Source organism: Eptatretus burgeri, chromosome 8 (assembly GCF_056783735.1).
Source record: "Eptatretus burgeri isolate ZD-2024b chromosome 8, Ebu_testis_v1, whole genome shotgun sequence".
Taxonomy (NCBI): domain Eukaryota; kingdom Metazoa; phylum Chordata; class Myxini; order Myxiniformes; family Myxinidae; genus Eptatretus; species Eptatretus burgeri.
The window spans coordinates 23,440,413-23,567,912 of NC_140968.1; the positions used below are offsets into that span (position 1 = coordinate 23,440,413).

At 44.4% G+C, this 127,500-nt stretch overlaps 2 protein-coding genes across 4 annotated transcripts; one reads left to right on the plus strand and one right to left on the minus strand.

Moving 5' to 3' along the window:
* Nucleotides 1-26,192: 26,192 nt before the first annotated feature.
* Nucleotides 26,193-103,947, plus strand: LOC147021316 (insulin-like growth factor 2 mRNA-binding protein 3-A). 3 transcript variants are annotated; one of them, XM_085891153.1, is made up of 16 exons: nt 26,193-26,274; nt 26,432-26,556; nt 42,929-43,131; nt 45,942-46,002; nt 66,306-66,354; nt 70,903-70,954; nt 72,616-72,682; nt 73,611-73,757; nt 73,898-74,014; nt 80,953-81,087; nt 87,668-87,787; nt 96,189-96,324; nt 97,125-97,240; nt 99,351-99,635; nt 102,064-102,125; nt 103,541-103,947. In XM_085891153.1, the coding sequence occupies exons 3-16, from the start codon at nt 42,954-42,956 to the stop codon at nt 103,549-103,551; spliced, it is 1,536 nt and encodes a 511-aa protein (XP_085747279.1). In that variant the 5' UTR covers nt 26,193-26,274; nt 26,432-26,556; nt 42,929-42,953; the 3' UTR covers nt 103,552-103,947. The 3 variants fall into 3 exon arrangements, with proteins under 3 accessions (XP_085747279.1, XP_085747276.1, XP_085747277.1); XM_085891150.1 differs by having other exon boundaries at nt 26,214-26,318; XM_085891151.1 differs by having other exon boundaries at nt 26,220-26,301.
* A 6,698-nt stretch (nt 103,948-110,645) lies between these two features.
* On the minus strand, nt 110,646-127,285 carry LOC147021317 (uncharacterized). Its single transcript, XM_085891155.1, has 3 exons — nt 126,164-127,285; nt 125,691-125,760; nt 110,646-111,754 (listed from the first exon to the last, which is right to left on the minus strand). The coding sequence occupies exons 1-3, from the start codon at nt 126,620-126,622 to the stop codon at nt 111,612-111,614; spliced, it is 672 nt and encodes a 223-aa protein (XP_085747281.1). The 5' UTR covers nt 126,623-127,285; the 3' UTR covers nt 110,646-111,611.
* Nucleotides 127,286-127,500: the final 215 nt, after the last annotated feature.

Here is a 127,500-nt window from a genome sequence, read left to right on the forward strand (position 1 = left end):
GCGAGCCCCACCCCTCGCACCACGAACCGCGGGAGCGCAACCCGCTGGGCAACCACAACGTGCACCCCGCCAACCGCCGGCAGCGCTTCACCGGCGTACGCGTGCGATGCGAGGGCAGCACGAGTGGACTCAACTCGACACCCGATCAGTGCCCCGATCACGCCGACCTCCACTGGCATTGGTCCTGTTACCGTCGGACCAACTGAAACCAGGCTCCACATGGGCAGCACCAGCGCCCCGGTCACCTCAACCTCCCCTGCCATTGATCTTGTCACCTCCGGACCAATTGAAGGCAGGTTTAACATCGGCAGTATCTCCCGTTCCGGGTCGCTGGGATCTCTGTACCCAGGCTGCAAGACTCGACCCGGGGCGTTACCGTGTACGCCATGTACCGAACACCGTACCGGCAGTAGGTCTCGACCCGGGACGTAAAGATCGCTTCGCACACCGCCATCTATGCCTGTTATGATGGGCGATGACTCTCGGCACACACACCGTCGACGTCCCCGAGTGCTCAGACCGCCGTCCGAGTGACTGCATTGCAACGCTCGTCCACGACCCGCGCCGAAGACCGTGCGCGCCTGGAACACCGTGCGGACCTCCGGATCATCTGCGCACCGACCATCGAGACCCCGGACATTCCTCAGAGCTTGCGCGACGTCCGACGCCGCGTCCGAGCTGAACTGCGTGTCCTCGTTCTTTAGCCTGACCTCGCAGAAATCATTCCCGAGATTTGTCGTGCTTCAATTAAACGAACTCCGAGCGCGGCCGTTATCCACTCGACGTGACCGAAGTCGACTCCGACGAAGGCGGGCACGCGTCCGTGCGCCTTGCCCCGACTTCCTGTCATGCCTGAGCTGGCCGTGCTGGCGAGCCTCCTGGCTCCCGGAGCCTGTGCGCGCGGTGTGCGAACCTGCGATACGCTCTTCGCGATGCGCTCCTCCGGAACCTCGAACCGCGCGGGGTGCGCTGAGTTACTCGCTGCCGATCCGAACCCAAACACCATGCACACGCCGATCCGAACAGCCTCGTCGCCAAACTTTGGTGTCGTGGTAGTGGTGCTTCAAAGGCAGACACGAGCGGGGGAACAGTTTAACCACGGCCTTGTTGCACGAGCGGGAGCGCGAGCGTACGTTGCCTGTAACTCGCCCTTTATTACGTACTCGATGCACTCTACAAGCCACGGCGACTACGGCAATCACTACAACGCCTCAGGCGGCGTGCACTCCTATATCCCCTGCACACACGTGATCATGCCGACCACTCCCCCACCATCATGCCCTACCCCGCAGGCCCGCTACACCACAGTTATGTGTGGTGTATTTTGTGTGGTGTTTGTGTAGTTGTGTGGTGTATTTTGTGTGGTGTTTGTGTAGTTGAGTGGTGTATTTTGTGTGGTGTAGTTTGTGTGGTGTTTGTGTAGTTGTGTGGTGTAGTTTGTGTGGTGTGTGTAGTTTTGTGTTGTGTATTTTGTGTGGTGTTTGTGTAGTTATGTGTGGTGTGTGGTGTATTTTGTATGGTGTTTGGCTGCGTTATGTGTGGTGTATGGTGTTTGTGTAGTGGTATTTGTGCAGTTTTGTGTGGTGTTTGTGTCGTTATGTGTAGTGTATTTTGTGTGGTGTGTGTAGTTTTGTGTGGTGTATTTTGTATGGTGTTTGGCTCATTATGTGTGGTGTATGGTGTTTGTGTAGTGGTATTTGTGCAGTTTTGTGTGGTGTGTTTTGTATGGTGTTTGTGTCATTATGTGTAGTGTATTTTGTGTGGTGTTTGTGTAGTTGTGTGGTGTATTTTGTGTGGTGTTTGTGTAGTTGAGTGGTGTATTTTGTGTGGTGTAGTTTGTGTGGTGTTTGTGTAGTTGTGTGGTGTAGTTTGTGTGGTGTGTGTAGTTTTGTGTTGTGTATTTTGTGTGGTGTTTGTGTAGTTATGTGTGGTGTGTGGTGTATTTTGTATGGTGTTTGGCTCGTTATGTGTGGTGTATGGTGTTTGTGTAGTGGTATTTGTGCAGTTTTGTGTGGTGTTTGTGTCGTTATGTGTAGTGTATTTTGTGTGGTGTGTGTAGTTTTGTGTGGTGTATTTTGTATGGTGTTTGGCTCATTATGTGTGGTGTATGGTGTTTGTGTAGTGGTATTTGTGCAGTTTTGTGTGGTGTGTTTTGTATGGTGTTTGTGTCATTATGTGTAGTCTATTTTGTGTGGTGTTTGTGTACTTGTGTGGTGTATTTTGTGTGGTGTTTGTGTAGTTGAGTGGTGTATTTTGTGTGGTGTAGTTTGTGTGGTGTTTGTGTAGTTGTGTGGTGTAGTTTGTGTGGTGTGTGTAGTTTTGTGTTGTGTATTTTGTGTGGTGTTTGTGTAGTTATGTGTGGTGTGTGGTGTATTTTTGTATGGTGTTTGGCTCGTTATGTGTGGTGTATGGTGTTTGTGTAGTGGTATTTGTGCAGTTTTGTGTGGTGTTTGTGTCGTTATGTGTAGTGTATTTTTGTGTGGTGTGTGTAGTTTTGTGTGGTGTATTTTGTATGGTGTTTGGCTCATTATGTGTGGTGTATGGTGTTTGTGTAGTGGTATTTGTGCAGTTTTGTGTGGTGTGTTTTGTATGGTGTTTGTGTCATTATGTATGGTGTTTGGGTAGTGGTGTGTGGTGTTTGTGTCGTTATGTGTGGTGTTTGTGAGGTGTATTTTGTGTGGTGTTTGTGTAGTTATGTGTGGTGTTTGTCTTGTTTTGTGTGTTGTTTGTGTTGTTTTGTGTGGTGTATTTTGTGTGGTGTTTGTGAGGTGTATTTTGTGTGGTGTTTGTGTAGTTCTGTGTGGTGTATTTTGTGTGGTGTTTGATTAGTTATGTGTAGTGTATTTTGTGTGGTGTTTGTGTAGTTATGTGTAGTGTATTTTGTGTGGTGTTTGTGTAGTTGTGTGTAGTGTATTTTGTGTGGTGTTTGTGTAGTTATGTGTAGTGTATTTTGTGTGGTGTTTGTGTAGTTGTGTGTGGTATATTTTGTATGGTGTTTGCGTCATTATGTATGGTGTTTGTGTAGTGGTGTGTGGTGTTTGTGTCGTTATGTGTGGTGTTTGTGAGGTGTATTTTGTGTGGTGTTTGTGTAGTTATGTGTGGTGTTTGTGAGGTGTATTTTGTGTGGTGTTTGTGTTGTTTTGTGTGGTGTTTGTGTTGTTTTGTGTGTTGTTATGTGTGGTGTGTGGTGTTTGTGTTGTTTTGTGTGTTTATTATGTGTGGTGTATTTTGTGTGGTGTTTGTGTAGTTCTGTGTGGTGTATTTTGTGTGGTGTTTGTGCAGTTTTGTGTGGTGTATTTTTTGTGGTGTTTGTGTAGTTATGTGTAGTGTATTTTGTGTGGTGTTTGTGTAGTTCTGTGTGGTGTTTGTGTTGTTTTGTGTGGTGTTTGTGTTGTTTTGTGTGTTGTTATGTGTGGTGTGTTGTTTTGTGTGTTGTTTTGTGTGTTGTTATGTGTGGTGTTTGTGTTGTTTTGTGTGTTGTTATGTGTGGTGTATTTTGTGTGGTGTTTGTGTAGTTCTGTGTAGTGTATTTTGTGTGGTGTTTGTGTTGTTGTGTAGTGTATTTTGTGTGGTGTTTGTGTAGTTGTGTGTGGTGTATTTTGTATGGTGTTTGGCTCGTTATGTGTGGTGTATGGTGTTTGTGTAGTGGTATTTGTGCAGTTTTGTGTGGTTTGTTTTGTGTGGTGTTTGTGTAGTTTTGTGTAGTGTAGTTTGTGTAGTTTTGTGTGGTGTTTGTGTAGTTATGTGCAGTGTATTTTGTGTGGTGTTTGTGTAGTTGTGTGTGGTGTATTTTGTATGGTGTTTGGGTCATTATGTATGGTGTTTGTGTCGTTGTGTGTGGTGTATTTTGTATGGTGTTTGTGTAGTTGTGTGTGGTGCATTTTGTGTGGTGTTTGTGTAGTTGTGTGTGGTGTATTTTGTATGGTGTTTGTGTAGTTCTGTGTGGTGTTTGTGTTGTTATGTGTGGTGTTTGTGTAGTTCTGTGTGGTGTGTGGTGTTTGTGCAGGTATGTGTGGTGTTTGTTGTATAATTAATAAGAGACGTAATTAGAAGTGCCACTTTATAACTGCTTGCAGTGATCAACGGGAACCAAGTCGTCCCACTTTGATGCAACCCCGCTTTTATCGGGAACCTGACTCTGGCCCATGACGTTTTAAAATTATTATTCAATTAAATTCAGAATGGGATGAAAATGTATTCAATTCAGATCATGTGGAAGACCAAATAGCTGTAATTAAATTAAATTAAAGGTCGAATTAAAAGAACAAATAATGACCAAAACCGGAGTATTCGGGTGAACAAAGCAACTTTGAAAAATTTCCACGAAATTTTATTTTCTGTGAACAATGCATTACCCCTTGAACATGATCGAAAAGTCAATGTGATTTCGAAGTTTGATTGAAATGATGTGGAGTTTACGGGGAGGGGGTTTAGTTGCCCTCCTCATACTTTCTTCTCAGAAACTACACACACAATTCCGATGAAACCGAACCACAACCTTCATCACCTGTGATGCACAAAAGTTTGTTCATACTGCGAGAGATCGGGACCGAGCGAGGTGAATTAATCACCATGGGCAGAGCACGCACACAAATAACCACGAGCCAGATACAGCTGGTTGCCAGAGGAGGTGTATAGAACAGTGCACCAGAAGAGGAAGGACCAGAGGTCATAAATCATGGGGACAATGATCTAGTCAAAAGCACAGAATTATATGAATGAATCATATGTGAGTTATTGTCTCACTTAATTATTGATAAACACAAAGATCCATTCACAATTCAGTGGTTGACATGCACTATTTAACACAAGAGCTCAAGTGAGCACAATATACGCCCGAACAAGAAGGTATACGTATACAGAATTGTGCTACTACATGGAAAAACAGCATCCTGGTTGCCATGGCAACCACTTTAGATGACGAACGTATGTCGCGACCGTCACCACAGTCTGTACCTATGTACCAAATATGAAACCTGAAAGTTGAAAACTTTGGGAGTTAGAGTACGGATAGACGGATGGACGGACGACCGGTATCACATAATACGCCCCGATATATATGTATATATCGGGCGTATAAAAATCGGTGCCGAACTGGGGTTTGAATTACCCCCCAAAAGAGGTATTTTCTGTATGCTCAGAAAGTACTCACACAATTCCGATGAAACTTGACCACAACCTTCATCACCTGTGATGTACCAAAGTTTGTTCACGCAATTAAAAAAATCAGAGCAAAAGGGGTTTCGGGGTGGGGATGCCCTCCAAAATATGTATTTGTTCTCTTCTCCGAAACCACACACACATTTTGATGAAACTCGCCAACAACCTTCATCACCCGTGATGTTCCAAAGTTTGTTGAGGGCATTGGAAAAAGCGGGGTCGAAGGGGTTCTACGGGGTGTTGCCCCCCCAAAACAGATATTTTCTCTCAACTCAGAACCTCCACACACCTTTTGATGTCACTTGACCACAACCTTCTTCACCTGTGATGTACCAAAGTTTGTTCACTGCATTAAAAAAATCCATTGGTCTCCTCCATTAAATATTTTGTGGGTCCACCACGTATTCCAGTGGTTCCCTGGTTTTCTTATCCAGCCGCTACCAGGTGAGCACCCAGGAGTATTGCCCCTATTTTTATTGTCCCTGCCGCTCCGACAAGGTTGGAGTCGGGAACATTAAAATGAGCTCCGTCCAACCGACCGATCAATCATCTGTCCACATACTTTTGTGTTCAGGATATTTAAAAAAAACGGTTGAACATTTAGTGTTCATATTGCAGATATCGATTCCTCAAGACATTATCTCAACCTGATTAGATCACAGCGGTGATTGGCTGAATTATGTTACCACAGCAACCATCTCCGTAACTTGGCAATTGTGTCGTGATATCCAAAAGCCGTTCAAGATTTAGCTTTCAGACAACACAGATGTGTTCCTCATACAGTTACGAATCTGGAAACCATTCGCATTCACACATACAGTTGACCCAAAGTTTAGCTATTTCTTTAAGTATATGTGGATAGTTAGAATCTCTCCCCTGTGTCTAATGGGTTAATTTAATGTGTGCGCTGCGGGTTTCTTTCATCGTCAGGTTTTTTTTACATCTTTAAGTCTACCGACGCCAGCGGAACCCTCGCTTCACTCCTCCTCCCACTCTGCGGGCAAACAAGCGCTTCACCCGCCCAACCTTCACTTCACACCACGGCGCCATGGGCGGAGCACCCCCCACCTCGCCTCAGAGTCGACTCCGCCCCAGCCAGATGGAATGTTCCTCCCGTCCAATCAGGGGTGAGATCGCCTCAGCTCTGACTCCGCACCGAGACGCAGACACCCCCCCCCCTCCTCCAATCGCGGCTGGCCACCACAACACCCGAAAACGTCCCATCCAATCCGGAGGTGAGTTACAGGAGGGCAGATCCCTCCACCTTGCACGGCGGAGGGATAAGAAGGATCGCGAGCTGTATCTCTGTGTGTGTTGTTCCTTGGTTCCTTGGAGGCCGTTCCTTGCTTCTGGTCTGCTGGGCTCTCCTGGTCGTCGGTCATCGTTGGTGGCTGGCCAGGTCATTTGTAGGATCTTGGCTGCGCTCGTTGGAGTCTGATTCTTGGGTTGGAGTCCCACTGTGGTGGGTTATGTTGGAGCGCTCGAGTTGGGATCCCCGTTCCCTTCCATGGACTCCGAGCTCCACAAGTGCGAGTCGGTAAAAACGCATGAGGCGGCCAGGTACCCGACCAAACTCTGATCCCCAACTTGCCTATCCTCCGTGGCTGGAGGGTCCAATAAAGGGCAGCCGGCTCCATTCCTTTTTGGGTGTGTGTGTGTGTGTGTGTGTGTGTGTGTGTGTGTGTGTGTGTGTGTGTGTGTGTGTGTGTGTGTGTGTCTGTGGCCAGTCTTGTAAGTAGAACTGTTAAGTGATTGCTATTACACATTTGCCTGTATTTATATTTGTGATTAAGTCTGCTCTTTTTTTCCCTCCCTATTGCCTATTGTAAATAAATAACTGTTAAATGTTCCAGTTCGTTGTCTGTGTTTTCTTTCATTGACCCAGTATGGTTTCGGCTTGAGCATTAGGGAGGTCGATTGTGCCGTAAATTGTTATTCGGGCCGGCGCGGCTTTGGTAATTCCCACTCGGTTACGCCGGATCCGAGTCGGTAACAGCGACTCGGTTCGGATAAAGCCGGCCGAGGGTGTGGCTTTCCCAGTAGCTAGACCGTGCAGCTCATTAGGTAAATTGGAATCGGACAAAAAGACCCTAACTGCGGGGTCAAAGTATTGGCGTCCACGGTCCATGAAGTGACCCGTCGACTTCGGAGTTATCCGGGGTGATGACCTTCAATTCCGGGCGTTCGGGTGGTGACGGCCCAACTGCTCCATCTAGCGGTCGTTCCTCGCCCCCGACCCTGGCAACCACAACAAAAAGGTAGAGGACCTCGATCTCGTGTTTTAATCAGTTGCTTGTTTTGTTTAAAAGAACATAAATTACATGGTCATATTAATGAAGAACACATTATAATTTATTTGGTCTTCATTTTGTGTAAATGCCTTCCTTCCACTTTTTACTTCTCTTCGTCTTCCATGCATGATTTGACAAACGAACAAATTTGCACCAATTTAGTCCTGGCATTTTGTATTTACACCAATTTAGTCCTGGCATTTTGTATTTACACCAATTTAGTCCTGGCATTTTGTATTTGTTTAGTTACGACTGGCCATGATGTACTAGTTTGCTCAATCCTGCTGCATTAACAATATCTTGAAATATTTTGGTTCTGTTGTTTCCGCTACAGTTTATGCAAATGTACTCTTTTGTTGTTTAATAGCGAACGTAGTGAGCTTCATACTTAACGCGTGCACATGAGAGAATAGGAAACAACAACAACAACACAATACCTGGCAATTTGGAATCCGTGTCATTGGCTATGACCGTTTTGCTTCCGGTTTTTTTTTGCTTCCAGTTTTTTTTTGCTTCTGGTTTTTGTCATGGGGAATGATGCATGCCGGGAGATAAAGGCATCGTCGGAGACATGAAAGACCCAAATAATATCAGACATGGTGTATATTTCCTCCACTGATTTTAATAAAGATATCTCCCGCATCATCAAAAAATAATTTTTAATCGTGATTTATGTTATTTGATCGCTGATCCCGAATCCAGGCCGAAGTAACCGGAAATTGCGTATACAGTTGTGAACAAGTTATAGGTAAAGTCAGAAGCGAATGTAAGAAGAATTCTACGTTCACTTACAGTATTTTTTTTTTCGATTAGATCCTGTTCTATCAATGATTTCAATGCATCGACTGGAACTGATAGGGATGGTTATGAGGTGTGTGTTGGTCCCCATGGGTCAGGAACTATGAATCAGAATAGCACTAAGTTCCTTGACTTTGCAAGAAGTCATGGACTTAGGGTGGCTGGTTCATGGTTTCAGCGCCCACAAGCTCATCGCTGGACTTGGTATTCCAACGCTGGCGGTGTGGCAAAGGAGATTGACCATGTCCTCATTGACGGTCGTTGGAGGATGATCCAGAACTGCAGGGTCTACCGGAGTGCTCAGTTCCTCAATACTGACCACAGGCTTGTTGTAGCAACTCTAAAGCTGCACCTTAAATCCTGGAGAATGGTACCATCCCAGCCAAGGCTGGATGTTGCCAAGCTCAGGGATGAGAGAGTAGCTGAGGAGTTTGCGAACAGGCTGAGTGGACACTTGGGGGTCTGGGTGCTTTGGGGGGTCCTGAAGAGTTGTGGAGCGCCTTCAAGACCACCGTCCTTGATGTTGCCGGTGGATGCCTTGGAGCTCACCGCAGGGCAAAGAAGAATTTTGTCTCTCAAGGGACACTGGATACCATTGACCAGAGTCGCAGGGCCAGGCTGAATGGCAGAGCTGAGCTGTTCAGGGAGCTGAGGCCTAAAACTGTACGTGCACTGAGGGTGGACAAGGAGGACTATGTGCGAGGAATCTGTGAGGGGGTAGAGCATCACCTGTGGACAGGTGATTCTCGTCCCGCTTACAGGGGAATTCGCGCATTACGTTCATCCAAGCCCATCCCTCGGAACACTGCAGTTCGAGCAGAGAGTGGTAGGCTCTTGACAGAGGAGTCTGAAGTGAAGGCCCGCTGGGCCAGTTACTTTGAGCGGTTGTACCAGGCTGATCCCCCAGCTGTCGAGTTGGACGTCAAGGGTGTTACAATCCCTGTTGCTGACCCTCGAATCAACTGTGGTCCACCTTCGCTTGTGGAAACACGGGCTGCGGTGAACCAGTTGAAACGGGGCAAAGCTCCAGGGATCTGTGGCATCCATGCCGAACTTCTCAAGGCTGGTGGAAATGCTGCACTCGTGTCATTGCATGCAGTTTTGTGCTCTGCCTGGAACACAGGCATCATCCCAACTGACTGGAAGAGGGGCCTTGTTGTTCCTCTCTGGAAAGGGAAGGGTGATCGCCAAGACTGCAAAAACTACCGAGGGGTGACGCTGCTCTCAGTGCCGGGCAAGGTCTTTGCTCGGATAATTCTTGATAGGGTTCGCCACCATCTGCTTGAGCACCAGCGTCCAGAGCAGTCAGGCTTTACACCAAAGAGGTCAACGATTGACCGTATCCTTGCACTTCGTGTCCTCACCGAACGCAGACGAGAGTTTCGGCAGGGGCTGCTTGCAGCCTATGTTGATCTCTGTAAAGCGTTCGATTCAGTGAATCGGGATGTCCTCTGGAGGATTCTTGGTCTTCGTGGGGTGCCACCAAAACTGATCGATCTGATGTCTGAACTCTACTCTGGTACTGAGAGTGCTGTGAAGTGTGGTGGTACCATCTCTGACTTATTTCCAGTTGTTACTGGAGTTCGTCAGGGATGTGTACTTGCCCCCACACTTTTCAGCACTTGTATGGACTGGATTCTAGGGAGGATGTCGGAGAGATCAAGTTGCGGTGCATCGTTTGGGAATGTCAAGATCTCGGACCTTGATTTTGCAGATGATGCAGTCATCTTTGCGGAGACTTTAGACATCCTCTTGGGGGCCCTCGAGGTGCTGAATGAGGAGTTGGAGCCATTGGGATTACGGGTGTCTTGGGTCAAAACTAAGATCCAGGCTTTTGGTGACATCTTGGATGCTGCTGTCCTGTCTGTCTGTTTGTGGTGAGGTTGTTGAGGTCGTGGAGAGATTCACTTACCTTAGCAGTGATATTCATTTCTCTGCTGGCTGCGAGTCAGAGGTCAATAGACGTCTGGGTCGGGCCTGGGGAGTCATGGACTCACTGGATCATGGGGTGTGGCGCTGCCGGTACCTGTGCGGGAGGACGAAAGTCCGAGTCTTCAGGTCCTTGGTACTTCCAGTCTTGCTCTATGGGTGCGACACTTGGACTCTGACCAAGGATCTGAGACGGAGACTTAATTCCTTTGGTACCAGGTCTCTTCGGAGAATCCTTGGCTATCGCTGGTCAGATTTTGTGTCCAACGAGCGGTTGCTGAGAGAGACTCGGATGAGATTTGTTACCTGCATAGTCCGTGAGCGTCAGTTGCGGCTGTATGGACATGTGGCTCGTTTTCCCGACGCTGATCCTGCTCACCAGATTCTCTCAGCGAGGGAGTCTCATGAGTGGAGGAGGCCAGTGGGCCGACCACGTGCCTCATGGTTGCAACAGGTTGACCATCATCTCAAGGAGATGGGGGATGGCCTGGCATCTGCCTGGGGGATGGCCAGACGGAGGCCCCTGGAGTACCGGCGGAAAGTGGACGCAGCGACGCGCTGTTCTAGCACATGCTCCCATACCTGACCTGACCTGTTCTAGGCGGTGTAGTTGTTGTTGTGAAGGTAATATTAATTTTTTTAGATGAGATCCTGTTCAAGGCGGTGCAGTTGTCGTGAAGGTAATGTTGAGGAATTTTTTTTTTCAGATGAGATCCTGTTCTAGGCGGTGTAGTTGTTGTTGTGAAGGTCATGTTGAGGTATAATGTTGAGGTAATATTAATTTTTTTAGATGAGATCATGTTCTCGGCGGTGCAGTTGTTGTTGTGAAGGTAATGTTGAGGTAATACTTAACGCGTGCACATGAGAGAATAGGAAACAACAACAACAACACAATACCCTGGCAATTTGGAATCCGTGTCATTGGCGATAACCCTTTTGCTTCCGGTTTTTTTTTTGCTTCCGGTTTTTGTCATGGGGAATGATGCATGCCCGGAGATAAAGGTATCGTTGGAGACATGAAAGACCCAAATATTCGGGATCGCTGATCCCGAATCCAGGCCGAAGTAACCGGAAATTGCGTATACAGTTGTGAAGACATGGTGTATATTTCCTCCACTGATTTTAATAAAGATATCTCCCGAAGTCACCACAGCAAGCACGGTACGAGTTCAATCACCTGGCGAGGAGCCCGGAGAGCGCGTGGCGGACTTCATGGCAAGGGTGAAACATCTGTCCATTGCCTGCAAGTTCAGGATGGATGAGCGTCCGGCCAGGCTCAAAGATCGATTTATTTCTGGTTTGCAAGACCCGAAAATGGTTTCGGCGATACTGCGTACGAAGTTCGAGGACATCACGTTTGGCGCTGCGGTCGAAACCGCGTTGGCTGTCGAACTGACCCTCAGGGATGTACGAGCCATCGACGGTGAAACCATAGCAGGTGACTTGGGGATCAACGCGATGTCCCGTGCGCCTCAGGCCGCCCGAACGACTTTTGGTACGAACCGCGGCCAGCCTTCGCAACACGTTCGATCGGGTGGCGAGGTGAACACACAGACATGTTGGGGGTGTGGAGGTCAGCACCTTCGGCGTGTATGCCCGTAGAAGAACAGCGTGTGTTTGCATTGTAACAAGCTGGGACACTTGAAGCGTGTGTGTCGAGTGGCGTTGGCCACCGTTAAGGTCATGGACGGAGATGTGCGGGATGACCCGGGGTGAGACCTGCAACCAATGATGAGTCTCTTTTCAGTTAGCCCTGCGATGGCAACGACCGATGACGGTGGAAGTCGAGGTCAACAAAACGCCGATCATTTTTCAGATTGATACAGGAGCAGCTGTGTCAATCATAGGCAAACAGACCGCGTGTAAGCTGTACGGTCTGATGCTTATCAGGTCAGACCTCACGCTGTACACATACACCAGCGAGAAGATAACGCCGGTTGGAATGGCAGACATCTCCGTGGCCTACCAAGGTCAGGACACCGCTCTCAAGCTGTATGTGGTGCGTGGGAGGGGGCCGTCTCTCCGAGCTCGGGACTGGCTGACCCGCATCAGGCTAGACTGGACAGCCATTCACCTTCTACAAACCATACCAAGCCGATTAGAGAATCAGTTGGAGGAGATTCTTCAAAAGCATCAAGGCTTGTTTTGCGACGAGCTTGGAAAACTCAAGGGCATGCAAGCCAAGCTCTTCATGAAGGACGGGGTGATGCCACGATTATGTAAGCAAGGGCGGTTCCATATGCCCTGCGGGACAAGGTTGAAGGGTGAGCTGGACAGGCTGGAGGCCTGTGGAGTTACCGAGCAGGTGCCGTAATCAGACTGGGCCACTCCGGTCGTCACGGTGCTGAAACGGAATGGTGACGTTCGTTTATGCGGGGACTTCAAGACCACGGTCAACCCGGGTCTCAGCGTGGAGCAGTATCCGCTGCGATCGATCGATGAGATATATGCACGGTTGGCAGGAAGTAAATTATTCACGAAACTCGATCTGCGTGATGTATATTTTCATCTGGAGATGGATCCCAGGAGTAACGACCTGTTGACAATCAACACATGTCAAGGGCTCTATCGATACACCCGGCTCTGTTTCGGGATTGCTTCGGCCCCCGCCTTGTGGCAGAAAGCGATGGATCAGGTTTGCGTTGGCCTGCCCGCTCAGACCTACCTGGACGACGTGCTCATTGCGGGAGAAACGGCGGAGCAGCACCTCGCTAACATTGACAAGGTGCTGATGAAATTGGAGGCTTGTGGGCTGCGCTTGAACAGAGAAAAGTGCACATTCTTCAGACAACGGTTGGAATACCTTGGGCACATCATCACGCCGGAGGGGCTGTTGAAAGGCCCACGGAAAGTGGAGGTGATCCAGCGCATGCCACGACCATGGGACAAGACTCGGCTTCGCTCATTCATTGGTATGGCGCAGTATTACCAGAGATTCATAAGCAATCTGAGCTCTGAGTCGGCCCCGTTATCACGACTGCTCAAGAAGGAGGAACGCTGGGCATGGAGGTCCGACCAACAGGAAGCGTTTGACCGTGTCAAGCTGCTACTCACAGAGGACACTGTTCTCGTCCACTACGAGCATAACCGTCCACTCTTGTTAGCATGTGACAGCTCCGCGTACGGCATCGGAGCGGTGCTATCACACAAGATGGACGATGGGTCCGAGCGACTTGTTTGTTTTGCATCCCGCACCCTGTCAGCAGCAGAGCATAAATATGCCCAGATCGAGCGGGAGGCTCTCAGCCTCGTCTGGGGAGTGCGGAAGCTTCATCAACACCTGCTTGGTCTTCATTTCACCTTGCAGAGTGATCACAAGCCACTCCAATTCATCCTGGAACCAAAGCAAGGTGTCCCGGCAGCGGCGAGGATACAATGATGGTGTCTGTTCCTTTCTGCTTACAGCTACGATATCCAGTTCCGGAGCACCGAGAAGCATGCCAACTGCGACGGTCTCTCTCGCTTGCCTTGCAAGGGGGACCCACCTTCGTCTGAATCATCCCATCAAGTTGATGTGTTTACACTGAGCCAAATCCAGTGTGGGCCGATCACGGCTAAGCAGGTGGCTGTTGAATCAGCCCACGATCCTGTGCTCGCCCGTGTCGTACAAGCGATCTCCACTGAGAATTGGAACGACCTGCCTTTGACACCTGAATATCAACCGTTTGCGTCTAAAGCGTCAGAGCTGTCGTTGGCTCAAAGGTGTATTATGTGGGGTATGAGAATGCTGATTCCCCCGAAGTTCAGGCGACGTTGTCTGGAGGAGCTGCATGCCAGTCACCTCGGCATCATTAAAACCAAAAGTCCAGCCCGTAGCCTCTTGTGGTGGCCGGGTCTAGACAACGACATTGAGCAGATGATTAAGCATTGCACTACATGTCAGTCGGATGCCGCCAACCCGCGCCGGGCGTCGTGCCTCTGGCCTATCCCAGGCAGGCCATGGCAGAGACTCCATGTGGATTTTGCTGATCCCTTTAAGGGCAAGATGTTTTTGGTTGTTGTTGATGCGTTCTCCAAATGGCCGGAGGTTGTGGTCATGCAATGCACGATGGCAGAAAACACGGTGGAGAAGCTGCGTACGATTTTTGCAAACAAAGGAATACCCGAGATGCTGATGTCTGATAATGGTCCACAGTTTATTGCTGGTGTTTTTGATAATTTCATGGTGCAGTATGGTGTAAAACATCTAAAGTCGGCACCATACCATACGGCAACGAATGGCCAGGCTGAATCGTTTGTTAAAATGTTGAAGCGTGCGTTGTGTAGAGGGGAGGGGGCAGCTATGCAAGCAATGGTTGATGTGTCCTTGCTGTATTATAGGAATGCTGTTCATCCAACCACTGGTGATACACCTGCGATGCATCTGTATGGACGTGCATTGAGGTCTAGACTGGATTTGCTGCGACCTGGGAGGTCGGGGCCTGGGGCGGTATCGCGGCCAACGCTGGTGCGCACTTTTGAAGTAGGGCAGCGGGTAATGGCACGTGATTATTGCCACAATTGGAGATGGGTGCCGGCAGTGGTCTCCGGAATACTCTGGCCGGCCAACTGCTTGGTTAAAACTGATGATGGAAAGGTGTGGAAACGGCACGTTGACCAAATTCATGATCGCTGTTCAGCGTCAACCCCCGTGCCGAACGACATAGAAACGGGGCAAGTGGGAGTGGAGCCCCCACCTCCGATTCCTGTCGAATTGCCAAGGCCAGACGTGCCGGTGCCGACGGGGCTAGCGGACTCGGGGTGTTTACCTGAATCAGTCCTGCCCGAAGGAGACAAACAAGCTTGTCGGCCGGGGGATCTTGACATTAGAAATGGGGCGTGTCCTACTGGAATGTCACCCCGACCAAGTCAGGGGGCGTCTGAGCCTGTGCCGCCTGGCGGCACTGTCCGTCCGGGACGGATCAGGAAGAGGCCGCGGTATTTGGATGATTTTGTCTGTTAATCTCTGCTGTTTAGAGGGGGAGGAAGTGTGCTGTATGGAGGTTAGATGCTTGTGCATGCTTGTAGTCACGTGGTTGGGTTTTATATTATGGCTCGCCCGCTATAGTGGAGCAGCAGGGGCCACCAAAAGAGGGAGATACCCACACCAGCAGTACCACATTTTCTAATGTGGTTATTATTGACCACCTACTATCCCTGTACATGAAAACCAATGATGCCAGTCTGGGAAATGGTGGCATTCTGAGAAATAGGTCAATTAAGGTCGTTGACCCCTGAATTTGGCAATATTTACTAAAACGGCTATAGTTTTTATAATTTTCATGTTACAATACCTTGATATACATCAAGCTGATCCTAAGACAATAGGATATAACATGCAATAACCAAAAAGAACATGTGGCTGAAAATAGTAAGTACAGAACCAATTTTATTACAAAATTTGCCCCAAAAAATCCAAATTTTCATATTTTTCATATACTTTTAGCATCACTCATCACATGCATAATATAAAAGCATCAAATATTAAGCATTAAAAGGTTTCTCTAGAGTCTGCTGCAATTATTCATATATAATACATTGTATTATCTTAAGTGTAAATCACATTTTCATCACATTTTGTCCAAGATGCCTGAAAATACCTGAAAACGGTATTAGTCAGTACTCATGGCATATGACCATTAACTTGATTAATTTCATATTTATTAAGAGAAAAATTTGTTTCAAATATTATATTATCACAAGGAATTATATTTGTTGATGAGTATATCAACAACACACAAGGATGGATCCAGGATTTGTGTAAATGGGGGGGGGGCGGGGGGTACAAATTCTTATATACTATAAATATTTTTTAAATGGTAATTTTTCAATGTACTTTGTTGAAAATAAATTTCAAACAAATATTGAGGACTATAATGGCTGTTTGTACAAACTCTCCACTTTTGGCATCAAATGCAATCTTTCTAACAAAATTATCAGTTACTAAGATAAATGCCAGGAAACTGTCAACATTATTGTTGTTACATATTATGTTGATATTAAGCCTGCATCTGAGTCTGAATTATCATTGTAAAATGCAGAGAGAGTAAAGGGATTTGAACATGATTTGTCCCCTCCATCCACCAAGGCTTCACAGGTGCATGCTGCTGTGCATGGTTGGCCACTCTCCAAGCAAGAACACTCCACTGCACAGGTATTGGGTTGACAGTCACACACAAGGTCATTTAACAACTCTGGAGCAGCTGGCGATTGATTCATCATTTGAGGCTGGAGACCAGTGCCACCTGGGCTGTGTTCGAAGCCATATGCTGTTGCATCATTTGAGGCTGGAGACCAGTGCCACCTGGGCTGTGTTCGAAGCCATATGCTGTTGCATCAGGTAAGGTTGGAGAAGGGTAAGCAGCTTGTCTCCATATTAACAGCTGATAAGCAGAGCGAAGTAGATGCAGACTGAAAGCATCTTCTGTTGGTGGTAGTTTCTTTCCCTGGATGTTCCTCTGTCCAGTCTTCTGACACCTCAGGGCATTCAATGACATGCAGTTTGTCTTGCCATACATGTAGCCAACAAACTTTATGGCTGCCATTTCTATCTCCTTTGAAATGTTTTGCTCATCAGATCCTAGCAGACCAAGAGGCTGGAACAATGCTTTCATCGACAATTGATGATGTCAAATCTGTCTTCAAACTTGTCTCTTCATCCTCAGCTACTTCCCTCAAAACTTTTGATGTCTCGTATGCCTTTTGCAAAGCATCTCCTACTGTTGTCTTTGAAGAACAAACAAGATCTGACTTGCCTGGTTGTGGCATGAATGCAACATCTGGCCACTCTTTTATAAGTTGTCTTTTGAGATTATAGGATGTGTATGAACCTGGATGGTCCACTCCCTCTTCAGCAAGGATCTCCAAGAACCGCTTTCTCAAGGTGCTCAGGAAGAATATTTGTCTGTGTTCAATGATGGGTGATGTAAACTCACTGATCAGTCTCCTCACTGATGTACTGTGTGCAGCAAATTGTTGCTTTCTGTTCTGACTTGCAGTGATAGAGCAACCACTGACATAGTTGATGTAGCATGACTTTTGTCTGTGGTAACGAGCCTCAATGGCAACCAGATCACCATTGGGTACACCCTGAAGTCTGGTTATCATGTCATCATCTTGCTTAGCCTTTGCAGCTTGAAGAACTTGGGTGTACATGTTGGGATGCTCAGGGTCATCTTTCACAGATGACTCTACCATGGATCAAGATAACCGGTGCTTTGAGCTGCAAGGATCACTACAGATGAAACGGCGAGATTTCCAGTCAAACTTCACAACTGATGCCTTGGATCTTGTAAAGCGGTTGACACACCCACCACTTGCACCATCACCATTACCACTACTAGAATTACCACCATCATCCAAAACTACATCAGAGTTATCAACTGTTTTAATAGCTCTTCTGATGTGATGTTGGCTTACATATGTTGATCTGCATTGTCTGCGATACCTGAACACCACTGTTCCAGAAATTATATCAGATTCATGGGCCAAAAGTTTCTGACTCACTGGTCATTCCGTTGTCTGCATGCTGAGAATAAGGACCGTAGTTTGTTAAGAACTGGAGTGACTGGCTGTTCCTTTGATGAAAAGGATTTTGTGCAGAAAAGACACTTATCAATGTCAATGGTATCTTCTCCCTTAACTTTTTTGGCAATGGGAGCAGTGTCCAATTCTGCATCCATACTGTAATAATAGACTGTTCAGTGCTGTTGAAGTAATCTTGAGTACACTAAGACAAAATGTGGATCTGTCTGCAAGCGTAAAAAATATTGGTCACCAATAGTTTGGCAGAATAAGTCTATTTAATCCACTAAATTGAAAATAATTCAATGTAAATGCATGTCTTTTAGACCTTGGGATAAACCCTATTCTTAGGACTTTATTCTTTTAGGGGGGTTATTTTTCACAACACCATGTACCTTACATAAAATTTATGCAGTAATGACTTCCATTTTTGACACATTCTCATGACAATACTATTTAACCCCAGCTCAACAGCCTGTAGGCAAAACATTCAGTATACCACATGTTTTTCCATCAGAAAATTTGCTACATGGTAATATATCTTCATCACAAGACTATTCATAATTAAAAAAAAATAGAAACAAATATTTTCATACTTACATTTTAACAGAGAAGAGAGTGTCACATAAAACATGCTGCAGTATGTGTAGTCTATCGCATCTGTTCAAGTGTGACTGACCTAATTTCATATACATTGTAAACTCATGGCTGATGAGAGTGCTATTTATAGCAGTGTGCCACATGTGGGGACCATCTCAGGAATGTGGGGGTCATCTCAGGATTATTGTGGCATATGGGATCATCTTATATAATCCAATATTTTTTGTCAGGGGCATTATTTTAGGGTTGGTTCAGGGTTTAGGGGTGGCACTTTTTTTAGTGCATATGTATTTAGTGATATTGAGGAACGGGGAGGGGGTGTTAGTACATAGGTATTTTTAATGCCCTCCCCCACCCCTTCCAAAAATTCTGGATCTATCCCTGTGTGTTATTGATATACTCATTAACAATTATAATTCCTTACAACAATATATTATTTCAAAGACATTTCATATGAAATTAATGGTCATTTGCCATGAATATTGAATAATACCATTTTCAGGTATTTTCAGACATCTTGGACAAAATGTGATGAAAATATGATTTACCTTTAAGATAATAGAATATATTATATATGAATAATTGCAGCAGACCCTAGAGAAACTTTTTAATGCTTAATATTTGATCTTTTATCTTACGCATGTGATGAGTGATGCTAAAAGTATTTGAAAAATGCGAAAATTTGGATTTTGGGGGCAAAATTTGAAATAAAATTAGTTCTGCACTTACAATTATCAGCCACATGTTTTTTTTTTTTTGTTATTGCATGTTATAGCCTATTGTCTTAGGATCAGTTTGATGTATATCAAGGTATTGTAACATGAAAATTATATAAACTATAGCCGTTTTAGTAAATACTAGCAGGGATACCCGTGCTCCGCACAGGAATCCCGTGGATGACGGCGGGTCTGAAGGAGTATATGTCACAGTTAATTGTAAAATTGTAGAGGCTGCCACCATTATTTTTTTTTCATCACCACTATAATATTATATTTTCCCCGCCATGTTTTATATGCAGAAGACTCGAGTTCAAAAATGTTAAGATTTATTGCCGCATCAGATAAAAAACCATAATGCCTCAACAATGTGAGGCTAGTTTCATGTCATCATTTGCGACTTAATTAATTCTCATTCTCTAGCAAATTCCGTTGGTCCCATGTCAATCGGCTGAACTTGAAAAATTAACGTTACGTAATTAGGTGATGACGTCATAATTCGGAAACCGGGAAGTCGGAAGTCATTGTCTTCAATTGACTGTAGCATTATTTTTTTCATTCTATTGCAAATGGCGTTGGCCCCATGTCAATCGGCTGAACTTGAAAAATTAACGTTACGAAATCAGGTGATGACGTCATAATTCTGAAACCGCAAGTCGGAAGTACAATTCTTTTACATCGGGACACTCCTGGGTACATGTTCTGTCAGCATGTGAAGTTTGGTGAGGATCAGTCCAGTACTTTTCGCGTGCATAGGTCACAGACAAACACACACACAGACACACAGACAGACACACTTTCAACTTTATATATATATTAGTACGTGCCCGTAAAAAAAAAAATAATAATAATAATAATAAAAAATAAATAAATAAACCACACAGGCCGTTTCTTCGCTCTCACGTGCCCGTACGTGCGTGACCCGGAAGTTCGATATTATTCGCAGTTCCGATTATTCGCAATTTATTTTTAATACCCAATTATTCAATTAGCGCCAACGTATTTTACCTTTTCGCAATGTCGTGGCAAGGAAAAACAAAAAGAGAAGAGAAGAGAGAGAAAAAAATTACTTCCTGGTTCGGAGCATACCAGCTCACTCTGATGTTACCGAAATTCATACACCGTCTAATATGAAAACGATCATAACTTGGGCCATTTTGTTTATCTATAAATGCGCATAAGAAATCGAGAAATTATTAGAATACACGAAGTCATCACTCTCCGGAAGCCCGTACGTTGTAACCCGTAATGGGGAACGTGGCTGTGCTTTCCTTCCCTATCGGCCACGCCCACGCAACAACGTGTCTTCCCATTGGTTTGGTAAATAAATGGCCATAACTTGGGAAGCACTTGTCCGATTAATATCAAACCTTGAAAAGGCACATCCTCAGGTCCCCAGCAATATACCTGGCAAGTTTCAATTAGATCGGACCAGTGGTTGTCGAGAAACAGCGGTCACACACGCACACGCACACACACACACACACACACACACACACACACACACACACACACACACACACACACACATTGCTGGAATTATAGATAGATAGATTGTCAAATTCAGGGGTCAACGACCTTAATTGACCTATTTCTCAGAATGCCAACATTTCTGTCAGGTCAGGTTCGATCTGTGACCTGCTACAGGTACCATGTAAACCTGTACTAACCTGTTCCATGGTCGGGTTGTTGGCGACTAAACCGTCTCCCCCACCAGGTTTTCTGGTGAGGAGGGTGTTTGGATATGGACACCCAGCAGGATTAAAAACAAAACCTGTCAAAGGGCGGAGGAGCTCCTTGTGAGCCAATGGCCATCCATTAGTGCCCAACTGTGTCTGCGGACGTCCTCCTGCAGTTGGGTCACTTCTTATTAGGAGGTTGGTGGCAGGATTTGCACTCCGGCCACCGTAAAACCCTTCATTCCGCAAAACGCAAAAACGCAAAAAAATCTGAAAACCCACTCCGTGGGAGTACCTCCTGTGCAGCTTCCCTTCGCAGGGCAGCTCACCGGATGACGGGATTGGGGCAAAGCCTTCGGGACCCCCAATCTTTGATGATAGGAGGGAAACCACAGGGTAACATCCCTGGGTCAGATTGCAGGAGAGTGTGTCGGAGTGGTGCTGAGGTGTCATCCAGCAGATGGCGGTCTCCTTGGGTTAACCTGAGGCGGTCCCTTCGGGTGGGTGCCTGGAATGTCCTATCCCTAAGAGAGGATGATCACCTGTCTCTGTTATCATCTGAGCTCAAGCGTTTGGACATCGGGATTGCAGCTCTCTCTGAGGTTCGGAGACCGGATTGCGGCGAGATAATGGTGGGTGGTTACACCTACTATTGGTCTGCTCGCTCTGATGGTTACCATACCCAAGGAGTTGCTGTAGCTGTGTCCAATAAGCTGACCCCAATGATAATTGAGGTAACACCGGTCAACGAGCGTATTATGAGATTAAGGATTCGTCACTCCTTAGGTGTCATTTCCCTGGTCTCTGTTTATGCTCCGACTGAGGCGAGTGATCTCACCATGAAGGATGCATTCTACGCCACACTCGAGTCTGTGGTTGATCAGTGCCCCAGACGAGATACACTTCTAGTCTTGGGGGATTTCAATGCATCGACTGGAACTGATGGGGATGGTTATGAGGTGTGTGTTGGTCCCCATGGGTCAGGAACTATGAACCAGAATGGCACTAAGTTCCTTGACTTTGCAAGAAGTCATGGACTTAGGGTGGCTGGTTCATGGTTTCAGCGCCCACAAGCTCATCGCTGGACTTGGTATTCCAACGCTGGCGGTGTGGCAAAGGAGATTGACCATGTCCTCATTGACGGTCGTTGGAGGATGATCCAGAACTGCAGGGTCTACCGGAGTGCTCAGTTCCTCAATACTGACCACAGGCTTGTTGTAGCAACTCTAAAGCTGCACCTTAAATCCTGGAGAATGGTACCATCCCAGCCTAGGCTGGATGTTGCCAAGCTCAGGGATGAGAGAGTAGCTGAGGAGTTTGCGAACAGGCTGAGTGGACACTTGGGGGGTCTGGGTGCTTTGGGGGGTCCTGAAGAGTTGTGGAGCGCCTTCAAGACCACCGTCCTTGATGTTGCCGGTGGATGTCTTGGAGCTCACCGCAGGGCAAAGAAGAATTTTATCTCTCAAGGGACACTGGATACCATTGACCAGAGTCGCAGGGCCAGGCTGAATGGCAGAGCTGAGCTGTTCAGGGAGCTGAGGCGTAAAACTGTACGTGCACTGAGGGTGGACAAGGAGGCCTATGTGCGAGGAATCTGTGAGGGGGTAGAGCATCACCTGTGGACAGGTGATTCTCGTCCCGCTTACAGGGGAATTCGTGCATTACGTTCATCCAAGCCCATCCCTCGGAACACTACAGTTCGAGCAGAGAGTGGTAGGCTCTTGACAGAGGAGTCTGAAGTGAAGGCCCGCTGGGCCGGTTACTTTGAGCGGTTGTACCAGGCTGATCCCCCAACTGTCGAGTTGGACGTCAAGGGTGTTACAATCCCTGTTGCTGACCCTCGAATCAACTGTGGTCCACCTTCGCTTGTGGAAACACGGGCTGCGGTGAACCAGTTGAAACGGGGCAAAGCTCCAGGGATCTGTGGCATCCATGCCGAACTTCTCAAGGCTGGTGGAAATGCTGCACTCGTGTCGTTGCATGCAGTTTTCTGCTCTGCCTGGAACACAGGCATCATCCCAACTGACTGGAAGAGGGGCCTTGTTGTCCCTCTCTGGAAAGGGAAGGGTGATCGCCAAGACTGCAACAACTACCGAGGGGTGACGCTGCTCTCAGTGCCGGGCAAGGTCTTTGCTCGGATAATACTTGATAGGGTTCGCCACCATCTGCTTGAGCACCAGCGTCCAGAGCAGTCAGGCTTTACACCAAAGAGGTCACCGAACCTCTTTGGTGTAAAGTGTCCTCACCGAACCTCTTCGTGTCCTCACCGAACGCAGACGAGAGTTTCGGCAGGGGCTGCTTGCAGCCTATGTTGATCTCTGTAAAGCGTTCGATTCAGTGAATCGGGATGCCCTCTGGAGGATTCTTGGTCTTCGTGGGGTGCTACCAAAACTGATCGATCTGATGTTTGAACTCTGCTCTGGTACTGAGAGTGCTGTGAAGTGTGGTGGTACCATCTCTGACTTATTTCCAGTTGTTACTGGAGTTCGTCAGGGATGTGTACTTGCCCCCACACTTTTCAGCACTTGTATGGACTGGATTTTAGGGAGGATGTCAGAGAGATCAAGTTGCGGTGCATCGTTTGGGAATGTCAAGATCTCGGACCTTGATTTTGCAGATGATGCAGTCATCTTTGCGGAGACTTTAGACATCCTTTTGGGGGCCCTCGAGGTGCTGAATGAGGAGTCGGAGCTGTTGGGATTATGGGTTTCTTGGGTCAAAACTAAGATCCAGGCTTTCAGTGACATCTTGGATGCTGCTGTCCTGTCTGTGTCTGTTTGTGGTGAGGATGTTGAGGTCGTGGAGAGATTCACTTACCTTGGCAGTGATATTCATGTCTCTGCTGGCTGCGAGTCAGAGGTCAATAGACGTCTGGGTCGGGCCTGGGGAGTCATGGATTCACTGGATCATGGGGTGTGGCGCTGCCGGTACCTGTGCGGGAGGACGAAAGTCCGAGTCTTCAGGTCCTTGGTACTTCCAGTCTTGCTCTATGGGTGCGAGACTTAGACTCTGACCAAGGATCTGAGATGGAGACTTAATTCCTTTGGTACCAGGTCTCTTCGGAGAATCCTTGGCTATCGCTGGTCGGATTTTGTGTCCAACGAGCGGTTGCTGAGAGAGACTCGGATGAGATTTGTTACCTGCATGGTCCATGAGCGTCAGTTGCGGCTGTATGGACATGTGGATCGTTTTCCCGCCTCTGATCCTGCTCACCAGATTCTCTCAGCGAGAGAGTCTCATGAGTGGAGGAGGCCAGTGGGCCGACCTCGTGCCTCATGGTTGCAGCAGGTTGACCATCATCTCAAGGAGATGGGTATGGGCCTGGCATCTGCCTGGGGGATGGCCAGACGGAGGCCCCTGGAGTACCGGCGGAAAGTGGACGCAGCGACGCGCTGTTCTGGCACATGCTCCCATACCTGACCTGACCACCATTTCCCAGACTGGCATCATTGGTTTTCATGTACAGGGATAGCTGGTGGTCAATAATAACTACATTAGAAAATGTGGTACTGCTGGTGTGGGTATCTCACGAAATAAGCCTCTTTTCTTGTTCCTGCTGCTCCATGACTAGGAGGCTTTTGTAGTATACTCTCGCGCGCATGCAATAAAGCTGAGTCTTTTGTGGCTCCCGTCTCTGCCTGCTTCTCAGACACAACAGTGTATATTTCCTCCACTGATTTTAATAAAGATATCTCCCGCATCATCAAAAAAAATTTTTTAATCGTGATTTACATTATTTGATCGTTGATCCCGAATCCAGGCCGAAGTAACCGGAAATTGCGTATACAGTTGTGAACAAGTTAGAGGTAAAGTCAGAAGCGAATGTAAGAAGAATTCTACGTTCACTTCGAGTATTTATTTTTTTAGATGAGATCCTGTTCTCGGCGGTGTAGTTGTCGTTGTGAAGGTAATGTTGAGGAAATTTTTTTTTTCAAATGAGATCCTGTTCTCGGCGGTGTAGTTGTCATTGTGAAGGTAATGTAAAGGTAATATTAATTTTTTTAGATGAGATCCTGTTCTAGGCGGTGTAGTTGTCGTTGTGAAGGTAATGTTGACGGAATTTTTTTTTCAGATGAGATCCTGTTCTAGGCGGTGTTGTTGTTGTTGTGAAGGTAATGTTGAGGTTTGATGTTGAGGGAATATATATATATATATATATATATATATATATATATATATATATATATATATATATATATATATATATATATTTTAGATGAGATCCTGTTCTCGGTGGCGTAGTTGTTGTTGTGAAGGTAATGTTGAGGTATAATGTTGAGGTAATATATATATATATATATATATATATATATATATATTTTTTTTTTAGATGAGATCCTGTTCTAGGCGGTGTAGTTGTCGTTGTGAAGGTAATGTAAAGGTAATATTAATTTTTTTAGATGAGATCCTGTTCTAGGCGGTGTAGTTGTCGTTGTGAAGGAAATGTTGAGGTATAATGTTGAGGTAATATATATATATATATATATATATTTTTTTTTAGATGAGATCCTGTTCTAGGCGGTGTAGTTGTCGTTGTGAAGGTAATGTTGACGGAATTTTTTTTTCAGATGAGATCCTGTTTTAGGCGGTGTTGTTGTTGTTGTGAAGGTAATGTTGAGGTTTGATGTTGAGGGAATATATATATATATATATATATATATATATATATATATATTTTTTTTTTAGATGAGATCCTGTTCTCGGTGGCGTAGTTGTTGTTGTGAAGGTAATGTTGAGGTATAATGTTAAGGTAATATTTATTTTTCTAGTTGTGATCCTGTTCTCGGCGGTGTAGTTGTCGTTGTGAAGGTAATGTTGAGGAAATTTTTTTTTTTCAAATGAGATCCTGTTCGAGGCGGTGTAGTTGTTGTTGAGGTAATTATTTTTGCAGATGAGGTCCTGTTCTCGGCGGTGTAGTTGTTGTTAAGGTAATATTTATTTTTTCATAGCAAAGAGACTGTTTAATTTGATATATATTTAAGAAGAATTCTACGTTCGCTTCTAGGCTTTGCCTATTCTGTGGTGTATTGGCAGGGAGCGTTGTGGGGGCGTGGAGGAGTGTTGTTGGTAGTCACGTGTCTGCAGGGCATATAGCTGTTCGCGTCCGCTGGAGGCTCGAAGAAGTGCACATCCGGACACGCAATAAACAGTTACGGCAACCCTCACGACTCTACGTGCCTCACTGCTCTCCGGACATTGCATATTCCATATTATCTAATGCGATACACGTACATCTTCTTCGTTTTGGAAAACAACGTGAGGAAAAAAGCTTTCGTCAACGTGGAACGCGCATAAACTGACTGAGTAACACAATTTATTAATCCGAAAACGTATTTTGATAAATTAGGGATTTTAATTTCTTAACTGTTTTTTTGTCTTTGGGTGGAATTTTCTCTCCTGATAATTCTCCACGAGGCGGCTAAATCTCGCGATAACTATGCAAGATGGCCTAATCTCGCGATAACTCTCCAAGACGGCCAAATCTCGCGATAACTCTCACCAAGACGGCCTAATCTCGCGATAACTCTCACCAAGACGGCCTAATCTCGCGATAACTCTCTCCAAGACGGCTAAATCTCGCGATAACTTACTCCAGAGGTGATGGCGGAATAATCGGTGTTCGATGTTCGTTTCACAATCAGGTTTTTCTGACGCATTTTTCGGGAGTTGATTGTTAAAAATAAATGATTTTGGAGGTCAATAAAAGTGAAGGCGACTTCTTTAACTTGTTTTTTTTTTACCGTATGCTCCAAAGAACGACGCCTGTGCCTGGCCTTTGTGATTGAACGAGATATCCCGCTCTAACACGTGTTTGGATTGGACCTTTGATTGGGAGGTCTGAATTTCAGTGAACAAGGAAGCTTCTTGATTTAGTAACCGGTAAGTCATGATTTGTTCATCGCCTCTGCATGACTGGCAATGTGAATGGAGATTGTATTGGTTCAGTCACCAGTGGATTGGAATCTTTGTGTATTTTTACCAATCGCTCAGTTTTTATATCTTCCGTTTTCAGAAACTTAAAAGCAGCAGGAACCTCTAGGCCCAATCAAAACAGATGCTATGGTTTCCAACATATGGTTTTGTCCGTGCTCTGCCCTTTTTACATGCTGAGCGTCAAATGCAAGGAAGCAGCAAGGCGACGATCCGTGATCGTGGTTCGACCCCCCCCCCCGCGGCGGCCATCCGTGATCGTGGTTCGACCCCCCCCCCACCTCCTGGCGATGACCCGTGATCGTGGTTCGAACCCCCCTCCCGGAGGCGACCCGTGATCGTGGTTCGAACCCCCTCCCCGGAGGCGACCCGTGATCGTGGTTCGAACCCCCTCCCCGGAGGCGACCCGTGATCGTGGTTCGAACCCCCCTCCCCGGAGGCGACCCGTGATCGTGGTTCGAACCCCCTCCCCGGAGGCGACCCGTGATCGTGGTTCGAACCCCCTCCCCGGAGGCGACCCGTGATCGTGGTTCGAACCCCCTCCTCCCGGCGGCTACCCGTGATCGTGGTTTGAACCCCCTCCCCGGAGGCGACCCGTGATCGTGGTTCGAACCCCCCTCCCCGGAGGCGACCCGTGATCGTGGTTCGAACCCCCTCCCCGGAGGCGACCCGTGATCGTGGTTCGAACCCCCTCCCCGGAGGCGACCCGTGATCGTGGTTTGAACCCCCCTCCCGGAGGCGACCCGTGATCGTGGTTCGAACCCCCTCCCGGCGACGACCCATGAGCGCGGTTCGAACCCCCCCTCCCCGGACGCGACCCGTGAGTGCGGTTCCAACCCTCCCCCCCTGGCGGTGACTCGCCATGATCGTGGTTCGAACCCTTCCCTCCACGGCAGCGACCTGTGATCGCGGTTCGAACCCTTCCCTCCACGGCAGCGACCCGTGAGCGCAGTTCGAACCCCCCCTCCCCCGCGGCAACTCTTGATCGCGTTTCGAACCCCCCGGTGGCGACCCGTGATCGTGGTTCGAATCCCCCGCTTCCCTGCGGGGACCTGTGAGTGCAGTGCATTCCGGGGCCGCCAAACTCCCTGAGTCAAGTTGTTAGCTCACCCGAACATCATTCCGAGGAGCTCATGGGATCGCACGGTGTCCGTCCATCTGTCTGTCTCTGTCCATCCACGAACACTTACAACATTTTCTCTGAAACTGCGCGCTCGGCTACGTGAATCTCGATTTTTCTTTTTTTTGATATTGATGTACCTGTGGGGTCATACTGGTATATCCATATCGTTAAAATAATAATTTAATACCTAATTTTGCGCAGGTTCCAAATATACACAATGGAAATGGTCCATTTCATATTCATATGTGACGTACACATCATTGACATGTAATCGTTCAGAGTATTCCCACGTGGGGCGTTTTTTATTTCTTTCTTTCTTTTATTTTTCTTCCAACTTGTTACCCTCGCTCAAGGAGAGCGTCTTGCATTTGGTTTGGTTTGTCCGCACAGAACTTTCGTGTTTTTCTTCACAACTGTTTGTGGGATTGAGACGAAATTTTCACTATTGGTGCGACTAATCATGCAGAATGTTTTGATGATCATTATGTCCTCATTCGTCACGTGGTGTGGCAGCCATATTGGAAGAACAGAAAAACCCACATTTCTGTATCTCTGACCGTACCAAGGAAAAAATTGAGACTTGGCACATAACAAGTACTCATGGGGAATGTGATTTTTAGCAGCGTCTCGCATAGCGAACGCTGCTCATAGAGAGCTCAGCGTTGTTCTTCTTCTTCTTGTGAAGACAAAACCTTAATCTCTAGGACCCGGCTCTTCTATATACAAGATCCGGATCTCCTTAAATACTGAGCACATGTACACATCCTCACATAGACGGTGCCTTTTGAGAGCGTCTATCATGAACTTTTAAATATATTCGGATATTTGCTTTAAAGTTTCGAAAAGTTCACGTTTCTATTTAAAGATGATTCTATTTATTGTATTGTAATTTCGTAAATATATTATTTATTTCGTAAATGCGTAAATACATTATGACTGGTTTCGCTATTGGCTTATTCAATGCACGTGACAAAATATCGGAAGTTGTTGTTGTTTGTTGTTTTTTTTTGTTTAATTTTTTTTTTTTTTAGCAGACAAAACCTTTAGGACGCTGCTCTTGGACACATTTGTCCTTGTTTTTTGTAATGACGCCACAGGTGCACTCGTTATGACGTCATAATTGCATATGTAGAATGTTAAATCTGATCAGTCAAATTTTTGGGGGTCAACTAGGGATAAAATCATCCACAAAAATAATTTCATTATGTCATCGGTCACGTGATTCAGCAGCCATATTGTTTCAGTGAAACAAAAACCTTCAAAAATCATCTCTGAAGTGGCTGAACAAATCGAGCCAATACTTTACATGTCTGACCACCTGTCCATAAGGAACAAAAGGTTCACACACACGATATCATAGGTGACATGGTTGGCAGCCATATTGGATTTAACCGAAAACCAATAAAAAAAAAATACACCACTCAAAAGATGTCCTGGTGAGGGTCTGCAATCACTGATTGCTCTTTTTCTTGCATTAAAAATGATTTTCTTTTCAAGCTAGATCAGTGTTGGTAATCGGCACAGGTCAGAATCCATCGCCATCCCTTTCGTAGCGGTATCACTGATCACTGACTCCGCTCAGGATTGCGAAAGCACACCAGATTCATATAAATAACAACCAATTAACAATTGCTTTAAAACCAGCCACGAGGGCAAAGGAAAACTCGATTGCTTGTATGGGTCCTTGGATGGTGATGGTTAAATGCTAAAACGTACTGTACTTGCTTCCTGTTACGTATTGACGATGTACATTGCACTGTTCCTGTTCCATGTTCAGTGGAAACGCCGAGTGCATCAAAGCTTTTAAAATCATGTACGGTATTTAAAGATTGCAAACGCCTTTCTTCGATTTATTGGTGATGTATCGTTTTTATGCCTCCGCACCAAGGGTGCCGGAGGCATTATGTTTCCGGGTTTTCCGTCCGTCCGGATTTTCGCTTACGCGATAACTCAAGAAACAAATTGTAGAATTTCATCAAACTTGGTAAAAAGGTAAAGTAAGACAGGGCAATTAGGTGATTAGATTTTGGGTCAGATGTGATTAAGGTCAAGGTCAAACCCTGAAATTTCACTTTTTATGCCCTAGCTCAAATAAAAGACAGAATTTCATCAAACTTGATACAAAGGTAAAGTTAGACAGGGCAATTAACTGATTAGATTTTGGGCCAGATATGATAAAGGTCAAGGGTCAAATATGTCAATACTCAAGTGTTTGTGCGGGAGAGCGGAGGCACACCCGTCGACTGCGTGCAGTCGAATTACTCTAGTTTTTTTTGTTTTTTTTTAGCTCACCTGTTCGAAGAATAGAGAGCTATAGCGATACCCCCGGCGTGAGCGTCGGCGTTAGCGTGAAAATGTTAGTTTTTGGTGAAAGTTATTTCCTTTCTAATGTTTTTATCTACAACACTTTTTTACTGATTACAATATACAAATACATATATTGCTTTAAAATTATTTGGATCAGACTTCACTGCAATGCTTTATAAAAAATATTATTAGACGAGTCTTTTAAAAACGATAAATGTATAAACAGGCGAGCATTGGGTGGCTTTGACACCAACTCTGGTTTTTTTTTTAACCAGTATACCAGTATATCAATATATCGCGAGACCCTACCACACACAATTTTGATGAAACTTGACCACAGCCTTCATCACCTGTGACGGAATGAAGTTTGTTCATGACATTAAAAAAATCGGGGTCTAAGGGGATTTACGGGGAGGGTTGCCCCCCAAACTAGGTATTTACTATAACATCGGTTCATCGGTACATTTTTGCTGATTCCGTCTCACGTTGACTTCCTCCTCGGTATCATCGTTCTACCAGGTGAGCGTCCAGGGCGATTGCTCCTATTTTTCTCTGCAAGGGTGGGAAGGTTGAGCAATTTGTCAGACATAAGCATATCTATACGTTTACAACAGGATAATTTTTACAGTTGTTTACTTTGCTTGGCAAACATTAAAACGTTGAACATCAACTTTGTTGTCCCGAGCAAACTGAAATCGTCCTTTCTGGGTGGAGGGGTTCCTGTTTAACCAAGGGGACAAAATCCTATACAGGTGTAATTTGTCGATGCTCAATGTTTGTTCAGCGTGAAGAGCGATATCACTTGAAAATGACTGAAGCTTCATTGGAGCAGATTGTAGATGTGTGGAGTGTATGATCTCGCCTCCAAGTCATCTCGCCTCGGTTGGAATCCCGAGCAAACTGTCGGTCCGGTGTTTGTCAAGCAGAGCGATTTATCAATGTGTGTCGTTAAACTGGGTGTCCCGTCTGCCGGGATTAGTTGGTGGATGTTGATGATCTCACGGTGTCCTTCACGAAGAGTAGGTGATCCATCGCCGTCACCGTGAACATGTGTTCAAAATTCCTGTCGAAGCGACTGCTGAGAGAGTGATGGCAACCCACCCAGCATGATGATGCTTCCAAGAAACTACTTCGGTGGAACCGACACACTGTCAACACAGAATCTGGTGCATCAGTCAATAAAGGTGTACGGTATTGACAATTGGAGCTGTTCCTACAGCGTCATGCCAGGAAGCATATTTACATACTGACTGTAGTATTTATTATATGGGAGCTGTTGGATGAGCAATGAGCAGTTGGAGGAAAAGAAAATAACCAGCAAAAGGCTATTGATTTTTCTCAACCAAATGTTGAAATGGGGATACTAACTGCTGTGGGAAGGGATTTGAAATGACATTTCGCACGTGAACCAATGTGCTCAATGCTGCGAAGAAGGCCTTACGAAAGACGTCGCTTCACCTCCTTCACCACAGCGGTTCGCGGGGTTTAAAAAAAAATTCTCTCAATGTTTGGTTGAACAAATTGGCCGTCCTTTTCTGAAGGTGAATGCTGATCTACTGAACTCTAGTCTTTGTGAAGACTAGTTTTCACTTGGGTCAATAATTATAATTAAGGTTTGGTTTATTACTTCTGTCACTTAAGGTGGAAGGAGCCTTATCTGTCTGTTTGCAGGATAGCTCAAAAAGTTGTGGACGGATTCGGATGAAACTTAGAAGGCAGGTTGTGTGTGTGACTAGGACGAACTGATTCGATTTTGGTGAAGATCCGGATCCGTATCTGGCTGTGAGAATTTTTAAGTGATTTGTCATCATTGAGAGATTGGGCTAAACCAATATATAGCATGATGTGTCAAAAAGTTGCGGACAGATTCGGATGAAACTTTGTGGACAGCTTGTGTGTGTGACAAGGACGAATCAATTGGATTTTGGTGAAGATCCGGATATAAGGTTTATTTAATGTTGAAAGTGATTCATCATTATCATCATCATCATCATCATCATCATTCCCACCACATTTCCACAGGGTGCTCAAGGTCCGCCAACAACCCCCTTCTGGTAAAACTACCAAAATCACGAATCACTGCTCATCTTCACCCTTTCATTCCTCTTTTTTCCCGCCTTTGGAATAAACTGCCTCACTCTTCTTTCCCATTCTTCCCTCCAGGCTTTCAAAACAGCTGTTCACCACCACCTCTTATCTTCCCCCATCCAAATCCTCGATCTTTTCTACCCCCGATAATCCACCCAAGCCCACTTCCTTCAATTCCCCTGCTTTCCTTCCTGAAAGTCCCTGTAATGTCCATCTTCTCTTCGCCATGTTCCCCATCCCATCCCCATCCCTCTCCCTTCCACAGTTCACCTAATGTGTCTGTTCCCCACTGTTTTGTCCCTTCCACTCCCGCCCCTCTTGTCTCATGCCCCCTTGCTGTGAGTTGTGTGTTAGCTCTCATACGAGCCTCGACAAGGTATACAGAAAAAAAAATTGAGATATCGGGCCAAACCGATATGTAGTATGATATTTCAAAAAGGTATTGGGCCCGATTTATGTTCTTCTTGATTGGGCAATGTGTGGCGGAGGTATGCACTCTACAGTGTCCTAATTACCCTCACCAAAGGAGAGGGTATTGCATTTGGGTTTGTTTGTTTGTTTGTCTGTCTGTCCACACAGAACGTTCGTGTTTGTCTCCTCAACCGCTTGTCGGATTGAGACAAAATTTTAATCATTGGTGCGACTCCTCATGTAGAATGTTTCAATGATAATTATGACATCATAGGTAACGTGGTTTGGTATCCATATTGGAAAAGCGGAAAAATTTGGATCTCTATCTCTGAAACCGTACCAAGGAAGGCCAGAGTTGGTGTCAAAGCCACCCAATGCTCACCTGTTTATACATTTATAGTTTTTAAAAGACTCGTCTCATAATTAATATTTTTTATAAAGCATTGCAGTGAAGTCTGATCCAAATAATTTTAAAGCAATATATGTATTTGTATATTGTAATCAGTAACGAGCACAAGTGAGCACAATATACGCCCGAACAAGAAGGTATACGTATACAGAATTGTGCTACTACATGGAAAACAGCATCCTGGTTGCCATGGCAACCACTTTAGATGACGAACATATGTCGCGACACACCGTCTCCAGTCTGTACCAAATATGAAAAGTGAAAGTTGAAAACTTTGGGAGTTCGAGTGCGGACAGGAACGGACGGACAGACAAACAGACAGACGGACGACCGGTATCACATAATATTCCCGATATATATATATATATATATATATATATATATATATATATATATATATATATATATATATATATATATATATATATATATAGTCATGCGCCGCTTAACGACGTTCCGGGCAATGACGGATCGCATATACGACGGATCTGCCAGCTCTGAAAAAAAAAAAATGAAAAAAAATGTAGCTGAAAAATTCCTATCGCCGAGTGATGTAGCCGACGTAGCGCTGCCAGTCGTATAAAAATAGCACATACAATTATGTACGCTGTACAGTACATAATACCTCATAATGATAATAAACGACAGTGTGGCCCTGTTATAATGCAATCGTTGAGGTCCATAAAATGTCATCGCGAAAAAAGCAGGGTCGTGCGAAATCGGGATTCAAGGAAATCGTCTTTCAAACTGAACCAATGTTTGCACGTTTACCTTCCAGCAAGTAAATTACCTTTGTGTTGAAGAATTCCGCGAATAAATCATTGTTACAGTCGAAATTAAAACACAAATTTGTTTTGAGTGAAGCTTTTCATGTTGCTAAACAATCGCACTGTTCCGAAAATATATATCACAATTGACAGGAGCTCGTTTCTTCATTTATAAATTATAACATCGATGCATTGATTACGTATTTATAAAATCCAAACGCTATTTATTCATCTTTCTATAATCAATGCGAGAGGAGATTGTAAGCTGCTGCGAACAACACCGATGGCCGTCATGAACAGCACAAAGGTAAAACTAACGTGTCTTCAGTCTCTCTTGGATGCGTGTTTCAATTGCCGACAGTATTCAGTGCAGTAACATGCTGTACAGGTTTGTATCCGAGGAGCAATACGCTATGCTATATAGCCTCGGTGTGCAGTTTTGTGTAAGTACGATGTTCGAAAACGAAAATGAAAAAAAAAAAAGATGTTCGCACAACGACGACGTCGCTTAACGACGCGTTTCTCAGAACGTAACCCCGTCGTCAAGTGGCGCATGACTGTGTGTATATATATATATATATATATGTATATATGTATATATATATATATATATATATATATATATATATGTATATATATATATATGTATATATATGTATGTATATATATATATATATATATATATATATGTATGTATATATATATATATATATATATATATATATATGTATATATGTATATATATATATATATGTATATATATATATATATATATATATATATATATATATATGTATGTATATATATATATATACACACACACACACACATATCGGGCGTATAAAAGATAGTTTGGGAGATAAAAACATTAGAAAGGAAAAAAAATTGCACCAAAAACTTTAACATTCTCACGCTGACGCTAATGCTCACGCCGGGGGTATCGCTATAGCTCTCTGTTCTTCGAACAGGCGAGCTAAAAATTGAAACTTGGCACGTAGCAAGTACTCCTCATGGGGAATGTGTGATGTTTTATGACGTCATGGGTGCCTTCGTTATGACATCATAATTTCATAGTTAGAACACGACGCGACAGTATGAAAATTTTTGAGGTTCATCTAGTAATAAAATAGTCCACGAAAAAATTGATGTCATCGGTCACTTGATTTGGCAGCCGCCTTTTTTGTTATTATTATTATTTTTTGGAAACCTTCAAAAATCTTCTGAAATGGCTGAACAGATCAAGGTGAAACTTCACACACATGACTGCCTATCAATGAACAAAATGGTCACACATGATGTCATAGGTCACATGGTTTGGCAGCCATATTGGATTTTCCCTAAAACCTATAAAAATACACCACTCAAAAGAAGTCCTGGCGAGGGTCTGCAATCTCTGCTCTTTTTCTTGTTTGTTTATTGTGATGTGACATAGCATTAAGCCTCAAACTTTGGGAATTGACGTTTGAGGCTTACTGACATGTCACCACCATATAATCCATAAACCAAAACCACAGAGGGTCAAGAATGAACACCTGAACTAGTTGGGAGCTCAAGACAGAATTTGTCAGAAAAGGTGTGAGTTCCTTTAATTTGGATGAACTTTCTTGGCTGATGTGTTGAGCTGACCTTTAAACACTGTAATGTGCTCTGGAACCTGAAATGGGGATTTAATGAGTTGACGTTTTCGCTTAAAAGACCTGCTAGCTTTGGACTTGTTGCGGAATCGAAAAGGGTTGACGTTTTGTCATTAATTATAACCCTGCAGTAACCATTGCACAAACAATTTGAGATGAGCCTACGAGCTGAATGGGGTTGAGGACAATGTGTACTTGGTTGTTGGCTTCTGGTGTTTCATTACGATTCTCAAGCATAAAAAAAAGAAAAGAAACCTATTTGCTAAAATTGGTAACTTGAGATGTGCAGAAATGAGTTGAGTATATTGTAAGGTGGGTGGCTACCTCCAGACAGGATGTAATCACACCGATGTGGTTATGGTTGTGCTGAAGCTGAGACTTCAAGGATAGCTGAACTATCACGGTTTTTCACTGTTTTACACAACCCCCCACCCCCCCCTCCCCCCAACGGTTATTGCCAGCCTGTGATCATCCGGTGGGGCCTATTACCGTGTCGATTGCAAAGGAGGATTACTATCAATTATCCTTCTAGCCATCGCAGATCAATCCGATCGTTGGCATGACGAAATGCCAGTAACAAGACACAAGCGTTCCTCAAGAGGTAAATAATTAATTACATGAGACCTGATATAACACAAATCCTGGTCGACAAAACAAGACAAAGCCTATCGTTCCCCTGGATGCCATAAAAACTCAAGCACTCATGTAGGAACCGGGCTGGTGAGAGGGAAATTCACATACCAAGTACTGAGCAGCATGAGCAGAACACTCACTGTGTTCTCATCTCCACCAGGAAAAGAGCATGACAGCAGCTCAAGGCAGAGAGGTGAACAGAGTGCAAATGTGAGAGCGAGCAGGTCTGAGCTCGTCCAAAAGTGCCAGAGACAGAGAGAAAGTATTGAGGCTGGGCAGATGGACTTGCTGAGAGCACTTCCTGTCCTGGCTGTGGTTCCAGACCCATCCCTTTTCCCCTCTCCCCCCAACCCCTACTGTCCCCCTCGCTCCCCGAGGCCTGCTGATGACAGGCTACAAGGGTCTTCATTCCCAGGGGCCCCACCATGCAGTCCTTAGGCCCCCAGGAATCCCTGCCCTGAGGCCCAGTCACATGTCTCTACCCCCACAGCATTCATGAATCGTTGCCTTTGCAACATAAACAAGGCCTGGCTCTTGCTCACTGATAAGGACCATTGCATCTCTCTGTTGGTGGTGGGAAATGAGTCATGTGCCCATCCTGCCCAAACCCACCCATTTCCACAGAGACGAAATGGATTGGAGGGATGCCTTAATCCAGCTGGCTATTTATAAATTGGGCAACACCCACCTGTTCTCTCAGGAACATCATTCCAGACTCCTTACCATAGACACACCTTAATACACTCTGGACATTCTAAAGCTGCACAAACCTACATGGTGTCTCGGGCTTGAGTCTCATGATTAACCCCTCTCCATAAATGAAGCACCATATATTGCTTATCTCTGGAAAGGTTCAATAATACCACAAATAGACCCAAGCAGGAAAGTGAAATTGCTCAGCAACTTTCTATTTTGTTTCTCGCTCTTTGCTTCAACAAGAACAAACATATATTCCATTCAAGTACAAATAAATCTCAATCATTCTGCGGTTTCTGCCTGTCAATTCTTTCTTCATGAACTCGTTCAACCTGTTGTTCAAAATGCTTTGTTTCCCATATCTGTCAGGAACACCCCACGGATTTTCTGTTCTCCCATTTCCCCTCGCCCCTCCCTCCCATCTACCCTCATTGCCTCCTCCAAACTTTGCCCTGTTGCCTGCACGCTTCCAGGTTCCCCCTGGCCCCACCCACTCCCAGGTTCCCCTGCCCGATCTCTTCATACAGGCTGCTGTGAATAAACCGGACAATTCTTGCTTCACAGCATCCTTCCTCCCACAACATGTCCTTGACTCTATATTGTCTCTCTGGCTATTGTCTCCTCCGGTTCGACAGGCCTGAACCCCGTCCTGGCGGCGGAGTTGTAATTTACATCTTGAACTCAATTTCTCACTTTCTGTGTATTGCTCTTGCACCTCAAATCCTTGGAGTACGTTTGGCTGTGACTTGACCTCTGTTCCCACCTCTTGTTTTCTGTGTTGTGCCATCTTCCAAACAGTGACAACTCCATTTACCTCTCTCTGACAACATGGATCACCTTTTAACCACTCATACCAACTCTCCTTCCTCATCAATGGTGATTTCAACTGTCACCATGGCAATTGACTTTGTGTTGGTACCTCTCTCACCAGCTTTGGAACTGCAGCAAAGGACTTCTTTAACTTAATTGTCATACCTCAATCTGTGAATTTTCTGACCGAGATTTCTGCCAATGGCAAATCCTCCCTGCTGGACTTGAGAATGACCAACTATCCTGCCAGTCTCCTGGTCTTCCTTTAATCCAGTTGGTTTACATGATCACGGGCTTGTGACTGTCAGTATCTCTCTGGCAATTTTCAAAGCTGCCTCAGTGCCCGCAAGTCTGGCAGTTCACTGATGTGAATTGGCAGGAACTGCAAGCTGCCATAGATCTCAATTCACGACTGGTCTCCTATATTTGCTGCTTCTGATATTAACTCAGCTTCAGAATTCTTCCACAGAACCCTGCTTTTATTTCTCTTATGCACAGATTAATCCCATCCCTCTTGGTGTAGTCGATAGTAGAAAAATCGTGCAAATTATGATACAAGTATCAAATTTGGCATTTCTGTTCTGCAGAGCTTTCTGATCAAATCTGCCTGATTGGCCATTTGAAAATCCAAATTTTGAAAAATTTGAAGGAAAAAAAAAACCTTCAAAAAAATTTGAAGTCTCTGCTGGCTGAAATTCTTGAAGTGCAAGTGAACATCCCAGACAGAGAATCAAGGGGAGATGCAGTCATCATTGATGGCTCAGCACTTATCAATGGCCTCCCTCCACGCACTTCAAAGATATTTGATGACTATGCCAGAAGACATCATCCCAAAGGTGGAATCCTATGGTGCTAGGTCCGAGAGGGTGGACGTGGTGCTTGATGTGTACAAGAAGTCAAGTCTGAAGTCCGAGGCAAGGTCGAAAAGGGGGAAAGGAATCGGAAGAAGTGACAGGAACCAGTAAGACCCCAAGTAACTGGAGAAGCTTTCTTCGAGATAACAGCAACAATACAGCTGTTTCACTTCCTTGCGGAAAAGATGTGTGAAGCACAGACGACAAGCACAGTCATTGTCACAAAAGGAGAAGATGCCATTAGCAACATAAGGAAGTCACTGGATGCTGTGTCTCCATGTTGTCATGAAGAAGCTGACACTCGACTATTTGTACATGCCAGGGATGCAACGACGGATGGTAGCAAGTACATTATCATTAAGGCTAATGACACGGACGTACTAGTCATAGAAATATCTGTACTGCCATCCTTACAGGAACTAGGTCTTGAGAACATGTGAATTGCCTTTGGCCAAGGAGCCAAGGCACAATGGATTCCAGTCCATGAGGTAGTTTCTGCAATAGAGCCTGAGAAAGCTGGAGGGATCCCATACTTCCATGCGTTCACTGGATGTGACGTCGTGTCTGCCTTCCGCGATAAAGGGAAGAAAACTGCGTGGCAGACTTGGAACGTCTTTGATGATGTTTCTGAAACATTCACCAATCTCAGCCAGCATCCAACATTGATTTGTGATCTTGTCTTTTTTTGAAGTTTTTTTTTTTTTTTTTTTTTTTTTCCAAATTTTTCAACATTTGGATTTTCTAATGGCCAATCAGGCAGATTTGATTAGAATCCCCTGGAGAACAAATGTGCTAAATTTGTATCATCATTTGCACGATTCCTCTCAAAAATTGCTGTTATCTGCCCCCACTATCTCTCCAATGGTACATTGAATCCTGGCTGAAGGCAACTCAGGATCATTCCACAAAGCCTGAAACAAGTGTGTCCACCAAGGAGAGATAACTTTCAAACTTGTCTCCCTCCTCAAAAACCTGGTAGCACCTTGGCCAGTCTGTCTCTGGAGTATTTGTGGCTGGTGTAAGCTTAATGGCAAGGGTGGTGGGCTTTGGATCCAAGGCTCCCGAGTTCAAATCCCGCTCAGCTATTGATTTAATACCAGGTGGGGTTAACTCTGCCTGTCATCTTTCCGAGGTCGGCAAAATGAGTGCAAGCATGCTGGTATACTGTGTCGGAGTGGCGACCCATCCAGGATTGTGCCCAATAGCCAAGGAGACTGCTTCAGCAGCACCAATGCTCTGTACAGAGTACGGTCCCAATCTCCTCCTCCTCCTCCTCCTCCTCCTCCTCTGGAGTATGCTTCCGCTCCATCCCTTTGCTCATTTCAAATGGCAGCTGACTGTGAGAAGGCTGAATGCCTCAATTATGTTTGCTTCCAATTCTTGTGTCCCCCAACCCCTTGCTCTCTGTACCCACCCTGCACAGCCACTCAATTGCTCCTGGGCTCTCTTTTTCACCTGAGAATGTGGAGAAGTTTCCTTAAACTTTGCTTCCTCAACTGGTTCGGGCAGCATCAGTGCCTGTGCCGTTATAAACTTGTCACCCTATCATTTGCCCTAGGTCATCTTGTATCTGCTTGGAAGTCGGCCAACATCCCTACATTACATAAACCTGGTGCAAAAACTGATCGTCTAGAATACAGACTTATTACCTTTGTTCCAATCATTAGCAAGGTGATGTAATCCATCATCGCAGTTGATCTCAAATCTTTCCTTTTCTCTAATGGCCTCATCCCAGACCATCATTTCTTCTTCTTCTTGCATATGGCAGCTTGGCTGCCGGCTAGCCATCATTTTGTTGGCGCATGGCTGTGCCGCTGACGCTGTGCCTTTATATCAGTACACTGGTACTCATTTTGCTGACCATGGAAGGGTGACAGGCTGAGTCAACCCCACCTGGTGTTAATTCAGTGGCCAATGGGGCTCAAACTTCGGACCCGAAGATCCCAAGCCAGCCACCCTAACTGCTAAGCCAACACCAGGCTTACCATCATTTCTGGTTTCTACTTGGTCACTCTATACTGGACATATGCTTCTACTCTCCTAAATATGGATGGATGCGCTCAATATCGGACATGAGATTGGGGCCATTTCTCTAGACGTATCTCCAGCATTCGATTGTCTGGCACCCCACCTTACTCTCCAAACTCTCTGCCTCTGGTGTCCAAGGCAAACTCCACATCGGGCTTACTGATGGAAGTCTACTCTCGTCGCCAACGCATGCTGCTCAAGCGGATTCTTTCGTCTCCTCTCCCTTTTGAGGGCTGGGCTGCCCCAAGGTAGTGTGTTGATCTTCATCAACGACCTTTCTGACTGGAAAATCCTCTCATCTTTTTGCTGATGACTCCACCCTCTGTCATAACATCTTTCAGATGAGCAGACAGCAGCCCCTTCCCTCACTGGAGACCTTGTTACTTGATACCTTTCTGCTGTTCTTTTTGTTCTGTTGCATCGTAATCCGTTCTGTGTTCTCACTTCTTCATGAGCCTCCACGATATATCATGCCGAACTACAAGCTCAATCTATTTCATGATTTCTTTAAAAATATAATCGCATTTGAAATTTATCACTGAATTTATTTTGACATTGTTTATCTTTGCACTGGACAGATTACAAAAACAAATCCTCTTCTTACCTTTCAATTTTAGGTTGTCCATCATTGGTTATTTATTTATTTATTTTTATCTTAGAAGAAATCCACTGCATTCAACTTCACTGCAAAATAATTGCAATTGCACTAAACGAAAAAATAGTGTGCAACTTGTGTTGCACTTCCTTATGAAGATCTCCATGTATAAAACTGAATGGAAAGATTGCTGTTGCTGTCAGCCGTATCACCATCTCTGCGATTTAAACGATACATTTCTCATACTCGAGGCTTTCTCCCCAAAGGTTTTGTAATACTCTACAGTTCTATAAACGTATTTTATTCATACACGTTGAGTTCAAAACAGTTATTACCTCTGCCACTGAAGGATGATGGAGATTACGTTATGTCTGTGTGTGTCAGTCTGTCAGCCTGATAGCTCAAAAATTTGAGAATGGATAAGCAGGAAACTTTGTGAACAGGTTGGGTGTGTGACAATGACAAATTGATGAGATGGTGAAGATCCAGATCTGGATACTAGAATTTCTTTCTTGATTCTTCACCACTGATTGATGGAGCCAAAAACAATGCATCGATAGCTCGATATCTCAAAAAGTTGTGGCTGGATTCGGACAAAACATGGTGGACAGGTTAGGTGTGTGACAAGGAAGAATCGATTCAATTTTGGTGAAGAGGCTGGATATGGATAACAGTGGGATGCAATATGTAAATCCTTTAGCCTGGCGGATGTATGCACCCTACCGAGTGCCGTTCTAGTATCAAGTGGAACGGCACTTTGTTGAGCTCATACCTACACCATGTTGAACAGTTTGTTTTGTATCCCACTGATTGGCTAGATCTGCATCTGGACCTTCACCAAAATCTTATCTGCTTGTTCTTGTCACCTCTCCAAATCATCCACAAAGTTTTGCCATCACCCGTCCATATCTTTTTGAAATATAATGCTATTTATCGTTTTTGGCCCAATCTATCGCTGGTGAAGAATCCATTTTAAAATTTTAGGTTCTGGATCCGGATCTTCACCAAAATGTAGTCTATTCATCGCTATCACACACCCAACCTGTTCACCAAGTTTCGTCCGAATCCATCCATAACTTTTTGAGATATCGTTCTCACAGACAAGCCGGTAGGCGACATGGGTGGTCGCTATATAATTGCATACTCGTCATGCAGTTTTTGATGGATCGGGCTGAAAGTTTTTGACAGAGGTTGATTATAGTGCACATAAAAGCCCGGAAGCTGATCTTTGATTTTCGAAAGAAAAAAAAAATTCGGATTTTTTTTCAAAAAAATTCAGTCCCGTTGCTCGGCAACGGTGGCGTCCATAGCAACGGTGCTCAAAAGCATACAACTAGATCCTGGTATGTACCTACCAGTGAAGTTTCATCAAAATTGGTTGACTCCTGGCCTCCAGAGCTGTCCATTACATACAAACATACAGACAGACGGAAAACCTGAGAATAAGGGTAGTCTCGCTACCACCCAACAGGTGTGAAAACATAACCTCTGTCTACTTTTGCTTGGGGAGGTAATTACTGTGACAGTGTCTTCTTTGCTCCTTATGACGCAGAGGAAGAACACTTAACCTCGGATGATAAGCTGGTGTGACCTGTTTGGCATTCGTCTACAATATATTTTGTGCAGATAAAGGCATTTATTTATTTATTTGTCTATGTATATATGTCTGTCTCTGATATCTGCTTGTTTATTTATTTATTTTGGCCCGGCACTGTGGCATTTTCTAAATTCCTGCCGTGACTGACTGCAAGAAAAGCAATGGTAAACCACCCAGAATAATCTTCACTGTGAGACCACTTCGATAGCACAGACGCTTTGCCCAAAAAATGGAATGAACCGACCAACCGACAGACCCCAACTGCATATCATATAGATTGACTGAGGTAATAGTTTGTTCTGCAGGTGCACTTACTATCATATAAATAAGACCTCTTTCTCTCCACCCGACCTCCCTGGATTCGTCCAGCTGTGCCCTGCCCTCTCCCTGGACCATGGCCGACTGCTTGTTCGTGGATAATCTTGCTCCGGAGACTACAGCTGATGAGCTTCAAGAGTTATTCAAAGAGCATTCACTCCCGCTTCTTTCCCTTCCCCGAATGCGCCGAAGGTTTGCCTTCGTAAAATGTGAGGATAATCAGGCAGCACTTCGAGCCTTGCGACTTCTTTCAGGTACAATTTACATTGTTCCCACATTATGCAGCTCCATACACAATATTATGGAGCTGCACCTCTTCTCTTAATGACTCACCATCCTCATTCTTTGTCCAACACCTTCACCTCACACCTTGATACTTGTATTCCAATTGCCATCTGCACCTTTCCCCTATAACCCACTTCACAATACTCTATCGTTTTCTTTTTGTTGCACAGGAAGTGTAGTGCCTGCCATACTGAATCTTGTACATTGTGCAAAATGGAATCCAGTAGTAGAAAGGGTTAGATGACATCCTGGAAACAATTTGGTGTTGATCAAGGAAGAATACGACAAACTATCTGTTGTGTACAGGATTCAACTCGGCATGGACGGCACAGGTCGCTGTTGTGCGACAATTGGAATCTGCTTCTGGAATCCTAAAATAGTTGTGGATAGGCACAGTTTTGCATTTGCATACTTTCTTTTGGGGTAGTTGGTATGACCTTGTCGAGCCCAGTGGTTTTCTGCGATCACAGAAAACGGACAGAATTTACAGAATCCGTGACTTGAAACGGAAAACTCGGTCACCGTTTTAAAAACAACAACCAAAAAAAAAACGAATTGCAGGAAAAAAAAGAAGTCAAGATGAGGTCAAATTGTAAATAAAATGTTAATGGAACTTGACAAACTGTCTGATTTTTGTCCGATTGTCTGCAGATTTAATTCCCACAGCATAGAGTAGTAAAACCATTCAACCGATCGTCTACCCGGAGTGCGAGCACAGGCATTGCTCCGCTTGCGTTATTTGCAGCTGCTTTGGACGAGCGTTGCCGTGAATCTCTCCCTCAAATGCAGGAATTAAATGCTGAATAAAATTCTGTCCCACAATCTCTGGAGAGCCCAGTCAAAATGAAATTTGCTTTGAAATTTGCCTTATTTTGATGAAAATTCCCTGAAAATATGATCGCCTGTGAAAGCAAAATGTTGGAACATCACATGCACATGTGTTCAACTTTGGAGAAACCATTTTTTTCTTCTTCTTAAACTGTGAAAAATCGTCGAAATACAGATGACGTCGTTGATAATGAAAAAAACATTAAATGAAAACTCCGATGAAGCCCCATGGTAGGAAAATCTGTTGGAATTTCTTTGTCATTTAAAATTATTTGACCAATCAAAGATGACCATCTTCAACCATTCATATTAGAAAACTTGTTGAAACGTGCTTGAGAAGTGATGGCAACCCCCTTTGCAGACAATCATACGTGGACATTGCAACGAAGCTTTGTCAGTTACCGGCAAACAATCCTCTTAAACGGTACCAAAGACAACACACCGTTCCTTGATAAAATGTTCATTTTTATTACAACTTGCTTCGCAGTACAGTCAACCCTCAAATATTCTGCGGGTTACGTTCCTGGAAAATTCCACGATCGTGGAAACGAAGGGCCAATGGGAAAGAGTGATTCGGTTCCTGGGCTTCAAGAAAATATAGAGGAAGGTCGGCGGCAGCCAGAAAAAAATTCCGCATCACAATTGAAACTGGAAGGGCACTCAGAGCGCATACCTCCGCCACTCAATGCCTCATCCAGTAGAACATGTTGCGCCCAATAAATTTTTTATCTGTCATGCAAAATATGAGGCGCAAGGGAGTGATGCAAGGGACATCGGCCATTTTGGAGTTGATGCCATATAGCACTATTTTAACCCTTACCTATCATTGGAGCCTATCATCATCATATCATTAAAAAATGTCGCTTCCATCACTCCTCCTCGCGGGGCCTCACATCTCGTTTGCTTCTCTCTGGTGAAGAATCACTTTTTAACATTTTATATTCTCACATCTGGATCCGGATTTGATTCTTCCCCCAAATCTATTCATTTTGTTCTTGTCACACACCCAACCTGTCCACCAAATTTCAATCGAATCCTTCCGCAACTTTTTGAGATATCCTTCAGATAAACAGTGGTGAAAGCATAACCACCTTCCACTTTCCGTAGCGGAGGTAAACTAGAAGGGTACTCAGTGGAGTGTATTCCTCCGCCTGGATCCGAATTTGGATCCTCACCAAAATCGAATGTATTCGTCCTTGTCACACACCAACCTGTCCACCAAGTTTTGTCCAAATCCGTTCAACTTTTTGAGATATTGTGCCATATATATTTTTTTGTCCCTATCTCTCAATGGTGAAGATTCGATTACTTTAATTTTCATATTCAATTACTTCAATATGGAAGGCTTGGTAAACGGCCACGGTGCTGTTATGAATGCCAGTGTCGCTGTTCATTGGCTCGTTGACTGCTTCTGTTTTACTAGGATTTCCCAAATTGACTCAGAAATAATCCTATCATTGAACTTTTGATTGTAAAAGAAGTTAGCAATTTTTGGACTGCTCCATCAGGATTCCTAACCAAAATAAACCCTGTATCATGCACTATAATGCAGTGCTCGAAGAGCTCTAGGCCACTTCCTCTTTTCTGTACCTGCTTAAATCGAAATGTCTTTCTTTTTTTGTTGTTTATTTTTTAATGTCTCATTTCTATGTGTAGATTTTACTGAAGAGAAGCTTTCATATGGAAATTTAAATCTAAAGCTGATTTGAGATTTCTCTGGATTAAATATGGATTATAGTGACTGCAGAAGATCAAAGAATGGTGTATTTTTTTTGGCTGAGCTCATTGATGCTGGCAACTGTCTTGATTTAAAGAACATTCAATGTAAAAACAGTATTTAAACTCGTGTGGCAGGGTTGAACGGTAGACTGAACTTTAACTTTATTCCCCCTCCATCATAAGACTATGGTCTCTGGATAACAGTATACATGTTGGTGATGTTTCCATGCAGGAAGGGTTGAACTGCATGGTAAGACTCTGTGGTTTGAACACTCGGTGCCAAGAGGAAAGCGGTGAGCAAATGGCAGGAATGTGTTATGGTCGCTTTTGTTAACTGTGACACTTGTGGAGAAAAAGAAAAAGTGTGTTTTAAACAATGACTTACTGACTCAACCTCTTTCTTGTTTGTTCACAATGATTACCAACTCACCCTCTGAACCTGCAATTGACAGGATTGGGGATCCACAATATTAACAAGGGTCAGGCTAAATGTCTATCAAGTTATGATTTTTCCACATGACAAGCTCGTAACCGCATTTGACAGAGCAGTCGATAAAGTATGCATTAAAGTCTATCAAAAAAGAATTAACTGGTCTATCAAGGAAAATCAATGTTCATGTATTGTATTTTCCGGTGTGTTTACTGCACCCCTGTTTTTCACCCTCAAAATAAATGAATATATTGATAATTTTCTTTTCTGATCTAGATCTAAATATGTTTGTACATTAATTTTGAATGGGACAAAAGTGACGGAGGTATCAACATGCTTACTCCCATGTCTGCTTGATTTCGTCTAACAGTCTTATCCTCATTTTCAAGAAGTTGAGGAGAGACGGAAGGGGGATATTGTTGTCACCCGGGTCGTCCGGCTGGCTGGGCGTCAACATTTATAGCTGTGAGTGCGATAACTCGTAAACTGTTTGCCATATCGATTTGAAATTTGGGTCACACATGTACCACCTGAAAAGGAAGAACCCTATTTATTTTGGGCATGGCCCGATCCAAGATGGCCGACTGGGGCGGCCATCTTGAAAAATATGTTTCAATGGCAGGGGATTCCCCATCTCTGATGGGAATATTTTAATATTGCAAAGATAATTTTTTCCCCTCAAAAGGAAGAAAAGGGATTCATACTGGTGTCATACATATTTCTTGTGGATTTGTGGCCCTGAAAAGGGCTGCTTGGGTTCGATGAAACTTTTCAGCTGAACCCAAGGAAATCCTCGTCGAAGACTGCACGTAACTCCTTGTCCGAATCAGGGTAGAACAAGTCCCCGTGGCTGTTGTGACTGTCATTTGCAGCCTCCTCCTCCCAAATGATGTCCTCTGTGCCATCCATGTTGTTGAAGATGCAGCATTTCAAAATGCTCACTTGATGATGTCTGACGGTATCTTCTCCCACACCATGATGATCTTGTTGTAAGATACAATATGAAGGAAGCAGGAGAAATGCCACAACCCCAAGGAACATCAAGAGCGATCTGTTTAATCCATCACTCCAACTATGAACCACTCCTCCCGAGTCTGCGTCGTGATGTCATGCCATCATCCGCAGCACATGTGATGCAGTGTATTCAATATAATGTACAATGAACACCGCAGATCATCGGAAGGTCGGCCTTTCTCATCCTTCCGCTCTTGGTGTAGGTCCTCTCCACATTGAGGGGCTGCAGGAGCGATGTCGTCATGCCTGGGATGATGACGAGATCGGTGTTGGTCCGGAGCAGTGTTTTGGTGTCGTCGGTCTTGTGACAACTAAACGTATCCAGCACGAGCATGCTCCACCATTGGGAGAGACCGCCATCCGGCCGACGACTCCAGATCGTGCGCACCCATTCCTGGATCAGTCCCTCATCTATCCACCCCTTCTGCTGTGCACAAACAATGATGCTGGCTGGAAACTTGTCTTTGGGCATTGTCTTTCTCTTCAACACGACATGTGTGGGAAGCTTTCCGCCATCTGCGGTGCAGGCAAGCATGACGGTGAATCGGTCCTTCTCGCGACCAGTCGTGTTGATCGTCACATTGCGTGCAAGCTTATTTGAGATGGGTGCTCCGTTATTTGACGAGCTATTGTGAATAATTCTTCTTTTGATGTGAGACCAGGTGTTCTTCTTTTGTGTTTAATTGCGTTTTCAGAGCCGCAAGGTTCTATATAACATGCGCATCTAAACTCCGGATGTTTCCGAGCGTGGCTTCATTTAATTTCCACACACGGTTAATAAAACGCTGTACAAACTCTTAACCTGAACTGAATTTTAAAATTTAAATGGTGGAATTGAGCTCAACAGCAATTTTGACTTAAAAAAAGTGTTCATTTGTAATACAATTGAAATTCAGCATTGATCGTTTCTTAGACTTTTTTTTTTTTTTTCCTATGCCATACCCATGTATTAACCACACCCCCAACTTTTACCTTTTATACCAATTAAAAAAGTGCAGTAGTTTTCAAAAAATAAAGTGTTCTATTTAAAGTTGATTGTAATTTAACTTTAAAATTAATTTCTTTTTTTTTTAACTTTCAAAAATTTTAAATTAAAGTTCGATTCAAAAAATAAACTTAAATAAAGTGTTCCATTTCTCTGAAACAACACTTTCTTTGCATTTGGCAATAAGATACTCCAGCAGACAATGGGGATACCCATGGGTTCAGATCTTTGCAAATTTATTCCTGCACATGTACGAGTCTGATTGGATCCAGAACATGTGCAGGAATGAACTCGCAACTGTGAAGGTGTGGAAACATCTTTAGATTAATTGATGATTTACGAGCAATTAATTATGGGTTTGTATTGTATTGGCTTCATCATGATGTTCTTTCGGCTGCTCCCGTCAGGGGTCGCCACAGCGGATCATCCGACATGATCCGCATACTGATTTGGCACAGGTTTTACGCCGGATGCCCTTCCTGACGCAACCCTGGTCGCCTTTTTCGACACAGGGATAAGGAGTGGGTTTCGCCATGATTCTGGGCTGCCCGACACCCTCTCATTGTGCGGCCCAGCGTAGAGCTCCTGTCCTCAAGCGATCCTCCAACCCAAGCCTCCGAGTTGCCAGATTACAGGCGCACACCACTACACCTGGTTTTTTTCCAACAGTATATCCAAAATAACTCTGATTAAAAAAAAAAATAAACGAAAATCAAACTCTCACTTCAGTTTCTCTTTTGGTATTACAAATCGATATCAATACTAATAAATTTCACACCAAATTATTTGATAAACGAGATACTTTTCCATTCCACATTGTACACATGCCTTTCTTAGACAAACTTCCCTAAAAAGCTGTTCTATGGTGCAGTTATAGGTGAAATAATGATGACTGTGAGAACAACAACACTTCAATGAACTTGTCCATAGATTAAAACAGCAAGTCAGTTGTATGCTAACACAGGGAGCCACAGTTGTCAGATTAAAAAAATATTTCTTCAAGATCATGAAATGACTGAATATAATTGGTGAAATACAATATCGACAGGGTCCAATTTGGAAAGAAAATGAACAATGGCATCACCAGAATTGGTTCAGCACTGAGCAGATGGACACGACCATGACACTAGCAGATGGAGCAGAAGAGGATGACCACACCTACAACAAGAAGGGCACTCGGTAGAGCGCATACCTCTGGCAGGCTGATTAGTTTACGTTTTGTATCCCACTGAAAGCCTGGATCTGGATTTGGACCTGAACTAAAATTTAATCAGCTTGTTCTTTTCATTGAACCAAGTCATCCACCAAGTTTCGGCTGAATCCGTCCATAACTTTTTGAGATATTGTATTATATATTGGTTTATTCCTATCGCTCATTGGTGAAAAATAATTTTTACAATGTCAGATCCAGATCTGGATGCAGATCTTCACCAAAATCTAATTTCGTTGGTGTCACATACCCAAGCTCTCCACCAAATTACATCCAAATCCGTCCATAACTTTTTGAGATATTTTGTTCACAAACAAGCACAAGTCTGAAGACGACGATGGTTCACGAGCGGTATTTGACGATGTAGATTGTTTCCGAAGTCAAGGATGAGACAATGTGATAATGTTTGACCAAGTTATAAAAATGATCAACATGATGTGGTACGAGTGACAGGTAATTAGCTGCAAAATGTCGAAAACCCGGTTTCGTTTCACAACTATCAAAATTTGACCTTTGCATAACCTTTAAAGGTCACAAAACAATGTTGTGGACATTAAAATACGGAAACAGGATACGTGCTATAGCTTATTGGAGTTAGTTCGTCGAAGAAGGTCAAAAATCCGGTTTGATTCCCACAACTTTGAAAATTTGACCTTTGTGAACTTTAAAGGTCAAAGGTCAAGGTTTATGACCTTTGGTGCAAAACTTCCTCTGGAACATTCCAGGAACAATATAACGTCATATAGGCTATATGCCATTTTGCACTCCTCTGATTACACTGAACAACAAATTTCAAAAATGTTTTTTTTTACTGGAATGTGTAAAGTGATTAAGACTAATTTGGGTACGCTGATTTCAAAAATCATAACCGTTTTGCTGTATCACGTCAGGATTTTCAGGAACAGAAATATTCCCATTGCCTAGAAGTCAGGATTTCAATGAAATTTACATATGTCTTTAACATGTCTATTTCGTACAATTGTTGTTAACTTGTGTTATATTTCTTTCTTTCAGATAAAGATGAGTAGGCGTTCCTGTACCAATCATCCTGACAACTTCTGTTATGTCTGTGGTCGGTATACCAAAAAAGATCAACAGCGAAGTATATCTACAGCAGTGAAAATGAAGGCCGCCTACTTTCACTACTTCGGGTGTAAGGTGGGGGACCAAGAACAGAGCTGGGCACCACACATCTGCTGCACAAGCTGTCACACAACCTTGACTCAGTGGTTGGTGGGCAAGCGCGCGAGCATGCCATTTGCGGTGCCCATGATATGGCGTGAGCCGCAGAATCATCATGATGATTGTTATTTCTGCTGCACAAGCATCGCCGGCTTCAACAAGAAGAATAAAGGTCACATCAAGTACGCTGACTGCGTCTCTGCTCGTAAACCTGTGCCTCATGATGACGAGAACCCCGTTCCAACACCTCCAGCTGATCAGAACATAGCTGTAAGCAGTGGTGAAGAGGATGGTGATGATGAACCTTTTGAACCCGACACTCAAGAATCACACCTTCTGAACCAGGGAGACTTAAATGATCTTGTAAGAGATCTCTCGCTGTCAAAGGCGAAGGTAGAGCTGCTTGGATCAAGGCTGCAGCAGTGGAATCTACTTGAACCTAACACCAAGATATCCTTGTTCAGAGCACGTCACAGAGACATGGCCGAGTTCTTTGAGATGGAAGACACGATGACATTCTGCAGTGACATCAACGGTCTGTTGAAAGAACTTGGGTGTGATCACGATCCTGCAGACTGGCGCCTCTTCATCGACTCGGGGAAGAACAGCTTGAAGGCTGTTTTGCTCCACAATGGCAACGAGAAACCATCAGTCCCACTGGCTCACGCGTTCGGCATGACAGAGACCTATGAGACTATGCGGCAGCTGCTTGATTCCATCAAGTACAATGACTTCAACTGGCACATCTGCGGAGACTTGAAAGTGGTGGCGCTGTTGTTAGGGCTGCAGTCAGGCTACACGAAATACATGTGCTTCCTTTGTCTCTGGGATAGCAGAGACGACAAGAATCACTGGACGAAGAAAGATTGGGAAGAGCGAAAAGAGCATGTACCTGGTCGACACAACGTGAAGCATGTCGCCCTTGTCGACCCAGCCAAGGTTTTCCTTCCACCACTCCACATAAAGCTCGGCTTGATGAAAAGTTTTGTACGGGCAATGGATCTGAATGGGCGTGGGTTTTTATACCTCAAGGAAAAGTTTGGCAACACCTTGTCGGAGGCCAAGATCAAGGCTGGTGTCTTTGTTGGACCGCAAATCCGACAGATTATGAAGGACGAAACTTTTCCGACAACTCTAAACCCCAAAGAGCTGGCAGCGTGGAGGAGCTTCAAAGCTGTGACGGACAACTTCTTGGGGAACGAGCGCGCGGACAACTATGAAGAAATAGTGCAGCAGCTGCTGGAGTCCTTCAGGAAACTTGGCTCCAGGATGTCCCTGAAAATCCATTTCCTACACCAGCACCTGAACTTCTTCCCTGACAACTTGGGAGCAGTCTCGGACGAGCACGGCGAGCGATTCCACCAAGAGATTTCACTCATGGAGACACGTTACCAAGGGCGGCACAACCCGAACATGATGGGCGATTTCTGCTGGTTCCTGCATCGTGAAACTGACACAGAGCAGCACAAACGCAAAGCCAAATGCCTAAAGCATTTTTAATTACATTCTAGTGGAGTTTTTCTGTAATTTCTATAATTTTGAAGCATTCATGATGAAATAAATGAATAAATGAATTTTTGTAAATTTCATTGAAATCCTGACTTGTAGGCAATGGGAATATTTCTGTTATTGAAAATCCTGACGTGATACAGCAACACGGTTATGATTTTTGAAATCAGCGTACCCAAATTCGTCTAAATCACTTTACACATCTCCAGTAAAAAATTTTTGTTGTTCAGTGTTATCCATACTTTGATGAAATCAGCGTAAACACAAACTTGAAGGGGCGCCACGGGCAAGGTGTACGAGATCGAGCAAAATGGTTTCAAGACTTTAGGTGGGGAATGACCTCAAGATTATGCATAAAAAATATTGTCATGCTGGCTCTCAAAGTTTGGGTGGTCGTATGATTTTTGTCAAAATTCGAAATTTTCTAAGTTTGTGACCTTGTGACCTTGACCTTGGGACTAAAATGAAAAATCGAGCTCCGTGGAGCTATGCAGGTGCCATTGGGCTAACCATATACCTAAACCTCTGCCAGATTCGACAAACCCCTCGGAGAAGATGGATTTTTATGTCAAAATTCGCAATTTTCTAAGTTTGTGACCTTGACCTTGGGATGAAGATGAAATATCGAGCTCCGTGGGGCTATGCAGGTGCCATTGGGCTAACCAAATACCGAAACCCCAACCAGATTCGACAAACCCCCTTGTTGAAGATGCAAATTGAAATTGGCTACCCCCTAAAAACACAATTCGCAATTTTCTAAGTTCGTGACCATGTGACCTTGACCTTGGGACGAAAATGAACAATCGAGCTCCATGGGGCTATGCAGCTGCCATTGGGCTAACCAAATACCGAAACTCCAGCCAGATTCGACAAACCCCTCGGAGAAGATAATTTTTTACGTCAAAATTCGCAATTTTCTAAGTTCGTGACCTTGTGACCTTGACCTTGGGGCGAAAATGAAAAATCAAGCTCCATGGGGCTATGCAGGTGCCATTGGGCTAACCAAATACCGAAACCCCTGTCAGATTCGGCAGACTCCCTCGGAGAAGATAATTTTTTACGTCAAAATTCGCAATTTTCTAAGTTCGTGACCTTGTGACCTTGACCTTGGGACGAAAATGAAAAATCAAGCTCCATGGGGCTATGCAGGTGCCATTGGGCTCACCAAATACCGAAACCCCAGCCAGATTCGACAAACCCCTCGGAGAAGATAATTTTTTTATGTCAAAATTCGCAATTTTCTAAGTTCGTGACATTGTGACCTTGACCTTTTTTTTTTTTTTTTTTTTTTTTTTTTTTTTTTTTTCCTTGGTCGAGGCTCGTATGAGAGCTAACACACAACTCACAGCAAGGAGGCATGAGACAAGAGGGGCGGGAGTGGAAGGGACAAAACATTGGGGAACAGACACAGGTGAACTGTGGAAGGGAGAGGGATGGGGATGGGACGGGGAACATGGCGAGGGGAAGATGGACATTAAAGGGACTTTCAGGAAGGAAAGCAGGAGAATTGAAGGAAGTGGGCTTGGGTGGATTATCGGGGGTAGAAAAGATCGAGGATTTGGATGGGGGAAGATAAGAGGTGGTGGTGAACAGCTGTTTTGAAAGCCTGAAGGGAAGAATGGGAAAGAATAGAGTGAGGAAGTTTATTCCAAAGGCGGGAAAAAAGAGGAATGAAAGAGTGAAGATCAGTTTGTGATATACCTTGGGACGAAAATGAAAAATTGAGCTCCGTGGGGCTATGCAGGTGCCATTGGGCTAACCAAATACCGAAACCCCTGTCAGATTCGACAAACCCCCGAGGAGAAGATGCAAATTGAAATGGGCTACCCCCTAAAAACACATTTTATGGGCGTGGCTCCGCCCATCATGGGCGCACCACGCCCATTCTCAGGAAACACAACTAGATCATGATATAAACCTTCCACCAAAAGTTTATCAGGATCAGATCAAAACCCACGGAGCGATGCTCGGGGCAGACATGCAGACATGCAGACATGCATACATGCATAAATGCAAACAGTCGGACAGACAGACAACAATAACGAATATAGTGGTCACTTATTTTTTTGGTGAAAATATTTTTTCGTGAACCAATAACAAGACAGGGGTGAAAACATAACCTCCATCCACCTTCGGTGGTGGAGGTAGTAAGCATACCAGAGAAAGGATGGCCAAAGATGCTGCAGATGAAGATCAGATGGTAAAGGCATTGCAGTTGCATCCACACTAGGAAATATTGTCAACAAGAATCTGGCTACCTCTGACATTCAAAATTCATTGCTTGGTGCTTGGCAGTTGGGCCAAATTCAGTTGAAAGCTTTGTTGAAAAACGTCGATGCAAGGAATGTGACTGAAGAGCGTTTAGACTTCAGAGCACCCATACAGAAGAATCAGGCTCCCACATTTGCCTCATTGTACTGTCTATCTTTCTCGACCAAACATAAAGCAAGCAGAACTCTTAAAGTGGACAGAAATACCTCACAAAGATTAATAACTGCTTGCAGAGCAGAGCACATAGTCCACCAAAACAAAATATTACAGCATCAGCTGATGCCACTACCCTGACAACTGTGGCTTTAAGTGGGACAACCTGCTTTGTCATTGATGGCCAAACATTGGTGATGGCTTTGGGAAAGCCAACAGCAAAAAACGACATTTTGAATATGCGGAAACATTTGCCAAAACGGTATACGACATGGGAGAAACTTATGACAGGTTTAACGTAGCATTTTATAGATGTTGGAAAGATTCCATCAAACTCTGCTCAAGAGTGAAATGCAAACACAGCTTACAACCTGAGATGTCGTGCAGAAAGTCAACCAATACCACTACCAGCAAACTGGGCAAAATGTATGGCACTGGAAGAAAACAAAAGATCTTGCCTTGTTTCTATCTGATCACCTTCTTGAGCGGTTGCTGAGAAAGACTCGGATGAGATTTGTTACCTGCATAGTCCGTGAGCGTCAGTTGCGGCTGTATGGACATGTGGCTCGTTTTCCTGACGCTGATCCTGCTCACCAGATTCTCTCAGCGAGGGAGGCTCCTGAGTGGAGGAGGCCAATGGGCCGACCACATTCCTCGTGTTTGCAGCAGGTTGACCGGCATCTTAAGGAGATGGGGATGGTCCTGGCATCTGCCTCGGGGATGGCCAGACGGAGGCCCCTGGAGTACCGGTGGAAAGTGGATGCAGCGACGCGCTGTTCTGGCACATGCTCCCATACCTGACCTGACCTTATTGAATACAGCCCTACAAACAAAATTGTTGTTTCTGGAGGATTTGCAGAACCGACAGCGGTGAAGACTCAGACCCAGAGCTTGATGTGATTCCACTTGAAGCGGATCACGAGGAGACATACCCCTCCAGTACTCAACTGCCTTCATGCCAATGTGGACTCTTCAGTCATGTCAGTGTGAGACATCAGTACTGGTGCTATTTGCTGGCCTATGATGACAAGATGCCATATTAATATTTATGTATGAAATCTGTCACTGCCAAGACCCCCAAGTTTATTCCAGTGTACAATGTTCAAAAGCACTTGGCAGCCCCTCAAGTTGACGTGATACTTGGCTCTCAATCTTTGACGGGGTGTGATGGGGTGTCTCAATTCTTTGGTCACCGCAAGTTGACTGCTTTGCCAGTGTTCAAGGAACACCATGACCTATTGGACAGTCTCGGGCTGTAGGCAACGATGAAATTACCAATAACATCATCAAATCGGCCGAAGTTTTCATCTGCAAAGTGTATGGAGTTCCAGATGTAGACAGTTGCGGCGAGGCACGAGTCAAGTTATTTTGCATGGGGCGGTCTCAAGAAACTCTACCTCAAACACCTAATGCAGCACCATTCCACACTTTGTGTGCACTTTCAAGCACATGTCTGAACCAATCCTACTCTCTCCATTCATGTCTCCTGGGTGTTACATCCATGGGCTGGACCTATAAGAAGTTGGTGCCACACTTACTCTCCCTCCCTTAGATTCCTAAAGCGTGCATGGAGATTGTGTTGTGGAGACGCGCCAATAGCTGCCTCGGTATGTGTTGCAGTTGCGGATGACTGGGATTACCCTGTTCCGAACATTGCAGATTTCATAGAAAAGACAGCATATATCTTTATCATAACATTTTGGAGGACTGATATATGTAATTTATCTGAAATTCAATAAGTATTCATTGGACTTCTGTCATATCGCACTGCTTTAAACTTCATTTCTTTGGTGGTTGGCAGGGAGGGGGGGGATATTGTGGTCATCTGGGAGGGGTAAATTACCTTGGGAGGATTAATTCATTTTGGCATGTCTGCCGTTGTGGAATTGAAACGAAAAGCCATCTTGTTTTTTTTCTTTCTATTCATCAAGTACTTCTTCAGGGGTCATTTTTAATTGTAGTGGACATGGGGTAAATACATATTCTAAACTTCTAACAGTTTGCTGTGTGTTGTAGCTGAAGTCTCGAGCCAGTGAAACCTGAGTAAACTGAAAGATATTGTTCAAATGAGAACTTTCATCTATTCCAGAATATTTCACGAAAACAAAATATAATATGGCCATTATTTTGAGTCAGCAATTAAAGGGTTAAAAACTTGGAATGAAATGTGCCAAACACTTTAATCAAACTCGGCATATTCTAAAATATAAAGTAAGCCTGAATGCCAGCCATTAACATTAAATGCTTCCAATGACCTTTTTATTATTATTTTTATCTTTTTTCAAAATTTGTCAGTGGACTAATATGTATAAATCGTAAAGGTATTATTTATGAAACATTTTTTTAATGCTTTGTTAAACTAGAAGCACACTCGATAAAGTGCTTAACTCCTCCACACAATGCCTGATCCAGTAGAACATATCGGGCCCAATACATTTTTGAACTATCTTGCTATACAGTAATACCTGTATTGCAAGATATTCACGATATACACCGTTCTTGAAAAATGGTGTACATCGTGAATCGGCTTGTTGCGAAAAAAGTTTTCCCATACGAATAATGTTATAAATGGGAGATACATTTAATTCCTGAAGGATGTCAAAAACCAGTATTTTTCCCAAATTAAGAGTTCCAAAGAGAAAGTTTTGCTTATCTACACTAATAAAATTGTGTTTTCCATAACTCCAAAACTATAAAACCTAACAGCCTGAAACTTTGCATGCATATGAAGAAAACTCCAAGGAAATGCAAGAGTGAAAATTTGGTGTTTGGGTTCATTAAAACACCCATTTTGAAGATAATTAATGGCGTCATTTAATTTGATCTTTCATCAGGGAATCCTCTGCCACCTCGCTGTCTGGGGTCTGAAGGCGTTTCCTGGGTAACGTCGCTGGGGTCTGAAGCCGCCATGTTTTTTTGGCCTACTCAACCATGCTTTGATTTGGAACAGGCCGCAACCATTTTCTAACGATAGTTTTTTTTTTTTGTTGTTTTTTTTCTTCATATTGTTGTGAATTCGCACCCACCGGCGTGCGAACGGCCACGCAACTCGAATTGCGGCATGTCGCCCACCGGACGGACAATTCAGTCGTGACCCTCTCGGACCAACGCCGGGAGCTAGTCACGGGTGGGGGTTGAACCCCACCACGATCGTGCCAATTGCCCACCCGCGCAGGATAGGGTTGCTCGCCAAATTCGATCTACCTAAGTACCCACGCGGATGGTAAACCGGGCGATCGTACCTCGCCGCAGGTCGACTCCGGACACGAGCCGCTTGGGCGGCCCGTTCCGTACTATCGGGATAACCGAGCGGTGTTATCGTCGACCTCGACAGTTCAGATTATTTACCGGGCGTTTTGCACCCACTACGAACCCTTTACGGTGAAGCAGGATGGAGATTCAATTAGAGAAAACAGTTCACACAATGCACATTTATTTCCCGGCACACGAAAAGCACGTATATACAGCCATACAGTCAAAATGCACATAAAGCAACCAAAACGATAAAAGCAACAACGACGCAGAGTTAATACCGACTACGCGCACACACGGCAACACGTATACAGTTTTACTTCACAGACGGCGCCAACACACATTTACACAAAAGCAAAGGAAAGAAGCCACCCTCATAGACAAGGAGGCAGACAGGCCCGTAGGCCAAATGTGCACGGGACCCAGAGGAGCGGCCAGGTCCACGAGACTGGGGGGTCCTACCCGCGTCCTCGTGACGCGTTGGTGGGCGAGCCGCAAATGTGGCCGCGCGGCTGTGCCCCGACTCCGTGCTCCTTTGCGGGTTTCGTTGGCACCACGTGTGGGGGGTGGGGGGTGGGAATGGGGCCCCCTTTTGCACTATCTCAGCGTGGGGGAAAGGGAGATTGTTGATGCCCTGGGGGAGGGGAGTGGCTGGCTGGCTTGGGTCCCGCAACGAGACGAGCGATCCCACACCGCAACCTCGTCGCCGACCGCCGTCCTTCTTGCCTCGGACCCGAGCTCCCTTGCCTGCAGTTCCACCGCGCGCACTCGCCTCAACTTCACCAATGCAACGCAATGCGCCCCCAACAGCCACTTCTCGACGACCCTCTCCAGGCAACTCCAGAACTCAACTCTTCCTGCAACTCTTCTCAGTTCCGCACTCTCCTCACCCGACCGACCCGACTTTGCCACTCTTTTTTTAATTCGCCTTGCGCTCGCCTTTTTATAGGCGGCAGGAGAAGCGTATATGCAAATTTTAGGATTAGAACGCGATTGGAGGCGGTGCCACGCCCCCCCCCCCCGGTCAGCCATTGGTCGGGCAAAAATGGGCGTGAACCTCTCCTGATCCAAAAATTTGCATATACGGTCTTCACATACACACGCTTGGAGGCGGGGCCAAACCGCCCCGCGCGCGCCAATTGGACGGAGGAGAAGTGGGCGTGAAGCGTTTCTGATACGCTTTTTCCCCTCGGAAAGGCCGCCATTCGCGCTCGCGGCTCGGTGCGTTCGGCACCAATCGCCGAACGGGCCCGAGACAGCCCGACGTTCAGTGTTCACAGGTGGTGCGGGAATGACCGTAGAAAGAGAGAGGTGAAAGTGGTGCAGGGTTTTCGGTGGTGGTTTGATGGTTATGGTGCCGTTTGGGAATGGCGGTGATGCGATGATGTGGGAGCGTAGATGGTGGCGGTGGCGTGGTCGTTGTGTGATGGCGGTTGAGACGTGGTTGGTTCAAAATAAAGATAGAACAGAAAAAATGGCTAACTCAAAGCGTCGCAGTCCGGATGAATCACATAAATTCCCTCTATACAACGGGTTTGGGCTAACTACACAAGTACTTACAGAGATATCTCATCTGAGGGTCCTTTATGGTGTAATGCGAATTTCCACAGCTGTAACAATATTATCGAATCCCTTTTCATCATCACTAGGAATCGCTGGGTATATTGCAATGCTTATAAATACCTGGAGATGCCAGCGTTTGTGGCTTTATTTCATTTGCACATATGAATAACCGAGAGAATCTCTTGAACTAACCAGAATTACTTTCAAATCTGGAGCTTTATTTTGTATCAGCAGTTCCGACTCCGAAAAGAAAGTGTTGATTTGTCCAATGCGGACATTGCACGGGTGTTTCCGGGTGCGTAGTTGTCTTGACGGCAATTGGTAATCTCTTGTTATGTCAAGCCAGGCTTTCCGTTGGAGTGCTTGAGTGCTTAAGCCACTTACTGAGCTGTTCAGTGCAGTTTGTGTCCTGATCTGGATGTGCAATCAACAGTTACTACAAGGGAAAGATACATATACAGCACACACAGATGTGGTACGTATGGGTAGTTTTCGATCTGTACGGACTCACACCGTGGGTGTGTGGACATGCCATGCCCGTTACGGGTGCCGTGGTGGCAAAGTTTCATCCCGTATCTTATGGAGGTTCTTTCAGGTTTTCCTTTGTCCTCTTGCCTGGCCTATTTCTAAAGCATTTGGTTATCGGATTTGCTTTACAAAGGTTATATGTTTCTCTGGGTTTCAAAGCAAAATATATTTGATAACGCCTCATTTCTGAGCTGTTTGCCATTTTGATGACCGAGCCAATTTTTTTCCCCACCGTGAAAACTGCTCAAGGTTCATCAGGCCAACCAACCCTATTCATTGTACACAATTTGTCCGAACTTTATATCTATTTTGACTCTGATGGCTTGACTGTGTGACAACTGTACCACAGTCAACGTTGAGTCATCATGAAAACCACCCTCCCTCCCGCCCCAACTATCCCTCAGCTAATTAGCATTACATTTCTGTGGGTGCTTGGTGATACATCCCCGCCTCTTCATTATTCATGATGGTTCGTTTACATTTCATTTCCGCCTTCTCATTAGTCAAGTCAAATTAGGCCAAATAAAGCGTTAACCCACCACAAATTGCAATAGTAACGAGTCCTATATTATTTGACACAGAAAAGTGACTTGAATAACATATCAAAAGTTTAGGTGAATCAAAGGATGTGAAGACTGTCAAATTTGCATAAATCCAAGATGGCCGCCACAAAAATCTTGAAACCATATAACTTCATACAATTGTTTCCTCATCAGTCTGTAGGTGTTGCAATAATGACAAGACTGTTATATGAGGTAACTAAATATTCATTTGTTTTGTACATGAATCCAAATTGAAATATTTTTATTTGTAACTATGAAACAAATCCAAGATGGCCACCATTAAAAGGGATTTTTGTAGTTATTTTGATGTAAATATGACATAAATTGGTCCTGAACATTTCTATGGAGTCATTCACAAGGTAAAACACCCCAGTCCATATCTCTGATTATTTTTACCAGTAATGTTATGTTAAACAGAATATTGTGGGGGATTTACGGCCATTCAGAAACACAAAAACGTGTAACGTGGGTAGATGCTGTAATCAGTAATAGTGAGAAACTACATATAAATATCTATACATTTATCAACAACCAAATGCTGTAGAAGCTTCATTTTGGTGTCACATTTTGTTTTACAATCAAGGAAACGTTCAGAATCAACTTAATGGTCATTAATAAAATCCAGTATTGCAATTGTTAGGAAAGATTACTTGTCATAATGGGGATGATAGGTTATGATGTCCAGCGAGAGATGACATTACATATGGATTGAGGTTGAGAGTGTATGGAAGTTTTATGAGAGAATGAGAAAGACAAAAAAGACATCATATTATAAAGTTTAATGAAGAAACATTATTTTGCATGTGCATGTCAAACAAGGTAAGTTCAATCATCTGATACAGAATTAACTCGAAAGTTTGAATAAGCTACCAATTTCAATCATTATCGCCTTATATTGAAATTATAACTGACCTTTGACATATTTAATAATTTGTTTGGTTCACAATGGATTATTGCCAAAAATTGAATTTGGAATATACCTGTATCACATATAGAATATATTTAAATGATTCATCCACACATCTGACCGAAGATATGAATAAGGAAGCTAATGTTTAAATACATAAATCGTAAAAATGAGAATCTATATCACATATACTTCGTTATGTGGCATACATGTATATAGAAGTTCGATCTACAAATTAACACCATGAGTAGAAAGTAGATAAATCATGAAAATGAAACATGCGACGAGATGTAAACGTAAGCATATGACTTATTGTCACATATAACTTATATAATATAATACTGAAACTAGAGGGGGAGCACTCGGTAGAGTGTAAAACCTCCGCTGCCAATACTGCTAGGTCACTCAAGTGAACCTGATATCCTATTCATTCAATTTGACGTCAACAGTGCTCAGAGTTATAGTTTGCAACTTTCCCTTTTACTTTTAACTTTTACATACTCAATTCATTCGTCATAACTAGATTCCTTGAGACAGAAATTGATTTTACGTGTGTATATCCACTTGAAGTTCCAAAATCACCCGCAATTATAATTTTGGCATGTTTTTTTTTGTTGGAAATCACTTATAACATGTAGAAATGCAAAAAAAAAAAAATCAATTTTGTGGAAAAAAAAGTTGCAAAATGTTTTTTTTCTCTCACAATTTTTTTTTTTGGGGGGGGGGGGGTTGGAAATCACTTTAAACATGTAGAAATGCAAAAAAAAAAAAAAATTCAAATATTTTTTTCAAAATGGCCACCATAGCGGCCATATTGGATTTTTGACTATGTCCAAAATCTAATGGCATGATCCTTGGACCATACCTAATCCCCCCACCAAGTTTCGTCGAAATCCATCAGAGTTTTTCCGTAATACTGTAAACAAACAAACAGAAAAGGGTGAAAACAGTAGCCTCCGATCTTCGATGGCGGAGGTTAATAATACAGCAAAGACATGGTTCTACTTGAATCAATAGTCTTATATGTTGCTCATTCATTCATCAACATCGTCATCTTCGATCTGTGACATATTTGTGCACACGCCTCGGCAGTGTCCACAACCCGTGGAGCATTCCAGTCCATTTTTGCGACATGTGCACTGTCTGGTACTGCAACCAGATTTAGTCACCAATAAATAATTGAAGGGACTTTGGTAAGAATGTACAAGCTATTTCTACCGAATCCATTTCTGCGCATGTGGAATACATGTCAGACTGTTGTTGAATCATCTTTATGTCATTCTTCAAGAGTTTGGCAGCAGTCTTAATTATGTTGTCCTTTTCTTGTTGAGGGTTTGCTGCCTTTGGTTGAGAATGGAAATCCTGAAGAATACTTGTCGCATTGCTCCACATTGTGACCACGTTTTGTTTCCCATTGATCTCTGTGATGATGACTTTGTCTCTGAACTTTTTCTGTATTTGGTCTTTCATGTAAGTGTGACCATATGGTGGAACGTTGGAGTCTGAAAGGAAATCTGCCATATTGTCGATAAGATCTTTTATGGTGGTCTGTTCATCATCATTGTGTTCAAAGTTATGCATTACATCTTTAAATGCTTCAGCTTGCATGACATGAGGTCTTACCCGTTTCATACGTTTCACAGATGTATTATCATCATGTTGAAATTTTACAGGAATATCTTTAACCTCCGCCATCGAAGATGGATGGAGGTTACTGTTTTCACCCCTTTGTTTGTTTGTTTGTGAACAGTATTACGGAAAAACTCCTCGACGGATTTCGCCGAAACTTGGTGGGGGGGTTAGGTCTGGTCCAAGGATCATGCCATTAGATTTTGGACTTGGTCCAAAATCCAATATGGCCACTATGGCGGGCAATTTGAAAAAATATTTGAATTTTTTTTTTCCATTTCTACATGTTTTAAGTGATTTCCAACCCCCCCCCCCCAAAAAAAAAAATTGTAAGAAGAAAAAAAATGTGAAATTTTTTTTTTTCAACAAAATTTCGATTTTTTTTTTTTTTTTTTTTTTGCGTTTCTCCATGTTACAAGTGATTTCCAACAAAAAAAAACATGCCAAAATTATAATTGCGGCTGATTTTGGAACTTCAGGTGGATATACCCATGTAAAATCAATTTCTGTCTCAAGGAATCTGGTTATGACGAGTGAAATGAGTATGTAAAAGTTAAAAGTAAAAGGGAAAGTTGCAAACTATAACTCTGTGAGCACTGTTGACTTCAAATTGAATGAATAGGATATCAGGTTCACTTGAGTGACCTTGCAGTATTGGCGGCGGAGGTTTTGCACTCTACCGAGTGCTCCCCCTCTAGTTGTTGGTTCTGAAATTATTGCTGCACGTCTTGTGATATACGGCATCCGCAGCATGTAAATCACGGACAGCTTTGATTCTCCCCTGGACTGTTTTCGCCCATTCATCATTTCTTTTGTCACATACTTGTAGAACACATTCCTGGAAATCTAATGTTCTGATGGGTATGAGTTTTAAATCGGGATTCCTGCCTTCTCGGGGATCACCCTGGCCACAAAAGAGGCAGTGACTGGCATAATCAAATAAACCCACCGATGATTGCAAAGATGGTTTGTCATTGGATGAAGGAAGATCACCAAGTCTCTTACGGTTGGATTGCTCTATGTAATGAAGGTTTGTATAAACTTGGCGACAGTTCTGGTGGACATGTTGTCCAGGTAGAGCATTAATGTTACTATGTCTGGCTGTACTTGCTCTATTGATTCCATCACAACCCTTTGCAGTGAGTTGGGAGCTTGGTTGGTCTGACTATATGGATTTCTGGCATACAACACAACTCAGCTCTTCATACATCATGACTCACCCTGGGAATAGAGAGGGTTCACAATAATACAATGAATACGTGCCTTATCTAGTACATAGCACTGATGGATCACATACATATATCAATCCATTAGCCATGTTAGCCCTGTTAACATTGCTGGAGCAACTGACATGCGGGGCCACTTGCATAGGATCGCCGCATAAAAGTTTCATATTCGTCATAACCCAATATCCATTTTTATACGTACACCATTAACAATATCATGCTTAAAAGTGATTTACCTATATTTATGATTTTGTATGATGCATTTATCTGAATCGAGTAACAGATATCCTGTGTCAGGATATGCATCATCATGTTATGACCAATGTAATTTAATGACAAATGAATGTTTCATTATTCATCGATCATACTCTGTTTTACAATTTTTCACTAATAATTTAGCCATTTTAGGTCATCTCTACCGAGATGACCTAATAAAGCCCGACCAAATCTCTGTCCTTCCGTACGTCTGTCAATTTTTCTTTCCGATCTTGATGAAACTTCGTATGTGGGTAGAGGTCGATGAGTGTTGCACAACGATATAACTTTTGTCCGGGTTCAAGGTCAGGGACGAGGTCACGTAAGTTATAGAAATCGCCATTTTCAAAACCTATCTTGTCTGCCATTCTGCAAGATATTCGGCAACTGTTTATTGATTATGATAGTAAAAAATATTATCTTGTATCTAACCAGACAGATTTTTGAATTTCATTCCCGTTTGGCCGCCACGTAACCTGGAAGATGGTCAAAAACACCTCCCGGTACAAAGAAAACTTTACTTCTGATCTTGATGAAATTTGGTATGTGGGTAGAGGTCGATGAGTGATGCCCAACGACATATTTTTTCCCGGATTCAAGGTCAGGGTCAAGGTCATGAGGTCACGAAAGTTGTGAAAGTCGCCATTTTCAAAACCTATCTAGTCTGCCATTTTAGAAGATATCTGGCAACGGTTCATCGATTATGATAGTAAAAAAACATTATAGAGATGACCGTCACCCCCACACGGGGGTAATTTTTAATGATAAAATTAATTATTTTTTGCTGATTTCCAAAATTCCATGTATACAGTGCCCCAGCTATACACTGGCCTTCTATTTGTGATACCACCAACAACAATAGTCAGTTATCACCACGATAATAGATAATGGCTGAAACTTAGATAAAACCGATTTCTGGCGACCATTTTGAATTTATGCAAATTAGACACTGTTCCCATCTGTTGATTCAATTACATTTTGGATATGTTATTTCAGACATATTTCTGAGTTGAATAGTGTTGGAATCATTACTATTGCAATTTGTGACAGGTTATTTCCTAATTTGACTGGACTATATACATGATGCTCTATGGTTCCACCAGTCAGGTAATTCCATCCTTTGTTTCCCTGAACCAATCAAAGTTGAGGACATTACATTGTAACTTTATAAGTGAGAGAGTGCTGCTACTTCTTCATCTGCTTGTGGTTTTATCTTGAGTGTAAGTTGAAAAGCTTTGATGTTTGTTTTATTGAAATGGATATTTAAATTTTGTTGTTCTTGTCAAATATCTCATTCAATAAAGGTTTAAAGGCATATCAATAAGTTAATTTCAGTTTCTACCACCATTTTCTCCAGCATCTATTACATCACCCAAACACATTACATTAGTTATACGTGCCTGTTGTACGTGTCCGTTATGACGTCCTTAAAAACGGTAAGATTCCTGTTTGGAATGATTTTCAATTTTGTTTGACTGCCAAACAGCCAGACAGAGTAAAAATATTATCTCGCTCTTTTCTGCACATGTGTGATCAGGTAGAATTTCGAGACAAAATACGGCAAAACTTAAGACTTGTCTTTCTATTCATGTTCCGATTCGTGTTCAAAATATAACATTTTATTTAAATTATCTGTTCTTTGATCATGAGTTGATAAGACGGACGGACGGATGCACAGACATGAACCAATTGCTTAACCCCGCTCTTCGTTTGGTATGCGTGGGGTAATAAATAGACACTTTTTGTTTGCATAAAACAGTCAGCCCCTTTTATGCTTTGTCTTGCAGGGCATGATTGGTATTGTGCATATTACTTGAGTTTAGTTTGAAAAATGGGAGGGGTTTAACTGTGTGGCAGGAAAGGGGTTGGGTGGTGGGTTTAGGCTTTTGTTATTTATAAAATGGTTTTTACGTTTTCAGGTTGCGGAAGATCCAGGTGTGGAATATACCAAGTTCTTTGGAATGGGAGGTGGGTTTTGGGTAGTCTGGTAAGAATTTGATTTGTCAATTAACATTAAATGTTTGCTTGCATTGCAGTCCTCTTGTATATTACTGCTCCTTCACAATTTTGCAATATGTATTGGTTCATTTGAAGGTGAAAGAATTCCCCACCTTGGTCTCAAATATCGATCATATATCATGGATAATAGCGGTTAATCGGCAAATACCATTAGAATGATGAGATGATCAAGTTGACCATTCGCAAAGTACAACCAAGACTGGCACCTCCCACATGACTATGTTATTGCTGTGAAGATAACCCCCCCTCACCCCCACCTATGTTTCCCACCAACCACTCAACCGCAACTTCCTTGGAGACCAAGCACGCCGGACTTTTACTCTGAAAATAGCTGACTTTTTGATGGTTAAATACAGAGCAGAGAATACATTATCATCCCAATAGGTCTAACTCTAAACCACACTATTAATAAGCGTAATTAGCCTTGGAGCTTGTAAGCAAAATGCAGGCGAGTAAGTGATCAGTCTCCAAAATTTTCTCTGAGGTGAGTAATTAAATTCCAGGTAAAGGGGAAGTTAGCCTTGAGCAATATGGCACTGCCACCTTACCTTGATCAGGCTTTTTGGTGAGTTGCATGGCAAATCTGGAATCGAGCTATCGAACAGGCCACGCAGCAAATCCGGATCGGAGATGTCGTCACCGAGGTACCGCAAGATGGTGCGATCAGAGTGCTATGAAAATACGAATATGACGTAAATCGACGCTGGAAATTGGTGACTTTCTGTAATATTTAACACCATTGAAAGTATTATTCCAGTGTACAACAATGAAAAAGAAAGTGGGCAGAATATGGCAGCAGTGAATGTGGTGATGATGACGTACTTTTGCAGTAATGGGCATCAATTTTACAGAGCAAATGTACCACGTAGGATTTACGTGTGCCTTGGTCATAGTCTTCTTTTATTCCAAAACACTGGGTCAGTTCATCATCCCAACTCATAAAGGTTGGATATGCACACCGAATTGCCTTTCGCCACTCCTGCGAATGATTCCCAGGCACACATTGAGATTAATGGTTCCTTGCCGTCGAATACAAGTGAAGCCCAGTAAAAGAAGATGGCTGATCTACAGTATACTGTATGGACGAGTTCAAAGAATTGGGGTGACGTTTGCTCTGTAAAACACGATGACTGATTAATGCAAAATATTTTTCAGAATGTGTTGTTTACTTCAGGAATACAGTGCTATAAATTCTATATGTTGTATCCAAAAAATTACTTCATCGGAATGACTGAAGCAAATCTCGATTGGTCTGATGACATACGTACGAGCTTGAGCTTGTACATCCTTATTACAGAATGAAATGGGAATGCCATAATGGGGTCTCTGTCGACGAAATAACGTTGACAGGTAACGCAGGGTAGCCCAGGCGTTCACTTAACCAGCTATTTTCTGAAGGCCAAATAAATAAAGAAAAACAAAGACATTGATGGAGGCAAGTGATAAATTACTCACCCCAAACGAATGCAAGGCCAGTACTAGAAGGGCACTCAGTGGAGCGCATACCTCTGCCATGCAATGCCTGATCCACGAAAACATATTGGGCCCAATACATTTTTGAAATATGCTGTACAGTACGATATCGTTTTTGGTCCTATCTCTCTCAATGAGGAAGAATCACTGAAAAGATTAAATAATCCTCATATCTCGATTCGGATTCAGATCTTCACCAAAATCAAATCAATTTGTCCTTGCCACACACTCAATGTGTCCACCAAGTTTCGTCCCAATCTGTCCACAACTTTTGGAGATGTAATGCTATATGCTGGTTTAGCCCTATCTCAATGGTGAAGAATCACTTAAAAAATTTAGTAGATTCGATTTGAGATCTTCACCAAAATCAAATCAATTCGTCGTCACACACTCAACCTGTCCACAACTTTTTGAGATATCCTGCATACATACAAACAAACAAACACATGACAGACAGACAGACTGAAAGGGGTGAAAACAAAACCTCCATCACCTTTGGTGGCGGAGGTAATAAGGTGTGCGCTAGAAATTGCTCACCATTCATGACAAGCTCTGAGCCAAATTTAAACCCCCAATGATTTTTCTGTTGCACTGACATGATTTGCACATGAGAAGAGTAGCATGGAGATCCAGACAAGAATGCAAGCCTTGGGGAATAAATAAGTACACACAAATGAAGCAAAAGACAGTAAATACTGAAATCCTGGAAATGTTTGTTGTCTCCTCACCTCTGGTTGGTTGGTTGGTTGGTTTGTTGTGTCCTCGCCTCTGGTTGGTTGGTTGTCTCCTCGCCTCTGGTTGGTTGGTTGTCTCCTCGCCTCTGGTTGGTTGTCCTCTCGCCTCTGGTTGATTGGTTGGTTGTCCCCTCGCCTCTGGTTGATTGGTTGGTTGTCTCCTCGCCTCTGGTTCATTGGTTTGTTGTCTCCTCGCCTCTGGTTGGTTGGTTGGTTGTCTCCTCGCCTCTGGTTGGATAGTTGGTTGGTTGGTTGTCTCCTTGCCTCTGGTTGGTTGGTTGGTTGGTTGTCTCCTCGCCTCTGGTTGGTTGGTTGGTTGGTTGTCTCCTCACCTCTGGTTGGTTGGTTGGTTGTCTCCTCGCCTCTGGTTGGTTGGTTGTCTCCTCGCCTCTGGTTGGTTGGTTGTCTCCTCGCCTCTGGTTGGTTGGTTGTCTCCTCGCCTCTGGTTGGTTGGCTGTCTCCTCGGCTCTGGTTGGTTGGCTGTCTCCTCGCCTCTGGTTGGTTGGTTGTCTCCTCGCCTCTGGTTGGTTGGTTGTCTCCTCGCCTCTGGTTGGTTGGTTGTCTCCTCACCTCTGGTTGGTTGGTTGTCTCCTCGCCTCTGGTTGGTTGTCTCCTCGCCTCTGGTTGGTTGTCTTCTCGCCTCTGGTTGATTGGTTGGTTGTCCCCTCGCCTCTGGTTGATTGGTTGGTTGTCCCCTCGCCTCTGGTTGATTGGTTGGTTGTCCCCTCGCCTCTGGTTGATTGGTTGGTTGTCTCCTCGCCTCTGGTTCATTGGTTTGTTGTCTCCTCGCCTCTGGTTGGTTGGTTGGTTGTCTCCTCGCCTCTGGTTGGTTGGTTGGTTGTCTCCTCGCCTCTGGTTGGTTGGTTGGTTGTCTCCTCGCCTCTGGTTGGTTGGTTGGTTGTCTCCTCCCCTCTGGTTGGTTGGTTGGTTGTCTCCTCGCCTCTGGTTGGTTGGTTGGTTGTCTCCTCGCCTCTGGTTGGTTGGTTGGTTGTCTCCTCGCCTCTGGTTGGTTGGTTGGTTGTCTCCTCGCCTCTGGTTGGTTGGTTGGTTGTCTCCTCGCCTCTGGTTGGTTGGTTGGTTGTCTCCTCGCCTCTGGTTGGTTGGTTGGTTGTCTCCTCGCCTCTGGTTGGTTGGTTGGTTGTCTCCTCGCCTCTGGTTGGTTGGTTGTCTCCTCGCCTCTGGTTGGTTGGTTGTTCTCCTCGCCTCTGGTTTGTTGGTTGTCTCCTCGCCTCTGGTTTGTTGGTTGTCTCCTCGCCTCTGGTTTGTTGGTTGTCTCCTCGCCTCTGGTTTGTTGGTTGTCTCCTCGCCTCTGGTTTGTTGGTTGTCTCCTCGCCTCTGGTTTGTTGGTTGTCTCCTCGCCTCTGGTTTGTTGGTTGTCTCCTCGCCTCTGGTTTGTTGGTTGTCTCCTCGCCTCTGGTTTGTTGGTTGTCTCCTCGCCTCTGGTTTGTTGGTTGTCTCCTCGCCTCTGGTTTGTTGGTTGTCTCCTCGCCTCTGGTTTGTTGGTTGTCTCCTCGCCTCTGTTTTGTTGGTTGTCTCCTCGCCTCTGGTTTGTTGGTTGTCTCCTCGCCTCTGGTTTGTTGGTTGTCTCCTCGCCTCTGGTTTGTTGGTTGTCTCCTCGCCTCTGGTTTGTTGGTTGTCTCCTCGCCTCTGGTTTGTTGGTTGTCTCCTCGCCTCTGGTTGGTTGGTTTTCCCCTCACCTCTTTGGTTGGTTGGTTGTCTGTCTCTGTCTCTCTGCATAAACACTGAGTGATCCATAATCAAGTTCCCATTTTAAATATGGAAGGACCATGTTGTCAATTTAACTAAAACATCAATCCCCCCCCCCTCCGGAAATGCCATTCATTTACGTTTTATTTTATGAACATTTAATTTCATCATGAGCTCCTGTGTTCTCAGCGCATTTTTCAATAATTCGACAACATTTTCCACTGAAATCCTCAAACTCCGCTGGCAAGTCGGCCAAAACATTGCAGATATAACTTTCCAATGCCTCCAAATTAGGGGGGAGGGATGCCAACAGCACGGCTAAGGGAGAAAGTAGATTGAGTCATTCAAACAAAGGATGCTGGTAACGACGTTTCAGGATGGGGTAGGTGTTGGGGGTGGTTTTTTGGGTGTAGAAAAGATCATGGTTTTGGATTGGGGTCTATCTGAGATGGTGGTGAACACCTGTCTTGAAGACCTGGAGGGAATAATGAGATTGAAGAGATTGTGAAAGTTGGTTCCACAGGTGGGGATATTTTACTTTCACAGTAATTTTTTTTTTAAACTTTTAATTCTCTTTTTATAGGATTTGACTAACAAGTTGGCTCAGTTTGGCACTGTGAAAGAGTGTGAGAAAGGTAAGCATTTTGTGTAAAAAGACTTTTACCAACTTCTTCATTTTCCCATTTCGTCTTTTTAACAAATTTTTAAAGATAGCTGACTGACAAGTTGCTTCTTTGTCTTTATCCTGAGATGTTTATTTCTTTGTCGGTCTTGTTTAAGAATTATTTATTCATTGTTTTTTTATATATATATATATATATATATATATATATATATATATATATATATATATATATATATATATATATATATATATATATTTTAATCAGTCTCTTCTAGCTGAAGTTACATAGGCTCTGCATGTTGGGCTACCCCTCCCTGTCTGAGTCTGCATGTCCCACGTGTTTTTAATGCATGGAAGTTGATTTCGCATTACATCGGCTCTGCATAATTAGTCACGATCTTTTGACATAAAAGTGCTTTACATGATGCAATGTTGTGCACAACAAATTTGGTTGATGCATTTTTCTAATTTTGGCCGAATAGGTGTCTTATATGTTTTGGATGTCCTTGACCTTTGACTGAGTTTGACCAAATTTTTCTTGTATATAATTACACCTATGCACAAATACGCTGTGGAAGTTTCAATTTGATATCTTGGAAAAATTATTCACGAATGGTAATAATAAATTCACCAAATGCCCATTTGATTATAAATTATCAGAAATTTTTACTCCTGAAATGTAATGCTATTTTTTACTCCTTAAATGTAAAATAAAAATTGTTTTTTTCTTTTACTCCTAAAATGTAATTCTGTTAAATGTAATTATATATGTCGGAAGCTTTAATATTGTAATTTGTTCTGTGAGATGCTCTCTTCCGGGAGCGGCAGACATAGCCTTGCATATGTCTGTCTGTCTGTCTTTGTCCATCACACCATCTCCTCCAAAACGGTTGGGCAGAAATTGACCAAACTTTGTAGTTATGATCAACACATGGCAAGAAGTTCCACGATCTGTCATTTTTGGCTCCACCCCCTGGGCCGGGGTCAAAGTCGAGTCCCAGGATATGCAATTTACGGGCACATTTAAAACATTTTTAAATGAAACTTTGTTTATGCAATCAACATTGGGGGACACATGAAATGATATGGTTTTTTTATTTATTTGACCCACGGTTCATGCCCCAGGATGTGGGGACCAAGGGTTTACTGGGGTAAAAATGGGAAAAACAATTTAACTCAAAATTTGATCTTGGGTCGTGACTGGTGGAACTTTTTGTCATCTTTTAACTTTGCTTTTGGTGGGAAGCATGGGAATTTGCAATGGCATGCCATCAACTTCACCAAGGTGGTTTTTTTGGTTTTTCTTTTTTTCTTCAAAAACATCAACTGTTGAATGCTGATTGAAATACTGTTGTTCTGTCCATACTCCTTAACAGATGATTTATTAAAAAAACGTAAATTGTGCCATATGTCCTTGTCACCGAAATGTCCATTTGGAAGCGTTTTGTCTTTTCCTTGAGATAAAATTATTTTCTCGCTAAGCACTTTATTTGTTGGTGGTGAAATTGCATGGCCGAGCAAAATCCTGCAAGTCCACATTGAATTTTAATTTCAGTCTTGTCTGTCAGTTTCCATTGTTGAGGGAAGCTGCTGAGTTAGCCTCGATATAATTTGCAGTGGTGAATGCATCTCACTTATTTGTACTTGTCTCCAATATTTTCTTTCCTCCAGTTGATATTGAAGACGACGGTTCAATTGTTGTTAACGTGACATACGAAACCAAGGAGGAGGCTCAGCGGTGAGTAAAAAAGAGGCATTCTGGGTTTTCGTTTCGTTTTTTTACAGTACTTGTTTTCAGTGAGAATGAAACGTGGGAATATTCAATATTTTGTTACTTTGCGATGGTTGTTGAAAAAGCATACATCCAAGCGTGTTTTGAGGAATTGCCTCACACTTAAATTGTTCGTTTTTCTTCACGTACTTTGTATTGACTATACCTGTAAGCTCTCGAAGATCATTGGGTTCTTCCAATGTTTGAGCGAGTTGAAGTATTCCCCCCATGAGTTTCTTGTTTTTGCTGAAAAATGATACACAAAAGGAAATTGCAGTTTTTCTTTTTCATATGATGTCTTGCCAACACCTTTTAAAACCAGACTCGGTGGCTTCATCGTTAGAGCATCTGCTCCAAATCTGGGAGGTCGGTAGTTTGAACCCCAGCCAAAGTGCAGATTTTAAAAAAGGTACATGCTGCCTCCTTACTTAACACAACATTCAATAAAAAAGGATCGAGTACGGACAAACAACCAGATGGCAACTGTAGCACAAACTTGGATGGGCCTAATAGCCGCCTCCTGTGTTGAAGTTCTTTCTCAGGGAACTCGTATTATTACTAATATGCGTTTGAAGCAAGACGACAGTACTTTCATCATTTCATTCCTTCAAGACCACAAAAACATCCCTTTCCATGTGACAAATCCCGGGAATGTGATGACACCCTAACTGAGAAGTCGACCCTTGGAAGTGGTTTGTGTTCTGGGTGAGCTGGACGTGAAGTTTGAATGTCTAAGTTGGTAAAGTATAGACGTTCCATTTCAAGATTCCTATAGCTTCCTTGGATGCCAATATGTTATGTAATTGTTTCTTGTGTGAAATGTGAATGTCAACAGTTCAGATAATATCTGATGCCCTTGTACCTTCTTTTATTTGTTAACATTACTGTGTCTTAGCGCCATGGATAAACTAAACTCTGAGGAAGTGGAGGAGGGTCAGGGTGAACGTTTTTTGGCTTCTTTTGTCCCTGATGAGTCAGCCACCAGCAGTGAGCCGAAGGATGAGCAGCCCACCCGTTCAAAGCAGTCACAAATGTGGCAGAGGTAACTTGGATGGGTGGAGTTGGGTGTGGTGCTCTGCATGGTTGTTGGTTAGACCGATGAACTGTCTCAATTAGAGGTTGTACATTGCATCGGAGGTTTTATATTTTTCAAGGAATTGTATCTTTTTTTAATCCTTTCAGGAATGATGAAGTCCCACGCCTGCCTCTTCGCTTGCTAGTACCAGCTAGACTGCTGGGTATTGTTTTTGGCAAGCAGGGAAGTACCATCAGGACCATTTCACAGGAAACTCGTTCCAGGTTTGTTTGGGGCAGACCTTTTATCAACACTTTTTAATTTTATTATTTTTACAGATATGGAGGCTCTGGAAGAAAGGAATGACATAGGGTTTCATCGACACTGATGGAGCAAAGGGAGTTAGTGTTATGGTTTCCACCCGTTCAGCGTGCGGACGACCACCTCAGCCCAATTGCGGTCGCACACGCCCACCGAACGAGCAATCCAGTCGTAGCTTTCCGGATCAACGCCGAAACCCAGCTATGAGTGTTTTTAACACACCATAGATCAGCCAACTCTTCTGTCCACGCGCTACAGGGTCAATCGCCGAATTATCGATATACCTAATTATTCGCGCAGACAGAAATGTCGGGGATCTATACCTCAACGGGACCTGCACGAAAACGAGCTGCTTTACGCAGCTCGTTTCGTATGCGATTGCCGAGCGGTTATATATCGCCAAGTCCCGTCGGACCCGATTATCTTATTGGTGTTAAAAACCAGCTAACATTCCGAACGCTCCATGGCAGTCAATGAGAGGAAGGGACGCAATGAACAGGTGACATTTAACAATGGGGACATTTATTTGAACACAGGCAATGCAATGAATGGGGGGATGGGGAAAAAGACACGAGCAAAAAAATCCTACAGCCAAGTTCTATTCCAATGTGAAGCAAATACAACACAGGCACTTAACAGTTTCCTACTTATTAGACGGGCCCACGGACACACGTACACACACACACACACACCCAAGAAATGGTGGCTGATGCCTTTAATAACGGACTCCAGCTCGGAGGACAGATGAGCTGAAACCCAGAACCTATCTCGAACCTCTCCACCTCGTGTGGTCTTCAAGCAGTTCGGACCCGGGCTCCAGCGAGAGCGAGCTGGATCCAATCGCCGTGAGCCGCGATCCTTCTTAAGCTCCAGCGAATCCTCTCGCGCTTCTGAACACGTGCTGGTCAGACGAGGCGCCGATTCTTCTCGTCGATGCGTCGCTTCCCCGAGGAACCACCTCCAAGATGAGGCCGATGAGTCGCACCAAGCGGAGAACATATAGCTCCACGAACCAAGAAGAAGCAGCCGAGCAACCAGCTCAACTCTCTTCTGATGAACAAAGCCTCTCACAACACGAACCAAGAGCAAGAAGCCACCACCAACAGCTCGAGCCGAGCAACCAGCTCAACTCTCTTTTTTTTTTTGTATACCTTGTCGAGGCTCGTATGAGAGCTAACACACAACGCACAGCAAGGGGGCATGAGACAAGAGGGGCGGGAGTGGGAGGAACAAAACAGTGGGGAACAGACACATTAGGAGATCTGTGGAAGGGAGAGGAATGGGACGGGGAACATGGGGAAGAGAAGATGGACATTACAGGGACTTTCAGGAAGGAAAGCAGGGGAATTGAAGGAAGTGGGCTTGGGTGGATTATCGGGGGTAGAAAAGATCGAGGATTTGGATGGGGGATGATAAGAGGTGGTGGTGAACAGCTGTTTTGAAAGCCTGGAGGGAAGAATGGAAAATAATATAGTGAGGGAGTTTATTCCAAAGGCGGGGAAAAAGAAGAATGAAAGATTGAAGGTGAGCAGTGATTCGTGATTTTGGTAGTTTTACCAGAAGGGGGTTGTTGGCGGACCTTGAGCGCCCTGTGGAAATGTGGTGGGGACAAATGGCAGAGAGAGCAGGGGGGCAAGGCTGGAGAGGAGGGAGTAGAAGACAGAAAGACCACCGACCAACCTGCGGTGATTGAGTGAGAGGCCCAAAGACTCAGCTTCATTGCGGGAGATGCCGATGATCCTAAATGCCCTGGTTTCGACAGCGTGAAGCCGAGAAAGGTGGGAGGCAGGAGCACCAGCCCAGACGGGAGAGCAGTACTCCATCAGGCTACGGACAAAAGCTTTGTAAGTGATCAGGAGCTCTGTCGATGAACAAGCGAGGACCAAGAACTCCGAGCCGAGCAGAACCCGAAGGCCTGCTGAAAAGCCAAGTGGAAGCAAAAAGCTTTCAAAAAGCCTCAACCTTGCCAAGCAGAACCGAAGCTCACTGAAGCAAAAGTCTCAACCCTCCCCAAGCAGAACCCAAAGGCCTGCTAAAAGCCAAGCCGAAGCAAAATGCTTACTCAAAGCCTCAACCCTAACCCGAGCCAAGCAGAAGCCGAAGCTCTACAGAACAACCAGCCCTCTCAACCCGAGCCAAGCAGAGTGTCTCTTCTTTATTCTTATCGGCCCCCTCCCCCGCTCCCGGCGTGACTCATGCCCTCGTGCTCCATCCCCCTCTCAACTCCGGGTGGGAGGGAGTTGTTTACATCCCGTGATTCAGGACGGGAGTGCTCTTCTTCCTCTTCGCAGAAGAGGGGGAGGGGCGTCTTCCTTTGTGTTGTGATCGCTCACTAACTATTAGATTAAATCACAGCGCATTTAATCGATTTCCGCCCATTAAACAATGGAAGGTGAACTATCAAGGGAACATGCACTTATCGACATATCTGAGCTAAAGGAACCTGTATGTTGTGTGCGATCGAATTCCAAATTCGTAACAGTATGCAAGGGAGCACAGAGAAACGGGAAACAAATAAACGGGTCCAGAGGCAGCGTGCACGTGCTTTGCAGCCATTTAAATGGTGTACACATGGGGTTGGAGGTGGATTTGAAAATTCGGCTTTGTTTTTCCCGAGGACCCAAAGACCCCTAAGACTCGACGATGCGACAAAAAAATCCGTTAGAATTCCCATGTTTTTAATGCACGCCATGTTAAGGTATATAAAGCAGCTTAATTTGTCTTTCTACCACGGCATGGCATTCTAATTACAAAATGTATAACAAAAACAATGATAACATTGCAACAGAGCAAATATTAATTAACACTAATAATATTTACAACAATAATAAGAATAGTCGTATCACATGGCAAGAATAATAACGAACATATTATCCCCGCGCTAGCCCCAAGCACATCTGGGCAAAGTGAAAGGCAAGCTAATGCTCAATCTGTTCAGCAAGAGGGTATGCAACAAGGTTGTGAAGACCAATGAAAATTTGGTCGATCGGACCAACGGGCCCACTCGTTTCCCTAAAAAAAAAAAAAAAAAAAAAAAATCATCTTGCTGACACACACCTGCTTGGTTCCTTCTCCCTAAATGTGTAACTATATCCATTTTTGAAAATGAAAATTCTATTTTTCTCATTTCTGAACAAAATAACTTGTAGTTTTTTTTTGTTGTTGTTGTTGGTATTGGCCTGCACACGTGAAGTGGAAAGCAGGAGTAAGCAATTTGGTTGTGTCTGTGTAAACGTTACTTTATGATCCAGGAACAACTAATTTAAATTTAACACTATATTGAACATGAATTGGAGTATAAACCTGCCGTTTAACCATACTCTGAATTCGCCCCAATTGCACATGCGCAGGGAGAATGAGAATTTTTCCTTTTTTTTTTCTGTTAACCCTGTCTGCCTGTCTGGCAGTCAAACAAAATTGAAAATCATTTTAAACAGGAAACTTACTGTTTTTCAAGACGTCATAACACAAAAAACAGGCCGAAGAACTAGTAACGTGTTCGGGTGGTTTCAGGTCAGGTCTGTCAGGTATGGGAGCATGCACCGGAGTAGCGCATCACTGCGTCCACTTTCCACCGGTACTTCATGGGCCTCCGTCTGGCCGTCCCCCAGGCAGATGCCTTGCCCATCCCCATCTTATGATGCCAATCAAGCTGCTGCAACCACAAGGCACGTGATCAGCTCATTGGCCTCCTCCACTCATAAGGCTCCCTTGCTGAGAGAATCTGGTGAGCAGGATCAGCGTCAGGAAAACGAGCCACATGTCCATGTAGCCACATCTGACGCTCACAGGACTGCAGGTAACAAATCTCATTTGAGCCTCATTCAGCAACCGCTCGTTGGACACAAAATCCGACCAGCAAGAGCCAAGGATTCTCCAAAGAGATCTGGTAACAAAGGAATTAAGTCTCCGTCTCAGATTCCTCGTCATAGTCCAAATTGCACATCTGTAGAGCAAGATTGGAAGCACGAAGGACCTGAAGACTCGGACTTTCGTCCTCCTGCACAGGTACCGACAGCAACACACCCCATGATCCAGTGAATCCAAGATTCCCCAGGTGCGACCCAGACATCTATTAACCTCTGGCTCAAAGGCAGCAGAGGCATGCGTATCACTGCCAAGGGAAGTGAATCTCTCTGTCACCTCAACATCTTCACCACAAATGGGTACAGACAAGAGAGCAGCATCCAATATGTCATTGAAAGCCTGGATCTTAGTTTTGCCCCAGGAAACCCGTAATCCCAGTGGCTCAGACTCCTCATTCAGCACCTTGAGGGCCCCCAAAAGGATATCCAGAATCTCCAAAAAGATGACTGCATCATCTGCGAAATCAAGGTCAGAGATCTTGACATTACCAAACGATGCACCGTAGCTTGATCTCTGACATCCTCCCCAGAATCCAGTCCACACATCCACTGAAAAGTGTGGGGGCCAGTACACACCCCTGACGAACTACAGCAACAAGTGGAAATATGTCAGAGATGGAAACGCAGCACTCTCAGTACCAGGGTATCGTTCAGACATCAGATTGATCAGATTTGGTGGCACCCCACGTAGACCAAGAAACCTCCAGAAGGCATCCCGATTCACTGAAATGAATGCTTTGCAGAGATCAACATAGCCTGATTGAGGACCCGAAGGGCAAGGATACGGTCAATCATGAGGACCCGAAGGGCAAGGATATGGTCAATCGTTGACCTCTTTGGTTTAAAGCCCGTCTGCTTTGGGCGCTGATGCTCAAGCATATGCTGGCGAACCCTATCAATCTGAATCAAGATGTCGCCCGGCACGGAGAGCAGTGTCGCCCCTCGGTAGTTGTTGCAGTCCTTGCAATCACCCTTCCCTTTCCAGAGAGGGATAACAAGGCCCCTCTTCCAGTCAGATGGGATGATGCCTGTGTTCCAGGCAGAACAAAGAACTGCATGCAATGTTATGAGTATCACATTTCCACCAGCCTTGAGAAGTTCAGCATGGGTGCCACAGATCCCAAGAGCTTTACCCCATTTTATCCGGTTCACCGCAGCCTTTTTCCAGAAGCAAAGGTGGATCACAGTTGATTGGAGGGTCAGCAATTGGGATTGTAACACCCCTGACATCCAACTCAATGGCTGGTGAATCAGCCTGGTACAGCCGCTCAAAGCAACCGGCCCAGCTGGCCTTCACTTCAGACTCCTCTGTCAAAATCCCACCACCCTCTGCTCTCAGTGCAGTTCACCGAGGGATGGGCTTGGAGGAAGGCAATGTACGAATTCCCCTGTAAGCAGGACGAGAATCGCTTGACCAAAGGTGATGCTCTACTCCCTCAGATTCCTCTCACATAGGCCTCCTTGGCCACAATCAGCGCACTTACAGTTTTACGCCACAACTTCCTGAACAGCTCAGCTCTGCCATTAAGCCCGGCCCTGCGAATCTGGTCAATGGTATCCAGTGTCCCTTCAGAGACAAAATTCTTGTTCACCCTCCGGTGAGTTCTGAGACATCCACCGGCAACATCAAGGATGGTGATCTTGAATGCACTTCACAACTCTTCACAATTCCCCAACTGCCCAAATCCCCACTCAGCCTGTTTGCAAACTCCTCAGCTACCTTCTGTTCCCTGAGTTTGTCAACCAACATCCAGCCTAAGCTGGGATGGTACCATTTTCCCACATTTAAGCTGAAACTTCAGAGTTCCTACACCAACCCTGTGGTCGGTATTTATTAACTGAGCACTCCTGTCGACCCTGCAGTTCTGGGTCATCCTCCAGCGACCATCAACAAGCACATGGTCAATCTCCTTTTCCACACCACTGGTGTTGGAATACCAAGTCCAGCGATGAGACTGGGCGCTGAAACCATGAACCAGCCACCCTAAGTCCATGACTTCTTGCATTGTCAAGGAATTTAGTGCTATTCTGGTTCACAGTTCCAGACCCATGGGGACGAACACATGTCCCATAACCATCCCCATCAGTTCCAGTTGATGCATTGAACTCTCCCAAGATGAGAAGAGTATCTTACCTGGGACACTAATCTACCACAGACTGGAGTGTGGTGTGGAATGCATCCTTCATGGTAAGATCACTTGCCTCAGTTGGAGCATATACAGAGACAATAGAAATGACACCGAAGGAGTGACGAATCCTTCGTCTCATAATACGCTTGTTGGATATCATTGGAGTCAGCTTATTGGTCACAGCAACAGCAACTCCTTGGGCATGGTAACCTTCATTGCAATCAGACCAATAGTCGGTGTGACAACCCACCATAATCTCACCACTACCCGGTCTCCGAACCTCAGAGAGTGCTGCAATACCGATGTTCGAACGCTTGAGCTGAGATAACAGAGACAGGTGATCATCTTCTCTTGGGGAAAGGACATTCCAGGCACCCACCCGAAGGGACCTCCTCAGGTTAACCCAACGAGACCGCCATCTGGTAGACTAAACCTCTGCACCACCCTGACATGCACTACTGTGATCTGACCCAGAAAGGTTACCCTGTGGTTTTTCCTCCTTTCATCAGAGTGGGGATCCCGAAGGCTTTGTCCCAATCCTGTCACATGGTGTCAATTTGGAATTAATTTATGTATATGAATTTTAAAATCTGTTTTATTCAAATTGAATTATGTCACCGACTTGAATACTGTAGAATACAAATCACCTTCTTTGCACTTTGAAAACCTTTTCATTTACCAGTACTTGGACATGCTTAATGAGGGTGGTGTATCAGACTGCTTCAATAGACCTAAACTTTCAGAATTGTTTTTAACAATCTTTGAAAGCATTATTTTATATTGATGTATGTAGTTTTACACTGCGTGGGGTAACGTATTCTCTGAGTTGTTTATTGTGCAGGTTACTTGATGTCTGAATTAATCCTATGAAGCAGGTTGTCATTTTTTTTTCCTTTGTGTTGTTAGGATTGACATTGATCGGAATATTTCCGGTTTGAAGAATGAGAAGACAATTACTATCCAGGCGACGGTGAAAGATTGCACTGAAGCCTGTCGCCGCATCTTGGAGTTGCTCCGCAAGGAAGCAAACAGGACTGGCTTGTATAACTCGCAACCATTTTATCATGTTTCGTGATGTGAATTTTGTCGCATGCTTTCATTTTGTCTTATTGTTCCCTGAAAGGTGCCGTGCTTGTTACGAGAAGAACATTGACTCAGCTTTTCTGGAAGGAAAGTTGATTGGAACACCTCAGTAGGGGCATTCCATGTCAAGTGTACACACCCTCCCAACACTAATACCTCATTTTCTCCCCATATGTTGATCATTTATTCACTTAGGTGAAAAAACTCAAAATACCAACTTTTAGACCTGTGGGCCCATTTTCGGGGCCCCCCAAATTTGTGCGTCCCCGGCTGCCCCACAATATTGCAGAGGCCATATCACAGGTTGTAGTGGTCCGATTTGGCTGATCTTGGTATCAAAATGCTCGTAAAAGCGGGATCTTTCGAATCACGTAAAGTAAAATCACTCTGAAACAGTAATTCAAAAAGTTATAGTTTGGAGCGCCCTTTGACTTTGGGCCCCCCGCTCCCCAGCCAAACCGATGGTTCCAATTTTTTCGTGTGAGAATACCCCTTCATTTACTCCAACACCTCAGCATAAATGAAAATGGGATCTCAATGGGTTCAAGTGTGATGATTGTTTTATTGTTCGGGGACTCGGGTGCTGTACACACAATACGCCACAATACATGGCACAATATTTGAACACAAGATTTCCAATACACTATATCGGTATATTGTATACAAGTTTTCCACATGCACATGCAGGAACTGGAAGCGATACTAGTATGAGTAAGAGTTTTTCCAAGCATATTATAGTCAAGATTTTTGCCAACCAATGTTTTATTTGACAGCTGTTTCTTTTTACTGATTGTGTTGGTTCTACCTGTAGCAGTTTTTGGTTCTATGGAAAGAAGTATATCAGAAATGTCTAAAATGCAGTGATCTTCAATGCCAGGAAAAAAGGAACTATTTGCGGGCCCGTTTGGATGAAGAAAATTCACTTTCACTTCATGAGTGTCCTGAAAGGCTTCCATGATGCAGGCAAGCCACCATTTTCCATCATAGTGCACTGTGACATAACCTGAGTTTCCCGTTAAAAGTTGGTGTAGATTTTGAAATAGCTGACTCGATACGGTGTTCCTCGCTTAGGCTGAATTCGCATACTTGAAGAGCAGTTTCAGAAATAGGGATGAAAGCATGAAGTTTTTGAGTTCCAGCTATGGTTTTGGCCGTTTTTAACCTTTCTTCCAGATTTTGTTCTTTCTCGTCATACGCCTCTTGGATCCCGTAACCGAACTTCATTTCCTTCAAACCATTTTCAGCAAAGGCAAACAGATCTTTTGGAGAAATAATTTGACTGTCGTAAGGTCTACGCAGACTCTCACGTGTTGCTTCTCGTTTGACTGTACATCCCACGCCATCTGAAGGGCCCTTGCCATGACTTGTGGCAAAAAAATGCCATTCTGCGTCAATACCATACTCTGATTTGTGACGACATAGGTTTATGAAGGCTTTGCAATTCTTGTATTGGCCAGCGCAACCGTCTGAGAAGTAGTAAAGTTTCTTTACATTTCCAAAGCTAGATTTCAAGTGCTCAATGAGCATTCTTTGGAAGAGGTGGACTGAGACTACGTCGTGAGTATTGCATTCTGATATAATCGTGAACAAATCGTGGTTTAATTTGCCATCGTCCGATTTGAAATAGTAAACCCAGGGGTTAATTGTCGCTTGAGAGCAGTTCCAATGGAATCCTTGGGCCGCATCCTGTACGACAAACGAATGGTTCTCTGAGAAGTCTCCAATAATGACAAATTCTCCTTCACCGATTTCGTCTTTCTTATTTTTCAGAAACTGAGATTGGGCCTTGGCAATGAAGTCGTGCCTCACTAATTTCACCGCGCGTTCACAGAATTGATTAATGAATTCTTCCAAAGGCAGGACCATGGAGCTCAGTTCAGATCTGTCGGTGGATGTCCACCGTTTAAACTGAATTTCATCAATATCCTCTAGTTCATAAGCATTCAGTAGCTCGGTTTTGAAGTCTTCAATTGATGGGCAACTTTCACAAGTTCTGAAATAACATGCCAGTTGTGCTGGGTTACAAACTATGTGTGCTATCACATGATGATAGCTAGGAAGTTTGGCTATCTGTGACATTTTGGAACCAAACATGAGTTTCACATTTTGATGTATCGTACATACACATACACTGTGTGTACCGCCTGAACCGACCAGGACACACTCCGAGGGACGGAGCATGGCGAACTTCGCGAATCCAACTTTCAAGCCAGGGTTCTTCTCTTTGAATTTCTGAAACAGTTCCTTGAGACTGTTTGGTACCAGGAGCTTTTGAATTTTGTCTTTTCCATTTTCATTCCTAACCACCACACAGTCCTTTTTTCCCGGCATTATTCGGCTGACTTCATCACTTCGGTAAAATTCGGTTACGGCGGATTTCCCTTCGTCAGGAAATATTTTACCCTGTTTGGGATTTCGAGAAGATAGCATACCATTTTCTTTCTCTAAATTTTTGGCTTGCACAGCCATTCTTTGGGAGCAACTGAATTCACTCATCATCCCTCTGATGCTCATATTCCTAGCAAATATTGTCAGTATACGTATTTGCTCTGAACGGCTCGAAACAATGTATTTTTCTTTCAGGCTTTTGATCACCTCTGGCATGCAGTTTTCATCACATTTTGACGCTGTATTTTGTGTTTTCTCCGCAGTGCTTGCTCCAGCAACTAGTTCTAATTTCTTTCGCACAGAATCTTCCACTTCGCTCTTCAGGAACGTACCCTGGGTTCCTTTCCGCCTTTTGTTTGTCGAATGGGCTTTCCCCTATCATCGATAACGACTGGTTTAATAGGTCAACTTCTGCTTCTCGCTCAAAAACCTCCTCGTCCTCATCTGTCGAAATAGATTCTGCAATGCCTTCGATAGTACCTTCTGATGATAATTTTGAACTGGTCGAAGATGATTCTTCAATACGCTCTGGTGACAACTGAGTTTTTTTTCTGCACGAAGTACAAAGTCTGTCATCTTTTTTTCACCTTTGAAGAAAATTTCATTAACGTATTGTTATTAATTATTCGGTGGCGGGAATCGCACCTTACTCTTGACAGCCAAATGTTGAAGATTCGGCGTCACTTACCAGCACCGCTGTCTCAGGGGTTATAACGCTGGCTGGTTCGGCACAGGCCTCGGGTCACGTGCCTCGAATCACGATACCAAAAGTACACCTGTGCCTTGCCAGTTGGGGAAATGGACCCCGGTTACAGACTGGGTTTGTCAGACACCGAGCGAAGTCTGCCAGTCCGTAACCATTTTGGTTTTATGTACAAATCAAGCGGATTGTTCCTCACCACGGCACGAATAAACTCAAAGCGGCAACTTTCATATGAATCGGCCAGATTTATTGGGGACACATCGGGGAAGACAAGACAACACAACACAAGCAAAGCATTCACGACAATGTTATAACTAATCTATAACCTGCTCTTAACTAGGGAGCTTCGGATATGGGTTTCGAAGGGAGCCCGAGCGAGATCAACCTTCGGCCTGGACAACATGCAGACGAGACACGGAGTACTTAGTGATGCCTCATGGACGAGGGGAAAGTGTCAAAGGCACGAATGGGGCTCGTGAGAAGCCGATGTCAACGGATTCGAGCGCCCAAGCTCAAGCACGCTGCGTGGCAAGATGGCGCTCGTACTCCTTCTCCTGGCACCGCTCGTGCATGCAACCTCGGTGCGTCCAACACCCGTAAGGTCGATGGCACAAGATAGGAAGATCTATGGTGTGTTCCAGCTGGTTTCTCACAAGGTCCAGTATACAAATCCTGGCCTGTTCACCAGACTCGGCCAAATTGGGGTCTTGGGCTCCGCAGGCTGGGTCCGTGGCCGAGGAGGAACAGCGAGCCAAAAACCACTCTCCACAAAGCAGATCGCCGACTCACACAAGCCGTTCCCCTTGCCTTTCGGGCGGGCCTTTTCCATGAAGCAGATCGCAGACTCACACATCCGTCCCTCTCGAAGCAGATCGCCGACCGACACCAGCAGCCTCTCATCCAGCAGAAGGCAGACCTCATGCAGTTCCTCCCTTGCCTTCTTGTGGCGCACTCTTTTTACGAAAGCAGATCCCAGACTCACAAAGCAGCCAGTTCCTTTTGCCTTTCGGGGCGGGCCTTACGGACCGTCTCCGGGGGACCCGTGATTGGTCCATCGCTCGAGATTGCAGCATTCCTCCGCCAATGGGTCGCCGGCACGTCTTGACTGACTGTCAGTGCCGGGTGGGGGCTAGCTAAGAGGGGGGTAGGAAGAAGAAGAAGAAGCTGCCTCTCTGTACACCACCACCGTATGAACACTGGACAGGCCGCAACACCTCCTGACACACATGTAACGTCTAATTGCTAAACATGCATTTAAGGGGGGATCTGGGCTAATCCTATATTTAATAACACACGAAGGGCCATTTCCACAACAATATAACATTTGACACATTGTGAAGATCTTTTCGTTGTTTCGTTTTATGGCAGCTGAACAGATCGCAACAGTATTTTCAGAACTCCTTTCGATCTTCAGTCGCCATGCTTACTGCAAAACATGCAAAAACTGAGATTAGCCCATTTATAACTTAATTCGATGATGGTGATACAAAAAATGTACACTTAAAAATCAACAGACACAATCGGCAGAATAATTTTTTGCAAATGATGCAATATATATATATATATATATATATATATATATATATATATATATATATATATATATATATATATATATATATATATATATATATATATATATATATATATATATATATAATAGTCCAGAGATTATGATTGTCAATTTCAGACATAAAGTCACCTGCCAGCAGGTGACGTCATTGGAACGATGACGGCAAATGTCGCCCAATGTCGAATCAAGAATTAGTGATATGTGGACCCCAAACAATAAAACCATCATCACACTTGAACCCATTGAGATCCCATTTTAATTTATGCTGGGGTGTTGGAGTATATGAAGGGGTATTCTCACACGAAAAAAATTGGGATCATCGGTTTGGCTGGGGGGTGGGGGCCCAAGGTCAAAGGGCGCCCCAAACTGTAACTTTTTGAATTCCTGTTTCGGAGTGATTTTGCTTTACGCGATTCGAAATATCTCGCTTTTACGAGCATTTTGATACCAAGATCATCCAAATCGCACCACTACAACCTGTGATATGGCTACTGGAAGATTGTGGGTCAACCGGGGGCGCCCAAATTTGGGGGGGGGCTAAATGGGCCCCGATTGGCCCCCAGGTCTGAAAATTGACACAATGTTTTACCGTGGATACAAACACTTGCACAAAAAAAGAGTGAAATCTGAGACGATGTGTCAAAATTTCGCTGAAAAATGTGTGCACTTGACATGGAATGCCCCAATAGCGAAAAGGCAACTTGAATCTCGCAAGTCCACATTTGGCCATTCTTACATTTTTGCTTTTTGTGCTGCCCTTGTTGCAAAAACTTGCGAATCGACATCACACTTTAAAGTTAGAATTGTGGTGTCTTATTTTTACCTCTGCCACCAAAGGTATGTGGAGGTTATCTTTTCACGCTTGACTGTCTTTTTATTGATTTTTCTGTGAGCAGGATATCTCAAAAAGTTGTGGACAGATTCAGATGGAATTTGCTGGACAGGTTGGGTGTGTGACGAGGACAAATTTCGATTTTGGTGAAGATCCAGATCCAGATACTATAATTTTAGAAATTATTCAGGTGGTTCTTTGCCATGAGATACGTGGCCAAAAACGATTTGTAGTGCGATATCTCAAAAAGTTATGGACGAATTATGACAATTTGTGGATGAGTTAACAAAGTGACAAGAACGAGTTGATTCGATTTTGATTAGGCCGAACCTGCATCCGGACCTGGTCAGTGGAATACAAAATGTAAACGATTCAGCCTGGCAGATGTGTGCTCTACTGAGTGCTGTTCCAGTTATTTTTTTGTGGTTGTGATTGAGTCACAGTTTTTTTTTTAATGGAAGTGCAGTTCGCTTGCAAGTTGATTAAGTGACCATCTCAAACTATGTGGATGCATGGTCAGACCAAATCAGAGAGAGGTACTACAACATTGAATTGAATCACAAATGGGCATTAACTAAGCATGACTTCAAGGAACAGCGTTGTAACACTTCTCTTTACATCAGTTATTTGTCGTTTGGGAAGTTTTGTTTTAAATTGGTCGTAATCTTTTGAAAACCGGTGCTAAACCCAACCAATGGTATCACCAGTATACGATTAATTTAAAAGGTTGAGCAATAATGAGAACTGGGGATAATAGCAATAATAATGGGAAGTTGCATTTTCATTTGTCATAAGGACAGCATGTTTTGTATTGAAATATGGGTTGGAGACCACACTGGTGAGAATCTGCTTGAAATGAAATCCTGTAAAGCTGAGAATGCATAATTAATTGGGGCTTTTGTACCATGTGATTGCTTTTTATTAGTACTTGGACACTTGAGAGTACCCATATTAATATTTGCACTCATTTGCTTATCCTTGTCCATGACTGGATTATCTGTACATCCTCTATTTCCTTCCCATGTCTGGAAAAACGCAACAGTGGTGATGTGGAGCTGAAGATGCTTGTCCACACAAGTTTAGTTGGGCACTTGATTGGCAAGGCTGGACGCAACCTCAAAGTGGTGGAGCAAGACTCGAGAGCAAAGGTCTTCATTGCTCGGCAAGTGTCTTTGCAGCCACACATTCGAGCGAGAAGAACAAAAACACCCTTGTCTTGCATTTGAGATGTATGTTAATAATGTTATTGTGTTCGGGATTCAGAGCAGGGTTCAAATCCCAATCCTGACTCCCAGTGTTGTGGTGGTTACTTTGGCCAACTGGTCCAGATTCTCCGAGCCAGAACAAGGGCCTATTTGCACATATTTGTAGCGTCCATGGTCGATCGGGTGATGCCCCAGACTTCTCTCCACGCCGATCACTCAAATTGGCAGTGCAAGTACATTATCGCACCCAGTGAGAGAGTAATTTCAATGGCGCATAACACTCTCAAGTCTAAATTGTCCTCAAAGGAAATATAAGAGCCAACATGGCTATTTTCCTTGTGATCGTGACAGTCCAAATAACCCAAACAGACACCAAGTAAGTTCAAAGTGGGTATTGAAATGGCAAGGTGTGGGACAGGGATGCAATAATTACAATTACGAGGTCTGTCTAAAAAGTAACGGGACTGAGCCTGCTGTGTGCTCTACTTGCACAACTTGAATGTACGGGTTGCGTCACAATCTTTCGCAACATTCCAGCAATATATATGATTGCTGATGGTTGACTGCGCTCATTGTATGATTTTTTTTTTTACAGGTCGTGCTTAACACATTGTGTAGTCTGAGTCGTCACGTTGAGTCGTGAGCAGAAAGCCAATCTGAAGTTTCTTGCCAAGCTTGGCAAAACACCTTCCGATCCTTCGCAATGCTGCAGCAAGTTTACGGGGAAGAAACGATGTCATGTACACGTGCATTTGAATGGCACAAGAGGTTCAAAGAGGGACAGGAGGAGGTTGAAGATGATCCACGGTCTGGAAGACCTTCAACGAGCAGAACGGCGGACAACATTGAGCGTGTGAAGCAGATGGTGCGTGCGGATGATTGCTGAGGAACTTTCCATCAACAAGGAGACTGTCTGGAGCATCATCACTGAAAATCTCAAAATGCGCAAGGTGTGCTCAAAGATGGTCCCCAAGCTGTTGTTTGAGGACCAGAAACAGCAAAGAGTCACTGTATCTCAAGACATTATCGAGCGCCTCGAGGACGATCCAGACCTGCTCATGAGAGTCATTACTGGCGATAAATCGTGGATATTCAAATATGATCCCAAGAACAAACGGCAGAGTCGTCAGTGGAAAAGTCCGGCATCACCAAGACCAAAGAAAGCAAGGATGTCGAAGTCAAAGGTCAAGATGATGCTCATCGCTTTTTTGACATCGAGAGCATCGTCCACTTCAAGTTTCTACCACAGGGTCAAACAGTGAATCAATACGTGTGCAAGGAGATCCTCCGGCGCCTCATGAGATCAGTCCGGGACAAGAGGAGGGATCTGTGGGAGAACAACACCTGGGTGCTCCACCATGACAATGCCCCTGCTCACAGTGCTCTGAGCATCCGACAGTTTCTGGCAGAGGGGAACGTGCCAACTCTGGAGCACCCCCGTATTCGCCAGACTTGGCCCCTTGTGATTTTTTTCCTATTGCCCAAGCTCAAGGGGGTGATCAAGGGGCCCCGATTTCCTGATGTGGCCATCAAAAGGGCCGTGACGACGGAGCTCCGGAGGATCCCAGAAGAAGTCTTCTGAGGGTGCATCGAAGCGTGGAATAAGAGGATGGACAAGTGTGTGAGACTGGAGGGAAACTATTTTGAAGGGGACAAGCTGTGATTTCAATATTTTTTTTGGAATAAAATATCTGTGAAGTCAGTCCCGTTACTTTTTAGACGGACCTCGTATATTCACAACAAATGGAATGCACATCTTGGGGATTTGTACAGATTTACAGCAGATCATTAAATAGCCTATCAGTTACTTTTGTTACAGAGCATTAAATCAGTTACTGAGAGAGACAGACAGGAGTACCCAATTGCGGCCCACACAAGCACTGCATGTTCCGTTCCAGGGAATGGCAACTGAACTGAGGCGACCAGAGGCAGGCAGCGATCTCAAACTGCTGTGCAGCTTGCGGCTGGACGAGGAGCAAATGAGGTTGTGAATATAGTCTCCGGCTCCATGAGAAACACGTGATCTCCCACCGAGCACCTGACCAGACCTACCCACTTCAAATCCGCTCGTGGTTTTATCATGTCTGGCAATGCCCCGCCCCGTGATGTCGCTAAAGCCTGCCTGCTCTGCAGAAGCAGAGCGCCCATTCGTGGTTGAGGCGCGACTAAAGCTGATGCATATTCTCGTGCAATTAATTTACTACACTGTAATGCTAAACATACGCAATGGAAATAATTATTTCAAAGCTCTGCATTGTTAACCACGAGGAACCATTTCGGCAACAATATATAACACTTAACTGTCGGACCAGTTTCAATGCATTTTGGCAGATCAGCACCGGTGTAACAACCACATAGCATCAAATTTGCAAGTGACCTACCATGTGCAAAGTCAGAAGCAAGAGAGCCTCCAGCATAAAAAAATTATGAATGGCCAATTATGTCTCTCAGCTCAGGTATGGAAGCATGCGCCAGAGCAGCAAGTCACTGCATCTACTTTCCGCCGGTACTCCAGGGGCTTCCATCTGGCCGTCCTCCAGGCAGATGCCTGGCCCATCCACGTCTCCTTGAGATGCCGATCAACCTGCTGCAACCATGAGGCTCCCTTGCTGAGAGAATCTGGTGAGCAGGATTAGCGTCAGGAAAACGAGCCACATGTCCAAACAGCCGCAGCTGACGCTCACGGACTATGCAGGTAACAAAACTCATTTGAATCTCTCTCAGCAGCCACTGGTTGGACACAAAGTCCGACCAGTGATGTCCAAGAATCTCCGAAGAGCCCTTGTACCAAAATAATTGTCTCCATCTCAGATCCCTGATCAGTGTCCAAATCTCACATCCATAGAGCAAGGATGGAAGCACCAAGGACATGAAGACTCGGACTTTCGCCCTCCTGCACAGGTACTGGCAGCGCCACACCCGATGATCCAGTGAATCCTTGACTCCCCAGGCCCGATCCAGACGTATGTTGACCGATGGCTGACATCCAGCACACACATGAATAACACTGCCAAGGAAAGTGAATCTCTCTGTAACCTCAACATCCTTTCCCCAAAGAGGTACAGACAGGACAGCAGCATCCAATATGCCATTGAATGACTGGATCTTAGTTTTGACCCAGGAAACCCAAAATCCCAGTGGCTCAGACTCCTCATTCAGCACCTTGAGGGCCCCCAAAAGGATATCCAGAATCTCCAAAAAGATGACTGCATCATCTGCGAAATCAAGGTCAGAGATATTGACATTCCCAAATGATGCACAGCAGCTTGATCTCTGACATTCTCCCCAGAATCCAGTCCATACAAGTGCTGAAAAGTGTGGGGGCCAGGACACACCCCTGACAAATTGGAATAATTCGGAGATGGCATCACCACATCACAGAGCACTCTCAGTACCAGAGTATAGTCCTGATGTCAGATTGATCAGTTTTGGTGGCACACCACGAAGACCAAGAATCCTCCAGAGGGCATCCAGATTCACTGCATCAAACGCTTTACAGAGATCAACATCGGCTGTGACCAGCCCCTGCCAAAACTCTTGTCTGTGTTTGGTGAGGACCCGAAGAGCAAGGATACAGTCAGTCGACCTCTTTGGTGTAAAGCCTGACTGCTCTGGATGCTGTTGCTCAAGCAGATAGTGGCGAACCCTATCAAGAATTATCTGAGCAAAGACCTTTCCCGGCACTGAGAGAAGCCTCACCTCTCGGTTGTTGCAGTCCTGACAATCGCCCTTCCTTTTCCAAAGAGGGACAACAGGGTCTCTTTCAGTCATTTGGGATGATGCCTGTGTTCCAGGCAGAGCACAGAACTGCATGCAATGACACGAGTACAGAATTTCCACTAGCCTTGAGAAGTTCAGCATGGATGCCACAATTCCCAGGAGCTTTATTCCCATGTCATTCGGAGCCTGTTAGCACAAACGAAGATGGATCACGGTTGATTGGGAGGGTCAGCGATTGGGATAGTGGTACCCCTGACATCCAACTCAACAGCTGGTGGATCAGTCTGGTGCAGCTGCTCAGTCATCGGCCCATTGGGCCTTCACTTCAGACTCCTCAGTCAAGAGCCCACCACCCTCCACTCTAACTGCAGTGCACCGAGGGCCGGGCTTGGAGGAACGCAATGCGTGAATTCCCCTGTAAGCAGTATTATACCTCACCTCTCATTTTGTCGAAGCAACATATTATCTTGCCTAATCAGTCGCCCCTGGATGCAACTTTGATCATATGAGAAAGAGACTTGTCCATTTGGTCAAAAAGGGCTGCATACTGGCAAGTTCATCGTCGTTTCCCACCCATCTCGAGTGGTTCCATAATAAAACCAAACAACAAAAAAATTTGACATATGGCACAAATGAAAGCAACTCAAAGGCTGTGCAAGCACGAGACCACGGGACTTTTCACTGCGAGTTGGTGGATTATTGAATCAGCCCTGGCCAAAAATATTGATGCCCTTTCATTTTTTGAAATAACTCAAAATAAGTTAAAATTGACAAGTATTTGGTTTCCACAATTCTTTATTTCACTGTTAATATAACAGAACCTTTGTTTTTGATTTAGAACTTAATATATCATTTTAAATCAGAACATAAAAAGAAATGGCATTGACAAAATTATTCACACCTTCGACTTCGTATTTGGTAGCAGAGCCTTTGGACAAAATAACCACAGTCAAGCACTTCCTATAGCCATGAATGGGCTTCCTACGCCTCTCTACTGGCAGTTTGTCCCACTCTTCTTGTGCAAACTGCTCCAATTCTTCCAGATTTGAAAGGTGCCTTATCCCAACTGCCGTTTTCAGATCTCCCCACAGGTGTTCAATGGGATTTCGATCTGGATTCATTGCTGGCCACTTCAGAACAGTCCAACGTTTTGTCTTGAACCGTTCCTGGGTGCTATTTGAAGTGTGTGTGGGGTCATTGTCCTGCTGCAAGACCCATGACCTTCGACGGAGACCCAGTTTTCTGACACTGGGCTGAACATTGCGCTCCAAAATTCCTTCTGCCTTGGTAATCCTTGGTAAAATGCCTTGGAAATCTCCTGATTTCATGATGCCGTGCACACGTTCAAAGCACCCAGTGCTTGAGGCAGCACAGCACCCCCAAAACATCACTAAACCTCCTCCATCTTTGACTGAAGGGAAGGTGTTCTTTTCTTTGAATAGAAGGCTTCGTTTTGTTTTCTGTAAACAGAGATGATGTGCTTCACCAAAAATCTCTAATTTTGTCTCATCTGTCCACAGGACATTGGCAAACTCCAGTCAGGCTTTCTTGTGTCTTTCTCTCAGCAGTAGGTTTCTCCTGGGTCTCCTACCCTACCACAGACCCCCTTTCATTGAGTTGGCTACGGATAGTGTGAGTTGAAACTGTTGTACCTTGTGTCTGAAGGTCAGCTTGAATCTGTTTGGCAGTTGATCAAAGTGCTTTCTCCACCATTCAAACAATCCTTCGCTGCAATTTTCAATCAAGTTTCCTCTTGCGGCCACTTCTCGGGAGGTTGGCTACAGTGCCATGGGCCTTAAACTTCCTGATAACATTGTATTGTGTACGATGTTAACAGGAACACAGGAACATCAAGGTCTCTGGAGATGGATTTGTCTTCTTGAGATTGTCCAAGCTTAGCTACAATGTTGTGTCTGACCTCCTCAGACAATACTCATTCTCTCTCTCTCTCTGTCTCTGTCTCTGTCTCTCTCTCTCTCTGTCTCCCTCTTTTTTTTCTCCACGCTCATTGCGTAACACACAGTGACACAAAACAGCAGAAAGACTCCTCTTTTCTATTCAAACTGGTTGAATGAGTGATTAGGTCAGCTCGCTGACCTAATAGAACCGTTTGATGTCTTCAGATCCATCTGTCTCAACAATTTTTATTTTTCTATCTCCTCCAAGACGTCTCGGCCGATTGAGTTCTAACTTGACACGATGATAAATACTACTTGCTCTCCATAGATCGTCTGAGCCCTTTTTCACATTTTTGCTTCGGGGTCAAGGCTACAGGGTCATATGAAGTGCAAAATGACTGGTCGAATGGCCTTTAAGGAAGCATGGGACAGCTATAATGCATAATTGGTTTCATAGGGATTATTAAGAAGATTTAATTTGACTGACAAGTTTCTTGTTACCTCTGTCGTCTGGCCCTGTTTATAATCAACAGTTTCCATTCTAGATAGTACCGAGCAGACCGTCAAACCCGCTTGGGTGTATTATTTTTATATTGCAGGCACCTGCAACTCACCACAGGTGAGTTCAATTGCAAAGTAAAGGAGAATCACCTGCTTGAAATCTAATTATTTCTAACCACCTCTAAAAGGTGCCAATAATATTGTCTGGTCCATATGTGGCCCAAACCAAAGAAATACATATGTGGATACCAAAAGATTTTCTTTTTCATTTCAACAATTTTCTGGAAGAAATGGTGCATTATTTGAAAAAAGTGCAAGGGTGTCAATATATTTGGCCATGACGGTGTGTAGAATAACTGTATGAGTTGGAGTATCATTGCAAAAGTCAACATTGCAACCACCATCGTACATGTAATACCAAAAGCAAGACGGTCTCCCAAATGATAGATCTCAAAGACCTAATTACACTTCTCACCTGCAATTGACTTGTTTGTCAATTCACAATTGTACGAGCAAGCCTGTGGGCCCCGAGGCCTCCCACTTTTTGGGGAATTACTTGTCGCTCTAATTTTCTTTATTTTGTTATTCCAAGAACAGTGAAATCGGTGCAGTCATGATTTATTGACCTCATTTGCCAGGAGCCAATCACAGTTCACTTAACCTTGCACAGCCAATCAACAGCGTCTCGTGACTCGTCGCCAAGTCGAGCGACGTTCATGCTTGCTCTGTCCGGCCATTTATCGATGTGAATAAAGAAAAAAAAGAATTTCCCCAAACCAAAATTTTCTTGACCCTGCACTGCTTGGATCCTTGGTGGTTGATATGCTACCATTTTCAGCTTGCATATTACCTCAGTATTCTGTACATGCCATCTTGTGATACCCGTAGCATTGTATTCAGTACTTTGCAAAGCATGTGCGGACTGGTTATTATTCCATTGCTGGCATTGCATTCTTTGTGTTCTTTGCCATCATGGTTTCCATTTATAAGGCCTGCATTTAACGATTACGATTATTTGTCGGATAATTTCACATTGGCACACTGGTAATTCCTTTAAAGGACACCATGTGCATGCTTCCTTTGGTAAATGCGAGCAGTCATCCTCACTCCTCTGCTCCTTGACAGTAATCAGGGAAGAAGAATAAGTAGGACCACCAGATGTGTTGCTTATCTGGGCTCCGGCCTAATGTTGTAACCCAAATTTGGTAGCGTTCTGACTGGTGGATCAGGAGAAGAAGATTTTAGAGGGAACTTATGTGACCACCATTTTGACACACTTCCGGTCATGTGGTTGGCATGGCCTCCGATTTAACATCAGGACTCTTTCCTCATGTTGCAACCCAAATCTGGTAACGTTCTGACTGGTGGGTCTGGAGAAGAAGATTTTTGACCTATTTAAAGTCATGTGACTGGAACAAACTTTGCAATTCCTGTTACCAGTCAGGAGAGGAAGGTTGCTGCCAAATTTCAGCCAGTACAGATCGGCCTTGCGGTTTGGCTGGAGAAGTTGAAAAAGGAGGCGGACGGACAGATGGATGATGCACAATGACTATACCCTATCTGGAATATTCCAGATACGCTTAAAAAAAGGCTTTTCATTGGAATCGTGCCAATTATATTTATTCGTGACAGGGATGAAAGTTTGTGTGCAACTAGCAGGGTCTATAACACGATATCTCAAAAAGCTGGATGAGTTGGTTCAGTGACACTGCCCGGTGACCTGGTGCTGCTCAGCTGGGTGAGCTTTTCCCAGCGGTGGCTTCGGGATGTGTTGGACATTGAAAAGCTATGGAGTTATTGGCCTCATGGTGGTTACCTTTTTCCTATGGGCAGGCAGCAGCGCGGTTTGATCGTTGCATCCCATGTACATTTTATAGCATCCTTTAGTGGCCTCAAAATGGACTTCAAGGCCATCGTGTGTGGTCACTTAAAAACCTTGCCCAGATGCTGAAGTACCGCCGCCAAAAATTTGGGGCATCTTGGTGCTACGGTTCGGCCATGAAAGAATAATGTACAAACACGACAATATTTATCACATAAAATTGCTTCTGCCGTTTAAATTTTTAATTCGGTCTCGTTTTGGAAAGTAAAATGCATGTCGCCCATGTCGAGTGGTTTAGCATGTGGTGTTAGGTACTTGTTTGAAGTGGAATGGGGAGGTTGTAGCTACAGTTGTCTCATTCATTGCCTTTATCTCGCAGGTCTAATGTGCCAATTATTCCACTGTTATTGTTCTCAGATTGGAAGAGATGAATGACTATTCACCGGAACAGTTGGTGACCCTGACAGGTAGTGTGGAGGAGACTTGCAACGCCTTAGGTTCACTGTATGGACTGATTAGTGAGCTGTCTCTGCAGGACATTGGTGCCGCCATTGTGAGTACATCGAACCGTCCAAATCGTTCCATGATGTTTTCAAAGTTTTCATTGGATTGATTTAACTGGATTAACTTGTAAGAACTTTCTTTTATTTTTATAATTAAATTATGTATTTTGGAAATTCAATGATAAATTTCAGAGAATGTACCTTCAGGTTATTTTTAAAAAAATTATTATTATTATTATTTTATTTTTTTCCCCTTCTCACATTTTCTACTTCCAGTCTTTTGAATCTGATATTCTATATCCATGTTTTTTTCAATTGTAAATGCTATGAACATTATTTTCTTAGGGTGCATTTTTGTGCACAGACCATCTGCACTTTTGTGGTTCCAAAGCCAAATAGCTAAAGCTCGGCTTTCTGTCGGCACGAAATAAAAAGGAAAAACGTAGAAGATACATCAATGTGGGGCCTTCATATCTGAAAGCAGACATTCAGCTTGATTAGTACTTGTTTACAGGTATCAGCTTGTGGTCCAGTTGAACAATTGCATTTGCTGTGGTTTTGCTAATCACAGATTGGTAAAACCTGCAGAGAATAGTAGACTGACAGTGTTGGCATATCTGATTTCGCTCTGAAGAAAAGGTCACAATTATGCAGTGCATGATTCATGAGGTGGCTGTTCACTTTTGAAGACTTGAAAGGAAGAACTGTAATGAACCATGAGAAAGATTCAACGAGTGATAGAACAGTAGGACGATTGAGAAAAGGTGAGCTGACAGGCTGACTTGGTAATCCAGCTCGTGCTTTTTCATGCAGAATTTGACAGCGTGGTATGTGTACCATCTGCTTGCAGGCCAAGGAGCGGGCTAATGGCACGGAGTTAGATGGCAGAAACATGCGTGTGGATTTCTCCATCAGCAGACGTTCCCGCACACCCTCGCCTGGCATGTACATGGACCGTGCTCTATAGTACGTACCTCCCAGTTTCGTGGGTCCTCGTACAACCGCAAAGTTTGATTGAGCTGTAAATGAGTTTACCGCAGTGATGTCGAGCTCGAGTGCAGCACTCAGACTCAGGCTTGAGCCACTGTTTTTCTGGAACCAGACTCTTAACATGAGAAACTCAGACTTTAATGTGACACCCAGGTTCTTGAGATTCCGGCAACGAACTCGGTCTGTCCCAAGCACCATTACTCCCAAAGTCTTCATGATTACTTGATTGATTGATAACAAATTGATGGCTTATCTTTTGCAAAGAATATGTGTTAATGCAAAACATTTTGCATTTTGATATACCTGTTCTGCACCACTGCTCTTTTAGAAGTGTGCTGATGGACCAGGAAAACAGTCACCAGCACACCGCTTGCAGCTCGTCAGACAAACGAGAACGAACAGAGGGCACAGAATATTCTGAAGTGCAGGAGAGAGCCAGCCAAAACTGACAAACAAAACCGGAGAAAGATTTGTTTCAAGATCGGTTCGAGTTCGACAGTTTTTGATGTTGCAATGTGGGGCAGTGTAGTGGTGTGTGACTGTCGACGTGAAATGAAGCAGCGAGTGTTTATACTAAACATCTGATAAGATGATTTTAAAAGCATTACTCGAATGATGATTTAATCTTTAATCTGTCATTAAATTATGCGGAAATATATTTTGGACTCTTACTCGGAATCCAACCTTACTCGCACAAATTCCAACGATGAACTCGAAGGTTCTTGCTTCATTACATTACTTAACGTTGGAATGCAATGAGGTGAGATCCATGTACATTGCTCGACATGATACAACTCCCACCCATGTTTTCAACAATCTTTATTTGCAATTGATTATTATCCCCACGCTTTTTGAAAAGGAAAAAAAAGCAGGGTAATGTTGTAATTTTCTCTGTCTGTCTTGTCTTGTTTTGTCCATCTGTCACGCTACATCCTCCCAAACGAATGGGCAGAAATTCACCAAACTTGGTAGTTATGATCACCACATGCCAATAAGGTGCAAGAGCAGTATCATTTTGACCCCGTCCCCTGGGGTGGGGTCAAAAGCTCAAACATCGAAATGTGCAATTACAGACACATTTTAAAATGAAACTTTGTATATGCAATCAACATTGGGGGAGGCATGAATATGTCAGGATTTTTTGGGGAGTTGACCCCATGTTCATGCCCTGGGATGGGAACTGAAGTAAGAGTCACGGGTCAAAATGGGGGGGGGGAGGGATTTTTTTTCACTCAAAATTGGATGTTGGGTTAATCCCGGTAGAACTTTTTGCCATCTTTTAATTTGCTTTCAGTGGGACGTGGGGAGAATTGTGACGGCGCATCGTCAACTTCGCTCTCGTATTTATTGCATTTGCCAACTCTGCATGAAGTACTTCAACATTGATTATCAAAAAGAGTAAATTTGTAGTTTGAAATATGTGTATGTGGCGACCTTACAAGTCCAAACAATTGCAGCTGTGAACGTGGTGAGAAGGAAGCACCAAAGTGAAGAACGAAAGGTCTTGTTCACAACTGGTTTTTCATGATGTTTAAGAATATTGTAAGAAAAATTCCCTGTCGTGTCCATCTTGTATTGCCCGTGATCCCTGCCCAATCCCTCTCCCTTCCACAGATCTCCTCATGTCTCTGTTCCCCACTGTTTTGTCCTTCCCTCTCCTGCCCCCTTGTCTCCTGCCCCCCTTGCTGTGCGTTGTGTGTTCGCTCTCATACGATCCTCGACAATATATACCCCAAAAAAAAATTGGCAGTTTATTTATTTTATATTTTTGTCGTCTGTGGTAACATTGAACCTGATTGGACATTTGTTGCAATATTGCACAGCTCCACCCTATTTGGTCGTGGAGAGGGGAGCAGCAGTAATGGGCCATAACAACAGTGATGCTTATCTTTAGCAATATATCAAAGAAATCACTTGCACGGATCATCAGTTTTTATGACGAGTTCTTGATGTGAATAAAAACAAAGTTGTTGTGGAAATGTTCAATGGTGGGGCCGATTGGTGATTTCGGATAACCTTTGCTTATATTTTGGACTTTCGGCAGATAAACATGTTTGATGTGATGTTTCTCTCTTCCTGATTGCAGCATGGGACGATACCGTGATCATTACCCTGAGTCCAACTTCGACCGTGGTTATGACAGGGGATTTGACCGTGGCGACGACAGAAGGAATGACCGTGGCCCCTACAAGGGATTTGACCGTGGCCCCGACAGGGAATTTGACCGTGGCCCCGACAGGGGATTTGACCGTGGCTCTGACAGGAGGAACGACCCAGAGTACAACAGAGGTTATGACCGGGGATTTGACAGGGAGTTTGAGAGAGGTCCGAGCCGCTACGATGACTACAATTACCGTATGGACAGTTACAGGTGATTCAATTATTTTCTGTCAAATTTCCTTTTTTTTTTCTTGTGCAGAGAAAAAACAACACTTTATTTTATTTTAACTTTGCTTCTTTTCCAACTTTGAAATGGTTAATAATGACCACTGTAAATCACCTTTATGGAAGCGGCGACCGTTGATGGGCATTTTCCATTGGGTAAAACATCTGATGAACATTACGTGGACAAAGTTTAGCCTTGGTTGCTTAGATTTTGAAGTTCAGATGATCTTTCATTGAGCAACTGACACGTGCTGACTGTGGCATCAATATCTCAACTTGATCTACCCGGCCCAGTTTGGCAAATCAAAAGTCGTTCCTAATTCCGACACCATACCCCAGTGCAACACTGATGTTGACTCCTTGTGCATATCTAGCGGGTGCAAGAGCAGGAAAACAGTCAGACAGCAGTACTTCATATAATTATTTCGTGAAATAGTATTTGGTGTTGAGGTTAAATCGTTTCTCTCAAACCTGTCTCCATCCTCCAATATCCTGGTGGCATCTGGTAAAGTCTGTTTCTGATGTATGTTGCCCCTCCATCCCCTCCTTTTCCTCAAATGGCTGCACAGCCGACACTGCATATAAAACGTCTGGTGCCAAAACTTTGCTTCTGAATCTTGTCCCAAACCCATCGCATTCTTTACCCACCTTACCCAATCGCACCCAGCTTGCTGTTCCTGGACTTCGTGTCCTTTTCTCCCAACAAGATGGAGAGCTTTCTGTCAAACCTCAACTTTGATTCTGCAACCGGTCCAGACGGCATCAGCCCACGTGTCCTAAAAAGCTGCTCTGCTGCTCTTGTCACCCTCTGTTCTATTCACCCTCTCATTTGCTCAAGGTCATCTGTCATCTGCTTCGAAATCAGCAAACATCACTGCCCTGCACAAAACGGTGCAAAAACATCCCTTACCTGCAACTACAGACCAATCAGCCTTCTCCCAATCATCAGCAAGGTTGGTTATGGAATCCATCATCGCTTCAGACATTAAATCCTTCCTCTTCTCCAATGACTTGATTTCCGATCAACAATTTGGATTCAGACCAGGTCACTCTACCCTGGATATGCTGCTTTTGCTTTCCCAACAATGGATGGAGGTCCAACAGCTTTCGATACTGTCTGACATCCTGCACTGCTCAACAAATTCTCCTCTTATGGTATCCAAGGCAATCTCCACTCACGGCTCACTGACTTCCTCACCTGTCCCAGTCATCACGTGGCTTTTAATGCAATTGTCTCATCTCCTCTTCCTGTCCAGGCTTGAGTTCCTCAAGGCAGTGTTCTGGGCCCTGTTCTTTTTCTGGTTTTCATTAATGATCTCTCTGACTGGAAAATCCTCTTTATCTCTTTGCTTATGACTCCACCCTCTGCCATACCATCTCTCATCCCTCAGATCGGCAGGCAGCAGCCTTTTCATTCTCTGCAGACCTCCAACATTCTAAAATCACAAGCTCGTCAACACTTGGAATATGGCCTTCAATCCTGACAAATCTCACACTCACTACGCCTCCGAAAGTATCGTCTGGAACCCTTCCCCCCTCCCCAATATACTTTCTCAAAAATCCTCTTGAAGAAGTGTTTTCATTCAAGATTTTGGGCCTCACTATCTGCCACAATCTTTCCTGGGAAAGCCACATTTCCAAGCTGGCTTCCAAAGCCAGTCGACCTGGCAACCTCTGTCTTGGGATTGAAGAGTGTGTGCAATTTTGTTCCAGAGGTGGGGAAAAAAAAGGAGTGAAAGGGTGAAGGTGAGCAATGATTCTTGATTTTGGCAGTTTCACCAGAAGGGGATTTTTGGTGAACATTGAGTGCCCTGAGGAAATATAGGGGGGGGGGAGATCAGACAGAGCAGGGGGGCTGGGGGGGCTCGGCCAGAGAGGAGACAGTGGAAGACAGAAAGCCCAACGACCTGCTTCCAGTGAGAGAGCGAGAGACCCAAAGGCTCATCTTCATCACGTGAGATACCAATGATCCTAAAAACCTTGGCTTCCACAGCATGAAGTTGAGCTCGGTGTGAAGCAAGAGTACCACCCAAGAGGGGGCAGCAGTACTCCATCAGACTGCTGATGAAAGCTTTGTACGTGGTTAGGAACTCCGGTGTGCCAAGGAAGGACTTTCCATGATATTGGATGCCCAGTCTGCGACTGGACTTGGAGGCCAGCTTGGAGATATTATTATTATAATTATTATATGTTCTGTTTGTTAGTTCTTATACAAGCCTCAATATTGTTTCCCAAAAAAAAGCTTTGATAAGTCGAACCCAAAATATCCATTACTTTTACAGAATGCCACTGTCTACCCTTTGTGAAAGATGTTTTTGACTAATTGTAGAATTAATAACATTCTGGTTAACACACCCTGGTTTCTAATGACATGATTTGCTGTCTTCCATGTGTTTGTCATGCTCGTTTCACAGGCGCACACCGTCACCTTACTCGAGGGGACGCTACAGATCACGATCTCGTTCCTTTTCTCCGCGTAAGTAATGTGAGATTACGCTTTCACCCCTCCAATTTATTCAGAGATTAACCCTGAAATTCTTTTTTATGTCCTGAGGTTTCGCTAAACCTTTTTGCTCTCTGAAGGGAATTGAGTGATTATATTTACTTTGGATATCCATTTACAGTGCCTATATAAAGTCTACACCCCCTTTCAAAATTCTCACCTTTTGTTGCCTGACAACCTGGTATTAAATTGCATTAAATCAGACTTTTTTCCACCTTTATTGATACATTGTAACCCACAACTTCCAAGTGAAACAAATTTCAGAAAATTAATCAAGAATACAAAACCAGACCATCTTGGTTAGATAAGTTTCCACCACCTTGAGTAAATACTTGGTGGAAGCACCTTTGACAGAAATTATAGCTGTGTGTTGGGATGGGTCCCAACCAACTTTGCACACCTTGATTGGGCAATGATTGGGTTTGCGACAAACAGAACATTTTGCATTTAGGTCAGAGTTCCATCTTGGTTTCGTCGGACAACACTTTTTGCCACATGGCTTCAGAATCTCTGGAGTGGTTTTTTGCATACCTCAAAGGGGACTCAAGGTAGGCTTTTTTGAGTAATTGCTTCCTTCTTGCCACCCTATCATACAGGTCAGATTTGTGGAGTGCTCGGGATATTGTTGTCACATGCACACAGTGATCATTCTTTGCCATAAAGGCATGTTGCTCTTTCAAAATTGTCATTGGCCTCTTGGTGGCATCTCTGATCAGTCTCCTTGCTTGGTCATCCAGTTTGGAGGGACAGTATGATATAGGCAGGGTGTTGGTGGTACATATGCCTTCCACTTCTTAATGATTGTCTTGACTGTGCTCTGAAAGATATTCAAAGCCTTTGAAATATTTTTATACCCATCCCCTGATCTGTGCCTTTCCACGACTTTATCCCGGAGGTCTTTTGAAAGCTCCTTCGTGGTCATGGTTGAGTCTTTACTATGAAATGCATTACTCATCAGAGGAAACCAACAAGAGCAGCTGATTTTATTCTGAAATGATCAGAATCACTACAATTTAACACAGGTGGAGGCCAATTAACTTGGTGTATGATTCTGAAGGTGATTGGTTACACCTGAGCAAATTTAAAATTGCTATAATAAAGGGGGGGGACTTATCCAACCAAGATATTCTCGTTTTGTATTTTTAATCAATTTTCTGAAATTTGTTGAATTTGTTTTTCACTTGGAAGTTGTGGGTTACAATGTGTAAATAAATAAAGGTGGAAAAAAAGTCTGATTTAATGCAATTTGAGTTCAGGATGTAAGGCAACAAAAAGTGAAAATTTTGGAAGGGGGTGTGGACTTTCTCGAGGCACTGAATGTCTATTTTAACACTTTGCCAGTTGTAGGGATTCATCGATGATTGGTATCTTGTGAACATATTTTGCAGGCCGTTACTGACGAGCCTGTTGATAAAGGATTGAGAAGGAAGGGATGCATATTTGGAGATTTCCTCCCTCATCTGGAGGTTTTTTTTGTTTTAATCTTTTTTTTAATAACATCACATGAATGACATCTCTTCAAACTATAGTTTGCTGGTTGAAGATCATATTGTAATAGGAAAAGAGAGAAAAAAAACATCATTGTTGCTTTGCTTTGTATTTACTGAATGTTGCATCTTCTTGACATTGTGGGAATTGTTGGAGGTAGCCTTTTATAGAAGTTTGATTATTGTGCAGATATGCAAACTTGCTATGTGAACCAGACATTTACAAGTGTAGGAATTGTGAAAGCTTGTCTTCAGGTTGGTGATTTCTTTTCTTAGCATGATTCCATTAAAAAAAGAAGAAAAAGAAATTGGTGGTTGTTTTCCTGAAAAATGCTTTTCTGATTGCTGTCATATTACTGGTTTGCAAGTCAGTCTTTTTTTTTCTATTTTTCTTTTTGTTAATCATTGGAACCTCATTCTACAGGAAAAGTTTATAACTGAAAAAAGCTGGACTTGCTGGTTGGTAAAGCCGACGTTTCGGCGAGCATCTACCCGCCTTGGTCACGGCAGATGTTAAAGTGAAGAATAAGCTTGAGCATCGCCACATGACCTCGGCTATTGGGAAGGTGAGTTTGTCTGTAGACCAATCCGGGCATCATGGGATGATTGCCGACGGTGTGGAAGAGATGTTGTAGCTTTGTCCCACGTATGAGAGATGGTTATTCAACTTTTTCCCAAATGGATTCCTTTGTACCTCAAGCAAACCACTTTTTTTTTGCTCCAAGATGACCACTTGTCTTGTGAAGGCTGTGACCATGCAGGTTCAAGTGCATATATACAGCAGAGTTCAAAGCCTCTTCATAAGCTGTATAACGATGTTGGTTCATCTGGGCTTCAAGGGTTTTCCGAGTTTCTCCGATGTCGGTCTTCGTGCATGATGGGTCTCCACATCTGATGCCATACCCCAAGTCGCATTTCTTGTCCTTAACATGAACTAACTGGCTGTGAACAATTCTGCAAGGTTTGTATGATGTACCAGTGCCAAACTTGGAGAAGGATCTTTTCACTTTCTCAGATAGCCCAGCCACATTCGGAATGGTCACGTGTCACATTTTCTTAAGCTGTGTCCTGTTGTTCACCAGACGTGATGTTTTTTCTACTTCCTGCTTTTAAAAAAAGACCAGAGTAACCTCTAATTGTGGAGCCTTCACAAGGTAGTCTGTGAGCTTAAAAAAAAAAAAAATTCTGTCATCATCAGGGCAAACTGCCATTGTTCCCTCACAAAATGGCAAAATCTGCAGTCTTTGAATTTGAATCCTTGAAAAAAAAGTCACGTAATTTGGCCAACATGTTTTATTTTTTAGACATGGTCTCAGCAAAAATGTCTCGTGGAATATTAGGAAGGCAATGTGACAGAGGGAGGCAAGGCAATGCAAAGACAGTGCGCCAACAGGTGGATGTAAGAAGCAAGGGAAAAAGAGGATTTGCTAACCTGTGAGTAAGAGGGCTTGACTACAGAACAGTTCGTGGAGGTTAAAAACATTGCAGGTGGAGAAGGATGAGATGGTTGGTGTATTGCCACTTTGAAACCCTGGAGGGAAAAGTAGGATTGCACACTTGAGAGAAAAGAGGAACAAAGGAATGGAGGTGATCACCAAGTCTGGATTTTTTGTTTGTTTGTTTAACATGGAATTATTTGCTGGAAGAGGAATTGCATCCTTGAGGAATTGCAGAGGGTCAGAGGGTTTAAATATATATTTTTTTTAATGTTGAAGGCTCCAGTCATGGACTATAAAGTCCTCATCGAGGCCAGGCCTGAAATTAGAAATGCAGAGATAGAAAAGTGAAGAAAGAGAGAATAGTCTTCGAGCTTTTGAGGAGGTTAAAAAAAAAATCTGCTTTTTGAAAAAGGGAAGGTCGTAAGGGTTTGAGAAGGTAAAGAGTTCGAGTTTAGCAGTGAAGGGAAGAAACAAATATCACGGTCCACCCTTGAGATGCCAATGGACATGCAATGATCATGTGATGTGGCTTGTTGAGTATTTTGTGGTCTCGCTAATTGCAGAGGTACACAAGCAGCAACTTCTTGGGAGCAGAAACCAAAGTAATATCGAAAGAAAAGAGAGCCAACTTTGCGGCATAATTTGAGCGAGTTGAGTTTTGAAGTCAGATTGGGAGAGGTGACAAGTTGAACACCTTTGGATTCAATTCTGTCCAGATAGTGTGTGGAGCGAGAACCCACCCAGACATGAGAGCAGTATGCAACACAAGGATGAATTGATCCTTTGTATAGTTGAAGCAACTGTTCAGGGAAGAAGCATCTTCGACATCTGAACAGGACTCCTCGTTTCTTTGAGGCATACTTAGCTTTAACGAAATGTGTGGATTCCAGGATAAATGTGACGTTGGGGTAATACCTCGTCGAGTTATTGTATCACGTGGTGTAGTTGTGGAGCTTTCAAAGGAGATTAGAGAATTGAGAGAAGTTTTAGAAGCATTAAACAAAACTTGCCTCACTGGAAAATCTTGACCAAATCCAAATTTAAAGAGGTGACTGTGATGAAACGAGATGGAGATCGAGTGAGGGAAGATAGGGCTGATGGGAAAATCATAGAGGAATGTAATGTTGAGTCATCAGCAGAATAATGCATTTGGTTATTTATATAAGAAAGAAAGTCATCGATTAAAAAGAAGAGTTGTGGAGACAGGACAGAACCTTGAGGGATACCGCTGTTGATAAGGAAGGAGGGAAATATTGAACCATCAACAATTACGGAGATAGAATGGTCAGAGAGAAAGCTCCATGGGAGAGCAGAGTGGAGGAGGAAAGCCGAAAGAGGGAATCTCGGATATCAAACCCTGATGTCAAACTCTGTCAAAGGCTTTTGAGATATCAAGGCCCACATCGAAGGATTCCTCAAGTCTTTCAGAGAAGAAGCCCAGGTATTCATAATGTGAAAGGATATCACTGGTATATCTTGCCTCATGAAAGCCTTATTGATGGTCAGATATAAGACAGATTCAAGATGCTTAAGGAAATGAGAAGACATTGGGAAGAGTGGAAGGATTAGGATTGCTGAGATTCTTAAAAGAGAGCATGAAATCCCTCTGAAAATACAAACACCACACAAAATACACCACATACAACAACATAAATACCACACAAATACACCACATATAACTGCATAAACACCACTAAAAATACACCACATAAAACTACATAAACACCACACAAAATACACCACATAAAACGACATAAACACCACACAAAACAAGTCCTGGTGAGGGGAGAGAGAGACAGAGAGACAGACAGACAGAGACAGAGACACAGAGAGAGAGAGAGAGAGAGAGAGAGAGAGAGAACGACAGCAGAGAGAGAGAGAGAGAGAGAGAGAGACAGACAGACACAGACAGAGAGAGAAAGAGAGAGAGAGACAGAGAGACGGACAGAGACCCAGAGAGACACACAGAGAGAGACAGCGACACAGAGACATAGAGAGAGACAGCGACACAGAGACATAGAGAGAGACAGAGACACAGAGAGAGAGAGACAGACAGACAGAGATACAGAGACAGAGAGAGAGGGAGAGGGAGGGAGAGAGGTGGAGCGAGAGAGAGAGACAGACAGAGACAGACAGACAGACAGACCGACAGACAGAGATACATACACAGAGAGAGACAGAGACACAGAGAGACGGACACACACAGACAGAGACAGAGAGAGAGACAGAGAGAGAAAGAAAGAAAGAGAAAGAGAGAGAAAGAGAGAGAAAAAGAGGGACAGAGACAGAGACACAGCAAATAATGCCAAGATATCTTGCCGTGTTTTACCCCCAGGGGATCTTTGACTGGTTGAGGGTTAAACATGACCATCACCGTCGTGCCTCCACACAAAGCGCCATTTCCTGTGTGTTTTGTATTTTACGGCGATGGCCCCGCTTCACACAGGAGCAGCTTAGGTTTCATTGGTTTGTACTGTGACCTCCTGAATCAAATAGTACAGACAACTGACTGAAGTACAACACAATGACTGAGACTGCCGGTACAGCAGGGGAGAATGCTGTTTGCTTCTGGTACTGGAATAACTGAAGAGTGGAGGGATGAATGCTGGAGTGAAATGAAAAACCAAGGTTCGAGAAACATGGAAAGGAACCTTCCTTCAGTTATCGCAATGAGAAGAGAAATTTCAAATAATGATGACAGTTGATGTTTTGAGGACAGGATTTGATTCGATATTGGTTGAAGTTCTTCTCATTGGATCTGCAAGTGGGTTTTGCGAGCTGGTGGAGTGAAGTATGTTTGAAAAAATGAACCAGATTTCTGATTGACCAAGTCCTTTAGTTGATGAGGTGGAAGAGACTATGGTCACTGTTAAAGCTGGAGGTGATTCAGAAGAATATTTGAACTCAATCCAGATGATGGCACCACCAAAATTGAGGGAGAAAAAAAAGTTACACCACCATGAAGACATACATGATGTACAGTTATGAAGTCACACGTGATGGACAGTAATAAAGTCACGCCTGATGTCCAGTTATAGTCACGTGATGTATCGTAACAATGTCACACGTGATGTATAGTAACAATGTCGCACATAATGTACAGTAATGAAGTCACACATGATGTACAGTGATGAAGTCACGCATGATGTATTGTAATAAAGTCACAGGTGATGTACAATAATGAAGTCGCACGTGACGGACAGTAATAAAGTCACACGTGATGTACAGTAACGAAGTCACACGTGATGTATAGTAACGAAGTCACACGTGATGGACAGTAATAAAGTCACGCCTGATGTCCCGTAATAAAGTCACACGTGATGGACAGTAATAAAGTCACGCCTGATGGACAGTAATAAAGTCACGCCTGATGTCCCGTAATAAAGTCACACGTGATGGACAGTAATAAAGTCACGCCTGATGTCCCGTAATAAAGTCACACGTGATGGACAGTAATAGTCACGCCTGATGTATAGTTGCAATGTCACACGTGATGTATAGTTGCAATGTCACACGTGATGTATAGTTGCAATGTCACACGTGATGTATAGTTGCAATGTCACACGTGATGTATAGTTGCAATGTCACACGTGATGTATAGTTGCAATGTCACACGTGATGTATAGTTGCAATGTCACACGTGATGTATAGTTGCAATGTCACACGTGATGTATAGTTGCAATGTCACACGTGATGTATAGTTGCAATGTCACACGTGATGTATAGTTGCAATGTCACACGTGATGTATAGTTGCAATGTCACACGTGATGTATAGTTGCAATGTCACACGTGATGTATAGTTGCAATGTCACACGTGATGTATAGTTGCAATGTCACACGTGATGTATAGTTGCAATGTCACACGTGATGTATAGTTGCAATGTCACACGTGATGTATAGTTGCAATGTCACACGTGATGTATAGTTGCAATGTCACACGTGATGTATAGTTGCAATGTCACACGTGATGTATAGTTGCAATGTCACACGTGATGTATAGTTGCAATGTCACACGTGATGTATAGTTGCAATGTCACACGTGATGTATAGTTGCAATGTCACACGTGATGTGTAGTTGCAATGTCACACGTGATGTATAGTTGCAATGTCACACGTGATGTATAGTTGCAATGTCACACGTGATGTATAGTTGCAATGTCACACGTGATGGACAGTAAAAGTCACGTGTGATGGACAGTAATAAAGTCACGTGATGTACAGTTATAAAGTCACACGTGATGGACAGTAATAAAGTCACGCCTGATGTCCAGTAATAAAGTCACACCTGATGTCCAGTAACAAAGTCACACGTGATGTACAGTAACAAAGTCACACTTGATGGACAGTCATGAAGTCACGCCTCATGTACAGTAATAGTCACGCATGATGTACAGTAACAAAGTCACACTTGATGGACAGTCATGAAGTCACACCTCATGTACAGTAATAAAGTCACGCATGATGTACAGTAACAAAGTCACACGTGATGGACAGTAATGAAGTCACACGTGATGTATAGCAATGAAGTCACACGTGATGTATAGCAATGAAGTCACACGTGATGTATAGCAATGAAGTCACACGTGATGTATAGCAATGAAGTCACACGTGATGTATAGTAATGAAGTCACACGTGATGTACAGTAATGAAGTCACACATGATGGACAGTAATAAAGTCACGCCTGATGCCCAGTAATAAAGTCACACGTGATGTATAGTTACAATGTCACACGTGATAGTAATGAAGTCACACGTGATGTATAGTAACAATGTCACGACTGATGTACAGTAATGAAGTCACGCGTGATGGACAGTAATGAAGTCACACGTGATGGACAGTAATGAAGTCACGCGTGGTGGACAGTAATGAAGTCACACGTGATGTACAGTAATAGTCACACATGATGTCCAGTAATAAAGTCACACGTGATGTACAGTAATAAAGTCACGTGATGTATAGTTACAATGTCACACGTGATGGACAGTAATTAAGTCACGCGTGATGGACAGTAATGAAGTCACATGTTATGGACAGTAATGAAGTCACACGTGATGGACAGTAATGAAGTCACGCGTGATGGACAGTAATGAAGTCACACGTGATGTACAGTAATAAAGACACATGATGTCCAGTAATAAAGTCACACGTGATGTACAGTAATAAAGACACATGATGTCCAGTAATAAAGTCACACGTGATGTATAGTAACAATGTCATGCCTGATGTACAGTAATGAAGTCACGCGTGATGAACAGTAATAGTCACACGTGATGTATAGTAATAAAGTCACACATGATGTACAGTAATGAAGTCACACGTGATGTACAGTAATAAAGTCACACATGATGTACAGTAATAAAGTCACGCGTGATGTATAGTAATAAAGTCACGCGTGATGTATAGTAATAGTCACGCGTGATGTACAATAATGAAGTCACGCTTTATGTATAGTCATAAAGTCACACATGATGTACAGTAATGAAGTCACACGTGATGTATAGTAATAAAGTCACACATGATATAGAGTAATAGTCACACGTGATGTATAGTAATAAAGTCACGCCTCATGTGCAGTAAGTCACACGTGATGTACAGTAATGAAGTCACGCATGATGTACAGTAATAGTCACACGTGATATACAGTAATAAATTCACACGTGATGTATGGTAAGGTCACACTTGATGTATGGTAAGGTCACACGTGATGTATAGTAAGGTCACACATGATGTAGTGACAGTCACACATGACGTACCATGACGAAGTCACGCATGATATACAGTTATGAAGTCACGCCTCATGTACAGTAATAAAGTCACGCATGATGTACAGTAACAAAGTCACACGTGATGTACAGTAATGAAGTCACACGTGATGTACAGTAATAAAGTCACACGTGATGTCCAGTAATAAAGTTACACGTGATGTCCAGTAATAAAGTCAAACGTGATGTATAGTAACAAAGTCAAACGTGATGTACAGTAACGAAGTCACACGTGATGGACAGTCATAAAGTCACACGTGATGTATAGTAACAATGTCACACGTGATGGACAGTAATGAAGTCACACGTGATGTACAGTAATAAATTCACACGTGATGTATGGTAAAGTCACACGTGATGTATAGTAAGGTCACACATGATGTACAGTGACAGTCACACATGACGTACCATGACGAAGTCACGCATGATATACAGTTATGAAGTCACGCATGATGTACAGTTATGAAGTCACGCATGATGTACAGTTATGAAGTCACGCATGATGTACAATAATGAAGTCAGGCATGATGTCAGGCAGTGAACAACAAGGGTTAATATCTGCGTTCCCTTCATGAATTAGGGAGGGACCTCACCTGCTTGATGTATTCATTCAAATTATTAAATTCTCCACACTTGGAATGAGTGAGTTCTTGTCAGGATGTTTTCAACAGGGAAGTGACAGATGGACAAGCATGGACACAAAAAGGATCCAGGTTATGAAATAAGTCAATTGAGTATTTATTGTACCTTAGTTATGAAGACTGCTCATTAGAAACAGCTTGAATCAGCCATCTGCATGAGCCTGGCGAATCTTTTTGCATTCCTGGACACCTTATATGGCCGAGTGATGAGTGAGTCACTCCCAAACATGGCATCCTCCTCTCCAGCAGGCATTACTATGACTTCTTCCTCTGCACACACATCAACAAAAGGAAGTCAAAACCACTCAAGAGCATTATCATCATCATCTCCATCATTATCCTGCCTTCCAACACAGTCCTGGAATGAATATCTCGGAATCTCTCTGTGCTTCTCCCTCTCCCTCGTTTTGCATATTGGTTCACGGGTGCCAACAGTGACCACTATTTTCGTTGTGTCTGCGTGTCTGTCTGTCTGTCTGTGACTCTCTCCAGAGCATAGCTCCATGACGTTTGTTACGACCTTGATGAAACTTGGACACGAGCTATATAGACGGCTGGCCAACCTAACCTATCGTGACACCCCGCAGGCATTTCATGTTAAAAACTGGTATGGGGTGCCAAAAGGTAGAAAATGTCTGTTGTTGAGAATTTGCCCCATACCAAGCGCAACCAAATCTATTTTCTCAAAAAAATCACGAAATAGAAGCATCCCTCGCGCGTGCCGTGGCCACGCCCACGGTGTTCCACTCAGTCCACTAATCACTCTTGCGGATGAAGTCGCCAGTGTGTGCAACATGGCGCTGAACAGTTGAGCTTTCAACACGTCTTTTGCGTTGTTTTGCTTTCATTTTGTGTGAAATCTACGACAATTGCATTGTTAAATTCGGGGCAATGTATGAAATGAAAGCTATAGGAATGATAGGTTCGCAAAAACGCAAAAAAAGAGCCAGAACTCGCGTCCACATGTCTGTTCTGTTTGAAATCAAAAAAGTGCAAGGAAGTAACACGCCAAGTATCACACGACGGTAAGAATAGGGTGATCACGGTCCTCGCTGAACACAATCGCCTCGGAGAGGAATCTGATAGATTGAAGAGGCTGAACGATATGTCAATACAGGAATCGCCGTTGATGTGGCACAGCTCGTGTTGCTGTGATTTCACGGCTGAAAGTCGATTGAAGAGTCTCAGATCGAAACCACTTTGCGAAGGAGCTGCAACTGGCGGTGGCGGGGAGAGCATGGATTTGGGGGCATGGTCATTGCGTGGAAAACATGAAAAAGTAGACTGGGCAAAATATATATTTTGCCAAGACGAAAGGAAGGGAAAACAGGGTGAGAAAGTTTGCAAGAGTCAAACTGAATTACATGATATCCGGACAATGCATTTATCCCGTAAGATACTGGAACTTTCTAACGTAGACACGGCACTGCGGATTCGTCTGGCAGGCACAGTAGATCTGATTGCTGCTGAAGGCAAATATCATCTCTCATGCTTGATCAAATTTGAGAGAAGCAGAGAAACAAAGACTGGATGTTGGACAAGGTGAAGATAAGGAGCTGACGACCGTATGTAACATTCTGAATGACAGGCTTTCACGTGGATATGTATACGATATGGGGGAGATTTGGAAGCGATTTCAGGATTTATGTAAAGCGAAAAGGACAGGAAATACATCGGAGCTATTTGTCACGAAGGAAAACCTTCACTGACGCGGTGTCTAAGAGACTCGGGAGTAGAGCTGGCTTCATTAGACCCCTCAATCGTACAGCCTCGTTGCTCTTGTATCCCAGTGAAAGGAATGAATGTATCATTTCAACATCTCTGTCAGGAATGCACAGGGATGAAGACTCGGAAGATTCTGATGATGGTAATGACTTTTCGATGATGGCCAGCAATCCACTGCAGGAAATAGTACATTCTCAGAGATGCCAACTTTTGGAAATCAGAATTAGGGAGGATTTGCAACCGACACCAAATAATGTGCGCTAAGCGCACATCTCGAGCACGGAGCGCTCGACCCTTGCGGCGGGGTCCAGGGCCCGCCTTAGGGCCCTGGAAGCTCTGGGGTTCTAGACGCTCTCTAGTGCGCTCTGAGCCCTATTTTGGAGCATTTAACATGTTAAGAATTCCCACTTTTTGAACAAAAAAAGGGGAAAATTGTGCACTTTTTAATGTTACATGTATGTTAATATTAGTAAGTTAGGGGACAATCAAAGATTAACAAAAAGCACAAAAGAAGCAATATTTTTCTTACCTTACTGGCTGGTACTACTGCTGCTTGCTTTTTCCATGGCAGCTTTGCTGAGTGACAGCTGTGTGGCTCTTTTAGCCCTTCTGATTATGTCTTTGCTGTATTCTCTCTGGTAGCAAGGGGGTGCTATGAGCTAGTTTTTCAATTAAGAGAGCTTCCAGGGTTTTGACACTCAAATTGGGACGAAATTCAGTATGATTCTTCCATACAAGACTGAGTGCCCGCTCACATGATGCGTTCGAATGAGGAATGACCAAGATTCCCTTCATCACTTTGCTCAAATTAGGATACTTCTTGGCACCAGTGCAGGGATCTGTGAGCTGTGAAATCCGATGCCACTGCTCATCCACTCTCACTGTCTCAGTAGCAATTGTAGCTATGGAGGCGTCTGCCTGGTAGTGAGCGAATTCACTCTCAAGACTGTCTATGTCACTATCACCGCCACTGAACAGACAGGGGAATTTCTTGATGAAAAACTCCACACAGTCAAACCCCACTTCTTGGTGTAGCTTAACATCCAGCACCTGAGCATGCTTGGCTAATTCATCATCTAGCGGCCAGGTTTTGAAGATGTAATTGCAGGCTTTCACATAATATGAGCGAACTGCACTGAAGAAACCTTGGATGTCTGACTCACTCAGAGTGAAGGTGGATTTCTTGAGACTCCTTTGTTCCCTTGTATACAGTTTGGCATCGTTCCCAATCATGAGGTCCTCATCATTCTTCTGATGATTTCTGTCAGAGAAGGGTACATTTACCAGAGCAACCGATGACACCGATGGTTTCAAAAACCGTACGAAGATATCTTTCAGAAGACCATTCAATTCTCCGTGCAGGAGATGAATACAGGGTTCGTCTCTTTGGAGCAGAAGATTCCCCTTCTCAAAAAGCTTGTTAGCATATCGAAGGAAGAAACAATAGAGTTTTGTTTGTGGAGACAAGAACATCCTGTTGACACGTTTTTCTCTAGATTCCTGCACAGTGTTTGAGGAAGATGTGCTTTTAGTTGTAGAACTCGTAGTACACTTAGCCGCAGGGCGATCACACTTGCGTTTACTGCCAGCAGAAGAGGTCAGACTCGTAGTACCAGATCCAATTTTATGTTTGAGGAGAGAACTTGAGGTAGGTGCAGCCAAGGAAGAAGACCTCTGATTCGAAGGTTTTGCTGAGCTTCTATCAAGTGATTTGGCAAAAGCAGAACTTAACTTGGGTCCTTCTTTGCCTGTAGATGGGACTATCACAGTCTTTCTCGACTCTGAAGGGATCTGCTTTGTAGATGAACGTGATGAAGGGCCGGTGATGCTACCTGCTCTCAGCATTGGTTTTGGTGCTGTCCCTGCTGTCTTCTTCGCAGCAGATACTGCAGTGGTAGTGGTGAATGCTGCTCCACTAGTGCTTGATCCTGCAATGCCAGTACTGGCAGTAGATGGTAGAGTCTTGGCTACATTTGGTTGCATTTTTCTTCGTACTTCTTCTTTGAAGAAGAGGCGAAGTGGCTCCCACTGTTCAATCAGCCTGTCTAGGCACTGACCAAGGGACAGCCACCTTGTTGCGACATGCTTCAGAATCTTGTGTGTCGGGGCATCACAGAGTTCTTGCAGTGCTTTCACTCCTTTGACGCGTTTACTACTTTTGTCCAAGTAGTAGTAAATATCGATGAGAAAGTCATCTAATTCAATGGGTAAGGCCTGAGCCGCCTTCTTGGCCGTATTGTGCATCATATGGCAAGGGCATCCCATGATGTAGCACTCTGGATTTTGTTTGTGGATATAAGCAGCGACTCCTTTGTGCTTGCCCACCATGACAGAGGCATTATCAGCACAAAAGGAAACACAATTTCCCCACGGAATTTTCTTGTCACTGAACTCATGATCAAGCAGTTTGAAAATGTTTTCTCCAGTGGAATCTTGTTTGCACGCAGGCAAACTTAGCAAACCTTGCTTCACAATCCCAGCACTGTTGTCATAGTACGAAATCAGGACAGGATATAGCTGGGCCTCACCACTGTCATTGCTACCGTCTGTAGCTAGGCTAAATGGAGCTAGTCTAGCAATATCGGCAATAGATGAAGCAGTAACATTTGACAACTCACCAATTATTGCTGAAGTTTTTGTTCTTGCACATCCATACTTTGAAGCAACTTTTGAATCTGGAAACATCTTTTGAAATAGAGGTCTAGCATGATCTGAGACTGATATGGGCAAGTTATGTTCCACAATAAATCCACTAAAGAGAAGTTCCGCTCGGGTAACATCCTCTTCCTCGCTTGTCCCTTGTTTGGTGAAATAATTCAGAAGTGTACCGGTACTCGTGCTCGAAGATCTCTCCTTTGCAATGTCTGTGTGCCGTTTGCTTCCAACGTGCTTCCGAATATCATCGCGACCTCCGTGCTCAACTGAAATATCAACGCTGCATACTGTACAATACGCATGATGAATTCCTCTTTCAGACTTTCGAATACACGGTTATTGGAGACTGTATTCGGTCTTGTACTTCTGAGACCATTTCTTGGTCTTCGTAAGCTTCTTTTCTGCCATTTCGTAATCAACATCGAGGGCTTGAAGCATCGGTAACTTCGAAGTCGATGTTCCACAGCTGCAGCGCGACTCGTAGAACTCTAGCGGCTGTTAAACACCGCACGGTGGTCGTGACCGCCGGGCTGGTACGGGGCCCAGCTGCATGCAGTGAGCATATCGCATGCATGTACACTGTGCATACATACCGCATGCACTGTATTGCACACATACCGCATGCACTAAATCTCAGTGCATGATCGCATAAGCGAGATCCAGACCCAATGTTTCGCTGCTCCTCATTTGAATTTGCAATTTTTTACGTACAATTTGGTAGCAGCGAACGTTATGGAGTTACCACATGCTATACGTAGCAGACGATGCTTTTCATTCAATTCTCATACTAGTACATTCTGATTAGTGAACAGTGCAAAAATATCAAAATTTCGGGAGGATAAGGATAGTGATCGTAAGGGCGGGAGTTTGGGTGAATTTTCGGAAGCCTCCCGATGAAATCGGGAGGGTTGGCATCTGTGCATTCTGCTCTCCAATTGCGCAACAATTTCAATAGCCGCCCTGGTCACGAATTAGGATGGCGAGGAATCGACCAAGACCATGTGAATGAGATCATCCCCCAATCGTTGCACATATTTCTCGGAGTCCTTTTCGCCGATGCGATCGAGGATAATACTGAAGCTGCTGATACATGTGCAGAGCTCGACCGCTTAGTCTGTGATATCACACAGGACATCATCTTTCGCCTTTCCCAGGGGCGCAAGCTGACACCCAAACACATTGGATTATGTAGTGTCCGGAGGGCAGTGAGGCGCGTTGAGTCGTGAGGGTTGCCGTAACTCTGTTTATTGCGTGTCCAGATGTACACTACCGTAGACTACCACACGCCTCTAGCGGCGCGAACAACTATATGCATTGCAGACACGTGACTACCAACACCACTCTTCCACGCCCCCACAACACTCTCCGCATTGTGCTTTGCACGCGTATGCCAATACGCGACATTCCTCCCTCCTTAAAGTATGATTATAAAATGACAATTATAATGATAAGCATAATTGGCAAAGCATACTACGACATAAAAAAACAGAGGAACAAAACGACATCAACCATGTAAAATCTTCCAAGTACCACGTCGCTCGATCCAACCCTGGGGTGATGGTCGGGCTGTGAATCACCCAGACGAGATGGCACAAAAGAAAGTGTGCTTCATCTGCACAACCTGTTACAATGATGCCGTTGTTCTCATCTGGCACATAATTCATCCTTCTATCCCCATCACAACATATATCGTGGTGGTGCGAGTGAGTTGAATCCCAAATGCAGTGGACTGGTGCTCGAGTACTGAGTTGCACAACGAAGCCAATGATGTCTGCAGACCACAATAACCATGGCCGTGTTAGAGATATAAAGAGGAAAGTTTGGGAGCACAGTATCACTATGCAGCAGAAGCACTCCCAGGCGGCCCATGCTTACACGCCTTCCGGCGAGGTCGAGGTGACATGATTAGATGAACCTCCTGCGCCCCTGGCCGACAAGCTTGCTCGTCCCCCACGGACAGAAACAGGTAAACATGCTGAGTCCGCCAGACATGAGGGCGCCGTCGCTGGCGGGAGCAGCGGGGAAGGCGGCCTTTTGAAGATAACACCCGGCCCCCGCGAGAGTAACGGGAGGGGTGACGCTGAGCAGCGAACCTGCCCCGGCTCCCCGCCCTTAACCCGAACCAAGCAATTAGCCGGCTCCATTACCAGCCGTCTCACACCAAATTGACCGCGCATCAGCCCCGGGTGCAACACCGCCCCTGCCTCCGACCCCTTTGGACGCAGCAACTCCAGCCGAGACTTCAACGCATGTCCATACAGACGAACAGCGTTGACCGGATACATATCAGGGTCAAACACCAGCAAAAACATCGTCTGCGCCGAGGCAAACTCCTCTTCACGTACAGCGCATCCCCACAGTATAATTCCAACACATGAGAGGGCAGCGAACCGCGGAGTGTCATCAAAGCCGGAGATCTGAAAGACCTCTTTATTCGCAATGATTGTCTACAAGTTCTTCACATCATCTTGATCATCATACTGATCATCATATTGATTGATCCCAACCAAACACATTATGCTCACACGCGGACTGTCGGCATTTGCTTTAATAATGCCATGCTGAATCACTCGTGCCGCGAGAATCAAACACACAACAATTAACAATTATGAACCACGCTGTGCGCACGCCTCTTGGTTGTCACGACGTTGAGGCGACTTGCATGCCGGGCCCCATCTGAACGTCGAAGAGGACACCATCGATGGTCGCGTTCCGCGAACTTCTTGAATGCGACCGGCTCGCTCCAATCCCCCGCTGAAATCGCCTGAACGACACGGGTGTGCACTGTATCATGAGCGCAGCGCATGCGCGAGAGTCTGTCGCAGCTGGCATGGCCCCCGTTGCTCCGGAACCGTATATCATAGTTGCAGGAAGCAATGAACGGAAACCCATGTTGCATCGTCGTGGCTCCTGCCGCCGGGACCTCGCCCTCGGGTCTCGAGGGAGGCCCGGGCCCAAACGGAGGTACATGCCCCGAAGGAGGCACAGGTGCACCTGGAGGTACGCACTCCGAAACAGGAACCTCCTCCCACCGAAACTCTAATCGGCCCGGCATGGGACGTCCAAGGCCACTGGCTGGCGCCATTCAGTCTAGCCTGAGGCTAGCCAGCCAGTCCCGGCCCAAAAGGGCGGGCCCCTCCCCTCGTACCACAAACAATGAGTGTAGGGCGCTTTGACCTTGGAAGACCACCGAGACGTCTGTCACAGCAAGTGGTGCAATCGCTTCGCCGGTGTACGTGTACAGCGAAAAGGTCGTCTTGACCAGGTGAATACCGTGGACGTCACGAGCGGTCTATTCGCCCATGACCGACACCGCGGCCCCGGTATCAACTTGAAACATGATCAGTGCCCCGTTCACCTCGACCTCCACTGTCACTGGTCTTGTTACCTCCGGACCAATTGAAAACAGGCTCAACATCGGCTGCATTTCCTGCTCCGGGCCGCCGGGATCGCTATGCCCAGGCTGCAGGCCGCGCTCCAGGTCGCTGGGGTCGTCCCGCACCTCGCTATCCAAGACCTTAACGGCGGCCCCCGCCATTTGACACACACGCTTCAGATGTCCCACCTTGTGACAATGCAAACACACGGTGTTTTTATATGGGCACACCCGCCGCAGGTGCTGTCCTCCACACCCCCAGCACCCCTGTGTGTTCATCTCGCTGCTCGCGCGGCCGCACTGCGGCATGCGGCCCCGGCCCGCACCGAAAAGTGGCCTTGGACATCCCGTGCCGGGCCGATTAGAGTTTCGGTGGGAGGAGGTTCCTGTTTCGGAGTGCGTACCTCCAGGTGCACCTGTGTCTCCTTCGGGACCCGTACCGAAAGGCGTGCGCGTGGCCTGGGGCACCTGGGTCATCACGTGGACCCCGGGGTCACCCGACATGCCCCAGCTGGGATCACCCGTCACGCCCTGACCGGCGATGGCGCAGACATCTCTGAGTGTCTGCTAGACAGCTGAAGCAGTCTCGACCACCGAGTGGAATGTAACGTCGACACCTCGCATTCGCAGAATCGCCGACACCATCTTCGCGTCTTGCAACCCAGAAATAAAGCAATCTCTGAGTCTAGCTGGACGCTCCTCTGCCGTGAACTTGCAAGCCACGGCCGAATGCTTCACCCGCGCCACGAAATCTGCGACGCGCTCCTCCGCACCCTTCGCGAGGTGATCGAACTGGTATCGAGCCAGCTGCAATGACTTCTCCGGCGCCATATGGGCTTTCATCTTCTCTACCACGTCCTGAAACGACAGCCCGTCGTCACTGGGCTTGTCCAGTGCCACCAAATCACTTAGCAGTCGATAATGTTCCGTTGATAGCGAGGTGATCAAGATCGATTTGCGCTTGCTCTCGTCGTCTACATCATTAACGTGGAAATAGCACCCCAACTGCTCTGAAAACAATTCGAAGTAGTCTCCGACGAAGACGGGCACTCGTCCGTGCGCTGTGCCCCGACCTTCCACCATCCTCGAGACGTCCTGCCGTTCATTCGACGCGAATTCGCAGGCGACGGCGAGATGTCTGGCTGCAGGACTCGACCCGCACCGAAGACTGTGCGTGCGGCCGCGGGCGTGCGAAACTCGCAATGCGCTTCCCTGGGCTCCTCGCCAGGTGATCGAACTCGAACCGCACTAGTTGCGCTGATTTTCCCGGCGCTCCATGCGCCCTACAATCCAATTGCTCCGGCCAAACACTCAAAGTCAACACCGAGGAAAACCAGGCACTCTGCACGCGTCGATCCGAAACAGCCTCGTCGCCAAGTGTAGTGTCCGGAGGGCAGTGAGGCGCGTAGAGTCGTGAGGGTTGCCGTAACTCTTTTTATTGCGTGTCTGGATGTACAGTACCGTAGACTACCACACGCCTCGAGCGGCACGAACAACTATATGCATTGCAGACACGTGACTACCAACACCACTCCTCCACGCCCCCACAACGCTCTCCGCATTGTGCTTTGCACGCGTATGCCAATACGCCACAGATTAGGGATGACAGTACATCAAATGACACAATCTGAGGCCTTGGTGGATCGATTGCATGCAAGTGGTCACTGTATCAGCATCGATACAATCCGGCGCATTGACACGTCCATCGCAAATGATATTCTCGACAGGGCCGACACAAACGATGGAGTCTTTATCCCCGAGGTAATCCGCCCATTCAAGACCTCAGGGCTGGTCCTCAGTTCATGTGCCAATATTGACGTACTTGAGGAAACAATTGACGGCAACAACACTACACATTATACACAGATGGCAGTGTGGCAGCGAGATGACGGAACTGTTTATCACAGAGATGAACCTCGGCATATCGGTCGTACTAAAGCTCTCAGCCAGGAACGAATCGGCAAGATGCACATATTAGAATACACGAAACCTCGTTCTGGTATTTGTCCGTCCCCCACTTTTCCTGATGTTGCCTTCATCAACGTAGAGTCGTGGTTCCAAGAGTCTGGCAATGCAAATAACAGCAAGTCCAACGACTTGGCATGGACATTATCAAGAATATTACATGGTGGTGAGTCACAATCTGTGCCACCATGGGCGACATTTAACAGTCGGGCGACGAACGGGACCTCACCTGTCACCAATGTAGGTATGCTCCCAATTCTGAAGGCACCAGCAGACCATGATGACACAATGACAACTGTGATGACCAAGTTCATGAATATCAGTGAAAAGGTGGAACAGACACACACGGTCATTTTTGCTGACCAACCTCTCTACAGTCGGACGAAAGAACTCGTATGGAACGATCCCGCCAAATACAGCAATGTTATATGCCTCCTTGGTCATCTCCACATTCTCTTCAATTACCTCAAAGCTATTGGACAGCATTATGAGAGCGCAGGGCTGGAGTATATCTGCATCGAGGCGGGATTATTCGCTCCTGATACGATACCAAGCGTACTTGGTGGAAAAGCATACTACCGAGGAGTATATGGACATATTTGTACGTACAAAGCATTGTGTCGCATCCGATGGACCAAATTCATGGCGTGGCTCGAGCAAAGTCATGATATCGCAACAATCGCTTCGATCAAGGCTATCAAGACATGTGCTGAGGAAGTGAGGAACAAATGTCGCAGTGCAGATGGTCTTCTCTGCAAATACGATGCACTGAGCCATGCCATCTGTGCTTTGAGACAAACCATCGAAAGATCAGACGTATTGACGAAATTGGACGAATTTGACCGATGCCGCGCAACTGATCGCAATTTTGAATTCTAGACGAATTACATCAAAATGGTCAGCACACTTTTGGAATTCATCCGTGCGAATAGAGAGGGAGATTGGCAGGCGCACCTAAAATCGTTCGCACAGATGTTACCGTGGCTATGTGCGTATGACCACACAAATTATGTGAGATGGGGACCGGTGTATCTCTCTGACATGAAAATGTTGGAGAATACAGCGCCTGATGCATACAGTGCATTTCTCGCCAGGAACTTTGTGGTACAATGCAGGAAACGTCCGTTCAGCTCTGTGCCAGTCGATCAAGCTACAGAATGGATCAACCGCATGTGTAAAATATCGAATGGCATAATCGGAATCACCAGGAATGATACTGTAAAAGATCGATTCTGCTTGACGTGGTGTGAGCGCTCCGAAATTGCCCTAGATACCAAACGGCTCCTAAAACTGATCGATGACGAGATCGTAGAGGAGGCGATATCTACGAGAAAGGAGGCTATGCCTGGATGTCTAAGGCATGATGAAGGCAATGTTCAAAATCTGATGGACCAGTTTGAGCGATTCTGTATTTTCCAAGCAGCGGATACACTCCCACCGACACAATCACCAGGGCTGGTGGAGGAATCGCAGGAACCTACACTTGTATCTTTGACAACAAACGATCTCGCCACAATGGGAATACAAAACTTCCCTGTTGTCAGCCTATGAGCGAGGTCTTCGAAGGTTACAAAGTTTTGTGGATAAGAGGCTGGTAACTTGAGAGACGGGTTTCTTCGATACGCTGTCGAGGATCAATTCCAAATCCTTTGCTCATCTGTCCAAAAGCACAGCTCTGACCTCAACAGCCGAGAAGAAATTCATCAAGGCAAACGCAAAACTCATAAAGAGGTTGTTCAATGCAACCAGAGCTGGACGATGTGTCGATATGTCCAGGATTCTTTAGCACGAACTTTTGTCGCTTCCATCGTCGCTCGTCAAGAGAAACAGACAGATGAATCAGATAAACAAGGCTATGATTCATATCCTGACAAACGACGTGGATATCGAAACACCAGCGAATATTCCATCCCTGCAGGAGCCGTCAGCTCTCATCATCGATGGTCACGCCATGATCCAAGTGATGGGGAAGCTGTCTCATTGTCGCACGTTTGCTGACCTTGGTCGTACATATCACAAGAGGATTGTAAAGCTATTTCACCAGTCATTCACTCGCATCGACATCGTCTTCGATCGGTACATCGGAACAGGGTCAATAAAATCGGCAACTCGATCAAAGCGTGGGCAAGAAGAAGCGACCAATCCGAAAAATCATTGATCAAGGAGACGTACCACTGCCAGAGGTATGGGACAGATTCATAGCCCTGGACCAGAACAAAGCTGACCTCGCTAAATTCGTCGCTGAGTACCTCATTTCGACTAATCAGAATTACCCACAGTCTTGCGAGCTGATTGTAGGGGGAGGTTTCGCTGAACCGGAGATGGCGAAGTCAACTAAACGTGGCCAAATTACTGATTTGGCCGCGAACCATGAAGAGGCCGATACGCGCATGGTCACACATGCAGCACATACCGTCAGGGAGAAATACAAGAGAGTGGTCGTGGAGAGCAAGGATACAGATGTATTATTACTCCTCATCCATTTCTTCGGTGATGCAAACGTTGATCTGTGGATGAAAAGTGGGACTAGCAAAAAACGTGTCTATTACCAAATTGCACCAATTGCACAAAAGCTATCGCGTCTTGTCAGGAACAATCTGCTCGGATTTCATGCCTTTACGGGATGTGATGTGACGTCTTCGTTTTACGGATACGGGAAACGGAGCTGCTGGAAAGTGTACGTGGAGCAGCCGGAGCTACTGGCAAATATTTGGCGTGATGGATCCACTGACGAGGCTGAAAAGTTCCTGTGCCATTTGTATGGAGTGGACAACGCTGACGATCTGCTCTCTGCCAAATCCCAGATGGTCGAAAAAGGTCTCCAGGATTTCGAAAAGCTACCGCCAACTTTCGACGCATTTGAGGTCCATCATATCAGGTCAAATCATCAGGCGAAAATCTGGTACCAGGCTAATAAACCTCGGATAGCGGTTGAAGCTCCAGAAGAGACGGGTGGCTGGAAGCTAACAGACTCTGGACTTGAGATCGTGTGGATGCGACTCCCCGCCATTCCAGCTTCTTGTACTGAACTAGTCACTTGTGCGCGTAAAAGCAAGTGTCGAACGAGTGCATGTAAGTGCAGCAAGTCTCGCCAGAACTGTATCCCAACATGCGGGTGTGACGCTGTCAACTGCAATAATGACTACCACTAACTACAGCTATATGGGTAAGCAAATTATATTTCAAACATTCTCTTATGTGCCAACTCTCTTATACAACGTTTTGATCTCACATGAGTTCATCTTACGTGTTGAAAACTCACGTGAGAAGATTACATGCGTCCATCTTCAGAAATTCGAGAAAATGGCCATTTTACAATTGCGGCCTTTCATGTTTTCAAGTAAATCTCTAGTCTAAATTTATTGCTGAGACGAAAGGACAGTAGGCAAATAATTCATACACAGGCATATAGATGTGGCAATGCTGAAACGAAATTCAGTATAACCAAAAAATGAAGAATTTGGCATTTGACCTTGACCTTTGACCTCAAAGGTCAAAGTTTGAGATGGTATGGGGCATATTCTGAAGCTTCACCCTATCATCTTACTTTCGGACATGCATAATCACTTTTAACAAGAAATGCCTACGGGCCTAATTTTTAGACCCCGGAGATAGTCTTGGCCGGCCGTCTAATATATCATGGTCCAGTTGTGTCTTTTTGTATGAGGGGCGTCCCACACCCCTTGTGGGCGGAGCCACCTAGATATCATGGTCAAGTTGTGTCTTTTTGTATGAGGGGCGTCCCACGCCCCTTGTGGGCGGAGCCACGCCCACTTGAACTTTTTTTTTTCTCGCAATTTCATTTCCCAGAAGCTGTGCGTAATGTCCATAAGTACAACATATTAAAAAATCCGATTTGATTTGGTCAATTTTGATGGAAGAGATAGGTTTTTACGGTCGGGCTTCCTCAATATCGTACCTATCGTGGCATTGTTCAATAATGTCCATGAACCATCGTCGCCTCCAGGCTCGTTTCAGTTCACGTTTTATTTTACTTTTCCCTCCACTTACACATCCTGATTTTCTTCATCACCAACTCCCACTATGTCACCTTTCAAGGGAATTGAGACAATTTGGTCCATCAAAGCCCACAAATCCGCACTTCCTGTTCAAATTAAATGAACAAAACCTCATCTAAAGACAAAGAAGAGAACAAAGATGGACTGCTTCATGGAAGGTAGCTCGAGTCACCCGTCGCTGATTGAAAGTGGGATTGTAAACATTTGATTTTTCAATAAATTAATTTTATCGAACATCCAGGTGTTCACAATGACTTCTTTATGGATACATTAACATTCACACCAGACTTCCACCAATTGAAAGATTTGTTTGGTGCTTGTCTGGCTTCGAGTGAAGGAAAATATTAATTTGTTCTCACCACTTCTGAAGCACAAATCAAATGGGACACGATAGACGTGAAGAACATGCAATTCAGATAAAGTTTGGAATAATTTGTAATGTAAGGTAAGTTCCTTGGTAACTTACGTTCCAACCGGTAAGATGGTTTCTTGTACGAGGAAGGTGGAGGAGGGAACGGGCGTCTCTTCTGAGGGGTCTTTGGAAAAACAATAAAAATGTGAAAGATTAAACACGTTGATATGTTCATCAGTTTGATAACTTGTTCAGGATATGGCACAGAAGGAAATGCACTGATAGAATAGGTAACCAGTGAAAAGGTGAATTCGTTGATCTCATCCTATTAAGGGGAGTTGAAATTCTTGTGACCTATCCTTTGTGGGGATGAACGTGTCAATAAGTTAACTTTCCCACCAAAAATATAATTGCAAACATCCTGACAATTTATGATGTTCTTCTTCATCAAAGGAAGTATTTACAGAAATTTCTATAAAAGACTAAATGCCAAAATTTATTTCAACTTAATGTCTTCATCTTGGGATTTGCTGTATCTCTTCCCACAATGTTTCCCCAACATCTCCAAAGTACTGATGGATGCTTACCTGTTGAAAGTCCTGATTGTGGTGTGGCCCATCAACACCATGCTGCTCCTGCTGCTGTTTCAGCCTTCGATCAGAGTGAGGCCTCTGTTTCTGCTGTAACCCTTGAACAACATGCTGTGTCAGCTGTTGCTTGTCATTCCACTGTTGCTTGTCCATTGCTGTTGCTTGCAATTTACAATCAGCAATTTTTTGCACATGTTCTGCCTCCTCTACATCAAGACTTGCTTCTGCCTCCTCTTTGGTCTCGTTGGATTTCTGAAAGGGTTTCCCGAGTTCTTGATTCGTTCCAGTCTCGTTTTCCTGTTCAACTCGTCTGTTCTTTTCCTGTTCGAGTAGTTTCTGCTTTTCCTGTTCTACTCTTTGTTCTTCTTCCTCTCTTCGTCTCTGCTTTTCCTGCTCTTGTGGTTTTTTCCTTCCTGTCCTCACTTTCCCACACCTTGAGTTTGCGTGTGCGCACATCGTTTTCCCTCTTATTAATCCCCTGCTCCAGCTGATGTACCTCTTTTTCTCGACGGAAGAAGTCTTCCTCTTTTAATATTTTTTTGTCTCTAAGAATTGCTCGTTGCCTCCGCTTCTCGTCGGTACATCACTCTGCAATTTCTCAACCTCCTTTTCTCGTTCTCTAATCTCTTCCTCTTGGTGGTACATCTCAAGCTCTCGATGTTTTATTTCCCGTTCTTTTGACCTGTTCCTTTTTTCAAACTGTGTCCGTTTTCCACGCTCCGTTCCCTCATGTTGAATAATCCTGTTCTCCAATTCATTGACCACGTGCTCACTCTTTAGCACCTCTTTCTCTTTTTGTTCCATCTCAAACCATCGACATGTATGTTCCTGATACACGGATTCCCTCCATCGTACAAATTCCGTGAGTTCTCTCTGATCTTCCTCTATTCGGCTCCACTCTGAAGCGTTTTTATCTTGCCAAAACGAAGTTTTGCAAGATATGTTAGTCAGCTTGTATGTTTTTTGTTTTTTTTGTCTGGAATCACGTATAAAAAATTCTGCAGAGCACAGTTATCATCGGAAATTTTTGTAACTTCGCATATCAGAGGCCTATAGAGGTCCCTTTCAGTGCACAAAATTTTGAAGGTCAAGGTCACTTTGGCGCAAATCAGGGGAGTCGACTAAACCCTTATTTTTTGAGTAATTTTGATTGGATCGTCTTCAAACTTCATGGGAATATAGTTCATGGTCTGGCGCTCAGCTGATTAATTTTTGGTGGCGATTGGCCTTGACCTTCATATGTTTTTTATTTTTTGGTCTGTAATCACGTATAAATCACTCTGCAGAGCACAGTTATCATTGGAAATTTTTGTAACTTCACATATCAGAGGCCT

Coding starts and splice junctions, on each gene's coding strand:
- LOC147021317 (XM_085891155.1), bottom strand. CDS start 126,622: ATGTGCGCACACGCAAACTCAAGGTGTGGGAAAGTGAGGACAGGAAGG. Junction 125,761..126,163: donor ACAATCAGGACTTTCAACAG/GTAAGCATCCAT, acceptor GTTTTTCCAAAG/ACCCCTCAGAAGAGACGCCC. Junction 111,755..125,690: donor ACCATCTTACCGGTTGGAAC/GTAAGTTACCAA, acceptor ATGTGTGTGCAG/AGGAAGAAGTCATAGTAATG.
- LOC147021316 (XM_085891153.1), top strand. CDS start 42,954: ATGGCCGACTGCTTGTTCGTGGATAATCTTGCTCCGGAGACTACAGCT. Junction 73,758..73,897: donor CAGTCACAAATGTGGCAGAG/GTAACTTGGATG, acceptor TAATCCTTTCAG/GAATGATGAAGTCCCACGCC. Junction 74,015..80,952: donor TCACAGGAAACTCGTTCCAG/GTTTGTTTGGGG, acceptor TTGTGTTGTTAG/GATTGACATTGATCGGAATA.